Below are 130896 nucleotides of genomic sequence, written 5' to 3'. Positions count from 1 at the left end.
TTGCAGGCTAGCATGTAGGCAGGTCTGTTGGGGGGAACCCTCATGCTGTGGCTGCCTCTAGGCCTGGTGGAGCTGCTGAACCGGGTGCAGAGCAGCGGGGCCCACGACCAGAGGGGCCTTCTGAGGAAAGAGGACCTGGTACTTCCAGAATTTCTGCAGCTGCCTACCCAAGGGCCCAGTTCCCAGGAGACCCCACCACAGACTGAATCAGCAGCCCAACCCAGCGTGGAATCCTTGAACTCCACTGCCCACTCAGCCCTCTGACAGCTGCTCAACAGTCCGGGACAGCTGCATGGCACCCGGCGGGCCAAGCATGCCATGGGTCCGCTCTGCATGCCCTGTCTGTGCCATGAGTGTCCTTGGCCGCTTCCTGCCATGGGCAGGCCCGCAGGAAGAGCCGGTAGGGGTAGAAAATGGACTCAGATGAGACACACCCTGCAACTGCCACCACCTGGTCCCTCAACAAGCTCACTCCCCCATCCCTTGCAGCCAGGCCACAGTGGGGGAGGTGGGTCTAGCCCCTTGGTACAGGCTTGCCCCACACAGAGGGGTGGCGTTGGCAGTGCCAGCCTCCCCAGCCTGTGCCAAGCTTCAACAGGGGCAGGAGGAGGGGCCGGCCCCTCCTCAGGGAGCTGGTATGAATTAGGCCTGACGGTGTAGGTGGGCAGCCCCATACTCCATCCTCATAGACTATATTATAGATATGGATTTTGCAGTAAGCTTGGGGCAGCTGGGTTTGTCCTTGATGTATGATACTGTTATTATAATAATTATTGTTATTCTGCCATGAGTTGTCTTCCTTGTGTGCCAGACTGTCTTGTTGCTCCCCCCACCCTCAAACCATACTGCTTCTGTCGCCAAGGTCAGTGCCAGGAAACTCTTGGGGACCTCAGGATGTGCCTCCTGACTTCCTGTTTTCAGAACCTCTCTTCCTGACTGTACAGTATGTGGGGTGGTGTGTGAACATCTTAGAGGTTTTTTTTTTTTTTTAAAGAATATGGGAGCTGGGTGAGGTGGTCCATGCCTGTAATCCCAGCACTTTGGGAGGCCAAGGGGGTCAGATTGCTTGAGCTCAGAAGTTGGAGACCAGCCTGGGCAACATGTTGAAACACTGTCTCTACCAAAAATACAAAAAAAAGAAAATTAGCTGGGTGTGGTGGTGGTGGTGGTGGGTGTGGTGGTGCATGCCTGTGGTCCCAGCTACTCAGGAGACTGAAGTGGAAGAGGATCACTTGAGCCCGGGAGATGGAGGTTGCAGTGAGCAGAGATCATGCCACTGCACTCCAGTCTGGGTGACAGAGTGAGGCCCTATCATGGAGTGGAGGTGAGAGAAAGGGTGGGGAGAGGTGTAGGGGTGAAGAACCCTGTGGGGAGCTGTGTCTCTCCATCATGGTGCTGTTGTTCCTTGGTCTCTGTGGATCTGAGTACATCATTCTGGTCACTATTCTCTGCTTCTACTGGGGACTGACTGTGCCTCTGCACATGTAACTAGGAAATCTTTTGAGTGTGTCAAAGGCCTATGAGGGGGACACTGATTGTTGTATCAGGGGCAGGTTCTCACTCTTACCCGCTTTAGCTGGATGGTCTGGCTGGAAGCCGAAACCCCTCACGGGGAGACAGGGAAGACCTCCGAGGCAGGTCCTAGACTGCCGGGAGAGAAGCCAGACTTGGTCCCAACCCAAAGAGGTAAGTGATGTAACAGGGGAAGCTAGAAGGCATAGGGGACAGGAGAAGGCACCTGATGGGGTGGGGGTGGAGTCTCCTGACTGCCTCAAACAGGTTACACTGCCTTCCCCATTGTAATCTGCCTTCTCCTCTGCCAGGAACTCCTCTTACCCGTCCCCCTCTCAGTCAACTGGCTCCTCCTCGTTGAAATCTGTGGGATTTGCCAGCCCACCCTGTCCTTCTATGGGGGCTTCAGGCCTCTGCCCCCTCAACCCATTTTGTTTTGCTGACTTAACCCGGGATCCCTGGCAAGCCCAGCCAATCAGAGTACTTCATTCCACTGGCCAATCAGAGTATTCCATTCCATTAGCCAATCAGAGCACTCCATTCCACTAGCCAATCAGAGTAGTACATTTCCCTGGCCAGAATTTGGTTCAGACATAGTCCTTTGATCTCAGGTGTTCCAGAGTCCCAGTCCTGGTCATTCTACTCCTGCAGTTTGTAGAAAGGACTCTTAGGGAGAGAACCTGCATGTGAATGCAGCCAACACTGGAGAGTAAGACTAAAAGATGGAAGAAAGTGGCTGGGCATGGTGGCTCATGCCTGTAATCCCAGCACTTTGGGAGGCCAAGGCGGATGTATCACCTGCAGTCAGGAGTTCGAGACCAGCCTGACCAACATGGAGAAACCCCATCTCTACTAAAATAAAAATAAAAAATCAGCTGGGCATGGGGGCGCATGCCTGTAATCTCAGCTACTCAGAGGCTGAGGCAGGAGGATTGCTTGAATCTGGGAGGCAGAGGTTGCGGTGAGCTGAGATAGCACCGTTGCACTCCAGCCTGGGCAACAAGAGCAAGACTCCGTCTCAAAAAATGGAAGGAGGAAGGAAGCCGGGTGCGGTGGCTCATGCCTGTAATCCCAACACTTTGGAAGGCCAAGGCAGGCCGATCACGAGGTCAAGAAATTGAGACCAGCCTGGCCAACATGGTGAAACCCCATCTCTATTACAAATAAAATAAATTACCTGGGCGTGGTGGTGTGTACCTGTAGTCCCAGCTACTCTGGAGGCTGAGGCAGGAGAATCACTTGAACCCAGGAGGCAGAGGTTGCAGTGAGCTGAGATCATGCCACTCCACTCCAGCCTGGCAACAGAGTAAGACTCTATCTCTAAGAAGATTCCTGACAAAATCCAGCCATAACTGAAGTGAAACATTCCTTATTTTCTCCTTGTGCATGCCAATAAATCCTTCTAGTGTGTGTGCTTATTACTGTGAGAGGTTTTTAAGACCTGCAAACACAAAACTCCTGCTTCATTAAACACTTCAGAGGAAGGCTCCCTGACTGTTCTCTATCATTCTAGACAGTTTTCTAAATTCGCAATAGTTATCACACTGTGTAATTATCCTGTTTACTCAATGAAACTCATGTGCTGACCGTATGATCATACTCATGCCCCGACAGTAGGGACCTTATCCATCATTTTTTCTTTTTCTTTTTTTTGAGATGGAGTCTCACTCTGTTTCCCAAACTGGAGTGCAGTGGTGCAATCTTGGCTCACTGACCTCTGCATCCTGGGTTCAAGTGATTCTCCTGCCTCAGCCTCCCGAGTAGCTGGGATCACAGGCACACACCACCACACCCAGCTAATTTTTGTATTTTTAGTAGAGACGAAGTTTCATCATGTTGGCCAGGCTGGTCTTGAACTCCTGACCTCAAGTGATCCACCTGCCTCAGCCTCCCAAAGTGCTGGGATTACAGGCATGAGCCACCATGCCCGGCCGATCTTGTTCGTCTTAATCACCACTCTGTCCCCTCGGCCTGTGAGCTGAAAAATGATGCTACAGTGTCACATAGTCTTAGCAAAGCAGGCAGTGGCAGCAGGGCATTGAAGATCCTGGCAGAGGACTGCATAGCCCAATCACAGTGTGGGGCCGGGGTGGGGGTAGGGAGACACACCCGTATCCCTTCTTTGACCAGCCACAGAACTTTCTCCTTGTGAGAGGAGACACCCTTCCATGTTCTCCAGGATAGATAGGTGAGAGATGGGCTGTCTCTCCAAAGTTAACAGATCCTACAGGCCAAGCCCACCTTTCACTCAACCCTGCACTTCTGTGGGCCCAGTAGTGATGCCAGCTACTGTTAGGAACCAATGGGATTGTCCCGTATAAAGGGTTAGGGGCAAGGTAAAAGAGCATGTACAGAGGTCATCCCTGCACGTTCAGGAATTCACATTTACTGAGGTCCCCAAGTGAGATATGCTCCATCCTTTATCTCATTTTTTGCTTCCACAACAAAACAACCTGGTGAAGATGAACTCAGGCTGCAAGAGGGGAAGTGACTAGCCCAGGATCCTGCAAGGAGTTGTCACAGGAACTTCACCAGTACCCAGGCTGTCTGATGGGGACATACCCCAGGGGGCCTAGATGCTGTAGAAACAGTGGTTTACGCCTGTAATCCCAGCATTTAGGGAGGCCGAGGCGGGCAGATCACGAGGTCCGTTGTTCGAGACCTGTCTGGCCAACATAGTAAGACCCCACCTCTATTAAAAAAAGAAAAATACAAAAAGTTAGTTGGGTATGGTGGTGTGTGCCTGTAATCCCCGCTACTCAGGAGGCTGAGGCAGGAGAATCACTTGAACCTGGGAGGCGGAGGTTGCAGTGAGCCGAGATCATGCCACTGCACGTCAGCTTGCCAACAGAGCGAGACTCCGTCTCAAAAAAAAAAGAAAAAAGGAAAAAGAACCCCCTGATGGGAGCCAGGGCCCTCTTCCAGGAGAATACAGTTTACTCCAGGGGACACTTTGGGAATTTCTGCTAAAAATTAAAAACTGTGTGTGACCCCAGTGATGCCACTAGAGAATCACTCACTCCCAGGCACGAAGGGGCCTTTCCCTGCAGGGTTATCTGTGACCCAAAGACAAACAACTCTATGTGGCTGGGGTGGGCATAATAAAACACGCTGTGGCGTGTCCATGCTCTGCAGTACCACACAGCAGATAAAGAATTGGGTACAGCATGTTCTAATGTGGAAAATCATCCAAGATGTTCTGTTGTTCTGTGAAATAAAGCAGAGCAATACACATGGCATGATAATTTTATATAAACCACAAGCACACAGGCACTTATAAGTGTAGAGAAAAGAGACAGAATGTTCTAGAAGGATACATGCCAAACTAGCAGGGAAACAGGAAGGGGACCAGGATGGGGAACAGTGATCAAAAAAGACTTTTACCTTAGCTTTAATTTTTTTTAAGAATACAATTTTTAATAATTACAATAATGCAAAGGACTTCCCAAAACCCCCACTTTGTCACTGCTGGGCCACCATCCTTTGGTGGAGCCCAATCCTTCCTTTGGAGGCTGGAGCCCACCACCCCTCTTGGCCCATTTTAGTTGGCAGAGTGTGCCCCTCTGCCATGATTTCCTCTGAGACTCTTTCCCCAACATATCCCCTGAGGCAGCCCTGGACTGAGGGAGACCTGCTTCCTTTCTCCCAGTTTCTGTGCTCCCAGAATCCTCATCTCTCAGTCCGGCCAGGCTCCATATGTGGGGAGAGAGGCCCAGATCCATGACCTCCTCCTTCAGACCCGGGCAGGGTGAGGGGCACCAGCTGGTCAGCCCATGGGCCTGTTTCACAGCCACTGCTCCAAGCTGAGTTCTAGGTGGTTGAAAAAGATGGTGGAACCACTCCTCCACCCTACCAGGTAGGAAGCCAAGACGGACCAGTCCACCCAGTTCACAGCATGGAGGAAGAGATGGCACACACAGTTTTGTTTTTTGGGTTTTTTTTTTTTGAGTCGGAGTCTCACTCTGTCACACAGGCTGGAGTGCAATGACGTGATCTTGTCTCACTGCAACTTCTGCCTCCCGGGTTAAAGCAATTCTCCTGCCTCAGCCTCCCAAGTAGCTGGGGTTACAGGCACTGGCTAATTTTTACCATGCCTGGCTAATTTTTCTATTTTTAGTAGAGACAGTTTTACCATGTTGGCCAGGTTGGTCTCGAACTCCTGACCTCAGGTAAGCCACCTGCCTTGCCCTCCCAAAGTGCTGGGATTACAGGCATGAGCCACTGCGCCTGGCCCACACACTGCTGTTGGTTAACTTCTCTGTATCTTTGCAACACTCCATTTAGCAGAGGGCACTGGCTAAGAGTGCAGGCATGACTTTCTTGAGGACATGCAGGGGACCCAAGCCCATGTGGCTCCAAGTCCCCAAGAGACAATCTGCTACTTGTCTCTGGTTCCCCCCACCTTCACCAAGTCTTGGGGCTGGGGAAGAGGATGGCACAAGATGGGCATAGGCCAAGCACAGGGCAATGTCCTGGATTCTGGGCCAGGGTTTCAGGGGGCAGGAAAAGGCGCTGGCTGCTCTTCTGGAGCCCCTGCTGGAAGTACTGATGCAGTCGCCCCAACCCCCAAGGGGGTGATCATAAGATGCACCCCACAGGGTGTCTAGCCTGATAGGTGACCCAGGCTTCTGAGGAGGTGTAGAAGATGCTGGAAGTCAGCTTCCATGGGGAAAGAAAGGTGCAGGTTGTGGGGAACACTCTTGGTTCATTACATTGAATCAAATGCAGCTCAGGCTGAGCACAGGACTATAAACTGCGCAACTCCAGGGGGCGTCATTCATATCCTTGATGGTCCTGGCGGGGCCCAGGAAGAGCTGGGGACATGTGGACTGTGAAAACTGCAGGGGTGCTTGGTACTCATCTTAGCACCTGTCTCCAGAGAACTGGCTTGGGGTTAGACCAGGAACAGAAAGCAGGGGAGGACTGCCATAGAACCAGCATCACCCCTGAGGCTGGCCTAGTGTGCTGGCTGCCAGCGTGAAGTCCTGGCTAAGAAAGGTAGGTGGGGATCACCCCACTAGCCAGGGAGGTTACTGTGTTCCTGACCCAGTGCTGACCAGCTGAAGGAACCTGGCACCCAGACCACAACCTGGAGCCTGGAGTGCAGAAGTGGAACTTGGGGCCCAGAACCCAGAAGCTGGAGCCAAGAGCCTGGAGCACAGAACCTGCAGTCTGGAATGTGGAATCAGAGTCTGGAACCCAGAACCTGGAGCCCAGTGTCTAGAACCAGAGCCCCAGGTCTAACATCTGAAGCCAGAAACTAGGGCCAGGGGACTGGTTCACAGAACTCAAAGCCTAGAACCCAGAGCTTGAACCTGAGAATTTAGAGAGCGGGGCCTGGAGCTCCCAGCGAGGAGAAGATCCCAGAACCTGGAGAAAAGCTCCAGGCCTGGAATACAGAGCCCAAGATATGAAGTCTAAAGCCAGACCTCAGAGCTTCATGTCAAGACCTGGACACCAGACCCAGGCCTGCTTTGGTACCATGCACTCAGCCTTGCTCTCTGGCCTCGTCCTGAGGCCAGTGTGATAGGCTGGAGCCACATGAGGAGGTAAGCTGCAGGGAAAGAGGTGACTTCTGAGAAAAGCCCAAAGCAGCCTCAGCTCTTTTGGCCACAGACTTTGGCCTTATCAGTAAATGAGTGACCAGTGCCTGGGCCACCAAGATTAATAATATACACAGGATGCTTATCCCCTAAACAGGCACGAGGCATTCTCAGGTCAGCCAACCCTGCCCTAGGCCCATAGGATTTATTTTAGCCTTGGGTCCCCATCTGGAAAATAGAACTTGGAAAAGACAATGTTTTAGGGCCAGGCAGCTCCGATTGAAGGCCAGGCTCTCCAAGAGAGGACGAAGTCAAGGGGGCCAGGAGAGGCATTGCTTTGTTCCCCAAAGGTAACCCACTGGTGAGAACCACTTTTTTGACCAGAGATACAGAAGAGATGAGCCCCTGATGTGTGCAGTGTGCACTCGTGACTGTGTGCACGGCAATTGTGCTGGTCTGACTGCCAGGATGAGATATTCTCTGCCATACGCCCAACACACAGCACCATCCTGACTCATGGAACTTAGATATCTGTTGAATAAATAACTTGCTTGTGAAAAGAGGCAGGAGCTCTCAAACTACACTGATGGGAAATCCAGTTATGAGGTTACACTGGTCATTAGTCAGTTTTCCACCCCTGCAAAACAAAAATCCAGGTCATGGACAGAAACCTTCCTTCCTTCCTTCCTTCCTTCCTTCCTTCCTTCCTTCCTTCCTTCCTTCCTTCCTTCCTCCCTCCCTCCCTCCCTCCCTCCCTCCCTCCCTCCCTCCCTTCCTTCCTTCCTTCCTTCCTTCCTCCCTCCCTCCCTTTCTCTCTCTCCTTCCTTCGTTCCTTCCTTCCTTCTTCCTTCCTCCCTCCCTCCTTTTCTCTCTTTCCTTCCTTCCTTCCCTCTCTTCCTTCCTCCCTCCCTCCCTCCCTTCCTTCCTTCCTTCCTCCCTCCCTCCCTTTCTCTCTCTCCTTCCTTCGTTCCTTCCTTCCTTCTTCCTTCCTCCCTCCCTCCTTTTCTCTCTCTTTCTTTCCTTCCTTCCTTCCCTCTCTTCCTTCCTCCCTCCCTCCCTCCCTTCCTTCCTTCCTCTCTCTCTCTTTCTTTTCTTTTTTTTTTTTTTTTTTTTGACAGAGTTTCACTCTTCTTGCCCAGGCCGGAGTGCAGTGATGCAATCTTCGGTCACTGCAACGTCTGCCTCCTGCGTTCAAGTGATTCTTCTGCCTCAGTCTCCCAAGTAGCTGGGATTACAGGTGTGCACCACCATGCCAGGCTAATTTTTGTATTTTTGGTAGAGACAGGGTTTCACCATGTTGCCCAGACTGTTCTCGAACTCCTGACCTGTGATCTTCCTCTCTCAGCCTCTCAAAGTGCTGGGATTACAGGCATGAGCCACCACACCTGTTTTGTTTTGTTTTGTTTGTTTGTTTTTGACACAGGGTCTCACTCTGTCACTCAGGCTGGAGGGCAATGGCGCAATCACAGCTCACCATTGCCTTGACTTCCCAAATTTAAGCAATTCTCTCAGCTCAGCCTTCCCAGCTACAGACACATGCTACCACACCTGGCTAATTATTTATTTATTTATTTAGAGGCAGGGTCTTGCTATGTTGCCCAAGCTGGTCTTGAACTCCTGTGCTCAAATGATCCTCCCACCGCAGACTTCAAGTGCTGGGATTACAGGTATGAGCCACTGTGCTTTGCCAAAAAGGTCTTGAATGTTGGGTTTTTTCCTTTTTTTTTTTTTTTTTAGATGAAGTCTCCTTCTGTCACCAGGCTGGAGTGCAGTGGCATGATCTTGGCTCACTGCAACCTCCACCTCCCGGGTTCAAGCAATTCTCCTGGCTCAGCCTCCCAAATAGCTTATGGTTACAGATGAGTGCCACCACACCCAGCTAATTTTTGTATTTTAGTAGAGACGGGGTTTCACCAGGTTGCCCAGGATGGTCTCAAACTCCTGACCTGTGATCTGCCTGCGTTGGCCTCCCAAAGTGTTGGGATTACAGGCATACACCACCGTGCCCAGCTGGATGTTGGTTTTTCTTCCCTTGACTGTCTTCAAACTTTAGGTCCTGTGGAAATCCCACATGTAGCAAACTGCATTTAAGGAGCACATAGATCTGAAGAAGAATTGCAGAAACGGTGGGTTGTGCCAGCCTCCACAGCTTGCTCAGTTCCTGGGTGCGCACACTTGTTCTTGGGATCGTTCTCTCCCTCTGTTCAGCGGTTATGCTGCTCCTGGAGAAATTGGTTTTTTTTAGATGGAGTCTTGCTCTGTCACCAGGCTGGAAGCAGTGGCACAATCCCAGCTAATTGAAACCTCCACCTCCTGAGTTCAAGTGATTCTCCTGCCTCAGCCTCCCAAATAACTGGGATTACAGGCATGAGCCACCACATCTGGCTAATTTTTTTTGTATTTTTAGAAGAGACGACGTTTCACCATGTTGGCCAGGCTGGTCTTGAACTCCTGACCTCAGGTGATGCGCCCACCTCGGCCCCCTAAAGTGCTAGGATTACAGGCATGAGCCATGATGGCTGGCCTAGCTTGGCATTTTGAAAAGATTGCTGTCTGCTGTTTTGGAGCATGGATCGCGGCAGCAAGGGCAGAAATTGGGACAGAGTGCTTGGGAGACCACCATGATGACCCAGAGGAGATGACAGGCCCAGTCCAGGGAGGTGGCCACAGAGATGCCTGACAACAAAAGATCAGGGAGCTCCTGGAGCAATAACATTGGGAGAATTGGGGAATGGGTTGGAAACAAGGAAGTGGAGGGGAAAGAAACAGCAAGGATACCTGCTTGGTGTCCGGCCCAGATGGATGAACCATGTGCTGCTCATCAAGATCAGGAAGGAGGAGACCCAGGTATGGGGTGAGAACTCAGGAGGCAGAGGTTGTAGTGAGTCGAGATTGTGCCACTGCACTCCAGCCTGGGTGCAAGACTCCATCTCAAAAAAAAAAAAAAAAAAAAGACTCCTCTCCTCCAGGGCTTGAATTCAGCTCTGCACACCCCCACCACAACAGCCAAGGACACCGGGGCAATCAATGTGGGGAGTGCTTCGGCAGACCAGGGCGCCTCCACCCCAATAGCCAAGACTCCTGGGGCAGTGCGGGAACAAGGGGGCCTGAAGCAAGCCTGTCAGTGTTTGCTTATTGCCCCTTGAGGGGGTAGATGCGGAAAGGAGTTCATTGTGAGGGTACATTCTCTATCCTCTGAGTACAGTGTGTGCTTCTGGCTTACAGAACCAACTTCTCGTGCCAGAGGCCGCTCAGACAGCCTGAGCAGACAGAGCTTGGCATCTTCCCTCCAAAACAGTTCCTCCTGCTGGGTACCTTTTCACAGTGCTAGACACCCCCAGCCAGGCAGGCTCTCAGCCCAGAAAAGGTCTGGGGAGGCCATGGCCAGAGCCCAGGTGCACAGACAAGGTGGGAGTTGCCACCCAGGGGGACACACACACTCTGTCACTGACCAGGGAGGAGGCAGGCAGTAGGCAGGGAGGCACTGAAATGGCAGAGAGGTTGGGAAGAGACACTTTGGGGCTGAAATGGAGCCGCCTTCTCTGCTGCTTTTATGAGTCCCAATAGCAGCTCTGATCAGATCCAGCATTTTCTCACTTTCACTGGGACTGTACCCCCAAAATAAATTTTTGGAAGTGGTGGCTGTGTAAATCCGCAGCATTTTGGAATTACATCTCTTATGATGGATTTGATAGATAACTGCCTCCCCCACTAAACCCAGAGCTCCGTGACAGCAGGGAAGGCAAAATTCCAAAACGTCAAAAAGCACAACCTTATTAAAAAGGAGAAACACCCCCAGTTCATCAGGAGCACCTTGGATTTAACTGCTCCTGCCAAGGGTCTGAGCTGTGTGGGTGGGGAAGAGAAACAGGTCATGTGGGCCGGGGTCTCTGGACCCACTGTGGGGATGTCAGCTTGCTCGTAGGTGGAGAAACTCAATGTGACATTAACAGCACCTCCGAGCCCAAGGACCCAGCGATTCTGACACAAGAACTCAGAAATGATTGCATTTCCCTGACTCAGAGACACCCTCCCACCTGGGCATGAACCCAGCCCTTGCCAAATATCCAGAGACCTGAATGCCATCTATTTCCTTCTCTCCCTCCATCACCAATTACTGGCCAGGTGTCCCTGGGATGCACCTGTTCTCCCTAGCCCCTCCATTCCCATCTTAGTTCAGGCCTTCTTGTCTCTCGCCTGGACCACTTCGACAGCCTCTTAATTGGCCTCTCCACTTCCAGGCTCCCTTCGACGTGTCCTGGCTCCACCCCAGATGGGCCATTCTAAAAGGCAGATCAGGCCCGTCTCAGTCGGGCTTCACGTTCACTCAGATGCACGTCGTGGACCCAGAGTCGGGCATTAAAGACCTGCCACGATTCAACATTCTGTGGCCTCTCCGGCTTAGGGCCTCATCTCACACACCCTCTCCTCTGACCTCCCCCAACCCCAATCCCCACAGACTCACAGACACCCTGACACTTGGCAAAGCCATAGGATTTTTTGTTTTGTTTTGTTTTGAGATGGAATCTCTCTGTCATCCAGGCTGGAGGGCAGTGTCGTGATCTCAGCTCATGGCAGGCAACCTCTGAAGGCCACAGGATGTTTAAGTCACTTCCTGGGGAGTCCTGTCAGGCCAGGAATGAGGGGACCCTGGGAACAAGGTGCTGAGTGGCATCAGCGTCTCTGCCTGGGGGCAGGGGATGTGTCTAGGTCGTGGTTGACAGGAGAGCCTGATCACAGATTCCCCATGCAGAGCTGACGATTAGCAATTAACCGGGAGGAATCTCAGGGGTGAGGTTAATCGGGGAACAGAGGGAGGGCAGCTAGGGTTCTAGGGACTTTGCCCTTGACCCGAGGGTATAAAAGAGGAGGGTCCCAGTTCTCCTCAGGGTCCTGGAGGCTTCCTTGAGCTGCTGAGCCAAAGCGGAAACACAGACCCCCAAGGTGAGCCCAGGGCCCTCACATCCCAACCCTACCCCAGCTCTGAGTAGGAAACAGCCCAGCACTCCAGCCCCTTCATCTCTGTCCTATCTGTGCCCACCCCAGCGTGCCCCATATAACGTGTCAGTCCAGCCAGGCACTTTGGGAGGCCAAGTGGGCGGATCACCTGAGGTCAGGAGTTTGTACAAAAAATTAGCTGGGCATGGTGGCAGGCACCTGTAATCCCAGCTTCTTGGGAGGCTGAGGCAGGAGAATCACTTGAACCTGGGAGGCAGAGGTTGCAGTGAGCCAAGATCTCAGCATCTTTTATCACCACTATATCCCAGCATATCTGCTTCAGAGCCTGGGCTAGAGCTCAATAATACTCATTGAATGAGTGAATGAACACCTCACTACCACAACACACACCCCTCCAAGACTCACATGCAGGTGTCCAGCACAGATATGCACATGTGAGTCTCAGAGGGGTGTGTGTGGTGATGGTGAGGTTGGAGGGTGTGCTTTGCCGGGTGTGTGTTTGGAATCATGCACCATGGGGGTTTGTGCAGGTGAGGGTGTGTGGGCGTGAGCGTCCAGGACACAGTCATTGTCATGCAGTGTCCCTGTGATCCACTGACCTGCAGGCCTCACAGCGGTGCCCAGGATGCTGTCCTATGGAGAGAGGCTGGGGACCCCTGCTGTTTCCCCACTCCCAGTCCATGGGGGGCGCATGATGCGAGGGGCAGCCTTTGCCTATGTGCCCAGCCCTCAGGGTGAGTGCTGCTCCCACACCCTGGACCCTGCTTGACCATGGTTGCCCACATCCCGGGTGAGGCCACTTCTCCTGCCTGTCCCTTCCCACCTCCCGCCCTGGGGCCTCTAGGAGTTCCTGAGCAGCCTCCCTCCCCAGTCCTGCACAGGATCCCAGGGACCTCTGCCTATGCCTTTCCCAGCCTGGGCCCTGTGGCCCTTGCAGAGCATACCTGCCCCTGTGGGGAGGTACTGGAGCGACATGAGCCACTGCCTGCCAAGCTGGCCCTGGAGGAGGAGCAGAAGCCAGGTGGGCCTGGGTGGGGGGCAGCAGGGGCAGCAGTTCCTGCCCTGGCCTCTACCTGCTGTGCTCATGGCTGCCCCCCTCCAGAGCCCAGGCTATTTCCCAAGCTGCGCCAGGCTGGTGCCATGCTGCTCAAGGTGCCGCTGATGCTCACCTTCCTTTACCTCTTCGTCTGCTCCCTGGATGTGCTCAGCTCAGCCTTCCAGCTGGCTGGAGGTAGGACCTGGGTGCAGGAGACCCAGGAGGGGTTCCTGAAGGGCCTTGGACAATGCTGGCTTATGCTCCCCAGGTAAGGTGGCTGGTGACATCTTCAAGGATAATGCCATCCTGTCCAACCCGGTGGCTGGGCTGGTGGTGGGGATCCTGGTGACGGTGCTGGTGCAGAGCTCCAGCACCTCCACATCCATCATCGTCAGCATGGTCTCCTCTGGCTGTGAGTTGGCCCACCAGGGTGGGGAAGAGCCTGGAGGCACTGGGTCGTATTGTCTGGAGACTAGGGCAGCGAGGCAGGGCTTCGGGTCTGGGGCAGGGGTGGAATAAGGGCTGAGAGCAAAGGGCAGGGCTCCATTTCCCACCCTGGCCCCTAAAGCATGGCCAAGAGTCCGAGCTAGCAGAGGTGCCTCAGGAGCTGGGAAGGGTGGCAAATGGGGAGCGTGGCCACAGGAAGGCTGGCCTCCATTCAGCCTGACTCCTGTATCAGCCAGGGACACCAAAGGAGCCCAAACTCTAGCTGTATGTAACCCGGATGATTTATAGCAAGGAACTGGCTTCCCCGATGGTGGGGCTGTCTGGGCAAGTTAGGAATCTGTAGGCCAGGGCATTGGAAAGGCAGGTGGGAACTCTCAGATGGCGCCAATGCTGCAGTTCACACAGGGTTTCTCCTTCCTCAGGGAAGCCTCAGTTCTGCTGGAGGCCTTTCATCCTATTGGATGAGGCTGATCCAGGTTACCGAGGATAATCTCCTTTCCTTAAAGTCAGCTCACTATGGACATGAATTTCATCTACAAAACACCTTACAGAACACCTAGGCTAGTGTCAGGTTGAATAACTGGGTACCACAGCCTAGCTAAGTTGACACATAAAACTAACCATCACACTCAGGGACATGTGTGCACACACAAACACAAATCCCTATTTGCACATAGGACACAAGCCCATGAGCCCTCATAACGCAGGCCTCACATGTGCACACGTTCACATCTAGACACCATGCATGGTGCATGTACATCTACTCGCATGGATGAATGCACATACCTGTACATGCACAGCACAAGCCCACGTGCATCTGTGACACCAAGGTTAGGCAGACTCAGCAGCATGGCAGTAGCGGCCACTGGGGACTGGGAGGTGGGTAGGGGGACTGACAAGAAATCTGGTGGGGCAGGAGCTGGGTGACCCCCAAATTTGTTAGGATGCCTTCTCTTCTACCAGTGCTGGAGGTGAGCTCTGCCATCCCCATCATCATGGGCTCCAACATCGGTACCTCTGTCACCAACACCATCGTGGCCCTGATGCAGGCGGGGGACAGGACTGACTTCCGGCGGTGAGGGGGGCTGGGGGTTGGGGGCATGTACTTGGGGGAGGGCAGCCCCAGATGCTAGGAACCCCAGGTGTGTCTGTGCTCTGGCTCCAGACTGCCTTGCAATTTGGCCTCCCTGCCCAGGGCCTTTGCAGGGGCCACAGTGCATGACTGCTTTAACTGGCTGTCCGTTCTGGTCCTGCTGCCCCTGGAGGCTGCCACCAGCTACCTGCACCACGTTACTCAACTCGTGGTGGCCTCCTTCAACATCCATGGTGGCCGTAACACTCCTGACCTGCTCAAGATCATCACGGAGCCCTTCACAAAGCTCATCATCCAGGTGACAGCAGAGCCTTGTGTGGGGTAAGGGTGGGGGGAGCAAGGGACCCGCCCTCCCTCACTCCCCCCGCCACATCTTGCCCACAGCTGGACAAGTCTGTGATAATCAGCATTGCCACCGGTGACGAGTCCCTGAGGAACCACAGTCTCATCCGGGTCTGGTGCCACACAGACTCCACAGAGGTAAGTCTCAGGCCTGGCCCCAGGTAAGAGGACTCCCTCTTTAGACTATTGGTTTCATTGTCTGTTAAAATGCTCCAGATAGACCTTGAAGATCATTTAGCCAGGAGAGGGCAAATATATGGCCCTTCTACTGTGCTGACAGTAAACATTGCTAATTCCTCCCAACTTCACACATTCCCTTAGGCAGACATCACCAATCAATGAGAGTTGTTATGTAATTGACCTAGCCCAATGGTTGTTGAAGTGTGGTCCCAAACCAGCATCTTGGGCACTGCCTGGGAAGAGATGCAAATCACCCTGCCCTTCTCTAGACCTACTGAATCTGGAAAACCTCTGGGAGTGGGGCTCCGTGGCCTATGCTTCAGCACTTCCTCTAGCTGGGCTCTGCACTCAAGTTTGAGAACCACTGATGTAGCTCAACCCCTGGGTTTCACAGGTAGAGACACAGATTCAGAGAGGCTAAGAAATGTGCCAGAGCTTGTCCTACAGTGTCAGGGCCTGAGAACCCCAGAGGGGTTAGTGACTCAGCTGGGCCATGTTTTGGGACCCAAGTAATGTGGGGAGGAGGCAGAGTGCTATAAGGATACCCAAGAAAGTAGGGTGAACAGGTAGGTGGGCTGCATGGGGACCTCCTTGGGGATACAACAGGCCCTTGTGCTGGCATTGGGGTTCCTTCTCCTGGAGACTGCCACAGCCTTGTCCTTCTGCACTGTTTCTGCTGCTTCTAATGCTGGGGAGATCTGTTTGAACTGAGTGCACATTCACGGACCTCTCATTATGCCAGGCTGTTGAGGAAGCAAGCAATTAACACACTTCCTTACTCAGCCATAAAAAGGAAAATGCTTCATCCAAACAACAACCCACTATATTTGCTTCTCCTTGATGCTTACATACAAGATGTAACTCCATGTAGAAGGAGATATGAGGAAATCCAGAGCCACAGCACAAGCACAAGCCTTTCCCCTCACCCTTTCCACTGGCTGCTCCGTGTGACTGGATCTTTATCCTGGTGGGAACAGAAAACACTCATCTGACTCGCCCTGCGATGTTCCTTTGAGTCTAAAGTTGCTGCAGCTCAGCCTCTGAGCTGTTCAAAGCAGCCTGACATCAAAAAGCCCCAATGGACAGCTTTTACACTGACGTCGTGACCTCTTTAATATATCAACCGCCTTTTCACGAGCTCTCTGGGCACTCTCAGAGCTCTCTGAATCACCACAAGCCTCTACTTCATAGCAAAATCTGGAAGGGAGAGAAATCACACACTTTGATCTTTGCAAAAAGCAAGCCATGGAAGAGAGCTCTGTTCCTCGCTGCCTCTGAGCTCCCCGCCGGCCACCTGCTGCGGCTTCAGGCAGCTCTCAACCTGCAGCCTCCGTGTCCTCACCTGAAGTCATCCTCACCCAGGCTCAGTGTGCGGAAGCCGCCCTCAGGCCTTTCTCTATGGCTGAAGCTGACACTTGTCCAGCTGGTTTCTCTTCCTCGCTCTAGCAGGAAACACTTTCCTTAATAGCAGGGGAGGGGCTGATTTCCTCGGCTTGGAGAGTAACTGGTGGGTGGGACCTGAGCTCTCACTTTCATCCTCTTCCTGGGACGATGCCCCAAAGGAGTGTGACTCTCACGCAGCGATAGATGCGCTTGCTCTTGCAAAATGTGAAGTGCGTCCTGGCTCCTCCTGCCTGAAGACTTGGGTTTGTCCTTTGGCCACAGAGTCTCTCTGTGCTCCCTTCCAACCTGTTCCCATCGACTCCAGCTTTCACCACGCTGGACCCAAGCTCGCCCAAACCAGTCTCCAGGGAAGCGATGCACCAGGGAGAGGAGGCGAGTCCAAGGCCTTCCAGATGGGGAAAGAAGAACCAGCGGCAGTTGTAGGTTCAGACAAGTGAGTCTCTTGGGACCCTGACAGTGTCCTAGGACTCACCTTCTTAGGTGGTCACGCTGTGGATTGTCAATCATACCTGCCTGGTTTAAACAAGCATCTTTTGAGGACTTGTAACCTAGGAGGCAGAAATGATCACATCCCCCACTTTACAGATGAGGAAACTGAGCCCCAGAAACGAGCAGTAGCTTGCCCAAGTCCATGTAATCAAGGTAGGATATAAATCCTGAAGGAATCCTATCTTGTTGCCTCTTTCACTCACCAGTCTGACATTCTACTATGTATGTTTGCTTCCCATGCTGCCCATCAGGCCTGAACACCACCAGCTGACCACAGCCAGGTTGAGACCATTCCAGAGGTAGCGGGTGTTGCTCTAAGGAGGAGTTCTCCTTTTCGCCACTATAGGTGCTGCTGGCACAGTGCTCTCTCTCTGCTTCCAGAAGAACAAAGGCCCTAGAGCTCCCCTTCCTGTGAGCTTAATCACCTCCTTCAGTTCCCAGAGGGGGCTCTTTAATTTAGGGTGTCCCGGTAGGCACTTAAATCCCAATTCTCTCTTCCAAAATGCTTCCAACTAGCCCCTGGGAAAAGGTGGGAGCACTATGGACTTCATGCGGCAGAGGAGGAAACAGGCCCAGAGAGGTTAAGTGTTTGCTCTGGTGACACACAGCTGGGAACGGCTTAGCTGGGGTATGGGCCTAGGGCTGTCCACAGGCGCATTCTGTTCTTCCCACGGAGCCGCTCCACCACCGACTTCCGGCCCCTCCGGCCTCTCCACCCGACCCCAGGCCCAGGCAGGGATGGGCACATCTTGGGAAAATGCCCCCAGATCCTGGGCCTCCCAGCTCTTTTATCTAAGCTGGACTTTCCCTCTTCTCCCTCTGCCTCTCAAGGAAGCCACAGGGCCTGCTCCCTCCCCGCAGTTCCCTCTCTGCTTGGCTTTGTCCCTCCTGCCACCTCTACCTTCCTCTCTTGTACTTTAGGGTCTCTGGGCTTTCAGCTGGGCCACATATCCCAGCTAGGGAGGTCAAGGTTCTAAAAACCTAGAGGGCTTGGCCCTCAGCTCTGCCCTGCTGCTGCCCCTGACAGCCCTAGGTCCAGCCCTAAGCTGGAACCCCAGTAAAGTTCCCCATTCTCCCCCACCCTCCCCAGGGCCCCACAGTCCTCCCCCTGGAGACCACTGGGCCCAGCCCAGGTTAGGTCAATGGGGCACAGGTTGATCAGGCACCCACTCATTTCAGGGAGTTGTCTGCTCCATGGGCCTCTAGGCTGGGAATTCCCAGGAAGGTCCAGCAGGCTCCTCCCCAGCAGGGCCAGGGTCCTCAGGTTTGTCTGCAGGGGCCACTGGTCCTGACCTAGGGAGTCAGTTACACGTGCAGCCTCCCCACAGTGTGATCCTGAAGGCCCAGGGAGGGAGAGGGTTGCTCCGTATTGGAAGGCTCCTCATGAGCCGTGCGATGAGCGCTTTAAACACATTTCCCCCTGAAACCTTTGCAGCAGCTCTTCTATTACCCTGCTTTAGAGAAAACAGGCTTTGAGAGGTGGCATGGCTTACCCAGGGTAGTTGGTATAAGAAGCAGGATTTGGGATGGCCGACCACTAACAGCTCAGGATTGTAGCTCCCAGTGAAAGCTCAGAGAACGAGACGATGCCACATTTTTAGACGAATTTTCGTCACTCACCGATTACCCAATTCCCAGTGGAGGAGCCCCACGGGTCGCCAGCGCAACTCTTGTGGCTGCCGCAGCGGTTTTGCCAGCGTCTCGGCGCAGCAGCTCTTCACGCAGAGCCAACGGGACTGCTTCCCCTACTGACTGGAGTTTGGAGCTCCGGGAAGTCAGAGCCACTTGTTGTGGACTCAAGAGGGAAGCCAGACCAGAGATTCCCGGGCAGAAGAGCACCATCAGTCTTATCGCTGCTATTTAGGCTGCCACAGTGAGTTGCTCGGATCCCAGCACTGGGAATCAATAAGTCGGACGTCGACTCAGAAACCTAATTAGAAAGGCGGTTCATCTACAATGAAGGGAAAAAGCAACCTAAGAAGGCCGAGTATACTCAAAATCAGAATCCATCAGCAATGGAACAAGCCCTGTTGGAAAAGGACTCATTAGCAACCGAACAAGCCCTGATGGAAAAGGACCCATCAGTAACGGAACAAGCCCTGATGGAAAAGGACTGTGTTCCATTATCTGAAGTAGGCTTTAAAAGGTGGATGATAAGAAACTTCTGGGAGTTAAAGGAACTTGTTCTAACCCAATGTAAAGAAACTAAGAACTTGGAAAAAAGGTTAGATGAAATGTTGAAAAGAATAGACAATATAGAGAGGAATACAAATGAACTTACGGAGTTGAAAAATACAACACGAGAACTTAGTGAAATATGTACAAGCTTAAACAGCCGAATGGATCAAGCAGAAGAAAGGGTATCAGAGGTCGAAGACCAACTTAATGAAACAAAACGACAAGACAAGAATAGAGAAAAAAGGATAAAAAGGAATGAGCAAAGTCTCCAAGCAATATGGGACTATGTGAAAAGACCTAATATACGCTTGATTGGTGTACCTGAATGTGACGGAGAGAATGAAGTCACGCTGGAAAATACTCTCCAGGACATTATCCAGGAAAATTTTCCTAATTTAGCAAAGCAGGACACTATTCAACCCCAGGCAATACAGAGAACACCACAAAGATATTCCTCAAGAAGACCAACACCAAGGCACATAATCGTTAGATTCACCAAGATCGAAACGAAGGAGAAAATGTTAAGGGCAGCCAGAGAGAAAGATCAAGTTACCCATAAAGGTAAGCCTATTAGGCTTACAGCAGATCTCTCAACGGAAACCCTACAAGCTAGAAGAGAGTGGGGGCCAATATTCAATATACTTAATCAACAGAACTTTCAGCCCAGAATTTCATATCCTGCCAATTTAAGCTTTACATTTGAAGGAAAAATAAAATCTTTTAGGAACAAGCAAGTACTCAGAGATTTTATTACCACCAGGCCTGTTTTACAAGAACTTCTAAAAGAAGTACTATACACAGAAAGGAACAACCAGTATGACCCTTTCTAAAAATACACCAAAAAGTAAAGAGCATTAACATAAAGAAGAATTTTTATCAACGAAAGGACAAAATAGCCAGTTAATATCAAATGGCAGCAACCCTAAATTTAAATCGACCAAATCTCCCAATCAAAAGATACAGACAAAATCCAACGGTATATCCAAAGATATACATAGACTCAAAATAAAGGGTTGGGGAAAAAAAACGTACCAACCAAATGGAGAGCAAAAATAAATAAATAAAAAGCAGGAGTTGCAATTTTCACATTTGACAAAATAGATTTCAAAGCTACAAGGATACAAGGGTAAAAGGATTAATGTAATAATAAGAGATCTTAACACCCAGATACATAAGACCCATAATGAGATTTAGATTCAACGAGACAGGAAATTGATAACGATATCCGGGACTGGAACTAAGATCCAGAACAAATAAACTCAATAGAGCTCTCCATTTTAAACACACAAAATATACATTATCCACAAAATCTAACGATATATCTAAAGATATATAAAGACTCAAAACAAGGGGATGGAAAAAAACTCACCGACCAAATGGAGAGCAAAAATAAATAAATAAAAAGCAGGAGTTGCAATTCTCACACTTAATAAAATAGATTTCAAAGCTACAAGGATGCAAGGGTAAAAGGATTAATGTAACAATAGGAGATCTTAACACCCAGATACATAAGACACATAATGAGATTTAGATTCAACGAGACAACAAATTGATAACGATATCCAGGACTTGAACTCAGAGCCAGAACAAATAAACACAATAGAGGTCTCCATTTCAAACACATAAAATATGCATTAACCACTTTAAACACTCAAAATATTGATCGGCCATTATTGAAACCCATTTTAGGAATGAAGTAATATTCCTTTTTCCCTCTTTTTCTTTTTTTCCCCTTCTTTTTCTCTTTTTCCAAAAAAAAAAGAAGCACGATTTGAACTTAGATCTGTCTAACAGCAAACACCTGGCTTTCTCTCTCCCTTACCCTTGTGGCAGTTACCATCACTTTCCCGGCCCGGTTTTCCCATCTAGCCCATCAGAGGCTATTTTTTCTAGGCTTCTTGGCCTGCCATTCAAGCCCAGGCTTCATTGGTCCCCAAGGCCCTGATGTAGTGAACTGGGAGCACAGACGAGCACAGTGTCCCATTCAAGGGAGAACATTCTGCTAAAACAAACCCTGATGTTACACCAGACGCTGTGAAAGTTCTTATCTTGGCCAGTCACGATGGCTCATACCCGTAATCCCAGCACTTTGGGAGGCCGAGGTGAGTGGATCACCTGAGGTTAGGAGTTCAAGACCAGCCTGGCCAACATGGAGAAACCCCATCTCTACGAAAAACACAAAAAATTAGCCGGGCCTGGTGGCAGATGCCGGTAACCCTAGCTACTCAGGAGGTGGAGGCAGGAGAATTGCTTGAACCCAAGAGGTGGAGGTTACAGTGAGCCAAGATCGTGCCACTGCACTCCAGCTTGGGCAACAGAGCAAAAACGCTGTCTCAAAATAAATAAATAAATATATATATATATAACTTCTTAACCCAACAAGGCTACAAATTAGTTGTCCACATGCCAGACTGGGCTGCTTCTGCTGACCTTTGTTGAATTGTAAAGGATATCTCAGTGTGGTTGCCAATATTTACAGATTGGGAGTTTGTTCTTTTGAAGGGGTTTTGTTTTTTGAGATAAGGTCTTGCTCTGTCACTCAGGCTGGATGTGATCATAGCTCACTCCACCCGCGACCACCTGGGCTCCAGAGATCCTCCTGCTTCAACTTCCTGAGTAGCTAGGACTGCAGGCATACACCATGCCCTGACTAATTGTCTTTGTGGAGACAGGGTCTTGCTATGTTGCCCAAGCTGGCCTCCCATTACTGGCCTCCAGTAATCCTCTCACCTTAGCCTCCCAAAGTGCTAGGATTACAGCCATGAGCCACCTTGCACAGGGCCCAGATTGGGAGATTTTATCTAGAAATTCAGAGTTGTGGCTTCTTTCATAGAAATTGGGCAATTTAGCCATGCTAGGCTGCGTCCCTGGATGGTGACAGTGACCAGGAGCTGAGTAGTTGCTGACTCTATAGGGCCAGGAGAAACTCTCCCCACCTCTTCCACACATAGTCCAAGCTGCTCACTTAGGTTACCCACCCAGCCCTGTGGACCTCTGAATTGTAGGGCCTCCCTAAGGGGCCCCTTTGCCCCACTGACAGTAGGTGGACAGAAGAGATGTGTGAGCTGGGCCCTCTGTCCCCTGGCCCCCCCGATCTAGAGGAGAATGGAGCTTGGGCTAAGGGTGTCTTGGAGGAGAGGATGGAGACAGGATGCTGGGGAAGGGGCACCAAGAAAGGGATTGGTAATGAAAGATGAGGAAGGGGGTGTTTTCAGACAAACAGAAGTATGTTCAGCAGCAACCAATGCCACTGAGAGAGGGAGGAAAACAAAGACAAGAAGCTGCTGGATGTGGCCCGGGGGAGAGTTGGGCCAGTGGAGTGACAGGGCAGAACACACCGAGGGCCAGATTCTTGTGTGGCAGGTACTTTCACCACGTGTCCTTAGTGGAAGAGACAGGCTCAGGGAGGGCAAGAGATACATCCATGGTCACAGAGCAGGAGGCCCATCTCCATCTTCCCCATCCTTCCCAACCCCCATCTCAGCCCCAACCTCAGGCTGTATTTTCCTAATTCACTGAGTCACCCTCCTCTTAATCTAGGCTCCCACCTCCATGTCCAGGGCAGAGGCCAACTCCAGCCAGACCCTTGGAAATGCCACTATGGAGAAATGTAAGTGCCTGCATCATGAGAGGTGTCCTGCAGGCAAGGGCAGAGCCTGGCAGTGGCAGGGCCATCCTGCACCCAACCACTGTTGTGTCCAGACCCAGGAAGGACAGCTGGCAACCTGCCCAGCTCCTGAGCCTGGATCAAGCTCCAGTGTTGAGGCTCAAGGAGCCTGAGTGGGGCCTTAGGCTCAGAACCCAACTGGGTGGCAAAGGTGGGGACCTGGGAGCCAGGTGTGGGGTCAGCTGTCAGGAGCTCCAACCCCTGCAGGCAAACACATCTTTGTGGACACGGGCCTGCCGGACCTGGCTGTGGGGCTCATCCTGCTGGCAGGATCCCTGGTGCTGCTGTGCACCTGCCTCATCCTCCTCGTCAAGACGCTCAACTCCCTGCTCAAGGGCCAGGTGGCCAAGGTCATCCAGAAGGTCATCAATACTGGTGAGCTGTGAGCAGTTGGCTGGGCAGGGCTGCAGGATGGGCCTGTTAAGATCCTGCTAAGTCCTGCCACTGCCTTTATTTGGGTAAACCCTACCATCTCTGAGCCTCAGTTTCCCGATGTGAAGAAGGTGGTTTCTGAGGCCAATGAGGTGCTGACAGCTGGAGACCTGTGGCTGCCTCTGGCTGTGGTTCTGTTTTAGCAGGTGGAGATGCTCAGGAACCATTGTTTGATTCAATCAACAAACAGTCCTTAAGCCCCCATTGTGTGACAAGGAAGGTGTAGTGCCAGGGATAGAGGTGAGACAAATAGAGATGGGTCCTGCCCTCAGGGGCTCACAGCCCAGCAGAGGGAGGCAAGCAATGAAAACTAACTGCGATTGGCAAGTAGCTCACATCTGTAAATCCAGCACTTTGGGAGGCTGAAGCAGGAGGATTGCTTGAGCCCAGGAGTTCAAGACTAGCTTGGGCAACATAATGAGACTATTTTTCTTTTGTATTTTTGTTTTGTTTTGTTTTGAGATAGAGTTTTGCTCTTGTTGCCCAGGCTGGAGTGCAATGGCACAATCTCGGCTCACTGCAACCTCCACCTCTCAGGTTCAAGCAATTCTCCTGCCTCAGCCACCCCAGCAGCTGGGATTACAGGCATTCGCCACCACAACTGGCTACTTTTGTATTTTTAGTAGAGACAGGATTTATCCATGTTGGTCAGGTTGGTCAGGCTGGTCTCAAACTCCCGACATCACGTGATCCACTCATCTCAGCCTCCCAAAGTGCTGGGATTACAGGCATAAACCAACACACCCGGCCAACTTTGTCTTTTTTTTCTTTTTGAGACCAAGTTTCACTCTTATTGCCCAGGCTGGAGTGCAATGGTGCAATCTTGGCTCACTGCAACCTCCCCTTCCTGGGTTCAAGTGATTCTCGTCTCAGTCTCCCAAGTAACTTGGATTACAGGTGCCTGCCACAACGCCCAGCTAAGTTTTTGTATTTTTAGTAGAGACAGCATTTCACCATGTTAGCCAGGCTGCTCTCAAACTTCTGTCCTCAGGTGATCCACCCACTTCCACCTCCCAAAGTGCTGGGATTACAGGCCTGAGCCACCTCACCTGGCCAAGACTTCGAGACTTTTCTTTTCTTTCTTTCTTTTTTTTTTTTTTGAGACGGGGTCTTGCCCTGTCACCAGGCTGGAGTGTAGTGGCATGTTCTTGGCTCACTGCAGTCTCCGCCTCCTGGGTTCAAGTGATTCTCCTGACTCAGCCTCCTGAGTAGCTGGGACTACAGGTGTGCACCACCATGCACAGCTAATTTTTGTGGGTTTTTTTTTTTTAAAGACGGGGTTTTGACATGTTGGTCAGGCTGGTCTTGAACTCCCGACCTCAAGTGATCCGCCCGACTTGGCCTCCAAAGTGCTTGGATTACAGGCGTGAGCCACCATGCCTGGCCTAACTTTTGTGTTATTGAGTAGAGATGGGGTTTCACCATATTGGTCAGGATGGTCTCAAACTCCTGACCTTGTGACCCACCCGCCTTGGCCTCTCAAAATGTTGGGATTACAGGTGTGAGCCACAGCGCCCAACCAAGACTTTGTCTTTACAAAAAAAATTTAAAATTAGCTGGGCATGGTGGTGTGCTCCTGTAGTGCCAGGTACTCAGGATGCTGAGTGAGAGAATTGCTTGAGCCTAGTAGGAGGCTGCAGTGAGTTATGATGGCACCACTGCATTCCAGCCTGGGCAACAGAGTGAGACCCTGTCTCGGAAAAAATAGAGATAAAGAAAAAAGGAAAGAAAATAAATGAATTAGGTGGATAAATTCAGAGAGAGGTACCTGCCAAGGACATAGCAAAAATGGCAATGCAGTAGGTATGGAAGAGACAGCTTCCAATGGGCAGTCTGAGGCCACTCAGAGCAGCTACACTAGTAGCTATGATGCGGATGAAGAGCACTCTGGGTGAAGGAATAGTATGTGCAAAGGCTCAGAGGCAGGAACCCGCTTGGCAGGTCGGTGGCACAGAAGGGTGGCCAGTAGCTGGAAAAAGCAGGGTGAACAAGGGGATTGGCTGAGTGGGGTCAGTGAGATGACAGGGAAGGGGCCAGAGCATGGGGTCTCCAGGCTCTGCTCAGAGCCTGGACTTTATTGAGAGTAACATGAGTACTCAGAAGACTTGGGGCAGGGGAGCAACACCATCTGATTTTTGTTCCCCCCTCTTCTTTTTTTTGAGATGGAGTCTCCCCCTGTCACCCTAGGCTGGAGTACAGTTTCATGATCTTGGCTAACTGCAACCTCCACCTCCTGGGTTCAAGCAATTCTCCTGCCTCAGCCTCTCCGAGTAGCTGGGACTACAGGTGTGCGCCACCACACCCAGCTAATTTTTTTCTCTATTTTTAGTAGAGACGAACTTTCACCATGTTGGCCATGCTGGTCTTGAACTCTTGACCTCAGGTGATACAACTGCCTTGGCCTCCCAAAGTGCTGGGATTACAGGTGTAAGCCACCGTGCCTGGCCTCTTTTTTGTTTTTTGAGACAGAGTCTTCCTTGTTACCCAGGCTGGAGTGCAGTGGTACAATCTCAGCTCACTGCAACCTCTGCCCCCCAGGTTCAAGTGATCCTGAGTAAATTGGGATTACAGGTGTGTGCCACCACACTTGGCTAATTTTTGTATTTTTAGTAGAGACAGGGTTTTGCCATGTTGGCCAGGCTAGTCTTGAATACCTGGCCTCAAGTGAGCCTCCCGCCTTGGCCTCCCAAAGTGCTGGGATTACAGATGTGAGCCACCGTGCCCAGCCTCTTTTTTTAAAACTGTAAATTTTTTTTTTAAATAGAGATGGGATGTTACTATGTTGGCCATGCTAGTCTTGAACTCCCAGCCTCAAGTGATCCACCCACCTCAGTATCCCAAAGTGCTGGGATTATAGGTGTGAGCCACCTTGCCTGGCTTTGATTTTCATATTAAACTTCATCCACTGGGAGGGGCCACATGAAAATGCTCGAATAAGGGGTATCATGAGGCTGTGGGAGCTGAGAGAAGGGAGAAAATGTCTGTCTGCTAGAGAGCAGGGGGTCAGGGAAGGTTTTCCAGAGGAAGTGACATCCATGCTGAGTCTGAGGATAAATATTTGGATGCTGAGTAGTATATTCCCATCAGAGGGAACAGCCCCAGCAAAGTCATGGTTGCCTGATGGAGCCAGGCTGAGAAAGGCCTTTAATTCAGGAGCAAAAAGGCCAATGGAAGCCACTGCACTGCAGTTGAACAGGAGACTGACAAGGTCCTAGTGGGAAAGTGGCATCCAAATGCCTCCCTTCCACAGAGGTCTGCTCTCCCAATGCCCCCGCTCTGACCCCGGCCTGCTGGGATGGGGTTTCCTTGCAGATTTCCCTGCCCCCTTCACCTGGGTCACAGGCTACTTTGCCATGGTGGTGGGTGCCAGCATGACCTTCGTGGTTCAGAGCAGTTCTGTGTTCACCTCAGCCATCACCCCACTCATCGGTAAGTGTCCATGCAGAGGTGGAGTCGGGTGGGAGAGGGCTGGCAGGGAAAGGGCTGAAGGAGACGCTGGGAGTCCCACTTCCTCTCCCTCTGCTCCCAGGCCTCGGTGTGATCAGCATTGAGCGGGCCTACCCACTCACACTGGGTTCCAACATTGGCACCACCACCACGGCCATCCTGGCTGCCCTGGCCAGCCCCAGGGAGAAGTTGTCCAGTGCTTTCCAGGTATGCTGGGAGCATAGCCCCGCCTGGGGCAGGATGGATCTGGGATCGGGGTGTGGGGCCTGACAAAGGTGTGACAACATGCAACAAACATTTTGACTGCCTACTAAGGGCCACCTACTATGCTCTATGGAAACCATTATGGGCAAAGTAGACCCAATACCACCCTCAAGACCTTAGCATCTAACAGGAAGACACTGCTCATAATCACAGTAATAAATAGTAGTGAGTCAGATTTGCACCATAAGGAAGAAGAAGAGGTGCTATAAGAGGGGGCCTGGCGAAGTTTGGGAAATCCATTGTGGGGCACAGCGTTGAAAATGGCAAAAGGGGAATTGTTCTAGCAGTGAAGGAGTAACTGACAAGCCAAGGACCCTCACTGAGTGAGGGTCCAGAAACTGACATCAATCCTTTAGCTACTAGACTTTAGCAGAATCTGCTTGGGGGACTCCTGAGCGAGAGGTCGGTGGAGAACATGTAGGGAGCTCAGGGAAGTAGTTATTTACCAACTGGTCCAGAAGTATTTCAATGTTTTCATAACCAGCACAGCTATCCCGGGGTGTTCTGGGGAGATACATCAGCCCTCAGTGGCAACTTTCCTGCTACCCAGACCAGGTTGGGGTTCCTATCATCTACCCCTGCCGGCCTAACCCAGGACCTGGGAGCCAGTGCCCACCTCAGCCCCTCTGTCTCATCCTCTGCAGATTGCTCTCTGTCACTTCTTCTTCAACATCTCGGGCATCCTTCTGTGGTACCCGGTGCCCTGCACACGCCTGCCTATCCACATGGCCAAGGCGCTGGGGAAACGCACAGCCAAGTACCGCTGGTTTGCCGTCCTCTACCTCCTTGTCTGCTTCCTGCTGCTGCCTTCACTGGTGTTTGGCATCTCTATGGCAGGCTGGCAGGCCATGGTAGGTGTAGGCACACCCTTCGGGGCCCTGCTCGCCTTTGTGGTGCTCATCAATGTCCTGCAGAGTCGGAGTCCCCAGCATCTGCCCAAGTGGTTACAGACATGGGACTTCCTGCCTCGCTGGATGCATTCCCTGAAGCCCCTGGACCGCCTCATCACCCGCGCCACTCTATGCTGTGCCAGGCCTGAGCCCCGCTCACCCCCACTGCCCCCCAGGGTATTCCTGGAGGAGCTACCTCCTGCCACACCCTCCCCCCGCCTTGCACTGCCTGCTCACCACAATGCCACCCGATTTTAGGCTGTGAGCCCAGACTACAGCTGGGAATAGGGAAGGCCTGGGTGGAAAGGCAGGGGAGTGTGTGTGTATGTGTGTGCAAGTGCCTGTGCCACTCTGGGTGCCAGTCTCTCCTTCTGCAGCTCTGAAAAGGTCTGGGCTTGTGTGTCAGTGTTGGTGTGTATGCATGTTTGGGGATAAGTCTGCATGTGCACCTGTCGTGTGTAGAAGCTTTTGTGTACATGTGTGCCAGCCTATGCACACATACACAGACACATCTGTGGGAGGCTGTGTGCAAGTTGCAGGGTATCTGGGTATGACTTTTGGTCCTCTGCACATGTACACATGACTAGGATAGGCAGGAGTTAGAGTGGGTCTGAGTATATGACTGTGCAGCTGTTTGTGCATAGATGTTGGTGCCTGCCTCACTGAATCTGCACATCTCCCTGCCACCTTCCTTCCTCCAAGATACCATTCACCTCATCCTAACCCAGGTCTTCAGCTCCACCACAACTCCCTTCACAACACTTGCCTGATGGAAAAAAACAAAAGAAATTAAACTCTCCTTAGGCATTCAGAAGTCTTTTTTGGTCTCCATCAATGGCAAAAGGGAAGACCAAGCCATGGGGTTCAGCAGCACCATCTCCCCTCAAAGACTCGCTGCAAGAGCAGCCTACTCTGCCCTGGCCAGGTGCAGTTCCAGAGAAGCCAGCCCTGCAGGCTCACCCCAACCATCTGCCTTAGTGAGTCCAATCCACAATTCAAACTCCCTGGAAGCCCCTCCAAGGCCTGGGGCCACCCCCAAGGCAAGTGTAAGGAGGAATCTGCACCCCCATCCCCTGACCCCCACCTGGCTGAACTTCCTCTGGTCTCCCTCTGCCCTCTAAATTCACCCACCTCAGCCAGACGCTCACTCCTCCTTGCTGGCATAAGATCAAGGCTCCAGAATGAGTGTCAGGTGGGGTCTGTCATCAGGGTTGCTGGGAGAGGAGAGGGGATGGGGAGGGTAGTGGTGGGCAAGGGAGGTTATGCCCTGCGCCCCAGCACATGAAGGGCAGGGACCAGACACCCTCTCCCACTTTTGTCCACTATCTTTGGGCAATAAACCAGGCCTCAAACTCACCTGCTTTTCAATTCCCACTCCTCTGTAGGTCACCCCAAAACTGAGGCCTACAGTGTGAGTCCCCTGGGTAGGGATACCAGAGTTCCTCCCTCTAGTTCAGGAACTCCTCTGGGGCCTTAGGGAAGGCCTGGGGAAGGCAGGATGTCAGGTCCCAGGTTGTGATGGTCTTGGACATGTGCCCTCTCAGTGGGCCTCGTTGGAGGAATGTGGGTGAAGATGTAGGGGCCTGTGAGCCCCAAATCTGCTTTACAAGCTACCAGGTCCATCCTGTTACCCACTCACACTACTTGCTAGTGCTTGGGATGTGAGTGGAGGGCGAGAGAAGCACACTGGCCTCCAGCCTCACTCCCTGATGGGGAGAGGTGTTCGCGGGATGGGGAGGGGGCTCCCTTTACTTGTCCTGCCTAATGTGTGGAAATATCTGTGAGAAAGGACGCTAAGGATGAAACAGACTTTGAGAAGGCCCCCACCCTTGGACTCTTCCTCAGCTACGAGTCCCTAGGACGCTGGGAAGGAGCCAAGGAGCAGCAGTCAGGCCCTGGCCTCTGCAAGGCGTCCATGGGAGAGCAGGGTGGAAGGCACAGGATCCTGGCAGCCTCTAGACTCAAAATCCCGGCTCCATCAGGTAACCTCCTTGCAAAAATCAGTTTCCTTATTTACAACTCCCCCAGTGGCAAAAGTGGAGGAGGAGCCAGCCACACTCAGGTCACAGTTTATTTGGCCCGCGCTACCGGGCTACCCATGGGCGGCCTGGACTGCCAGGCTAGGCGCCCTGCATGCGCAGCCCGCGGATGAGCTCGTGCGCCGTCTTGTTGAGGATGCCCCCGTGGACGCCGCGTCGACCCATGAGCACCAGGAGCGCGCGCGGCGCGTGGCCTACGCACACGGCGCGCGCGTCCAGCCCATTGGTGCGCGCGTCCAGCACGCCGTCGCCCTCAGCTAGCAGGTGGTCGCGGATGACGCAGCAGCGGCGGCCCCCCACGCTCAGGCCCGCCTGCAGGAAGGTGCGCCGGTCGGGCCCGGTGAGCACGCCCACCTCCTGCGGCGAGATGGCAGCCAGCAGGCCCCCGGGCCGCGAAGCCCACACGCAGCGGTTGTCCGCATGGCCCACGATGGCCACGTCGTCGATGCGTTGGTCCCGCAGCACTGCGCTGATGTAACCCTTCCAGTCGCCCATCGTGCTCCGAGTGCGTCCCCCGACCTCGCGCTTCTCTGTGCTGTGTGGAGGCTCCGCGCCGAGAATACCTGCGGTGCTGTGACGCTTGTGGGGCGGGGCTGTGACGTCACACAAGGGGCCGTCCCGGAGCGACCACCCAGGCTAGGGCACGTGGGGCGTGGGCGTTTAGTGCCCAGGCAGTTCTAGGATTACCCTGTAGGGCGGGTTTGGCAGAACGTGGTGGTTTACTCTTTTAATCCCAGCGCTTTCGGAGGCTGAGGCGGCCGGATCTCTTGAACTCAATAACCAGATTATAGTAAACTATTATAGGATTGTGCCGCTGTACTCCAGCCTGGGCCACATAGCCAGGCCCTATCTCTAAAAAAAAAAAAAGTTAATTAAAAAAAATTTTTTTAAATTGAGATGAAGTCTCACTATGTTGCCCAGGCGGGCCACGAACTCTTGCGCTCAAACAATCCTCCCGCCTCAGACTCTCAAAGTGAGATTACAGGCGTGAACCGCCGCATCTGGCCAATCTTTTTTTAATTTTAAAAAGATGATTTTATGAACAAAAAGATACCGTGTTTGGACAGCCAGACCTCCACCTGTATGCCAAGCCCCGTGCAAGGAGAAGCTGCTTGTTATTCCTTATAAGAAACTACTATTTTGTTTACAAAGCAGTTCGCAGACCATACATTAAGATCACCTGGGGAGTCAGGGAACCAACCATTAAACCCCCAGATTGTGGCTCTCGAGCATAAAGGAACATCAGAATCCCCTGCAACGGTGTTAAACAGATTGATACTTCCCACCCCAGACTTTCTGTTCAGCAGTATAAAGTGTAGCCCAAGAATTTGTTATGTCTAAGAAGTCCCCTGGCGATGTATTGCTAGCCAAGGGACTCTGAGACCCACCACATTAGTGCATGTTGGGGTGGAGACAAGGATATGTCACTCAGCCCTCAGGGCCCCACATCATAGCCAATGCTAAATATTATTAGTATTATTTATTTATTTATTTTGGAGACCAAGTCTTGCTCTGTTGCCCAGCCTGGAGTGCAGTGGCACAATCTTGGCTCACTGCAACCTTTCCCTCCTGGGTTCAAGTGATTCTCCTGCCTCAGCCTCCTGGGTAGAGTAGCTGGGACTACAGGCACACACTGCCACATCCGCCTAATTTTTGTATTTTAGTAGAGACAGGGTTTCACCGTGTTGCCTAGACTGGTCTCCAACTCCTGAGCTCAGGCAATCCGCCTGCCTCGGCCTCCCAAAGTGCTAGGATTACCGCCCGGACAATGCTAAGTATTTCTAACCATGATTCTCAACCTTGGCTGGTTGTACATGGAATTATCTGTGGAGTTTTAAAAACATACCAGTACCTATGCCCCATCCCTAGACATAACTGATTTAATTGGTCTGAGGTGGAACTTGGATACAGATTAGCTCAAAACGCTCCCCAGGTGATCTTAATGTATGGTCTGAGAACTATTGCTCTGTAAACAAAAGGTTAGTGAGTTTCTTTTGAGGAATAACATGCGGCTTCTCCTTGCACAGGGCTTGGTATACAGTATCCTAGGCTCAGTAAACTGTACCGGGATCTAGATCTTGCACGTTAAGAGCTCATAGACATTGTTTTCTGAGAGCTGTGGAGAAGGGTGAATCGCTTTTCTGTCTTGGCATTTCCCGACGGGACCCAAGGAGTAGAGCTTTCCTTATCAGCATTTTCAAAGTACTTTATTGAGTTCCTGCGCCATCTTGGTGCGGAGCTGGCCTCACTGGGGGAATGGGACACCATCTTGCCGTCCATGCCCCAGCCAGTCTCCCACTGCGTAATCGCTGGGAATGGAAAGACGAATCCCTGAGCAATCAGGAAGCGGTGTGCTCCTGGATCCAAGACAGGTAGTTGGCCACGTCGGTGTAGACGCCTGGCTTGTTGCGGTCACCACAGCCCGATCCCCAGCTGACGACACCTCGCAGGGTGAGCCGGCGCCCTGCGGCCTGGTCCTCACACACCAGCGGGCCTCCGGAATCACCCTGGGTCGGAAAGTCGCAACTCAGCGCCGTGGGCCTGGGATTTGTGCCTGTTGACCTCAGGGAAGGGCGCTAACCCAGCTAAGGACTCACCTGGCACGCATCGGTGCCGCCCTCGAGGAACCCTGCGCAGAGCATGCCGGGGAGGATGGAGGCTCCGTGCACGTCCGGGGCTGAGCAGCGCTCCAGGGAGAGGAAGGGCACCTGCGCCTCCTGCAGGAAGCTGGAATATTCCTCCGCCCCTGCGAACACAGAGCGCCTTCCTCACACCCCACCAGACAACACTCGTGTCCGGACGATGGACGAGCCTGCGGCAGGCTCTTCTAAACCCACTCTTGCCCTTTCCCTCCCCAAGGGGGAGGAGGTGCCATTAATTCAATTTCATAGACAAGGAAACTGAGGTCCAGGGAAGAGCCAGGATTTGAATGGGCGGGAGCGGAAGCAGAAACCCCACCCCCACCTCCTATCCAGAGTCACAGAACCTGGCTACCAAACTGACCCGGAACGCGGGGCCAGCGTCCTCGTTGGCCTTTGCAGCCCGGCGCCCAGAGAGAAACAAGAGCAAGTTCGATTCTCCCTGTATCCCCAGGAGATTTGGGGATCCCAGCAGTGAATCGCAGGCCCTGGGAGGCCCTGCACATTCTCACAGGTTAGCGCCACCTCTCCTGTAGACACCCGGGACGATACCAAAGTCAAAGTCGCGGGCTTCTCCCGCCTAACCCAGTGATCAAAGATCTCCTCCCCTAGCAGTTGTGCCTACCCTCGAATTGGTGGCCCCAACCGGCCACCTCGCAGACCGCGGGCTCGGGCTGGGAGGGTCGCGTGGCGCTGCTTGGCAGGCACACCGGCTGAACGTAAGGCGACAGGAGCGCGCAGCTGCCGTCCGCATCCTCCTGCAGGCGCAGCAGAGCTAACCCGGGCGTAGAGGAGTGTGATGCGGAGATGCCGGGGCCCCACCCTCCCTCCCCATCCACGCAGGGCGCCCCCACGCACCCAGGTCGTGCTGGTAGTTGACGGGCGAGAAGGCCTCGTGCAGGCGGTAGGAGCGTACGGCCAGCGTCTGGCACTGTTCACAGCTGTGGTTATGGCGGTCCTGGCCGAGCACCACCGTCAGCTCCTCGGGTGCTGGCCTGCGGGCGGGTAGGGGAGAGGCAGCGCGCTCAGAACTGGCCACAAGTGTTTTGGGGAAGCCCCCTGCTCCCGAACCCCATCCTGTGTTCCAGCTTCCTCCCGGGGAGCTCCAGAGGGGCGTGGAAAGAAGGGTGGGGCGGGAAAAGGTGGGGCACAGGTTCAAGTGCGGCGCGGAAGCCGCGCTGGGAGACTGAGGAGCCGCGGCCTTTCGGGCGGCGCTGGGCTGGCGGGTACTCGCCGGTTCTGCAGGCAGTGAGCGGCCGTCAGCACCCAGCAGGGGGCGATGAGGCTGCCGGCGCAGAAACTGTGGCCCCAGTACAGCGCTGCGATGTAGGGGTGCGCCCCGGGCAGCGCCACCAGCCCGCCGACGATGCGTCTCAACGAGGACAGACGCTTGCGGAGCCGCTGTCCGCAACTCAGTGAGCCGTTCCTGGTCAGGGGAGGCGGCTGCTTCCGCCTCGTAGGCGAGGCTGTGGAGGAGCCGGGGCTGAGGACTAGGAGCCGGTAGACCGGAATCCAGCTCGCCCCGCGCCCTCTCGGCTGCTCCTTTCCCCCACTTCCTAACCTCCTGGAGTCTGGGACAGAGGCGGGGTCCGGGACGTGGGCTGAGGTTTTGGCAATGTCAGCTGCGTGGGCATGGACGACTCATTAAACCTAGGGGGCATCCGGGTCGGAGGCGCCTGGCACTGTGCCAGGTCGCAGTACTCCCAGCTCAGCCGGTCACCGCTCAGCACGAAGCACCACGGGCGGACGTCGTTGTCCGGGTTCCTGTACCACACAAGGGGTCGCAGTTAGAGCGCCGGGAGCCCGGGGCCTTGGGGCTGAGGGGTCGTCCAGTCCCACGCGGCGCACCGGCAGAAGGCGTGGCCGCTCAGTCCCCAGTTCCGCGCTTGCTCAGCAGTCACGTTCCGGTAGGTGGCCTCCGAGGCCCAAGGCTGACAGGGCATACCGGAGAGAGTGGTCCTGGCCAGGCCGCGGTAGCTGAGCCCGCGGCCATCATAGCAGCTCGCCTTGGTATCTGAGGGGAGAGGGGGCTCCCTGCAGCCAGGGCTGGGCTCTCCCACCGCCCTCTCATCTGCTTTCCCCACTCTTCTTTCTCGTTCCTGGCAAGTCCTTCCCATCTTGGGGCTGACCTTCTGCTTTCCCCAGACCCTCACTCACCCACATCGCAGAAGGGTCCGGTGTAGCCCACCAGGCAGTGGCACAGACGGTGGCCCTCTGCCTCTAGGCAGCGACCCCCATGGAGGCACGGGTTGTCGCGGCAGGCTGGGGGAGGGAACACAGTGAGCCACCCCTGGGCCTACAGATCCTCCAGAGAGCTCTCCTTCCTGGCACACCACCCAGCCTCCTGCCAGCGTCTCCTCCTGATCCTCCTCCCTGGCCCATTCCCAACCATCTGCTCACCCTGGCTGGCCAGCTGCTGGCAGTGGGCATCAGGACCCTTGCACCGGCATCTGGCCACACCTGCTTGCTCAGATCTGTACCATATCTCATTCTGGTGGAAAAACCGGAGAAGCTGAGGCTCAAAGCACTTCTCTGGGGACAAAGAGGGGGACAGTGGTCTCAGGAGAGTCTAGGACTGCCAAGTCTCTGGGGTATCCAGGGACCTCTTCTGTAGACCCAGGGTTGCCCCTATCCCCAAGCACCCCTGCCCGGGTTCTCGGCATCTCCTCACCTCTCTGGCAGTGGTTTCCAGTGAGGTGTTGCGGACAGAGGCAGTGGGGACCCCTTGGCGTGTTCACACAGGTCCCTTGTTTCTGGCAGGGGCTGTGTTTGCTGCAGTGGTCTGAGAGATGGACACGGTGGGAGGAGGAGCAGGGAGCAGAGTCAGACAGATGGGTGCCAAGGTCCTACTTGAACCTACCTGCCTTGTGACCTTGCTACTCCAAGTTTCCAGGGCTTAGTTTACCCACTTGCAAAAATGGGACCACTCCTTCCCAGAACTCTCCCTCTGGATTTCCAAAGGGCATTGTGGAGGGAGAGAAGGGGCTGGGCCCAGAATCCCAGGTGTGTGGGATCTGGTGATACCAGGAGAGTATTGAGGGGTGGGGAGAGAGCCCTGGGCCACCCCAGAGGCTGTGTGTAGCACCTTTCACTTTCTTGGGCTCCAGACAGTATGCCCATTGCTGGTCCTGATCAAAGTTGGGGGTGGTAGCACACCTGTAGAAAGAGACAAGGATTCCCTGGCCTGCTCTCCCCTATCACAGCCCCCTCCCTCCAAGCAGAGTGCCTTGCACAGAAGGACAGGCAGAGTCCATGTCTCCCAGGCCCCTGCTCCTCTCTGTGTAGTCTTACCAGGGCTGAGGGCCTGGCCGGTCCTTGTGGATACATTTGTGGTACAGCTGCCGGTGGTACTGGAAGGGGAAGTGGCAGGGCTCCCCAGTGACAGTGAGAACTGCAGGGACAACACACTCCCTGAGGACTTCCCCTGTGCTCAGCTGCCCAGGCGCTGCCCCTCAGGGTCTGGTCAGGAGAAGGACAGACCCACAGAAAGGTCGCTGTGCATTGAAAACACTTTCTGCTTTAAAAGTTGTGTTCAGAAGTCAGATAGCTGACTACCTATCAGATAGTCAGATAGTTGGGTTCAGAAGTCAGATAGACTCCTGACTCCACCACCTGCTATCTGTGTGACCTTGGGTAAGTCTGGAGTCCTAAGGCCTGGAAGAGCACTTGCCACAAAGTAGGCACTTAATAATACTTGTTGATCCTGATAAATGGTCTAGGCGGACTTAAAAAGATAAATAAATAAATAATACTTGTTGAATGTTGAAATCACTGTTAACCACTCTGAGCCTCGGTTTCTCATCTGTAAAATGGCAATAATAATAGTACGGTTGATCCTCATTATTCTCTGGTTCTGTGTTTGAGAATGTACCTATTTGCTAAATATTTGTAACTCCCAAGTCAATACTCGCAATGCTTTCATGGCCATTTGTGGGCAGGCACAGAGCAGTGAAAAATTTGCACATTGTTGTACCGGTTAAGGTTCAACAAGATGACACGCTGCTGCTTCTTGTTTCAGTGCTCGTATTGAACAAATGAACTTTTCAGTCTATTTAGTGCAATGTTTTTCACACTTTGTGCTTTTGTTGGTGATTTTGCTTTTAGAAATGGCCCCTGAGCCTGCTGCTGAACAGCTGTCTAGTTCCTAAGCACAAGAAGGCTATGTTAGGGAGGAAATGTGTGTTAGATACACTTCATTCAGGTGTGAGCTATAGTGCCATGAGCTTAGCATTAATGAATCAGCAGCACATATGTTAAGTAAAATATCTTTAGACAGAATCACACATAAAACAAGATTATATATTGTTGGTTAATGAAAATGTTGTGGCCAGGGGCTCACAGGAACCTAATGCTGTTTGCTAGTTCACTGTGATTTTATAGAACATAACCACTGCAAATAATGAGAATTGCCTGTGTCTTCTTTAGAGGAATTGTCGTGAGGCTTATAAGATAATGCTGTGAAACGCTGAGCAGTGTCTGGCACAGTACCTGCTCAATATGCATTTGCCGCTATTTGGTCAAAGGCAGAATGCACTTGCCAAGAACCAGGACAGTAAATGGAAATAGAGGGATCTGAAGCTAGACCTTTAAGATGCAAATGGGGGACTCCATGCCTGTATTCCCAGCACTTTGGGAAGCTGAGGAGGGCGGATTACCTGAGGGCAGGAATTCGAGACCAGCCTGACCAACATGAAGACACACCCCATCTCTACTAAAAATACAAAAACTAGCCAGGCATGATGGTGCTTGCCTATAATTTCAGCTACTCAGGAGGCTGAGGCAGAGAATCACTTGAACCCAGGAGATGGAGGTTGCAGTGAGCCAAGATGGCGCCATTGTACTCCAGCCTAGGGGACAGAGCGAAACTCCATCTCAAAAAAAAAAAAAAAAAAAAAGTTGCAAATGGGATGGACAGGTGGAGAGGAGGGGGACCCTAAGCAGGAGATTAGGCAAGGATAGAGCACCAAGTGTAGGTAAGGCAAGAGGGAGGAGAAACTTTTGGGTGTGTGGCGAAGAGAGGAGACTGAAGGAGTCCAGGGTTGGAATGCACAGGGCCTCAATGCTATGCTCAGGGACTCAACCCCACCAAGTCAGACCCACCAGCATAGGGTCCGTCTGGTTCACAGGCCCTGCTATATTGCACACTCTAGGTACATTTTTTTTTAATTTGTATTTTTTGAGACAGAGTCTTGCTCTGTTGCCCAGGCTGGAGTACAATGGTGTGACCTTGGCTCACTGTAACCTCCACCTCCCAGGTTCAAGCAATTCTCCTGCCTCAGCCTCCTGAGTAGCTGGCACTATAGGAACATGCCACTATGCTCAGCTAATTTTTGTACTTTTAGTATAGACAGGGTTTCACCATGTTGGCAGTCTGGTCTCGAACTCCTGACCTTGTGATCCACCTGCCTGGGCCTCCCAAAGTGCTGGGATTACAGGCATGAGCCTCCACACCCGGCCTCCAGGTATTTAGTGTCTGGGAGAATGAAGGCAATGGGGAGCTATGGCAGGGCCTGAGGAAGGGGAAAATGACAGGTGTCCCTCATCTAAAAGGTAGTTTATAATAAAAGCTAATATTTGTAAAGCATTTCCATGCACCAGGTGATAGGCTAAGTGCCTCACATGGGTTTTCCTTCTCAACAACCCTAAGAGGTTTACTATTATCAACCTGGTTTCACAGAAGGGGAAATAGAAGCTTCTCAAATCACTTGCCCAGAGACACCCAGCTCATAAGTAATAAAGCTGGAATTCAGAGGCATTCAAATGCCAGAGACCAGCTCTTGACCATTCCTAGCCCATCGAGGGCCCTGGCCTCTGTCTGGCATGTCTCTCTCTGCCCACAAGATGTACTGGGGAAAGGAAAAGAAGAGGAGAAGCTGATGAAACTGAGGAAGGCTGGCAAGAGCCCAGGTGTGATGGTGCCAGCAGCACATACCTCAAGCACCTGCTCCAAGCCAGGCTCGCAGGCACTCAGACACAGCCCATGCCCTGCCTTCAAGGATCACACAGATCACAATCACTCTGAGACCCTGGTGCCCATGGGCATAAGACCTAGAAGCTGGCCAGGCGCGGTGGCTCACGCCTGTAATCCCAGCACTGTGAAAGGCCGAGGTGGGTGGATCACGAGGTCAAGAGATCAAGACCATCCTGGTCAACATGGTGAAACCCCGTCTCTACTAAAAATACAAAAAATTAGCTGGGCATGGTGGCACGTGCCTGTAATCCCAGCTACTCAGGAGGCTGAGGCCATTGCACTCCAGCCTGGGTAACAAGAGCAAAACTCCATCTCAAAAAAAAAAAAAAAAAAAAAGACCTAGAAGCTGGTAGGCACTAGACTAGACTGCTCTGAGACTGCACATGCCCCACCATATACATCCCCACCCAAGGGTATCTCTGTAGGAGGATCCAGGCCACTTACCCACTGTGTGCTCTTTGTCTTTGTTCTTATGCTCCTTGGGGCTTTTCCAAGGTGGAATCTACAAGGCAGAGAAGAAGGCAGGGAACTGCCTAGAAGAAGTCATAGCCTGCTACCGATCTGTTGCTAGTCTGCAGCTTCCTCTCACAGCCTAAAAATGCAGAGATTTCTTCCCAAGACCCAAACCCTTTCTACCTCCTCCCATTGTCTTCTTAAGGCCCATCTCCCCCAGAAATGCAGGCTGTGCCCTTCCTTGTATCCACCCACTTTGGTTGTCTGTCTCCTCTGCTTGGGCCTTCAGGGCTGGCCTCACCTTTCCACATAGGCCTCCTAGTCACCTGAACCTTTAGGTCATGAGCAGAGGCCATGGCTGTGATAGCCACTGCGCCCCCCCGCAGGACCATCATGGCACAATCCTGGTTCCCACAGCACTCACCGAAAGTGTTGACTCCAGGCTCACCAGCAGGAACCCTAGGAGCAGCAGAGCCCTCATGGCGTCTGTCGGTTGGCCCAACTGCCTGCACAGGAGTCCAGATCAATAGGGCTGGCCAAAGGTCTTAGAAGTAGAGATTGGTCAAGCTGCCCTCCTGAGCCTGGTGGGGCACAGGCTGTTTGTGGATAGCCAAGTGGAGTGGCTTCCTTGGTCACCCACTGAGGGTCAGGAAGTTGGGAGTTGGTAGGCAGGGGTAGAATGATGAAGAGTTGGACTCCCCCTCTCTTTTCTAGATAGTGGGACTAGAAGCAGGAGAAGGGACATTCTTGTGCTCTGGGTCCTGTGGAGATGAGGGGGTTAAGGAGATCAAAGAGACGCTCTCTTTCTTGGGGATCTTGGAGTCCACTGGGAAATGCGTTAGTTTTCTATGGTCATGTAACAGATTACCATAAACTTAGTAGCAGCTTACAACAGTACCCACTTTTTATGTATTTGTTTATTTATTTTGAGATGGAGTTTTGTTCTTGTCGTCCAACTGAAGTTCAATGGCGTGATCTTGGCTCACTGCAACTTCTGCCTCCCAGGTTCAAGCGATTCTTCTACCTCAGCCTCCCAAGTAGCTGGGATTGCAGGCAACCACCACCACACCCAGCTAATTTATGTATTTTCAGTAGAGACAGGGTTTCACCATATTGGCAAGGCTGATCTCAAACTCCTGTCCTCAGGTGAACCACTCGCCTTGGCCTCTCAAAGTGCTGGGATTACAGGTGTGAGCCACTGTGCCTGGCCAATACCCACTTATTAGTTCACAGCTCTGTAGTTAAAAAAATCCCATTCTGCATGACTGGGTTTTCTGCTCTGGATATCACAAAGCTGAGCTCAAGGCTGAATTCTCTGGAGGCTCTGGGGGAAGATTCACTTTCAAGCTCATTCAGGTTGTCTGCAGAATTCAGTTCCTTATGGTTGTAGGACTGGGGTCCCTGCTTCCTTGTAGGCTGTCAGCCAGGGGCTGTCCTCAGTTCCTAGAGGCCGCCAGTATTTCTGGTCATGTCTCTTTTTTTTTTTTTGAGATGCAGTCTTGCTCTGTGGTCCAGGCTAGAGTGCAGTGGCACAATCTCGGCTAACTGCAACCTCCACCTTCCGGATTCAAGTGATTCTCCTGTCTCAGTCTCTTGAGTAGCTGGGACTACAGGTGTGTGCCACCATGCCTGACTAATTTTTTGTATTTTTACTAGAGATGAGGTTTCACCGTGTTAGCCAGGATGGTCTTGATCTCCTGACCTCATGATGCGCTCACCGTGGCCTCCCAAAGTGCTGGGATTACAGGTGTGAGCCACTGTGCCAGACATGTGTTTCATTTTAAGAACTTACCTAATTAGGTCAGGCCCACAAAAGACATTCTCCTTATTTTAAGATCAAACAATCTGGGACTTTAATTACATGCGCAAAATTCTACACACAGAAGCATCTACCTTTGTGTTTGATAGAATAACTGGGAGGTGTGCAGACACCAGGGGTAGAGATCTTGGGGCCATCTTAGCATTCTACCAACTACGGGAAGTGAGGCAAGAAAGCAGTAGATTTCATAAGAAAAGTGCTAAACCAAGGGGCACTAAGCTGTGCAGCTGGAACACAAGAGAAGAAGATAGAGTACACATGTCCTGTTTTCCTGCCCAGCATCTGTCCTGATTCAGTAACGACACTGATATTTCCTTTAGCAATGACTCCTCTCTCACTTCTTCCATGGGCTCTAGTGCTGCCAACTCTACCCTCAGAACCAGGGCTAGTGGTGTGGCCTAGCTCTGGCCAATCAGGGCATGGCATGGGCCTAGGTCTGGCCAGTCAGAACATGACATCTTTAATCCACAGTGATTGGTTCAGAGATAAGTATATACATAACTTAGGCCAATCAAAAGTTTAGCTTGGGACTTTGCCAGAACTTTTGGGAAAGCAGTGATACAAAGCAGGGATGCTGTGATACAGAGCCTCCAAACAGTCCCCACTGACCCTTACCACCTGGGATTCATGCCCTTTATAGTGTCTTCCCACATTGAGTTAGGGGTGTTCTGTGTGTCCATCAGAATATGACAGAAGTGGCTGGGTGTGGTGGCTCATGCCTGTAATCCCAGCACTTTGGGAGGCTAAGGCAGATGGATCACTTGAGGTCAGGAGTTCAAGACCAGCCTGACCAGCATGTTGGCCAAACTGCATCTCTATGAAAAATCCAAAAATTAGGGGGCTTGGTGGCAGGCACCTGTAATCCCAGCTATCTGGGAGGCTGAGGCAGGAGAATTGCTTGAACTCAGGAGGTGGAGGTTGCAGTAAGCAGAGATTGTGCCATTGCACTCCAGCCTGGGTGACAGAGTGAGACCGTCTCAAAAAAAAAAAAAAAAAAACCCAACAAGACAAAAAACAATAAAAAACCAAAGAATATGGTAGAAGAGTATGTTGGACTTCCAAGCTCGGGTCATAAAAGACGTTGCAGTTTCTGCCTCGGTCTCTGAGATTGCTCACTCTGGAGGAAGCCAGCCACTAGGCTGTGAGGACATACATGCAGCCCTGCAGAGACGCCCATGTTGGGAGAAAGGAAAGCGCCCTGCTGACAGACAGTGTCAATCTGAGCCACATGAAAGAGCTGCCTTGGAAGTGGATACTGCAGCCCTGACTGACATTTGGCTTGCAATCTTGTGAGAGACTTCAAGTCAAAACTATCCAGCTCAGCTGCTCCTGAATACCTGACCATCAGAAACTGTGATAAATCATCATTAATTGTTGTTGTTTTAAGCCACAAGTTAGGGTGATTTGTTACACAACATTTGATAACTAATACTGATGAATTGATTTCTCATGACTTTGAGAGCTTAGATCCTAAAACTAGAAGTATCCTTAAGACTTGGCCAGTTGGCCGGGCGCGGTGGCTCACGCCTATAATCCCAACACTTTGGGAGGCCAAGGCGGGTGGATCACGAGGTCAAGAGATCGAGACCATACTGGTCAACATGGTGAAACCCCATCTCTACTAAAAATACAAAAAAAAAAAAAAAAAAGTAGCTGGGTGTGGTGGCGCATGCCTGTAGTCCCAGCTACCTGGGAGGCTGAGGCAGGAGAATTGCTTGAACCCAGGAGGTGGAGGTTGCGGTGAGCGGAGATCGTGCCATTGCACTCCAGCCTGGGTAACAAGAGCGAAACTCCGTCTCAAAAAAAAAAAAAAAGACTTGGCCAGTTATGGTCAGGCACAGTTGCACATTCCTATAATCCCAACACATTGGGAGGCTGGGAAGGGAGGATCACTTAAGCCCAGGAGTTCAAGACTGATATAGGAAACATAGTGAGATCCTATCTCTCCAAAAGAATTTAACATTAGCTAGGCGTGGTGGCACGCACCTGTAGTTCCGGCTACTTGTGAGGCTGAGGCAGGAGGATCGCTTGAGTCCACAGGTTCAGACTGCTGTGAGCTGTGATTGTGCCACTGCACTCTGGACTGGGAGACCGAACGAAACTGTATCTTAAAAAAAAAAAAAAACTTCTCACAGTTATATGAGCCAATAAAACCAATTTGAGTGAACTTCTGTCACTTTCAGTTAGAGTCCTAAGTTATACAAAGTAATCTATAGGAATCAAAGACAGAATGAAGCAATTTATGAATTCTGCTGGAAGAGAGGCAGGCTGTGGAAGACTTCTTGGAACAGAAACTCAGAAAGAGGAGGGCAGGAAAGGAGGGACATCTTTTCAACCACAGGTTTCAAAGGTAACTGGTTTCAAAGTCATTGATATGACATCTGTTAACTCCATGATGAAAGTGAAACTATTAGATATATTGATGGGTCATTAAAGTGAAAGCACCTTTGACACATTTTTTGTTGGTTTGTTTTAAAGAGACAGGGTCTCACTAAGTTACCCAGATGGCCTGGAACTCCTAGGCACAAGTGATCTTCTCACCTCAGCCATTTGAGTAGCTGGGATTACAGGGGCACACCACCATGCCTGGCTCTGTCAGTTCTTGTTGCAGCTGAGTATAGACCCTGGCTCTAAGGCCACTCCCACATCGGCTCCTTCCTCTTGGGGAGAAGGCAGCTGTTTCTCTGAATGGAAGGCCTTTTGAACAGGTCTTTGCCACAAGTAGGGGTTTGCAGGCAGAGTAATACAACTGCACAGAAGCTTGAATGCAGCGCGCCAAATGAGGAATGTGGTGAGCATAGGGTGCCTTGTAGGGAGTGTGAGATGAGGCGTGAGGTCCATTGGGATCCAAGGTGGACATTCATGGGCATTTGGATGTTCAACATCCATTCTCCCTTCCTCTTCCTCTCCTCTCCCAGTTCCATTTTGTGATCACTTCTCCCCAGTTGTGTGGTGAAAGGGTACTTTCTTTTTTATTTGAGACAGAGTCTCTCCCTGTCACCCAGGTTAGAGTTCAATGGTGTAATCTCTGCTCACTGCAACCTCTGCCTCCTGGGTTCAAGTGATTCTCCTGCCTCAGCCTCCTGAGTAGCTGGGATCACAGGCATGCACTACCACACCCAGCTAATTTTTGTATTTTTAGTAGAAATGGGGTTTCACCATGTTGGCCAGACTGGTCTCGAACTCCTGACTTCATGATCCACCTACCTTCGCCTCCCAAAGTGCTGGGATTACAGGTGTGAGCCACTGCACCCAGCTGAAAGGGGACTTTCTAGAGACCATCTCCACTATGGAAGCCTAATGGACCAGACCAACCTCTCTCTACCATAGTATAGCCAGAGGGACCTAAACTCAGCCAATGGGTGTTTTCTCCCAGGGCTCTGAATCCTGATCAAGCCACACAAGGATGGCAGGAAAAGTTGGAGGTCTTGCATTCCATCACCTGTGCCCTGACCAGATCGTCCCTTCAACATGGCATTAAGTCAGGATGCCTTCCAAAAACCAAGTGTATGCAGTAGATCAATTCAAAATCATCATCCCATGTCACCAGAGATCTGGAGCAGCAGGACTCCAGAAACAGTGCTTTCAGTGGTTCAATAATATCATTAAGAACCCAAGTTCTTTCTCGTTTGTTTGTCTTCAGTGTGAAAACCTTCAGACTGACTGCCCTCATGGTCACAAGATGACTGTCACAACTCCAGGAATCACACTTAAACTCAGTTATGTTCAAGTAAAGAAGAGGTACCTTCCCTTCCACTAACTCCTTCTTAGGAACGAGGAACCCTCCCTCATCCTTTCCACTGGCTCGTTCTTAGGAATATGGAACCCTCCCTCAAATCTCAAGCCGACTTCCCCTCATGCTTTCTTAGCTAGAACTGGCTCACATGACACCCCTAAACCATGTTTAGCAAGGATAAGGGGATCCCCATAACTGGCCGAAACCTATTAACCCTGGAGCTGTCAGAGGCATGTGAGGTGAAGTGACCACTGGAACAGAGTTGGGACTCTGCAAACAAGGAAGAGGGGTGGCATGGATGGACAACTGGTGGACAGCTTCGGTGTCTGCTTAAGGGACCTCACTGTGCTTCCTGCTTCCTAGTCTTCCAGTGGCCCTTAATTCCTGCACATTTCCAAGCCTGTTCCTTCTAGTTGATGCCGTGAACTCCTGAGGGCCTTCTCATAAATTCCCTTTTGTTGAAGCAGCTAGAGTCATTTTCTGTTGCTCACAACTAAGAATTCTCTCTTCCTCATACTCCCAGCTTACTTAGTCACCTAGCTCTGTTCATTCCACTACTTAAATATTTTTCTTTTTTTCTTTTTTGAGGCAGGGTGTCACTCTGTTGCTCAGGCTAGATGATTATGGCTCACTGCAGCCTTAACATCCCAGGCTCTAAGCGATCCTCCCACCCCAGCCTCCCAAGTAGCTGGGACACAGGTGTGCACCACCACACCCAGCTAATTTTTTAATTTTTTGTAGAGGTGAGGTGTCACTGTGTTGTCAGGCTGGTCTCAAACTCCTGGGCTCAAACTATCTCCTCACCTCAGCTTTCCAAAGTACTGGAATTACAGGTATGAGTCACCGCACCAGCTACCTAAATATTTCTCAAATTTCTCCACGTCTCTTAATTTCTACTGCCTCTTCTTTGGCTTCCAGAAAATTCAAGGTGGCTACAGCTATGAAATATAATTTGAGAGCCTGCAATCAACATCTATCATTTCCTGTTTACCATTCATTCTCTCTGGTTCTAGAAATGGCCCTCAGTGTTTGGGGAATCACTCCTCCCCACCCTGCATCAATATACATAAAATAAAGCCTACTCATCCCTTGGTTGAGGGTGGAGTGGACATTTGATCTGGACCTGATGGATCAGAACACCACCTCTCTTTGTCTTTAGTAATTGGTTCAAAATGAACACCTGAATTAGCTGGGTGTGGTGGCACATGCCTGTGGTCCTAGCTACTCAGGAGGCTGAGGTAGGAGGATGGCTTGGCCCTGAGAGGCAGAGGTTGCAGTGAGCCAAGATCTACCACTGCACTCCAGCCTGGACAACAGAGTCAGACCCTATCTCAAAGAAAAACGAAAAAAGAGAACACCTGACCTGCATCAAATCAGTGAGCGGCAGCCCCCAGATTTTTCTGGAATTATAAAGGTAGGGGCTTTCTCTTTCCATGGAGGTTGCCACATTCCTAGCAAATGAGCCTGGAGCTGCTGGCAGCCATCTTTAACATCTCAGAGGGAAAACCTGCCTGAGAATAAAGATTAAAAGCAGAGCCAGGGTATGGGCGCTGGGCGTTGTGGCTCACGCCTGTAATCCCAGCACTTTGGGAGCCTAGGCAGGTGGATCACCTGAGGTCAGGAGTTCGAAACCAGCCTGGCCAACATGGTGAAACCCTGTCTCTAATAAAAATACCAAAAAAATTAGCCAGGTGTGGTGGCGTGTGCCTGTAATCCCAGCTACCTGGGAGGCTGAAGCAGGAGAGTCACTGGAACCTGGGAGGCAGAGGTTGCAATGAGCTAAGATTGCACCACTGCACTCCAGCCTGGCCAACACAGCAAGACTCTGTCTCACAAAAAACAATTAGGGCATGGGAAAGACAGATTTTGAATGACACCATTTGAGACCCAGCATCCAGAGATGCTTGAAGTCCGAACCACCACCTATGCTTTTCTGTTACTTGAACTCCCAAATTCCTCTTTTTGCCTAAGCCAATTTTAGTTTCAACCAAAAGTCTTAACTTATGCTGCCAGAGTTCATACACTGTTACCAGGAAGTTTCTAAAACAAAGCAAAGCAAAACAAAACAAAACCCCTCATGTGATCATGATGGATAAGTCAGTAGTTTAAAGGACAGGAGAATACTGACCTTAGAAGCAGGGTAGGGAAGCACTGGACTTGAGTCAGGAAGTCTTCCACTCCCATCTTGGCCACCGCCCCACAGCATAATGATGGTTAGGGAGCTCTGCCTCTCTGAACTGGCATTGCCATACCTCTGTAGGGAGGGATGGGCACTCGTGCTGTCTGGCAGACTTGAAGTGTTTGAATGGGATTGCATGTGAAAGGCAGAGCCTGGCATATAGTTGGAGCTCAATCCATGGAAGTGTACAAAGAAACTTTCCTGTGGATACACTCTTCTCTACCATTTCTGCACATTTGTCCCCAGATCTTGCACATCTGGCTATCTTCCACCAACTGCTTTAGACCAGAGCAGAAAGGCACTGTCCCCTGGCTTCTGTCTTTCCATAGCTGGGCTGTGGGTCCATGGGATGAGAAACTATCAAGTTCCTGCTCACAGGTGTCTAGATACACATAGACACACACACAAACCCCCTTTCTCTTTAGCAGGGACTTGGGACATAGATTTCAAGAGGTTGCAGAACTGCCTGCTCAAGGAGACATTTGGGGGATCAGAAGATACCCAGCCTGCCATCCTTCACGCCTTGGTTGGTGGCACTGTTGCTTCCCCAGTCACTCAGACTGTTGAGAGAGTCTTTTTTTTTTTTTGAGATGGAGTTTCGCTCTGTCACCCGGGCTGGAGTGCAATGGTGCAATCTCAGCTCACTGCAACCTCCGCCTCCCGGTTCAAGCAATTCTCCTGTCTCAGCCTCTGAATAGCTGGGATTACAGGGATGTGCCACTACACCTGGCTAATTTTGTTTTTTTAGCAGAGACAGGGTTTCTCCATGTTGGTCAGGCTGGTCTCGAACTCCTGACCTCAGATGATCCGCCCACCTCGACTTCCCAAAATGTTAGAATTACAGGCTTGAGCCACCACACCTGGCTCAAGAGATGCTGAGGGGATCAGAAGGTATGCAGCCTGCCATCCCTCACATCTTGGTTGGTGGCACTGTTTCCCCAGTTACTCAGACTGTCAAAATAGAGCCTTTTTTTTTTTTTTTTTTTTTTTCTGAGATGGAGTTTCGCTCTTGTCACACAGGCTGGAGTGTAGTGGTGCGATCTCAGCTCACTTCAACCTCTGCTTCCCATGTTCAAGCAATTCTCTTGCCTCAGTCTCCCAGGTAGCTGGGATTATAGGTGTGCATCACCACATCTGGCTAATTTTTTTGTATTTTTAGTAGAGCTGGGGTTTCACCATGTTGGCCAGGCTGGTTTCACACTCCTGACCTCAGGCAATCCACCCACCTCAGCCTACCAAAGTGCTGGGATTACAGGCGTGAACCACTGTACACGGCCATAAACTCTTTTTAAAAATGACATTTATGGGTCACAGTTTCCATGGGTCAGGAACCTGGCACGGTTTAACTGAGTGCTACTGGATCAGAGTCTCTCACAAGGCTGCATCGGAGGGTCAGCTGAGGCTGCCGGGGGAGGATCCACTTTCAAGTCCATTCACAAAGCCATTGGCTAGAGACATCAGTAGTTGCCTGCCACATAGGTCTCTCCATCTCACAACATAGCAGCTGGCTTCTCTCAGACTGAACCAGTGAGGGAGCAAGAAGGGATACCGAAGATGGTAGCCACAATCTTTTCGAAATCTTGTGTTGGAAATGACATTCTATCACTTTGGCTGCATTCTTTCCATTGGAAGTGAGTCAGGCTGGGTGCTGTGGCTCATGCCTGTAATCTCAACACGTTAGGAGGTCAAGGAGGGAGGATCACTTGAGCCAGGAGTTCGAGACCAGCCTGGGCAATAGAGGGAGACCCTATCTCTACAAAAAATTAATTAGCTGAGTATGGTGGCACAAGCATATAGTCCCAGGTATTAGGAGGCTGACGTAGGAGGATCGATTATGCCCAGGAGGTGGAGGCTGCAGTAAGCTGTGATCGCACCTCTATACTCCAGCCTGTGTGACAGAGCAAGACCCTGTTTCTTAGGAAAAAAAATATAGCCAGGCACAGTGGCTCATGCCTGTAATCCCAGCACTTTGGGAAGCCAAGGTAGGTGGATCACCTGAGGTCAGGAGTCTGAAACCAGCCTGGCCAACATGGTGAAACCTTGTCTCTACTAAAAATATAAAAATTAACCAGGCATAGTGGGTGGTGCCTGTAATCCCAGCTACTTGGGAGGCTGAGGAAGGAGAACTGCTTAACTCAGGAGGCAGAGGTTGCAGTGAGCCAAGATTGTGCCACTGCTCTCTAGCCTGGGCGACAGAGAAAGATTCTGTCTGAAAAAAAAAAAAAAAAAAAAAAACCTAGTGTAGGCCAGGCCCAGTGGCTCGTGCCTGTTATGCCAGCACTTTGGAAGGCCAAGGCAGGCAGATTACGAGGTCAAGAGATCAAGAACATCCTGGCCAACATGGTGAATTCCTGTCTAAAATCTTCCTAAAAATACAAAAATTAGCTGGACATGGTGGCACATGCCTGTAGTCCCAGCTACTCTGGAAGCTGAGGCAGGATAATTATTTCAACTTGAGAAGCGGAGGTTGCAGTGAGCGGAAATCATGCCGCTGCACTCCAGCCTGGCAACAGAGCGAGACTCTGTCTCAAAAAAAAAAAAAAAAAAAATGCTGGGTGCGGTAGCTCACGCCTGTAATCCCAGCATTTCGGGAGGCCAAGGCGGGTGGATCACCCAAGGTCAGGCATTCAAGACCAGTCTGGCCAACATGGTGAAAACCTGTCTCTACTAAAAATACAAAAAATTAACCTGGCATGTTGGTGGGCACCTTTAATTCCAGCTACTTGGGAGACTAAGGCAGGAGGATCACTTGAACTCAGGAGGCAGAGGTTGCAGTGAGCCAAGATTGCGCCATTGCACTCCAGCCTGGGTAACAAAAGCGAAACTCTGTCTCAAAAAAAAAAAAAAAAAAGTGAGTTAGGAGGTCCTGACTTAAAGGGGATCTCAAGGGTGTGAATACAGGAAGCCACAGAGATCCCTGGTGGCAGGGGTACCTTAGAGGTTGCCCACCGCAGGCAGCCACTGGAAAGTTCCGAGCAAGAGAGTGACAGGATCCAGTTGATTGTTTTTAAGACAGGCCGTCCAGTCATACAATACAAGGTTAAAGGTGCAAAAGTATATAGGATGAAAAACCTCCCTCTCACCCCTGTCCCCAGTCATTGAACTCTCCCTTCCCAGATGCAACCAGCAGTTCTGCTGCCTCCATGGCCTTCCAGAGGTGGCCAGCGTGTATGTAAACAAATCTGTCTGTGGCAATTGTTAGTATTGTTCACCAAATATCTCCAATTCTTTTCTCCTTCCAAGCCCATAGTAGTTATGCCAGGTACCTGTTTCTGCATTATGGACTACTCCAAACTTAGTGGACTGTTTTATTATGCTCATGGATTCTGTGGGTTGGGAATTCTGGCAGGACTCAGCATGGATGAGTGGTCTTTGCTCCACCATGCCAGGGGCTTCAGCTGCATACTTGCATGGCTGGGGGTGACTCAAATTGCCAGGGGCTAGAATTATCATATGGAGCCTTCTGCACTCATATGTCTGGTGCTCATATGACTCATATTACTGGATCATCCCACTGTCCTGGGCTCAGCTGGGATTGTCAACCACAGTAGAGCACCCATGTGTGGCCTCTCCATTTGGCTAGGGCTTCTCACAGCAGCAGCTGATTCTGAGGAAACAACCCAAGAAAACAGTTCTGGAGAGCAGGCACTTTATGAGAGCCAGGCTGTATGGCCTTTTCTGACCTGGCCTCAGACCTCGCTCTGCCTCATTTCCACCATTTTCTACTGATGACAAGAGAGTCATTAAGGTGAGACCAAACTCAAGGGGAGGGAAATTAGACTCTATCTCTTGTTGTGGGGGTGGCAAGATTCCACGGCAGAAGTGCCGTGGGATGGGAATGCACTGCTACACTCATCTTTAGAAAATATAATCTGCTGTAGTAGTGTTGTATGTCCCCACCACTTGTATGTATGTATGTATGTATGTATGTATGTATGTATGTATGCATTGAGACAGAGTCTCACTCTGTCTCCCAGGCTGGAGTGCAGCAACACCATCTCAGCTCACTGCAGCCTCTGCCTCCTGAGTTCTAGTGATTCTCCCTCCCTAGCCTCCTGAGTAGCTGGGACTAAAGTGAGCAACACCATACTCAGCTAATTTTTATATTTTTAGTAGAGACGGGTTTCACCATTTTGGCCAGGCTGGTCTCAAACTCCTGACCTCAGGTGATCAACCCACCTCAGCCTCCCAAAGTGCTGGGATTACAGGCATGAGCCACTGCACCCAGCCTTTCTCCCGACCCCTTTAAAGCTAGTTGTGGCCGTGTGGTTTGTTTTGACCAATAAAATGTGAGCAGAAGTGACTTGTGTCACTTTTGGGTGCAAGCTTTAAGGACTGTTGTATGATTTACCACATTTTCCATTTCCTTTTACTACCTCTCATTGTAGAAGCACAAATTGCAATGAAGCCCCTATCATTCTGGGGCCCTGAGTGACTACTATGTGTAGTGCCACCCCACCACCCAACAAGCTGTGTTGGACATGTGGTATACGTGAGAAGTGAACTTTTGGGTTTTTTTTTGAGACAGAGTCTCACTCTGTCACCCAGGCTGGAGTGTGGAGTGCAATGGTGCCATCTCTGCTCACTGCAACCTTCGCCTCCTGAGTTCAACGGATTCTCTTGCCTCAGCCTCCTGAGTAGCTGGGATTACAGGCTCAAGTCACCATTCCAGGCTAATTTTTGTGTTTTTTTTAAGTAGAGATGAGGTTTCACCATATTGGCCAGGCTGGTCTTGAACTCCTTACCTCAGGTAATCCGCCCACCTCAGCCTCCCAAAGTGCTGGGATTTTAGGCATGAGCCACTGCGCCTGGCCCCAGATGCTTCTTACGCAAGCCTTGCACACTGTGCTGCACCTTGATTTTTTCCATTTAATAATATATCTTGGTGATTGTTTATATCAGTATATGAGCACTCCCACAATATTTTTTAATAGCCACATAGTATTCCTGGGTAGGAAAGGACCACATTTTACTTAATCTCTATTAAGGACAATTAGATGTGATTCATCTTTTTGGACAGTGCTACAATGAATAGACTTAAGCATTTCTTTCCTTTTTATTTTTTTTGAGACAGAGTCTCACTCTGTCGCCCAGGCTAGAGTGCAGCAGCATGATCTAAGCTCATCGCAACCTCCACGACCAGCGAATTTTTGTATTTTTATTAGAGATGGGGTTTTGCCATTTGGTCAGGCTGGTCTTGAACTTATAGCCTCAAGTGATTTGCCTGCCTCAGCCTCCCAAAGTGCTGGGATTACAGGCGTGAGCCACCGCACCCCACCAACCTTAAGCATTTCTTATTTTTGCTTGAGTGCAATGATATTTATAAGATAAATTCCTAGATGCACACATCTCAAATGGTTGGCAGATTTTCCCTTTTATTTATTTATTTATTATTATTTTTAGATGGATTCTCGCTCTGTTGCTCAATCTGGAGTGCAGTGGTGTGATCTTGGCTCACTGCAACCTCTGCCTCCAGGACTCAAGCCACTCTCATGCCTCAGCTTCCCGAGTAGCTGGGACTACAGGAGTGCACCACCATGCCCAGCTAACTTTTTATGTTTTAGTAGAGATGAAGTTTCACAGTGTTGGCCAGGGTGGTCTTGAACTCCTGAGCTCAGGTGATCCACCTGCCTTGGCCTCCCAAAGTTCTGGGATTACAGGCGTAAACCACTGCACTCAGCCAATCTGCCCTTTTAAAAAAGATAACTGCCTGGCAAAGTGGCTCATACCTGTAATCCCAGCACTTCGGGAGGCCGAGGTAGGCGGATCACCTGAGGTCGGGAGTTCAAGACCAGCCTAACCAACATGGAGAAACCCCGTCTCTATTAAAAAAAAAAAAAAAATCACTGGCTGTAGGTGGAAAATGGCTTGAAGAGCTGGAACCTGAATTTTCTGAGTGACATCTCTTCACCCTGTATCTATTGCCAAGTCCTGTTCATGCCAGCTCCATGTCAGCTCTCCATCTGTCCACCTGTTTGCATGTCCTGGCCACTGCCCCAGTGTAGGGCACCATCATTCCTCTCTCTAAAGGTTCCTTCCAAAAGGTCTCTCATTGGTCTTAGGATATTTGGCCTGCAGACAAGGAAACCAATTCTGGTTAACTAAGCAGATGAGGAATGGATGGGACAGGCAGGGGGGCTTGCTGAATCCCCATCCCCCAGGAAGGGCCTAGATTGACTGCCTTCCCTCCCTCCCCCAACCTTCACTGCCTCCACAATGAATTCTAAATGATTCCCCTGATGGCTTGTGCTGGTCACTTGTTCTAGAGTCAAAGACCTGGCTGGAAACATTAGAATCGTGCTCCAGCTACCAGAGACATGGGAGAAAAGATTCTGCCTCCCTTCTTTGATTTACCTAGTGGAAGGCAGGGTCTTCCTCCACATCTCATAGGATTTTCTCAAATGGGAAAGGCTTCAGATATTGGGCACTAAAACAGCAAGCCAGCCCCCTCCCTGGAGCTTGTCCATCACAGTTGCAGCCCAGAGCTCTCTATGAAAGTCAAATCTGATCACACTAGTCAAAACCTCCTTGACAGCTCCCTACCACCCTCAAGATGAAGTCCGAAATTTCTTACCTGGCTCTCAAGGCCCTCACTGATCCAGGTCCCTCCTAAGGCTTCAGCCTAATTTCTTGTCCCTCATGTCCTCCCCATTGTGTACCTTTAAACTCTAGCTGGATGCTCTGCCATTAGGTGCTGAACGCAGGGGCCCTTCCTGACTTCCTCTATGGAACTTTGAACATGTGATACCCCTCTGTCCAGAAGGCTCTTTCCCTCCCTATGCCAATAACCTGCACATTTTCACTTAATCTTCAGATTTCACTTGGACACAACAGCCTTCACTAAGTGAGGTACCTTCCCTGTGTTCCACTAGCTCCTGGGTTTCCCTCTTTTGAGGTATTTATCTTAATGCCCTAGATCTATCCACTTTTCTCCATCTCTACGGCCACCTTGTTAGTCCAGGCTGCTGCCATCTCTCTCCTGGAATTCTGTAACCTCTTGACTGCTCTGCTTCCACTCTTGGTCACCTAGGAATCCACCAGAGAGAGTAAAATTTTTAAAATATAAATCATTCTTTCAAATGTTTGACATTTCACTTAGCAAAAACACTTCAACCTCCTGGACGTGGTCAGGACCTTTCATGACCTAGCTAGTGCCCTTGCTCCTTTTGTCTCATCTCAGACCACTGGGCCCAGAAGCTACAGACACCTTCTCCTATTCCCTGAACACTGCACTTAGTCTAGCTCAGAGCCTCTGCGTTTGCTGTTGCTCCTACTAGATTCGCCCTGAGTGTCATACACACTATCTTGTCATAACGTCCCAAGAGCAGTTGACACTCTCTAAAACCATCTATTTGTTTATTTACAGAATAATTATCTTTATCTCACCCAGCCCTCACTTGCTCCCTCCGCTTCTAGCAAGTAAGCAGGGAGCCTGGCTGTCTTGCTGCCACCACTGTATTCCCCAGCACCTGACTCGGTGCCTGGCACAAAGAGGTTGCTCTGTAAGTATTTTCGAATGAATGAATGAATAGGGGACCAGAGAAGCCTAGATGAATCCGGCTCTGCCTTACTGGCAGAGTTTGGGCAAGCCTGTTTCCTGCTGTGTGAAATGGGGATGGAGGAAGTGGGATGTTAAGCTACAAGGTGTTGAATAGCTGTCAGATTTCGGCCTTGTTTTCTCCGTAGTCTTCGGGCTGCAGCCAGCCACTCAACGTCCGGCGCCCCAGCTCCCCACCTGTATAATCGGTGTGAACTCTTCCCAACGTCTAGGGGTGGTAGCGCTGCCTTATAAGGCAGCAGAGGCCGAGGGAAGCCGAGGCCGAGTGGGTGGAGAGAAATCACAACATCCGGCTGCGGGGGCCGGGTGGGGCCCGCCTGCGGCGACCGGGCAACAGGTCGAGGGACCGCTGCGGAGGCTGCAGCCTCCTCCTTTCCTCTCCTGCTTTCGATATGCGCCCTCCTGGTTGGGGCCCATCCAAGGGAATACAGCCAGAGAAGTGGCCCAAACAAACTCCCTGCCAGCCCGCAGGAGCCCCATGATACTGAGCGCGTCCCCAACAAAACCCTAGAAAAGCCATCTGCGAGCCAAAGGCTGCCGGACCACACCTTCAGGCGGTGGCCCAATCAAAATGCATTATTTGAGATGACGGACATTTTCTTCACCCAATCACACATTTGATTTCCTGGGCGTGCCCCAGAGTACCCACCTCCGTGGTCCCTGAGGAGGGCTCGGCCCTAATTGGCAGTTCGGTATCCTACGAAAGCCTATAAATTCGAACCTAGGGGCTGAACCCCGCTCTCAGACCAACCAGGAAGGGTGACGTATTGGTCCCGCCCCCGTATTCTCCTTTGAGCGAGTCCCCAGCTCAGGGGGCGGGGGAAAGATGAAGAGGAAAGCTAATGGGAAGACGGCGCGGGGAGCTTCCGCCTGGTGATTGGTCAAATAAGGTAAACAGAAGGCGGGGCGGGGCGGGCCGGCAGCGGGGTGGCCTCCAGGAGGGGGCGGAGAGTGCGCGGCAGGCGGCGGCGGCGGCCGGGGAGGCCGGGGAGGCCGCGGCGCGGTCACTGCTAGCCGAGCCGAGCCGCGCCGATCGCCATCCGGCCCCGGCTCCCGCGCGCGATCCCGGCCGGCGGCGCGGCCCGGCGGGCCCGGCGGCGCCGCAGCCCATGGAGCTCGAGAACATCGTAGCGAACACGGTGCTACTCAAGGCCCGGGAAGGTGAGGCGGCCGAGCGGGTGGCTGGGCCCGGGTGCAGGGAGCGTGGGTGCGCGGCGTCTGAGCTCCGCGGGGCGACCCATCCTTCGGATCCCCTAGGCTCACTGGCTTTACGCCCTACACCTCGCCCAGACACACGAGCCTTTCCGGCCCGTCGTCTTGCTCCTCTGCACCTGCCCCCGGGGTTCGAGGCCCAGGAAGGGGCGGGGGTCAGACCGCCGCCCTCGCGGCGGGGGGTGGTGAAGGAGTGAAAGAAGGAGAGACGAAGAGGGAAGGGTGGGACCGGGGCCCCAGGAGAGCCTCACTGCCCTCTTCCACGTGAGATGTGTAAAGATGCCCCACGTGCTATGGCCCCAGACCCCAGCACCCAGCTTAATCCCGCAGAAAGTTGGTGTTAGGTAAAGGCTGGAGAATGAATTAACGGAGCCTCTGCGTAACACAGCCCACCAGACGTGGGGAAACTCCTGGTCACAAATGGTACCTATAGAACTGCCACTTGCTCCGTGCCTCAGGACACTGAGGGCAGAGGTGAATGGATATTTGCCCTCAGGGAGCCCATGGTATAGTGGGGCTAGCGGACACAGAAAGAAGTGGGAGCAGAGCATGCTGCGCTGTCGGTATTCTAAGTGCAAAGGCCTGACTGGGGAAACCAGTCTGGTGGACTGAGTGTGTGTGTAGCTCCTCGTGGCTCCCACCCCAGATATTATCAGGCTCTGTGTAGGTCCTGAGAGACACAGAAGGACCAGACTTGGTCCTTACTGCCCTGTGGTCAGTCTGCTCCCACCTGCCACACCCCACCTCAGTAACATCACTGACCTACTCTGCCCCACCTTGTCCAGGGTGCTGGGGAAGCAGCAGTAAACAAGACGCTTGTTTTTGGAACTCCAGGGCAGGGAGAGAGATTATGATGTTTTTCCACCCTTTGCTGGACCTCCAGGCTTAAGAAGTCATCTGCTTCACCTTTTTGCCCAATTTTACATGTGGAAAGCTGAGGCTCAAACCAGGGACTAGCATCAGGTCACACAGCAGGATTGTGATTGACTGAGGCCTAAGACACAGGATGCCTATTCTACATGAAGCCCAGAGGAACTTCTAGCTGGGTGCCACAGAATTACCCCCTGTCCACCCAGTGCCGTGGTGAGATGCAGCCCAGAAACAGCATGGCAGCCTGGGTCCTCAGAGCCTGGGGAGCCTGTTTTATCCCCTGTCCCTTATCGAGCCCATGGGCTAGGCCTTCCTCCCAGCCTCTGGGGGCATCTGCCGATTCTGTTCTGCCTCGTCATCCAACCAGCCAGGGAGGAGGGGTGGGGAGGGCCAAAACAGGCCTTCTCAAGGGCTATAGCCAGTCAAGTCCTCAGGCCTGCTGATGGCACTGCCTGGCCGGAGAGTGTGAGTACCATTGGACAAGCTTTGTCAGGCTGTGGGCAAGGCAAAGGGTGGTGTGGCCAGACTGGGGACTGGTACCTCCACTAGAGAACCCTTACCACAACCTGGCTCTGCTCCTCCCACCTGCATGTTTTTTTTGTTTTTTTTTTTTTTTGGTTGTTTTTTGAGATGAAGTCTCATTCTGTTGCCCAGGCTGGTGCAATCTCAGCTCACTGCAACCTCCGCCTCCCGGGTTCAAGTGATCCTCCTGCCTCGGCCTCCCAAGTAGCTGGGACTACAGGTGTGTGCCACCATACCCAGCTAATTTTTGTATTTTTAGTAGAGATGGGGTTTCACCATGTTGGCCAGGCTGGTCTCAAACTCCTGACCTCAAGTGATCCTCCCACCTTTGGCCCTGCAAAGTGCTGGGATTACAGGTGTGAGCCATTGTGTCTGGCCTACCTGCATGACTTCAAACATGTCTCTTCTCTCTCAACTTCAGTACCCTTTTTTGTGGAACAGTTGGCTGTGGGACATAAAGACTAAAGGAAATCCTGATTGTCATTGAGTCCTGAGCCCAGGCCCCTGGATGGACTGCATCAGAACCAACTCATGAACTGGCTTTTCATGAGCTTGGGGCTGGGGCCCTTGACAGCTTTCCAAGTGATCTGAGGCCCCAAGTGGTTTGGGAACCCTTGGTATGTGAATAGAGTTGGCACGTAATAGATGCCAGCCATGTTTGGGGTGGGGAAGGAGCTTGGGTTGTGGCCATAGGGAGCTGGGTATGAGACCTGTCAGTGTCACCTCTGGGCTTGGAGATCTTGGGTGAATTGATTCCTCACCTTGGAACCTCAGTTTTCTTATGATACTGGGCCTCTCTGGAAGAGTTGCTCTGAGGATAGAGTGGGATGTTGGGGCTGGAGCCTTCCCTCAGTACCCCTTCTTTTGCCAGGCACTCAGAGGCATGGGGAAGGGGCCCAGGGACACTGAAAGGGGACAGAGAGGGTGGGGAGGAGCCCCACTTACTGGGCCACCCAGGACAGGATATTTGCATGTGACTCTTTGCTGCTGCCTTGATGTGGCTGGGAGGCGGAGAGAAGGAAGTAGTAACTGAGGGTGGGAGGCTGGCGGATGGAGGGTAGGGTGAGGGACCTGTGGGGGGTGGGGGAGGAGTTCCCCTTCTGGGAAGGCCTTGCCCTGGGTTGAGGGGTGGGGGTCTGTTGCTCACTCACAGTGAAGCAATGACTGCTGGGCATTCTCTCAGTAGGCAGCTGGAGGCCTCTAGCAGGTTTCTCAATGGGCTCCTGCAATACTTCCTCCTCCAGGCAGCTTAGGTCAGGGAGTCATCGAGGGACCTTGCTTTGCCCCCTCCCTAGAAGGCAACTTCTACCCTTGCACCACCTGCCCTCACCCAGGCCAGATAGATACAGGACTGGAAAACCAGAGGGAAACTGAAGCCCAGCATGAGAAAGTGGTTGTCTAAGGTTGCCATAGAATTGTTGGAGCTGGGGCTCACCTCTTGATTCAGCCCTACTCGATGTGGACGGTATCTCCTATTCACCACATAACACACATGGAGAAACAGGTTCACAGATAGCAAGTGATGGGCTTACAGTGTGACTCAGAAATTCAGACCCAGCTCTGGGAGGCTCAGGCCCCTTCCCTCCTAAACCTGGTGGCCCATAGGCCACACACATTTGGCTCCCTCTCTGACACATTTTATTTATTTGGCTGCAGTGAGGTTTTTTTTGTTTTTTTTTTTTGAAACAGAGTCTTGCTCTATCGCCAGGCTGGAGTGCAGTGGCGTGATCTTGGCTAATTGCAACCTCTGCCTCCTGGGTTCAAGCAATTCTTCTGCCTCAGCCTCCCAAGTAGCTGGGATTACAGGCATGAGCCATCACACTGGCTAATTTTTGTGTTTTTAGTAGAGATGGTGTTTCATCATATTGGCTAGGCTGGTCTTGAACTCCTGACCTCATGATTCACCCACCTTGGCCTCCCAAAGTGCTGGGATTACAGGCATGAGCCACCATGCCTGGCTTTTTTTTTTTTTTTGAGACAGTTTCACTCTTGTTGCCCAGGCTGGCGTGCAGTGGCACACATTCAGCTCACTGTAAGCTCCGCTTCCCAAGTTCAAGCAGTTCTCCTGCCTTAGCCTTCTGAGTAGCTGGGATTACACACATGCGCCACCACACCTGGCTAATTTTGTATTTTTAGTAGAGATGGGGTTTCTCCATATTGGTCAGGCTGGTCTTGAACTCCCGATCTCACATGATCCGCCTGCCTTGGCCTCCCAAAGTGCTGGGATTAGAGGTGTTAGCCACTGTGCCTAGCCCTGTTTTTTTTTTTTTTTTTTTTTTAATAAAATGGGGGCCAATATTTTATGTAAGAGTGAATTTCTAGCTGCTTTTGAAAAATCAGAAGAGCTGGCTTGGCCACACTGAGCCAGAAACCCGCCTAGCAGCAATCAGGCAATCTGCTGGAGTTGTGCTACAGCTGCCTGTTAGAGGGGCCTTCTCTGTTCCTGGTCATCTCACATCTGGCCCACGTTTCCCATACCTGTTGGGCTCTGCAGGCAATTGAGCTGTCGTGGACTCAGCCGCTGCAGATGGGGGTCTGCGAGGTCAAGCAAGGCAGGCAGGGGGCCGTGGAACCCCTGTGTGCAGGGGAAGGAAAGTCCTGAGTGTCTCCCCTTGCCCCTGCCTTGCTTGAGCATCTGATAGCCATGATGTGGAGCCTGGCGATAGAGGTCTGGGAGCCCCCTTGTTCCAGGCTGCCCTGTACATCTCTCGGGCTTGCCCTGCTGTCCTAGAATCTTTCCCTCCTGGACCTTCTGCAGTTCCCACCACTGTGATGCCCTTCTCTCCTTTCTTAACCGGGGGAACTCCTACCTGGTGGGAGGCAACTGAGGCTGGACCCATTGTCAGAGCTATCTCCTCCCCCAGCAACCTTATTGCTCCTCTTGGCTCTCCCAGCTCAGAAGCCTGACGCAGGAGAACCACGTGTGTCCTGGAACGCGGCAAGAGCGTGCTGGAACGTGCTTGGGAAAGCCCAAGGTGCCGCCCAGAGTGGGCTCCGCCTTGGCTGGGCCCTAGAGGCCCTGAGCCTCAATGAGGACCCAGAGGCAGTCCTGGGGCAGTGGGACTTGAGACCCAGTGCCTGATTGCTCCCACAGGTGGCGGTGGGAATCGAAAAGGCAAAAGCAAGAAATGGCGGCAGATGCTCCAGTTCCCCCACATCAGCCAGTGTGAAGAGCTGCGGCTCAGCCTCGGTGAGGCCTGGGCAGAGCCTGGGGATGCTGAGGCGAGGGGCCTTGCTAGGGCCGGGGGAGCCTCCCCTGAGACCTTGCCTTGGGGCAGAGGGGCAGGCTTGGTGGCTCCAGTGAGCAGGAGGATGGGGCTGCACCATTGAGCCTAGCTTCAGTTCCCAGGCTTGGAATGCTTGGAGAGCAGACAACAAACAGGGTCATACTGCTGGAGGTGGTTGAAGTGGTGTCAGGAGTAGGGCAGGGGCAGATTGGGGCAGATGAGTCCGCTTTGGAAAGGAGAGCCAGCTAGGGTGAGCAGCATCCACAGGACAGAGGGAGCGGCAGCTAGGCCAGCCCACAGACTGACTGCCTTGGGAGCCCCAGGCCGGGTCTTAGCCTCCCAGGCCCAGCCTTGAGTGGTGCCTAGCAAAGCCTTGATCAGAAACCCTCAGCCTGGGCAGTGTGACAGGGTTACTCCTGGGAGGGGACAGAAGGGCCCAGGACCCCAGTTCCTGCCAATCTTGGCCAAGGCCCCAGGTCTGAGCAGCACCTAAGGTTGCTGAGGCCCCCCGGTGGCCTGCACATGGCCAGAGCGCACCCAGGCCGCTTCCACCTCCTGGGAAGGAGGCCCAGCTGAGAGCTTGCCGGAAGCCACAGCTTCCTCTCGCACTTTCGCCAGGCAGGCAGCAGGTGTGGGCCTGGCCCAGGCTGGGCTGGGCCGGAACATCACAGACCGCACCCAACCCCGGTACTGTGACATATGCAAGTCATGTAAAGCAGGAGACCATCGCAGGGAGGTGGGTGGAGGCCTGGGCTCTGGAGCCAGATTCCTGGCTGTGTGACATTGAGCTAGTCAGTTAGCTTCTCTGGGCCTCATAGCCCCAACATAGCTGTACCTACCTCAGGGTTGCGGTGAGGATTCTGAAGAAGATCACGGCTGCCACACTGCAGAGCTGGAAGCTGTTGTGGGGGCCCAGAGCCTGGTGGTATGGGCAGGAGTGCCCCATCCATGGGCTCTGGGGTTGTGGACCCAGCAGCTCCCATCTCTGCCCACAGAGCGTGACTACCACAGCCTGTGCGAGCGGCAGCCCATTGGGCGCCTGCTGTTTCGAGAGTTCTGTGCCACGAGGCCGGAGCTGAGCCGCTGCATCACCTTCCTGGATGGGGTGGTGAGTGCAGCCCAGCCCTGCCCAGCCCCATGGGTGGTCAAGGTCTCAGCCTCATGTGCCCTTCCTCCTGTTTCTCTGCTGTTTGCTCTGCCCAGACCTCCAGCTTCTCTGCTTTCCACCCTGCAGGCTGAGTATGAAGTGACCCCAGATGAGAAGCGGAAGGCATGTGGGCGGCGGCTAATGCAGAATTTTCTGAGCCACATGGTGAGTGAGCAGTGATGGAGAGATGACGGCAGCCACTAGAGCCCAGTGACAGGGAGAGGAGTGACCACAGCCTGGGCAGAGACTGCCCTGGAACTGCTCCAGGCAGCACAGTGGGCATGCAGCCCAGGGTATGGGCTGGGCTCCGGCCAGGCAGCCTCCCAGTGCCTCTGCTGCGCTCTGCCTTATGGGTGGGGAGCAGGAAGGGGTTCAGCAACCAGGCTGGCTGGCACACCTCCAGCCTGCAGTCTCTTATGGCACTGCCTGAGATGCCTGACCCCTCTCCCCTGGGAATGGACAGCCGTCCAAGGGAACCCCTACACTGACCTCTCTCGGGCTTGTTCCCAGGGTCCTGACCTCATCCCTGAGGTCCCCCAGCAGCTGGTGATGAACTGCGCCCAGCGACTGGAGCAGGGGCCCTGCAAAGACCTCTTCCAGGAACTCACCCGGTATGCCTGTCCCTGACCACAAGCCTAAAATTGTGCCCAGGAGAGGGGGCTTCTGTGGGCCAGGAAGGTTGTAAACATCTCAGTGGCTGGTGAGGGAGCTCAGCTGTCCGGCCCTGGCCTTCTCCCTGCTGTGTGACCTGGGAAGGCTGCCTCCCCTCTCAGTAGCACCCACAGCTTCAGCACAGGCTGTGTGTCTCCCAGCTCGGGGGTTAGCAGAAGGACTGGCTGACAATAATGCCTGTGGGCTGAGCCTGTACAGAAATAGAGGCCTGGCCCAACAAGTTGAGAGCCTGAGGTGTTGGGGGCTGGCAGGTGAGCTGGGCCTGCCTTTCCCCAACAGGCTGACCCATGAGTACCTGAGCGTGGCCCCATTTGCCGACTACCTCGACAGCATCTACTTCAACCGTTTCCTGCAGTGGAAGTGGCTGGAAAGGTGAGCTCCCTGAAGGCTGGGCCAGGTCGCTGGGGTTCTTCATAGGCCTTGGGCTCTCCTGCTTAGCCAGCATTTGCTTCCCCACCCCTTGCCACAGGCAGCCAGTGACCAAAAACACCTTCAGGCAGTACCGAGTCCTGGGCAAAGGTGGCTTTGGGGAGGTGAGTGGCCAGGAAGTGTGAACAGGGTGGGTACGTTGGGCCCTGGACCAGCCCCTGGACGCCCAGCCAGGGTGCAGCTGTCCTCCATTCACCTCTGTCTGCCTGGCCACAGGTGTGTGCCTGCCAGGTGCGGGCCACAGGCAAGATGTACGCCTGCAAGAAGCTAGAAAAAAAACGGATCAAGAAGCGGAAAGGGGAGGCCATGGCACTGAACGAGAAGCAGATCCTGGAGAAAGTGAACAGTAGGTTTGTAGTAAGTACAGAAAGAGACTCTCCCTTCCCCTTGGCCATGCTGGTGCACTGGCCCACCCCACCCACCAGGCCCCACCCTCCCACATGGGATGTTGGGAAAGGCAAGGTTGGGGTGTTGATGCCAGGCTTGGGGAGCAGGCTGGGCCCAAGGAGTGGCACCAAGAAGGTTTTTTGGGCGGCCCTGCCACCAAGCACTCCACAGCTCCTGCCTGAGGGCTTGGGTCCCCTCGGCTACAGGTGAGCTTGGCCTATGCCTATGAGACCAAGGACGCACTGTGCCTGGTGCTGACGCTGATGAACGGAGGCGACCTCAAGTTCCACATCTACCACATGGGCCATGCTGGCTTCTCCGAAGCACGGGCTGTCTTCTACACTGCCGAGATCTGCTGTGGCCTGGAGGACCTGCACCGGGAACGCATAGTGTACAGGTGGGGAGGGCTCCTCCACCCCGGGAGCTTAGCCCTCCCTGCCAGGGACTACAGCTGCGCCTGGATGGAGGTAGCCAAGGGTGCCAGTCAGGCCAGACTGCAGAAGGACATTGGTGCGGGCTGTGGCACCGGCTTAACTCACACATCAGGCCAACTCGAGTGGCCCAGGCCTAGGCTTTGGGCTCTGGGGGACCCACAGGGGAATCCTGACTTTGTCACATACACCTCCATCCCCAAGTGTGTGACCCTGGGCCGGTCTGCTCCCTGCTCCCACTACTGCTTCCTTTTCTAGAAAGCAGAGACTATAATTCCTACTTCCCAGGTTGTTGAAGGGGCCCAGTGAGATAAGTACAGAGTGCCTGGCATATGGGGCTGGGTAAGGGAGAACCCTGGCTCTGATTGTTGCTGACTTCCTGTGAGCCTCACAACAGGCCGGTCAGGGGGCAGATGAGTAGCCCCATTTGACAGAGAGGAAAGGCAGAGTCAGCCACCAATGGGTGAGCAAGGCCACTGGGGAGGCCCCTCGAGGTGGAGCTGCCTTCCACTCGCCTAGAGAGTCCTTGGTGTCCTGGCTGTGTAGATCCTTCCTCTGCTCCCTTGAGTTTTGGCTGTTGCCAGGGAGAGCAGGGCTATCTGTTGCCCTGGCAGCAAATGAGTCTTGTACCTTGCTCCACACCTGGCCCCAGGAGGCAAGTGAGCTAGGAGAAACTGGCCCATCTGACTCCCTGGCAAACTGAGCAGCATCTAACCCTGTTCTTCTCTCTGCACAGGGACCTAAAGCCAGAGAACATCTTGCTGGATGACCACGGCGAGTGGGGGCACCTGGGGTGGGGCGCGGTGGGGTGAAACGCAGAGGCCTGGCCTGTTAACGGGTCCACCTGTTTCTCCACCCACATTTAGGCCACATCCGCATCTCCGACCTGGGACTGGCTGTGCATGTACCTGAGGGCCAGACCATCAAAGGCCGTGTGGGCACGGTGGGCTACATGGGTGAGTCTTCCCTGCCCTGGCCCACTGGCCTCCTGAGTTCCCTCACTGTCTACCCACCCAGCCATACCCACTTCTGTTTGGGAGTGTCCTCTCAAAAGGGGTCTCAATAGAAAGGGCCCATCCCAGTGCTCCTCTTCTAGAGGTTAGGAGACCAAGACTAAGCCAGGACCACACACAGTTGTGAAGTCCCACCATTCATTTGCTAGATATTTACTAAACCCCTCTATGGCTGAGCTTGTAGGCAGCTACTGGGGAATGGAGGAGAGAGACTTGTTTCCATGGCCCCAGGCCCTGCCCTCCTTGTGCCCATCTGTGAAGGAAGCCAGTGGAGGGGTCAATGTGAGGCCTCATATTCCACTTGGGAACCAAGAGACAAGGGAGGCAGAGCCCTGGCTCTGCAGGCTCCACCTCTTGCCTTTTGTGTGGCCTTGAACCAGACACTCCACTGCTCCCAGCCTCATTTTGCTCGACTGTAAAACACTCATCATACCTGCTTCCCAGGGCTGCCTGGAAGATGAAAAGAGAGAGTACAGGAAAAACTCCCCATGGGGCTGCCCTGGCAGGTAGGAGGTATTCAGAAAATAGGAGTTTCCTTCTTACTTCTTTCTTTTTTTTTTGAGATGGAGTTTTGCTCTTGTTACCCAGGCTGGAGTGCAATGGCTCAATCTCAGCTCACTGCAACCTCCGCCTCCTGGGTTCAGGCAATTCTCCTGCCTCAGCCTCCCGAGTAGTTGGGATTACAGGCGTGTGCCACCATGCCCAGCTAATTTTTTGTATTTTTAGTAGAGATTTCACCATGTTGACCAGGATGGTCTCGATCTCTTGACCTCGTGATCCACCCGCCTCGGCCTCCCAAAGTGCTGGGATTACAGGCTTGAGCCACCGTGCCTGGCTCCTTCTTCTTGCTGATATTAAATCCAGAAGTTGCAAACTGGTAGCCACTTGGGCCCCATTTCACCTACATTTGTGTTTAAGTCAAATTGTTTTTAGTAAGCCACATGGTTTCACGTGCAAAACAAGATTTCTGACTTCTTGTGTAAAATCTGAAGACCCAGGGACCCTGGACGTAGCCTCCTGCAGGGCTGTATCCACTCCCCTGATACTCTACTACTGGCCAAGGTCCCCTCCAAGCTGGGACGGTGCCTGCCTGGCCAGCGGGTTTGAGTGGATCCCAGACTTAAAGTCCCACTGGCGTTCCTGGGGTCTGAGGGTCCACTCCCCACCTCCTGCCCAGTCCTAACTCCCATGCCGCCTGCCCAGCTCCAGAGGTGGTGAAGAACGAACGGTACACATTCAGCCCTGACTGGTGGGCGCTAGGCTGCCTCCTCTATGAGATGATCGCAGGCCAGTCGCCCTTCCAGCAGAGGAAGAAGAAGATCAAGCGGGAGGAGGTGGAGCGGCTGGTGAAGGAGGTGCCCGAGGAGTATTCGGAGCGCTTTTCCCCACAGGCCCGCTCACTCTGCTCCCAGGTATGGCAGTTCTCGGAAGCCCGGCCCACCGAGGCTAGGGTGGACGCAACTTTCCCTCCCTCCCAGCCACTCACCTGCCTGCCTGCCTGCCCTCCTCTCCCCTGCTCTGCCACAGCTCCTCTGCAAGGACCCCACTGAACGTCTGGGGTGTCGTGGGGGCAATGCCCGTGAGGTGAAAGAGCACCCCCTCTTTAAGAAGCTGAACTTCAAGCGGCTGGGAGCCGGCATGCTGGAGCCGCCCTTCAAGCCTGATGTGAGTGCCACCCACTCTTGCCGAGGGCAGGGCCTAGCCGGGCTGGGGCTCAGGGGCTCTTGTAGTACTGGCCAGGATGCTTCCAGTGCAAGTGGCAGAAAAACCAGTCTAGTGGCTTAGCCACAGAAATAAAGATAATTCACAGTAAGGAAAAGCCCCAGGACAGGTCCAGCTTTTGGCATGCCTGGATGGGGCTCCAGGGCCCTGACAATACCCTAGGAACTCTCTCTCCCTCCCCAAGCTGTACTGTTTAGTGTGTAGTCTTCATATTGGGGCAGCACTGCCCAGGGTGCAACAGCAGTGCCCCCCAGCAGCTCAGCCACCTCAGTAGACAGCTCCTTTTGCTCTTTCCTTCCTTCCTTCCTTCCTCCCTTCTTCCCTTCCTTCTTAACTTGCCTCCCTCCCTCTCTCTCTCTCTTTCTTCCTTCCCTTTCCCTTCCCCTTCCCCTTTCTCTTTCCCTTTCCCTTTCTTTCTTGGTTTTGCTCTGTTACCCAGGCAGCTGGAGTGCAGTGGCAAGATCTTGGCTCACTGCAACCTCTGCCTCCCAGATTCAAGCTATTCTCCTGCCTCAGCCTCCCGGGTAGCTGGGATTACATGTGCACACCACCACACCCAATTTTTGTATTTTCGGTAGAGACAAGGTTTCACCATGTTGGCCAGGCTAGCGTCGAACTCCTGACCTCAGGTGATCTGCTCGCCTCAGCCTCCCAAAGTGCTGGGACTACAGGCCTGAGCCACCACACCTGGCCTTGCCCGGTAACTTCAAAAGAAATCCTCATGGGGGAAAAAGAAGTCCTAATGCTGATGTCTCTCATTGCTCAAAGGCTCCTCATTGGCGACATGGGGAGCATACACCTACCTGAACCTGTGCCAGTGGGGGAGCTCAGTTCCCCAGAAGAAAACCACAATGCAATTGCCAGCAGTGGGAGGGGCTGTTGGGCTGGCCATCCTTCTGTGGGTGGTCACTTCCCCTTATAGAGTCTCACCCATTAACTGAGCATCTCAGTGGGCCAGGCACTCAGCAGGCAAGAGTGTCCTCTAGCTGTCAGAGGCCAGGTGGCAGAAAACCAACCTAAACTCACGTAAGCCCAACATGGAGTGTATTGGTTCATTTGGCCAGAAAGTCCCCAAGTAGGGCCAGCTTCAGAGTTTCCTGCTGTGTGCCAGGATTCTCCAGCTCTTGGCTCGCCTTCAACGTGTTGACTTTCCCTCCCCTGAATTAAGCTCCTCGGTATGTGATAGCCACAGGGAGGGTTCTGATTGGCTAAGATGAGGTCATGTGCTTCCCCCTTCCCATGTCTATGAGGACTGGGTCCTGTGATTAACGGTGCACCAGGAACACAGGAGAGGCCCAAAGGTGATGGGCAGGGCAGGGCAGGCCAGGTTGTTATCTGTCAATGACACACATGTTTATTGATTCAGCAAATAGCTGCTGAGTGCCCGTTTATGCCAGACCCTGGAGATAATGAGGCCCACTGGATCCAATCTTGCCCTTACATTCTAGTGAGAGACACACCCAAATAAACCAGTAAGCCGCAAGGAATTCCAGCTAACATTGTGACAAAGAAAACTAAAGCAAGCGGCCGGGCTCAGTGGCTCACATCTGTAATCCCAACACTGGGCGGCTGAGGCAGGCAGATCACCTGAGGTTGGGAGTTTGAGCCCAGCCTGACGAACATGGAGAAACCTAAAAATACAAAATTAGCTGGGTGTGGTGGCATATGCCTATAGTCCCAGATACTTGGGAGGCTGAGGCAGGAGAATCACTTGAACCCGGGAGGCAGAGAGTGTGATCATGCCATTGCACTCCAGCCTGGGCAACAGGAGCAAAACTCCGTCTCAAAAAAAAGAAAAAGAAAAGAAAAGAAGACCAAAGCTATGAAGATGGTAGAGAATGATGGTGGGGGGAGTGTTTTTAGACACAGTGGTCTCTGAGGAGCTGATGATAGTACAGAAACATAAAATATGTGAAGCGGAGAGCCTTGCCAAGATTTGGGGTGTGAGCATTCTAGGCAGAAGGAACAGCCAGGCATTGCGGTCCTGAGTCAGGGGCCAGCCCCATGTGGCTGAGCGAGCCTGTGCAGGCAAAGAGGACTGCGGGCAGGTTCTCAGTGAGATGGGACCATTGGGGGACCCTGGGCAGGAATGTGAGGTATGGGGAGTGGGCCAGAGTGGGTGTGAGTGGAAGTGGAGAGGCCAACGAGGGGGCTGCTGCCCTGAGTAACTGCCTCACAAGGGCTTCACTGGAACCACAAAAGTGGGCACTGTCAGAGGTACTTGAACTAAGAGAGCCTGACTTTCATTAGCTCACCCCTGAGGCTGGCACTGCTGCTCAGTCTCTTCCTATTTCTGTGTACATCATCTCATTTAACCTTGAAGTAGCCACACTTTCTCTGGATCTTCCATTCAAAGTTGGAGATAAACTCAGTGCCCTGGAGTTTAATTTTTTAGAAGTAGATGAAAAACAAGCTTGATGATGATATTTTTTAACAGCTTTATTGAGATTTAATTTATATAACATACAGTTCACCCATTTAAAATGTACAGTTCACCTGGGCGCAGTGGCTCATCCCTGTAATCCTAGAACCTTTTGGGAGGCTGAGGTGGGTGGATTACCTGAGGTCAGGAGTTCAAGACCAGCCTCGCCAACATGCTCCTCCATCTCTACTAAAAATACAAAATTAGCCAGGCATGGTGGCAGGCACTTGTAATTCCAGCTACTCAGGAGGCTGGGACAGAAGAATCGCTTGAACCCAGGAGACGGAGGTTGCAGTGAGCTGAGATTGCACCATTGCACTCCAGCCTGGGCAACAAGAGCAAAACTCTGTCTCAAAAAAAAAAGGTACAATTCAGTCAGGTATGGTAGCTCGTGCCTGTAATCGCAGCACTTTGGGAGGCTGAGGTGGGTGGATCACAAGTTCAAGACCAACCTGACCAACATGGTGAAACCCCATCTTTTCTAAAAATACAAAAAAAAAAAAAAAAATTAGCCAGGCGTGGTGGCATGCACCTGTAATCCCAGCTACTCAGGAGGCTGAGGCAGGAGAATCTTGAACCTGGGAGGTGGAGGTTTCAGTGAGCTGAGGTTGTGCCAATGCACTCTAGCCTGGGCAACAGAGCAAGACTCTGTTTCAAAAAGAAAAAAAGGACAATTCAATGGCATTATAGTTATGCAGTCATCACTACAATACATTTTCGAATATTTTCATGACGTGCCCTGCCCTGCAAAAAGACCCCATATCCTTAGCAGTCATTCTGAATTCTTCCCTCCTGCTGCTCCTGGCAATGACTAGTCCACTGTCTGTCTCTATTTGCCTCTCCTGGACATGTTGTAGCTATGGAATCACACAGTATGTGATCCTTTGTGCCTGGCTTATTTCACTTAGTATAATATCGTCAAGGTTCATCCATGTTGTAGCATAGATCAGCACTTAGGTTTTTTTTTTTTTTTTTAGCAGCCTTTAGTCTTCATGCTTCATTCTTTTTTAAAGCTGAGTAATATTCCATTGCATGGATAGACCACATTTTACTTATCTGTTCGTCAGTTGGTAGACCTTAGGATTGTTCCCACTTTTTGGTTGTTATTGCTGCTATGAACATTTGGGTACAAGTTTTTGTGTGGGAAGATGCTGTCATTTCTCTTGCTCTGTACCTAGGAGTAGAATTACCAGGTCATCAGGCAACTATGTTTAACCCTTTGGGGAACTGCCAGACTGTTTTCCAAAGCAGCTATACCATTTTACATGATGATGATATTTTAATTGACATCTTAATTGAAGGATTTAGAAAACAACATTAAGATAAAAAAGAAGGTGGCTGCCTGGAGCTGAGGTGGGCTCCCGGTGTGGGGCTGGGGAGGTGGAGCAGTGGGAGACTGCCAGTCTTCTTACTGGCTGGGTGAGAAGACAGAGCAAGTCCCAGGTCATTGTTAGGGCAGGGAACCAGGGAATCACCAGTTCCAGGCTCTGCGTGGCAGTGCCCAGCCAAGGGGCCAGCTGAGATTCAGACTGCACTCCCCACCCCAGCTGCACACCCAGGTAGCTGTGGGGAGGCAAAGGAGGTGCCTGGCATTGGCCTTTACATAGCCTCACAGTCACTGAGCAGTGAGGAATAATGTATCCAGTTCACAGAGGGGAAAACTGGGCTTTGGGGAGAAGGAAGTGCATGGGGAACCTGGTTTCTGACTCCAAATTAGAGAGCTGCTGGTGTCAGGGCAGCACCAGGCCAAGACCTGAGTCAGAATCAGGGCTGAGCTGATTTCATGTGTGTCTGTGTGTGTTTCTTATCTGACCGATGCCTCTCTCCTCCCAGCCCCAGGCCATTTACTGCAAGGATGTTCTGGACATTGAGCAGTTCTCCACCGTCAAGGGCGTGGAGCTGGAGCCCACTGACCAGGACTTCTACCAGAAGTTTGCCACAGGCAGTGTGCCCATCCCCTGGCAGAACGAGGTGGGGCCTGCCCTGCTGGTGGGGTGGGCTCTATGAGGCTGCCCTGGGGACAGCTCTCACAGCTGCCTGCTCCTCAGCAGATGGTGGAGACGGAGTGCTTCCAGGAACTGAATGTCTTTGGGCTGGATGGCTCAGTTCCCCCAGACCTGGACTGGAAGGGCCAGCCACCTGCACCCCCTAAAAAGGGACTGCTGCAGAGACTCTTCAGTCGCCAAGTAAGCCCCGGCAGTGGCCTACCTCGGGCTCCCAGCCTGGCTCCAGGGGACGGTGGGTGAGAGGCAGAGCTGGTGCCGGCATACGCTGGGAATGGGCATCCTCCAGCTCTGTTGTGGTGCCCAGGGTCTCTGGCCTCATTCCCACCTGTCCCCCACCCCTGGCTGGGCTCATGGCCTCTTTTCTCTTTCCAGAGGTGAGCAGTGTGGGCTCCCCGTGGGTTGGCCTTGCTGCCTGGCCTCGGGGAGCCACAGGCAGCCCTTCCATGGCAGAGGCAAGATGTGGGAGAAAGAAGTCTGGTGCCCACCCCACTCCCCTTGCCCACTGCTTCAGTTCCCTGCACCCTGCCCCCTTCGAGCTGCCAGCTTTGCTTAGCTTGTCCTCCCATGCCCTGTCTCTGCCAGCCCCAGGGGAGAGGGCTGGGCAGAGGCCTTGCCCTGGTAGACCGTGGGATCTACCCAGACCCCATACTTCAGTCTGTTGCCAGCAGCCTCTGCTATGGCACCCACCCACTTGTGGCTTCTCTGCCTCTCTCCCTCCCTCCGTGTCTTCCCCGTCCCTGCAGGATTGCTGTGGAAACTGCAGCGACAGTGAGGAAGAACTCCCCACCCGCCTCTAGCCCCGAGCCTGAGGCCCCCACCGGCAGTTGGCGGTAGCAGCTACTCCAAGCGCTGTTCAGTTTTGCACAGTGGTCTTCCCCATTGTCCACTCAAGTCGTGGCCTGGGGAACACAGACGGAACTGTCCCCAGTGTCCTCCACCCCTCAGCCCCTGGCCTGGCTGAGTGTGGCAAGGCCTGGGCTGTCCCTGGGACAAAGGTGCATCCCTTCGGCTCTTCACCGTGGAGCTCGGGGCTTTCTGTATTTATGTATTTGTATGAATGTATATAGCGACCCGAGTGTTCTTAATTCCCACTGCAGACCTGGCGCCCCTGCCTTGGCTCCTGGGGGCAGCCAGCCCTGGCTGGGAGAGTGGGAGCTGGCAGAGGAGCCACTGCCAAACTCAAGGCTCCTCCGTCCCAGTTTGGACAGCTGAGGGTGGTCACAGCCCTGAGCCCTCGGCACTGTGCTGGGCCACCCTCCTGCACCTCCCCAGCCTCTGAGTAAGACCCATGCCTGCCCCTGCTGCCCTGGGCTCAGGCTGCTACCCTGTGGGGCCCAAAGCTGTCCCTTCTCAGTGCTTATAAGAGCTGGATCTGGGGCCTCTATCCTGTAGGCCTGTGCCAAAGTGGCCAGAGATTGGGCTGGCTGTGAGACCCATCAGTCCACTGCCCCAGCCAGCCCAGATAGGTCTGCCTCTGCCTTCCAGCTTCCAGGGCCTGGTCCCTGATGCCAGGCCCTGTCCTGAAGACACCTCTTTCAGAAACGCCTGAGCCCAGCCCTTAGGAGAGGGTGGGGCATCCCTGGAAAACCCTCAAACATTCCGGACTCCCCTCATAACAATAGACACATGTGCCCAGCAATAATCCGCCCCTTCCTGTGTGCGCCTGTGGGGTGTGTGTGCATGTGTGTGTACCTGTGTGGGTGAAGGGGATAGGGTGAGGCTGTGCCTGTGCCCCAGGCCCCAGCCCTGGCCCTTCCCAGACTGTGATGGCCATCCTAGTCCCAGTGTTAGGGTAGCATGGGATTATAGGACCCTGTGTTTTCCATATTTAAAGCCAATTTTTATTATTCATTTTGTCCAATGTAAGCTGCCACGTGTCTCTGTGAATACAGTCCGAGCACAAACTTGGCCAGCCGCCCCTGCCTGCCTCTTTCTTGCTTCCAGTGCTCCAGGGATCTTTCCACTCCTCTGGCCCAGTTGGAAGCGGGAAGGGATTGGAGGTGGGCTTGGAGGGAGGAAGGATGTGCCCTTCTGAGACCCAGGAGCCCCTAGGGCTGACTCTGAGGTAGCCTCTCCAGGCAGCCAGGCTTTGGTAGCCTTTGGGCTCACCCAGTGGGTTTCCCAACTTCCTAAATGGGATGGGGCCTAAGGAAAGAAGCCTTGGGTGCCCCCTGGGGTGTGGGTCTGTTTCTGAGTGTGCTGGTAAGATGGACCCTGCTGGTGTCCTGCCCTCCAAGGCTGAGGTGGCCTGGCTACCTAAATGTGGACTTAGAGCAGCTCGGGAACAGGGTGGAGCTGTGTAAGGAACACCTGCCCCAGGCCTGCCTTACCTGGATGCCAGCCTTGAACAGCAAACACCTAGACTGTGGGTGATGCTGGCAGGTAGGGTGTGGCTGGTAGGAGAAGGTTCTCTGAAGACAGTAGTTGAGCTGGCCTCAAAGTGGACATTCACCTGGGAGGAAGGGGGACTGGGAAGCACTTCAGGGGAGCTTCCTGCATGGGCGATGGGGCTGAAAGCTTGTTGCCCACAAGTCTGTCCAGATCTTGGAACCCCATCACTGCTTTATAGAGTCCCAGTGTCCCCAGCCCCCTAAGAATGCCCCATAACCCCTTTGGACTGAGCACCCAGTGCTGCAGGAGCCACAAGAGCTTTGTAGCTGACAGCTCCAGGTTCAAGCCCCAGCCTGACCACTTTTCAATTTAGCTCTGCACAGGCCCTTCCCATGTATGGAAAGATAGGTGTGAGACCCATTGCCTTGCCCAGCAGCTGTGAGAATCCACCGAAGCAGCCAGTCAGCCCCTTGAGCTCCCAAGCCACCACAGGACTCACCTGCTGGGGAGACTGTGGTGCTGAGTGACTAACCAGCTGGCTTAAGCACAGCCAGAAGGTGCCCAGCAGCAGCCTGGCAGAAGGGGCCTTTATGTGACACCATTCGGGACATAGGGAGTGCCTGCTGCTTCCCATCAACCTAAGGGAAGTAAGAGGAGGAGGGATTTGCTCAAGGTCTTCCCACTAACTAGTTAAGTGGCCATTGCAGAGTGGGGAGGAAGCCAGGTAAAATGGAAAAGCCGGATCCTACCCATGTGACATGCGAATGGAGCCTGGGTGGGTTTGCCCCTCTGTCCCAGGCTGTTTTGAGGTGGGAGTGGGGGATTTTTAGGTAGGTGTTAGCATGCCAGACCAAAGCCCAGCCCTGGGCAGGTATGCAAGAGTGAGTAGGTGCCAGGTGGGTGTGCAGGACCCTGAGGCACTCTGTCAGCACCTGGATCCGGTCGCCCTGGCCACGCTCCCCCTTGGGCTAGGGAGCATCCTGGGAACTTCCTGGCTAGGGTTAAACTCACCTTAAAGCTCTTACCACAGTGGGTCCTTGGCAGAGGGAACTTCCAGAATTCATTTCCCAGGAAGCTTCCCTGAGCTTTCCTCTGTGCCCAGCTCTGTGGTGGGAGCTGGGACCCAGATGGAGACGAGGCCCCTGGCAGCTTGGAGCCCAGCCTGGTAGGGAGGCAGACGTGGGAACAGCGAAACCCAGTGTGATCGGCACTGTGGAAGAGAAGATTCTAGAGCTGATAGGGTTGGGGGTGGGGCAGCACCAAACATGAGGCCCCTTGACAGTGAAGGTATCTGTTGGTGCCCTCCAGGACACAGGGACTGTTGCGCCCAAGTAGAGCCAAATGGATGGTCTAGGGCTTTAGTGGTTTAGGATGGCTAAGGATGGGAGGCCAGGGGTGGAAGCAAGGAGTGACTGGAGCTGAGGTTGGAGTTGAGGTCGGCGAGACACAGCCAGCTTTGAAAGTTGGGTTAAGATGATGGGGCTAAGGCCCACATGGGGCCTCATCTGGAAGGTAGGGGATTCCCTGAAGAGTTTTGACTGGTTGTATTGGGGTGTTTGCTCCGGCATCTACAAAAGCACCCCCGGTCTCTGTCCCTGTGGTTTGGATGGGACTGCGCTTCCACCCCCTGCATATGCATACTCCACACATATACCTAGAGTGAGAACCAGGTGGCAGAACTGTCCTCCCGTTAACTTAGAAGGTGTTCAGAGGATATGGAGGAGCTCCAGGGTCTTAGTTATGGACCCCATTCTCATCAGGGCACACCCACCAGAAGCAAGATGCTAGAGCCATTTGGTTTTGCATGCTTGAGCTCAGTTGCAAACCCAAGGAGTCAGTGGCCAGGCTGGATACTTGGCCACTGTGCACTGAGGGAGCAGTGCATTTGGGTTCACAGGCTCACAAGGATGGCACCCATAGGGCAATGATTCCTCTGATGAAATCAGGGTGCCTGTATACAAGGAGAAGGGAATGGATACTGGAAGAGCATTCCCTTTGGCCATAAGGAATACATATCCTCTCCTTTAACTCATAGGCACTTAGATTTGTTCACCAATAGAGACTCAGCCTAAATGAGTCCAAAAACAATCATTTGTGGAGTTGTTTGCTTGTTTTTTGCTCAAATGATGGGGAAGCAATTGGGGTTCTCTTTCCCCCAGGGACAGATGGCAGGATATGAGCCTAGGGCTATGGGAGTTGTCCTTGATACCTCTTGGGGTGAGTTTGCCTGAGACTGATGCAAACAGAAGCAGGTACGTACCTGATGCCACGGCAGGAATACCTGGAAGCAACTATGACCAAAGCTAGAATCTCTACCCTGGGACTTGCCAGTTACATGAGCTAGTCCCCTTTGAGCTCAAACCTTTTTTCTTTCTTTCTTTGTTTTTTGGAGACAGGGTCTCACTCCATTCCTTAGGCTGGAATGCAGTGGTATGATCTTGGCTCACTGCAACCTCTGCCTCCCGGGTTCAAGCAGTTCTCCACAGGCATGTGCCATCATGCCCGGCTAATTTTTTTTTTGGTAGATGTGGTGTACAGCTCAAACCTATTTGAGGGTTCTGTCACTTGCAACCCCAAATGTGCCAGCTGATGTGGTGGAGGGTGTTTTTGGAAAACACCTTAAGTGCAGTGGAGAAGTTGGACGAAAAATAGCCCAATTAAAAGGCGGATGGACAGCCAGGTTCAGAATGGCCTCTGCAAGCTTGGACCTCGGGGTAGACAGTGGGGCCCTCTCTAGGGGTCATCTGTTCCCTAGGGGAAGGCATGTCCACAGAGGCCAGGGCTGTGGATTCGGCACTAGGTCCTCCTTCCCCTGCTGCTTGCTAGTAGGCATGTGGTGGTGTACGCCTGCTGGGCACCTAACAGAAGGGGTCGTGAGTTGAGAGAGAGCCACATTGGGGTGCCTGCCTGCCCCGGGGCCCTGCCCACTGCGTGTGCGCAGCCCCTGTCAGGATGTGACGGGGGCCTGGACGTGTGTGTGCTCTCGAAGCTGAGCTGTGTGCACGTCGGGGTTCTCGACCTTAGCTGCCTGGCTGGGCATCCAGCGTGCATGACCGGTGTGGCCGGGGCTCCAGCCCGGCGTGTGCACTGGATCTGCCGGCACGTGCCTCCCTGTGAGGGTGCCCTGGCGGGTGTGAGCCCGGTGGGCTGGAGAGAGTCGGGGCTCGGCGCCGCAGGTGGGTGTCCGTCCTCCCCCTCCTTCCCTCCGGGGGCAGCCTACTCGCGGCGTGTGGCGGGGGATGGGGGGCCCTCTGCCGGCCGCCGCGCGCGCGCACGCCGGGCTCAGCACCCGCCGTGTACGCGCCCGTGCGCGCGCCCCGTGCCTCCAGCCCAGCGCTCGGAGCCGCTTTCGCTGCCACTGTCTGCTCCCACGGGCCGCCGCCGCCGCCTCCTCCCCGCGCAGGCCCGGGGCTCTGTCCGCTGGGCCCGCGCCACTCGCCCCGAGCCAGGAGAACGAGCTCGAGGAGGATGCCTGGGCGCGTGAGTACCGCGGCGGCTGCGGGCCGGGCGGGCACTGAGCGCGGGCGGAAGATGGTCCCAGGACTGAGCCCTTCCCCGCGGGCAGCTCTGCGCCCTGGCCCCGGGTCGCCGCCCCGGACCCCAGCCTGTGCCGCAGGCAGCCCCTCCCCCAGCCCACACCGGAGGGAGGGAGAGCTCCAGTGAGCTAGGGAGCCGGAGCGGGGCGCGAGCCGCCACCAGTTCGCTTGGAAACGGTTGCCACAGCAACGGGGTTGCGCTCCCCGGCAACACGACTGCGGGGCGGCGACGCCCCCTCCCCCTTTCCCTTCCCCCCACGCGTGCCCGCAGCTCGGGGGCGCAGGGGGAGACGGGTGCGCGGCGGGGGTACGTCGCCCCTCTGGCCCGGCTGGGTGTGCCTGCCTCCACAGCCCGTCGAGGATGGGGGTGGGGGCGAGTGGCCGTGGGCACGGGCTGGCTCCCACGTGGCTGCAGTCGTCGCAGCAGGGTTCCTGGGATGGCTGCAGACCTGGGGGTGGCCCAGCCCTTGGGCTTGTCACGGGAGGAGGAGGCACTGGAGGCTGGGGCTGGGGTCTCTGACCATAGACCCCCACCCACCCACCCAACCACTACCAACAACAACACCCAGGGCCTAACCGCGCCAGCCCTGGACATGGCCTGAGCTGAGTTGGGTTCCCCCAGGGGCGATGTTTCTTACCAGGGGAGAGGAGCGAAGCTTGCATCCCTCCTCCTCCTCACAGCCAGGGCATGTGCCACACCGGGCAGGGGCCCGCGGTGAGTCTCTGCTCCACGTTTCTAGCCACCATTCTCCAGGGAGGGGTGGAAGCAGAGTGGGCAGGAGCAGAGGAAAGGACATTGCTAACCCAGGGAAGCTGAAGCCCAGGCCAAATGGGAGCGACCCAGCCCATTGTCTGGATCACAAGTGCCCCTTTCTTGTCTGAGCACAATGCCCCAACTGTACTGAGTGGCTTGCAGGTTGGCCGGCAGGGAGGCCCGGGCCACATGGAGGTGCCCGGTCCTCCAGGGGAGCTCCTCTGGCGCTCAGAGGAAATGACCTCTGGCTCCCCTCCCAACCTCCCCTCAGTGGGCATCATGCTGGAGAGAGAAATGGCCCTCCTGCCAGCTCTCCCAGGCCTGACTCAGCAGATGCCAGCCACGACCACGGGCTTCAGATCCAGCATCCCAGCGACCACAACCACCCTTGGGTTTCCTTTCCCGTCCGGGGAGGCATACTAGAGGTGACTGGCATCTGAGGCATTTGAGGCCTTGGCATAAGATGCCCTTAGATGGGTGGTGCCCTGGAGGTCAGGCCTGAGTCTCCTGCAGGCAGGCGTACTCACAGGTGCTTTTCATTCCCTTCCTGCTCTGTGGGACCTGTGTTGAGCACTCTGCCTCCATTATCTCCTAATTTTTTACAACAATTGCAGAAGGTAAGTTTATTTTCCCTATTTGAGAGGTGAAGACTCTAAAGGGAGGCTCAGGGAGGTGAGTGACTTGCCCAAGGTCACACTACCCATAAGTGGCAGAGCTGAGTCTACAGTGCAGACTTCTCTGTGGGCAAGGCCCCTCTGCCTGCTAACTTCTCTTGTAACCCAGGCAGAAAAGAACCGTAGAGCCTTCAAGAAGAGCATTCTTAACCTTCCTTCACTTTCATCTAGTGAGGACATTCCCTTTCACGTCTTGGTACATTTTTTTTGCTTCCAGCAAAATCAGCCAAATTCTTTCTCCCTCAGATGGAATAGGACAGGGCTAGCTTTCTCCGTCCCTTCTTCACTTCCTCCCTCCTCCATTTTCTCCCCTTGGGTGAGACCAACCAGCAAAAGGCTGCCTCAGTCCCCTGGGAATCCCCCAACCCCTGGTCCTCGGCTCATGGGCTCCATGGCCTGCTCAGCTTGCAGTCTTGGCTGTGGGAGAGAAAATTTAGCGAAGCTGGGCCCATGCAGTGCTGCAGCCTGTGGGTGCTCTGTCTAGCTCCAGGCACTGGAAACCCAAACACTTCCAGTATCAGGGGGCAATGGAATGAGTGAGGTGGGCCAGGGAACCACTCAGCTCCAATCTTTGTCACCGTGTGAAATGTGGACTTGGTATGACCTGACTGTCCAATTTTCAAGATGAGCAGAAATCCAGACCTTTATATACAATCTCCTGGATTTTTAAATGTTGGCAATTAATCAGAGTGTTTTTAAAAATTGATTGTGAAAATGGATTGTTTTTAAAATATGTCCGTGAACTGTGTCCAACCTAAGGGTCCTGTGTCGGAGACCTCTGATCCATGGAGGTGACGGCAGTTTTTGCTGGGCCGCCTCCAGGCTGTGTACAGTGTAGCGCCATGGGCTGCTTTCTGCATTTGAGCTTCTTGAGGCTGCAGGGTGATCCCTCATTAGAGGGAGTTCTGTTCTCCCCTTGGCACCCTTGTCCTACTGCTGAAGAAACTTCAACTCAGATATGGGAGTAGCCAGAATGGGATCACATGGCTCAGTGAGGGCAGAAGCCACATTTGAACTCAGGGCTATCCCCTGGCACTCTGCTTGTTACCCAGGCTGCCCCACACCAGGGTATCACTGTCATCCCCCTGTGCCTACCTTCCCTGGAGGGTCAGATCATTATTTCCATGCTAGCTGCAGGGATGGAGGCACAGAGAGCCACAGGCTGAGGTTTTAGTGGAGGAACCTGGTCTCTGAAAACCCTGCCCTCAAGAGCCGGAGCTGAGCACAGTAAACACTGGCCTGAGTAAGGGCTCCCCACCTATAAGCCCACTGGGGCCCCATCTCTGTGGTCTTATTTGTAGTTTCCCAAGCCCTGGGATCCTGGCTTGGTGTGAGGGTTAGGTCACCTACCTGCAAGCAAGGGTGCCACTCAGTACCCTGACCTAGATGGAGGGAGGTTCTGGCCAATTCTAAGCCTGGCTGACTGTGGGAGCAGAGTCAAGTCCTGTCAAGTCCTCTGGCCTCAGTTCCTCTGTGTTAGTGTGGGAGGGGTGTAAGGATGTTACCAGTGATTCCCTGAAATGCCCTTCCTGCCAGGACTGGGGGCTTTGCCATCACCTGGGCTTCACACCACCTGGCTATGGAGACCTGAGCTGGACCCACTCCTTGTGCCTACATCCTTGTTTGAAGAGAGAACAGCAGCCACCTTCTGGGTGTTTGTGAGATAACTAGCATAGAGGCCAGTAGTGGGCCTGGTGTGTGCAAGGCACGCAGGACAGGCGATCAGATTGTCCAGTCCCCCAGCCCCCACCTCCTGCTCTGAGTTCCTGTCCCTTCCCTTCAGCAGCTCTAGCTTTAAGTCCAGATGTGACCCAGAGCCCCTGCTGCCTGGGGTTCCCATCCCCATCCCCCAGAGCCCTGGTGTGTGCCTCCGTGCAGCCTTTTCCTCTGATTTACATAGACGCATCGGTTCTCCACTTGCTTATAAACCACCCTGCCAGGCAAGGGCTGGGTGATGGCTTTTCTCTCTGTGACATTTTGGTGAACGGCTAACACTTCCTGGGAATGAAGTGGATGCAGACCCAGCCCTTGAGATACTGCCAGTCCCACAGCTAAAAGACCAAACAGGTAATGAGCCCTCCAGTCTCTCCTTCCGTAGGTGGTTCTTGAGTTACTTACTGGGTGCCAGCTGGTAAAACCGATGGTGCTGGACCTTGGCCACCCCAGAACATCCTGGTATCATTGGGCTTCCCATCCCTGGGGGGTGAAGTGGCTCAGATGAGCTGGACCTAAGAGGCCTTGGCAGGAGCTCTTCTGGGTGACTAGTGGTTCTCAAAGTGTACTCCCTGGCCCTGCAGTACCAGCATCTGCTGGAATTTGCTAAAAATGCACACTCGGGCCCCATCCTAGACCTACTGAATCCAGCACTGGGAATGGAGCCCAGCACTGTTTTAACAGCCTCCACGTGGTTCTGATGCTTAAGTTTGAGAGGCCCGGATCTAAGCCATGTTAAATGCTGAATTGGCTCCTGAGGCAGTGCGGTGTTGTGAAGAGTGACTAGGCTGGGCAGGGGCACCACACAGTGGTAAGCATGATGATGGGGGCCAGGGGAAAGACAAGTGTTGGCCTGGCCAAGGCAGTGGCAGGAGGACCAATGGAAGTGGACAGATGCTACTCTGCAGAGGTTGTGGTAGATGGAATGAATGGTGGGCTCTTTGCTGAGATAAGGACCCAGTAGCAGATGGTTGGTGCTTTGGCGTGTGAGCCTGAAGCGTAGGGTTCTTTGTACAGAGGGCAGTGTGGGAGGTGCCCACAGCAATGCAGCCAGCCCCTGGCTCTGTGTGCCCTTGGGTGTCATTTAATCTCCTTGAGCCAAGTGTTCTCATCTGCCAAATGACAAGAATGCTAGCCTGCTTTGAAGAGTGATTATGGTGCCCAGCCCTCAGGCAGGGAGCACCCCCGGGACACACATTCCTGCATCCTCAGCTCAGAAGCCACCATGATGGATTAGCTTCATCTTCACCGATGAGGAAACTCAGGCAAGTTGGAGGTTAACAGACTCACCCAGGGTCTCGCTTTCATCCTGCTGCCATGCTCCCAGTGAGTGTGTGTCCCAAGAAAACCATTCAGAGTGATATGGTTCAAAAACACTATAGATAAATCAAGATGGAACCCTAAAAGATGTTCAAATAACCTTCAAGAAAGAAAAGAGAGCCGAGTGTGGTGGCTCACACCTGTAATTCCAGCACTTTGGGAGGCTGAGGTGGGAGGATCACCTGAGGTCAGGAGTTTAAGACCAGCCTGGCCAATGTGGTGAAACCTCCATCTCTATTAAAAATATAAAAATTTGCCAGGCGGGATGGCGGGTACCTGTAATCCCAGCTACTTGGGAGGCTGAGGCAGGAGAATTGCTTGAACCTGGGAGGTGGAGGTTGTGGTGAGCTGAGATCTCAAACCATTGCACTCCAGCCTGGACAACAGGAGTAAAATTCAGTGCCCCCCCCCCCCGCAAAAAAAAAAAGTAAGAAAAGAGAAAAGATAACAAACAGAATGTAAGTAACAAAATAGCAGACTTCAGTCTATCCAAAGGGCATGGCTCCTGGCACCTGAGCGCGTTGGGTAGGAAGAGGAAGGTTTTGCTACTAGCAATCTGGAGCAGTGTGGGCAGTGGAGGGGAGTGGCTGGGAGCAACAGGCTGCAGACAGGCTCTGAGTCTGAAAGGCTCCCAGACAAGGGCAAGAGCTCACATAGTAAAGGAGCAGTAAGGGGGCACGGTTTTTTCCAGAGGCTTTGCCACATCTGGCCTAGTCAGGTAGAGCATTTTGAAAGGTCTGAATGAACCTCTGATGTTTATGTATTGAGGACCTATAATGGGTTAGATGAGAGTCTGCTGAGCACCTGGGAGAGAGGCATCAGACAGGAATGCAGTCCTGTGGACCTGGTGTGACACTGCTGAGATAGTATTCAGCATCAAACCCCCGTCATGCCAGCTGGGCGCTGGAGCCAGGTTAGGGCCAGGGGGCTAACTATGTGACCTTAAGCAAGAACCTTCCTCTCTTTGGCCCAAAGTTGCCTGGTCTATAAAATGCAGCTATGGTGGCACCCAGCAGATCCTGGGTATGGCCTGCCCTGTCTGGCCTAATGCCCAACCTGCTGACCCTGTCTTTTGTCTCTTGCTAACGTGGAGCTGCCCTTCCATCTCCCCTTCATCCTGTAGCCCTTTCTCACCCTGCTATTCCACAGCATCATGGGGCTGGTGATCAGGCATGACAGGGCCCTGGTGGGAAGGAACAAGAATGTACATTTTATCTATTAGCTGGCCAGTCTGCCCAGTGCCCCCATGGCTGCCACTTCATCTGGCTTATCATATAGAGAGTGTTTTGACACAGAGTTTGGATTCAGATTTGGGCTAAATCCTAGCTCCTCCCCTTCTGGGCTGTGTGACCTGGGGTAAGTCATTTCCCTCTCTGATCCTATCTCCCTGTTTATCAAATTGGCACAACCACCACATGGACAAGGTGGTGTTGATGAAAGGATTCTGCGTGGAAAGAGAAATATCCTTGACAGATATTTCTAATTCAGCTAACCCCCATCATCTCCAGCCCTAGAAGTACCTTTTCTGACCCAGAGTTGTTCCTGCCTGGCAGGCCAGGGAGACTTCTGGTTAGTGCCAGTTTCCTCAGAGCATTCCTGATGGCTCAGGAAAAGAATAACAGATTTAATTAACTCCCAGTGACTGGCAGCATCATGTTTTTATCTGGGCTGCGTCACCATGGCAGCCTCATGGCAGGGTTGTCGAGGGGGTGGGCAGAGCTATGGTTCCTGCCATTGTCTGTTCTGGAATGCAGGCCCAGGAGAAGGGGACTGGCATGGGCACCAAGTGGCACGTGGCTGAAGGCAACCATGGAGTCAGACGGGTGCCATCTGGGGAGAAGTGTGGGGTGGCCCATGGCCTGGCTTCCCCTCAGCTTGGGGCTCAGGATCCCTGTGGTTCTCAAAGTAGAATGTGTGCCTTGGGTGTGCTGAAGGTAGGAGGGTCCGTGGTGCTCTTGGAAGAGGCCCACAAAGTAGCCCAGGCCACAGCACCCTCCCCCACACACAGGCTAGGGTTTTGTGGCCAGGCCTGGGTTCAAATTATGGTTCCACCACCTGCCATTACACAGCCAGTTGTTCCCCACTCCTCATCTTTAAAATACGAATCATTCCAGTTATCCCAAAGGCTTTCGTTCAAACCCATGTGTATAAGGCATTCAGGAATGGCCCAGTTCTGTTCTGTGGGGGCGGTGATCAGTCACCTGCTACCCTTCACTCAGCGTCAGGGCTCCCCCCTACCTACCTCTTAGGGTGCAAGATTCCCCCTCTCACCCCCTCTCCGGCTGTGGAGAGGAGAAAGTGGAACTAGAGATGCCCATCTGGAATGAGTGCAGGACCAGGTGGATATGAAAGACTAGCTTCCGACTCTCATCTACTTTTCCTCCCCTCTGCTGAGAGGGAAAAGGAGACAGCCTGAAGACAGAGGCAGAGCCAAGTGGGGTTGTGCACGGGTAGGAGGCCGGGAAGCGGAGTTGGAGTAGGCAGGGGCGCCCTGGAGGAAAGAGAAAGACTGGCCCGGCGCGCTACGCGCAAAGGCAGGGCCGATGGCACGCAGTACGAGTTGGAGCCACCCGCTGTAGCTCTCCTACGGGAGCGGCGCAGATCCAGAGGACGCGGTGCAGGGCTGGTTCTGGGCTTTGGGCAGCCAGGGCCTGCCAGGCTTCTGCACAGGGTGCCGGCTGGCTGTCTGTAGGGCTCTAGGAGATGTGCCACCCTTTCCCCGCAGCACAGCAACCGCACCGAGACGCCTTTTCAGCGACCTGGTGCGCACAGGCTCCTGAAACCCTTTCGCAGCTAGGGTACCTTCAGCGGGAGGCTGCCGATGGCGAATCTCTCTTGCGGGCTCAGAGTTGGAGTCTGGCCTTTGCGCGCCCCCTGCTGGACCACCTCGGCTCCCCTCGGCGGCGGGGCTCAGATCGGGGAAACCCTACGGAGGAAACCTCGAGCGTGACGTCACTCTCACAGTGACGTCACTAGGCCCCCGGGGAGCGCAGGGTTCCCACGGAGGAGGCTTTCCCCGGACTGCGCAGGGCGCGGGCGGGGGCCGCGGCGCGCCTTCACTGCGCCCTATGTCTGCCCTACAGGTCCCGCGCGGCCCCGGGTGAGGCACGCCCGCGCGCCCGCCGGCGCCATGGGAAGGAGCGGGCGCCGCTGTTGTCGTCCCCCGCCGGCGCGCGCACGACTTGAGACCTGCCACGGGCAGCCCCCGGCCGCGGGTCCCCGAGTGACGCTGGCGGCACCTGAGAGTGTGGCGCGGGCCCGGGGCCACGCAGAGGAGCCCAGTGTCCAGTGAAGCGGCTGAGGACCCGCCGCCCGTGCCGCCGCCATGGTGATGTCCCAGGGCACCTACACATTCCTCACGTGCTTCGCCGGCTTCTGGCTCATCTGGGGTCTCATCGTCCTGCTCTGCTGCTTCTGCAGCTTCCTGCGCCGCCGCCTCAAACGGCGCCAGGAGGAGCGACTGCGCGAGCAGAACCTGCGTGCCCTAGAGCTGGAGCCCCTCGAGCTCGAGGGCAGTCTGGCCGGTAGTCCCCCGGGCCTGGCGCCGCCGCCGCCACCACCGCACCGCAGCCGCCTAGAGGCGCCGGCGCACGCGCACTCGCATTCGCACGTGCACGTGCACCCGCTGCTGCACCACGGGCCCGCGCAGCCGCACCCGCACCCGCACCCGCACCACCACGCGCTCCCGCATCCGCCGCCTCCGCACCTGTCGGTGCCACCGCGGCCCTGGAGCTACCCGCGCCAAGGTGAGTACCGACCTCCGCCATGGGGCGATCCGGGCTGCCGGGGGTGGGCGGGACGTCGGCGCGGGCGACCTCACTGCTTACCTGTGGGGCTTCCACCCGCCGTCCCCGGGAGAACACCGGCGGCGGCGGCGGTCTAATGCCCAGGCTTGGGCTCGGGCTGGGGCTGGGGAGCGGGCGATCCCTGGCCAGAGCCTCTGCGAGAGGCTGGAAACCGCCTCACCCTCTCCGACCACCTCCCACTCCGCAGCGGAATCGGACATGTCCAAACCACCGTGTTACGAAGAAGCGGTGCTGATGGCCGAGCCGCCGCCGCCCTACAGCGAGGTGCTCACGGACACGCGCGGCCTCTACCGCAAGATCGTCACGCCCTTCCTGAGCCGCCGCGACAGCGCGGAGAAACAGGAGCAGCCGCCTCCTAGCTACAAGCCGCTCTTCCTGGACCGGGGCTACAACTCGGCGCTGCACCTGCCCAGTGCCCCTCGGCCCGCTCCGCCCTGCCCAGCCCTCTGCCTACAGGCCGACCGCGGCCGCCGGGTCTTCCCCAGCTGGACCGACTCAGAGCTCAGCAGCCGCGAGCCCCTGGAGCACGGAGCTTGGCGCCTGCCCGTCTCCATCCCCTTGTTCGGGAGGACTACAGCCGTATAGAGGGGCGCCCGGCGCCCCGGGCCCCACCGGCGAACTCCTGGCCTGACTGCGGGGCTTTTTAAATGCTTCCCTGGACTGCGGGGAGGGGCGGGGGGGAGGGAGGGATTTCTTATCCCGTTTGTTACATTTTGAGGATAATAAAGGTGTGTGATCCGGTTTGGTACAAGCGGAGGGTGCGCCCGCTGCTTTCGCCCAGAGTTTTGGCGACAAGCCCGGGACTTGGCGGGAAGAACTCTGAACGTGTGTTTCTGCCAAAAGAGGGCCTAAGGATGCAGCGCTAAGTCTGAGATCAACCTTCCTCGGGCGGTTCTAGGTTCTAGGCGGCTTCACCTGGAAGCCTCAGCCCCCCACCCAGTGTCTGACGGGCCTTGGAATTAGGGTGAAGGCGCCCCCTGGTAGCAGGGAGGTGCTGTGGCCTCGGAGGTGGGAGGAGTTGGGAACCTGGGTTAGGGCAGGCGGCAGCCCAAAGGGATCTGGATTTCTTTATTAACAGACATGAGCACGACCCGTTACAGAAGTTTGTGCTTTCCAAAAAAAAAAAAAAGAAAAAAGAAAAAAAAAAAAAAAACAGTTACTGAACGTGAAAAAGGAACCCAAGCAAAGAGGAAGGAGTTTGGGAGGGGCCACCCAAGCCCCTGGGCCCCATCCATAGCCCTGACCTGAACCGCGCCTAGGGCCTCCAGCCTGGGACCTGCCCGGCAGGAGAGGGGGGTGGGTAGCCAAGGGGACCCAGCTGGGCCTGCTACTTCCTTTGGACCAGACAGGGAGAGGTCAAAAGAAGGGTGGGGAGGGGGTCCCAGGGAGCCAGAGCCCACGAGCCATTTATTGCCATGTTTTAAAATTCGTGCAAAATATCTGAAGCCCTGGACAGAGAATACAAAGTGATATTTTTCCAAGAAACATAAAACTAGGAAAAGAGGTGGAGAACATTTTCCCACCAGAGCTCCCCCCACGCCAGGCCCCAAGCAGGGTGAGGCCTCCACCCCGGCCAGCTGAGCAGGGAGGACTAAAACAGCTACAATCTGGACCAGGGAAGGAGAAGTAGAATTTGCAACAGCGTCTCAACTACCAACGGGAGGAAAACCAGTCAACTGTACAAGTCTCCTATCAACTTTAAAAAAAAGAGAAAAGCTGTAAAAGTCAGGCCCTGTGGGTAGGGAAGCGGCCAAGTCCCCAGCCAGGGCCGGAATCCAGAGTGGGTGCCAGGCGGAGCTGCTGCGAATGCAGGCACGGCGGGCCGTCTGGCCAGAGGCCGATGCAGGTGGACGGCCTTGGCAAGGGCAGCCTAGGGCTGGCGCCACTGCTAATCACCACCCTCGAAGCCCTCCTCCTCTTCTGGAACTGGGTCTGCATCCCAGCAGGTGATGTCGATTTCTATGGCATTAGAAGATAAGATGAGTTAGGGACCTAGCCGACCCATGCTTGTGTCCCCAGCCTCTATGGGTGGTGGGTAGTGGTGGGATGGCTGCCCACATTCAAACCCAGCCTCCCCACCGAAATTCTTCCCATCATCCGCCCCATTACTACCTGGAGGCTTGTTGTAGAACACAGGAGGCAGAGCCTTGGCACAGAGCTCTTCCGATTGGGCAAACTCCTCCTCCTGTGATTGACTGAAGTACCCCTCACTGGCCTGCAGGGGAAAGCATCAGGTCACTTGGCCCCAGCCAGCAGGACTGGGGCTGACCTATCAGGCCTAAGCCCGTTTCCCCAGCAACCAATGATTCCATCAGTGGTTGCCGGGGAAACACAGATGCCTGCCTTGGGAACAAAAGCAGAGCTAGCCCAGGAAGGGCAGGTGGAATGGACTTCCCCTCCAATAATGTGGGTCACACAGAAAGGGGATACCGGTGCAAGCCTGAGCAATGCAGGATCAGTGCCCTGCTCAGCCTGGACTCACTCTCATCCCTCCCACCAGGCAGCCCCTGCTGCACCTGGGTCCCCTCCTTCTGAGTGGTCTCGCCATTGGTCAGCAGGTGGGGCTCTGGCTCCTGCTCTTGCTCTTGTTCCAGCTCCTCAAGGGCCGAGGGCAGAGTCGGGGCCTGGGGGACGGCCAGGGGCTCCCCTTCTACTTCCTCTGGGTCACAGAAGGTGGCTGGCGGCTCAGGCAGCTCATCAAAGTTGAGAAGGGTGGAACAGCTTTCGCCTGCTGGCAGCAGTGACTCCGGAGCCACCTCATCCAGCAGGGGCACCTCTGCCAGGGTGACCTCAGTACCTGAGGGTGGTGTGGGGGCCCTGGGCTCACCCTGGAGTGAGCCCCCTTCCCCATTGCCAGGCCATAGGTCAATGAGGCTGGTGGTGGCAAGGGGTACATTGTTGGCAACAGTGGTGTCAGCAGTGGCAGTGTCGGTTTTGATGGCGTCAGCTGCATCATGGGCCTCAGCGGTGTCAGCTGTGGCAGGCTCCACAGGGGCAGCTAGGACAGCCTGCTCTGCAGACTCCATGAACATCAAGTCCTCTGCAGGGCTGCCTGGCCCCTGGGGAGGCACCTGTGCCTTGGGGGGCTCCTCCATGGGGCCGGCCCAGGCCTGAGGGTCTGCTGCTCTGGTCTCCTCACTGTCCAGGCTGGGGCTGGGCTCCTGGGTCTCTGTCACAGCACAGGCAGAGGAGTTATGCAATGGGCTCCCTTGAGGGAGGATGGAGACCCTGCCCCATGGACAGTGGTGGTGGTTGTCCAACAATGTGAGGAGGGAGCCAGGGACTTCCATGCAGGTGTCCCACTGCCCCCTTACCCAGTGACCCCAGTGACTTTAAGCCCCTTGGCAGCTCCAGGAGGAAGGCCTGATTCCCACTTAAGAAGTCGGGTGCTGAGCTTTAGAGAGGTCTGACTGCACACCAGGGCTCCTCCCCACACAGCCGCCTCCAGGGCAGTGCAGTCTTAGTGATGGGTGTCCCAGATCCCTGGAGAATGGTTACCATGGCAACCTGGGGCTCTCAGCCAGGGAATGATGATGGGAGCCCTGGTGCAGGTAGGGTCCCTCTCTCACCTTGGGCTGGTGTGGGTGGTGGTGGCAGTGGTGGAGGCTGTGAGGATGTGACCTCATCCAGGGCCCTCTCAATCTGCTCAGCAACAGGGGTGGAGGCGGTGCTGGAGTCAGATGGGCTCCTCGTGGGGATGGGAGTGGGCGCCATCCTCCGGTGGCTGTCTAGGTGGCTGCCTGTGGAACAAACCCCAGGTGGGTCAGTGAGGGTAGGGGAGCCGGGTGGGACAGGACTGTCCACCTTGGGGCCTGGCCAGCACCTCCTCTCTGGAGTCTGGGTGGGGGCTGGGGAGCTCCCCAGCCCCCCCAGGGCCTAGACTACAGCTCCAGACCCTGTGCTAGGCCCCTGGGGACCAGTGCCCCACAGGCACTGTGGTGTCAGCAGTGGCAACAGTGGCTGCCCTGGGGACAGACACCAGAGATCAGCGGTCAGGCTGGGGGATTGAGGGTGGGGGGCTGCTGGGAAGCGGGGCCCTCCTTACCACCCCCGCCGAGGCCTGGGGCTGCTACCTACATGGGAGGGAGGAAGAGAGGTTTGGGGTGCGGTGACAGGTGATATAGGGAAAGGGAGTCCGTGGAGGGGAGGAGGAGGAAGAGGAGGAGGAGGAAGGCCCACTGTCCGATGCCTTTATGAAAGGGCAGTACGGACGACCTGCCGAGAGAGACAGACAGAGAAAGAGACAGAGGACAAGAGAGGGTCAGTCTCCCCCACCCCTGCCAAGGCCTCTCCCGCCCCCAGGGCTGGCCCTGGATGTCCAAGCTGCCTTCAGCCAGGGCGCACTCAGCCAAGCCAGCCGCAGCCTCACACCAGCCCCAGACACACAGCCAGCCTGAGAGCAGCACAGCAGACCTGGCCTGCATCAGGACCCCAGCATGGGGCAAGCACACTCAGGCCAGCAGACAGGGTGGGGAAGAGCTTCAGGGAAGGCAGAAGCAGCACAGTGATAAGCAGAACAGGGACACCTGAGTGCAAGCTCCAGGAGGCTCACTCAGGGCCCAGGCAAGAGCTCAGCCCGCATGCACCCTGGTCTTCCAGGCCAGACCTAGTTCACCCCAGCCTGGCTGCTACCCACGGCCAACGCTGCCCTTCAGGCCCCAGCACTCCCCACTGTTCAGCCACAAGCGACTTCGACACCACCCCTGGCCTTTCTTGGGGTCCTGCCATCTGGGAAGTGGTGGGCGGATGCACGCTGGATGAAGGGTTTCGCCTTCTCCAAGGGTTCCTTGGGCAAGGCTTCCCTTCCAAGAGAGTCCCAGAGAGGCTCAGGGCCATAACCTGAGGAGTGGGATCGGGTGGGGGTGAGGCCTAGGACTACCTGGTCGGTGGTTGAAGGGCGAGGGCACATCACAACTGCCCGCAGAGGCCGATGCGACTCTTTCCTGCTGCTTGAAGAACTCCCGTGGGTTGTCAGGCCGCTGGGCAATAATGGCTGCTGCCTCCTGATGGCACAAGAAAAAGGTTGAGGCTGGGCCAGGCCAGCTGAGGTAGTCCCTGCCCACCTCACCTGGCTGGTGCCCCCGCTTTCACCTCCACCTCTGACTCCGACTTCTTCATGTGGGTCTCTTCCTCCTCATCCCGATGGTCACCCTAGAAACCAAAGGGACAGAGTCTGGTGCACCTACTCCCACAGGGGCTCTTGGTCTTTTTTACTGTATTTTATTTATTTATTTTGTTTTTGAGACAGGTTCTCGCTCTGTCACAGAGGCTGGAGTGCAATGGTGCAATCACAGCTCACTGCAACCTCTGCCTCCTGGGACTCAAGCAATCCTCCCACCTCAGGTTTCTACCACCACACCTAGCTAATTTTAATTTTTTTTTGTAGAGGTGAGGGTCTCCCTATGTTTCCCAGGCTGGTCTCAAACTTCTGGGATGAAGGGATCCTCTTGCCTTAGCCTCCCAAAGTGGTGGGATGGATTACAGTCATGAGCCACCAATGCCCAGCCTTTTGGCCTTCTTACAGCCCCCATGCTTCTTTCGTGATCTGGCAGGAAGGGTCTCAGAGCTGGTACCTCTGCCCCTTGAAACCGAGTCACACAGGCCATCTCGTCCTTCAGGGCCCTTGACCACCTCATCTCTGACCTGCCAGGCCTCTGGGCACCAGGCTCATTCACCTGCTTGCTCATCCCCATATCTAAGCAGGAGCCTAGAGCCATCCAGCAGCGCTCTAAGTTTTGCAGATAACTTTTCTCGGACCTCCTACCCCAGTGCCGGGGTCACCATGCTCCCAATGTTGCTGCCTGCACCATGGCATCATGGCCCAGCCATCCTCACTGGTACCTGCCTTATTTGCTCTCCATAGGCCCTGAAAGGACCTTTTCAAAATGCGGCTCAGACCATTATTTTTCTGCGCTTAAAATCTCTCAGGGGTTCCCAAGAGCCACAGCAAGCACTGGCTAAATATGACCCACAGATGGCTTTTGTTTTGCTGGTTTATTTTTAAACCATGTTAATTAGTTGCCACCACTTAAAAACCAGGAACTTTCATACTGAAGTCAGAATTCCAGTTTCTCTTGAGGTGCCAGAGCCCTGGAGACACCACCTGCAAGCCCTGAAGCAGCCAGGAGCAGCCGTCACCAGGGCCTTGCTGCAGCACCCTTAAGCCAGGCTTGTGCCACCTGCTTGCCCCTGGCCCCACATCACCTACTGGCTCCACCTGCCCACTGCACACGTTGTTTTGGGTAGGAAGGGCCATCGCTTGGCCAACGTCCCCACCCCTGCCTGACCTAGCCGTCACCTCTCCAACACCACCTCCTGCCCCAGCCCCCACCCAAGGCGCCCACATACGGTGAAATGTAGACATCAAGTTCTCAGCACGACGCAGTCAGTTCCCAGAACAGGCACACCCATTCCCACCTCCAAGCCTCAGCATGGGAGCTCAGCCTCTCTCCCAAATGCCTGCTCCCCGCCCCGGGGCCAGGCCAGGCCCTCTGGTTTCCAGCCGCAGGGTAGGCAGAGCTTCCTGGGGAAGAGGTCCCTCGCTTGTTCAGGTCATTTCCTCCTCTGGGTCCCCACAGAGTGCTCCTGGCTTCCACCACGATGACACCACATCCCAAGTTCCCGTTTCCGGAGTCTCCTCCCACCCTCTGTGAGCGACACAGGATGACTGGGGTCTCTAGGTGGCCAGCACAAGGCGGGCACCTGCTTGTTCAACTGAACTCACACATCAACGGCTTCTTTTAGGCATCCCCTGCTGCTCAGGTGGCAGCTTGGACAGGAAGGGCTGTAAGGTGTGAAGTCCCAGGGCTGCTCTGGTTTTTGAGTGTATAATCTAGAACTTAAGCTTATCTGTCAGGGGCACTGGGAGAAGGACCCTTTGTAGCATCCCACCTCAGGAGGGCTGTCACCTCAGTGGTAACTTTATGACCCCCAAAATGAAGTCTAACTCCTCCTCTGACCTCGTTCTCCTTTCCCAATCAAATTTCCTCTGCTCCTCAGCCCATGAGGTTCCAGTCAGCACAGGCTCTTTGCCTTCCCACGATCCTATGTCCCACCAGCCTTTGCTGGTGCTCTGCCCCCTGCCCGCTGCCATCCCACTTGCTTGGTTCCTCTGCCTTGTTCCAAGAAAGGACCGGAAGCAGCTACCCCAAAGGCTTTATCTACCGACCATGTGAACACCACCAAAACAAGTAAGGCCCAAAGAATGGAGAGAGGTCAATACACTAACCACATGGGTCAAAGCCGTTGCTGTGCCTAAAGCTTTTTCAGACACATGGGAGCTCCCCTGCAGCCAGGCAAAAACGGAACCCAGACATGGAACACAATTCTTAATGGGAGAAAAAGCAGAACAGCTCCTTAAGCCAAGAGAAAGCATTTTATGATGCTAAATCCCAAAGTCTCTCACATGTGCCCTTCCTTAGAGGACCTGAAGTGGCAAGGCTACCACAATGACCTGCGAGAATGTCTACTTTCACTGTCATGTGAACTATACTTGAGGGGCCAAGATGGGACTATAAAATAATGGTAAGCTCCTTCAGATTTTGCCTGAAATGAGGATAACTGGTGAAAATAAATCAGGCCAGGGAGTTCACAACACTATTCTGTCTACCTGCATGTGTGTGTGTTTGAAATGTTAGCATAAAATAAACTTTATCAGGCCGGGTGTAGTCGCTCACGACTGTAATCTCAGCACTTTGGGAGGCCAAAGCGGGCAGATCACAAGGTCAGGAGTTCGAGACCAGCCTGACCAACATGGTGAAACCTTGTCTCTACTAAAAATAAAAAAATTAGCCAGGCATGGTGGAGTGTGCCTGTAATCCCAGCTACTCAGGAGGCTGAGGCAAGAGAATCACTTGAACCCAAGAGATGGAGGTTGCAGTGAGCTGAGATCATGCCACTGCACTCTATCCTGGGCGACAGAGTAAGACTGTCTCAAAAAAAAAAGTCCAGGCGAGGTGGCTCATACCTGTAATCCCAGCACTTTGGGAGGTCAAGGCAGGTGGATCACTTGAGGTCAGGAGTTCGAGACCAGCCTGACTAACATGGAGAAACCCCAACTCTATTAAAAATACAAAAAATTAGCAGGGCGTGGTGGCGCATGCCTGTAATCCCAGCTACATGGAGGCTGAGGCAGGAGAATTGCCTGAACCCGGGAGTCGGAGATTACGGTAAACAGAGATCACACCATTGCACTATTGGCCAGGCATGGTGGCTCATGCCTGTAATCCGAACACTTTGGGAAGCAGAGGTGGGTGGATCACCTGAGGTCAGGAGTTTGAGATTAGCCATGGCCAACATGGCAAAACCCTGTCTTTACTAAAAATACAAAAAATTAGCTAGGTGTGGTGGCGCGTGCCTGTAATCCCAGCTACTCAGGAGGCTGAGGCAGGAAAATCACTTGAACCTGGGAGGCAGAGGTTGCAGTGAGCTGAGATCTCGCCACTGCACTCCAGACTGGCTCCTGGCGACAGAGCAACACTCTGTCTCAAAAAAAAAAAAAAAAAAAAAAAACACTGTGAAAGGAAATAGTATATCCATACAATGGAATAAGATTCAGCCTTCAACAGGAAGGAAATTCTGACGCATGCTACCACACGGATGAACCTTTAGGCCATCATGCTAAGTGAAATAAGCCACACACAAAAGGACAAACACTGTATGATTCCACTGATAGGCGGTCCCCAGAGTAGTCAACTTCATAGAGACAGAAAGTGGAATGGTGGCTGCTGGGGCTGGCGAGTGGGAAAGGGGAGAATTTGTGCTTTATGGAGAGTGGTGGTGGTTGTCCAACAATGTGAATGAACTTAATGCCACTTAATGAACTGCAGATTTTAAAATGGCTGAAGTGATACATTTTATGTTATATATATTTTGCCATAATTAAAACAAATACATGAATCAACTTATTATGGAAAAAAAGATCTTGCCCAGCTTGTTCTCCATCATGTTCTGCAGGTGGCAGGTGGCAAGTGTGTGCTGAATGAAGGACTGGGGCTGGAGCTTACCAGCCACACATCGTCCCCATCCCATCCAAGGGCCAATGTGACTGGAGTGACTTATGCCGGTGCCTGCAGGACTGTCTTGCCTCCTGTCTCTCAGCCTCCTGTGAGTGTGATTCTGGAGCCCATTTGAGTCCCCACAGCCCTGCATCTGCCCATCATAGTTCCAATCCAGATGAGTATCAACCCACCTTCCTTCCTGAACTAAGCTATGCTCAGTCTTGTGTGACATTAGCTATTTCTGAAATACTACATTCAAAGCATGAAGATGTGACTTAGCTGTGATTTTCAGGGACCAATCCACAGGACCTAGGTGCCCTTCCCAGTGTCTGGAGGTTCAGACAGCACCCCTGGAACAAAGTGGCTGCTCCCAAGGAGACACGGCACACTGGCTACAGATGCCCAGCACCAGCCCAGACTCACCCATGCTGCCCACAGAACTCCTGTGGTGGGACCAGGCCTGGTGGCCCCTCAGAACATAAAAACAGTATCTAATCTGCCTAGAGCACTCCCCCAGGAGAGGGGGGGAGCCTTGTCAGTGAGGCTCTGGGTCTAGATGGATTTTCTCTTCCAGTCTAGAGTGCAAGCTTCTCAAAGGTAGTCTTTTTCCATGGCCAGAGCCCCAGATGATGAGGTACCAGGCCTGATGCTCCATTGCACCCCGTGCCCATGCAGGTCCCCAGAACACCCAGCACCATCCCCCAAGCCCTCATCTCCCAACAAGGCCCAGGACAGGGACCATCCTCACTTCCCTGACCAGGAGACTGGAATCCTGGGCAAAGAACTTACGAAGATGGATTGCTCCTTCAACCGTCTCTTGGCTTCTTCTGCTTCTAAAGTCTGCTGTTTCCTCCTGGAATGACAAGCAGCCGGCACCCATCAAAGGTGCGCCCGGGGGGCCCTGGAGCACTGCTGGGCGGGAGGGCTCACCTGTGCTCCTCGATCTGCTGCTCCCGCTCCCGGTAGCGCCGCTCGCGCTCCTCTTGCTCCATTCGCTCCTGCTCCATTCGCTCCTGCTCAAACCTGAGCCTCTCATCCAGAGCCTTCTTCCGCTCCTCCTCCTTCCGCAGCTCTTCTTCCTTCTGGGAGCCCCGGTGGGAACAAGGGTAGGCCCTGAGCCTGGGCGCCTGGCCCCTGCCCCTCCGGCTCATCCCTAACCCAGGGCAGGAGGTGGGCATGTGGCATGGACCATGCCACTGCAGTGAGGGACACAGAGCTGCCCCATGGGGCACATGAGGGGCGGCTCAGCCAGGCCAGGCTCAGGGTTCCATACCTTGGCTTGCTCCCAGAACTGCTCTCGGTTAATCCGCTTCATTTCCACAGCTGCATCTGTCTTCTGGTAGGTGGTGCCCTTCGGTGTCAAAGGACCCAGCATGAGCAGGCTGAATGATCCGGGACCCCCCCACACACACCTAAAGGGTGAGGGCTAAGAGGAACTGGACAGGCCAGTCTCGGACACCAGGCCATGCAGGCAGAGCCCACAGGTGCCAAACACACACTAACCACAGGCTCAGCATTCTCATCTTCTCGCAGCCGCAGCCGGTGCAGCACTGGGCTGGAGAGCCGTGCCAGCCCGTTGGAGAGCCGCTGCCCGATGGCACCTGCGTCGATGTCTTCCACACTGCTGGCATTCACGATCACATCGACGCCCTTCCGCAAGAAGATGGCAGTGCTCAGGCGGCCCCGCCCTCCCGCCATCACCACCTCAGCATAGACCTGGTGGCTGTCCCCGCTCTCAAGAGCCCTGGCCCCTCACACACACCTGGAAGAACTCAGCCACCTTGGCCACATGGCTGGCACAAGCGCACTTACGGGCATCAGGCACATCTTCACCCACCTGCAAAGTACCCAGCAAAGAGGGGGTCAGGAAAGGACAAGAGGGGCCCTACATGATAGGGTGCATCTTCCCTGAAGCTGGTGGGGTTCCCTTTCCACAGGTGTCAGAGGGCTGAGGGGAAGGGCGACTGCTCTGGGCCTTTAGTTCCCTTCCCCAGCCACAACCACATACCCAGTTGATGAGCACGTATTTTGGCAGAGCAGCTTGGGAGTCCTTGACACTGCAGAAGCCGTACATGACCTTCTGGTTCTCAAAGTGGCCTGAAAGCTCCTGCAAGCCCCCTTCTGGAATAATCAGGAGAGTGTCAGGGCTCTCTGCCTCCTAAACCCTTCCCAAAAATAGCCTGGAACTCAAAGCAAAGACTCCTCCTGGGCCCCCAGGCACCAAAAGGGGTCTTCTGGCCTCTGGGATGTATGGGTCCCAGTTTCATGTTGGTCTGTATGGGGGCGGGGGCGGGGGTGCACAGGGATCTAGTTTTGCCTCCTGCAGGGCCTGATTTGGGGTAGGACTGAGGAAGTGTTTGTTCTTCACACATCCTCAGGTCTCATTCTTCACACATCACCATGTCTCACCAGGTGCCAGTGCCCAGAGGCAAAATCAAGCCTTCTGGCTCTGGGGAAGGTGGTGAATAGGGCCCTTCCCCCAAAGCATCCCATCCCAGCTGTGTGGCTTCAGGCAAGTCACTTTCCCCGTTGGAGGCTCAGCCTTCTCAGAAGTCCAACATTCAACAAGGCTCCAAGCTCCCTCCCCACCCTGGGGACACAGGAATGACCCGGAGGAAGGACACCTGCCAGACCCAGACAAGTGTGGATGCAGGCGGGGAGGTGGCTTGGAGCCAGGTGGGTGGAGAGGAAGGCGAAGGAATGGCTGGAATTCCTACCTCCTGATGCTGCAAGCTTGAGGTCATCTGAGCCATCCTCATATGTGTACAGAGCCCTGGGGAGAGGGAGGGGCGGCTGTCAAACTGTCAGGGCCCAGGCTGCCAATTCTGGGTGGGGACAGATCTGGGGAGGGAGAGGGACATGGAGTGGGAAGGACAGGAACAGGGAGGGCTCCTGCAGTTGCCATGACAACAGGGCCACTGCATGGGTTCAGGCAGGAGCCCAACAGGGTGCCTCTGGAGGCCTGGGTCAGGTGGGGAGCAGGCAGTGAGGGGAGAAATTGCTGGCTGGTCAAGCTCAATGTGCCGCATCTCGGCCCTGGCCCTGGCAGCCTACAACCCAGTGGAGCGGGTGTGTGATGGAGATTCCAAGGCGACTACGGTTCCTTGGTTACTGTTCCCTGGCTACCACCATCCTCACCCCCCATTGGCTAGTGCCAGGAACCTACCTGGCACGTGCCTTGGTCTCCGATGCTCCTCCCACTGCTCCTTCCCCGGGGAGGGAGGGAGGGAGGAGGAGAGAACCTGGTGCTCCCACAGTTCTGGGCATCCCCCAGTAACCATGGCAACCCTGCAATTGGCACAGGACTGGCCCACCCCAGCTGCATTCTCCTTGAACACAAAGGACCCTGGGGACCCACCCTCAGTCTCAATCTCCTCCTCTCTGAAATGGGGATGAGGTCACTGCAGTCACTCTTGCCCAGACTATGGCCCCAGGGTGGCCACGAGCTCCAAGGCTTCCAGCCCCTAGGCTGCCTCCACCCTGGCTGAGGCCTCCTGAGACTGCTGGCTTTTCCTTCCTTCCGCCTGAGCTTCAACAGAAAGCTGACCTGGCAGCCTTCCTCCTTCCTCCTCCTCCCTGGCTTCATGTGCCCTGGCTCCTTTGATAGGCTGCAGTGACAGAGCATCCATTTCACGGAAGGGAATGCAGAGATGCCTCCCCCATCGCCTCATGCAGGCTCAGGCTGAGGACCCTCTGGGAGGGAGAGTCACAGCCCAGAAGAAAGGGCCTTGCCCCTGAGGTTTGGAAGGGCTCAACCCCTTCTCTAAACTCCTATTCCCCAGGTGCCAAGGCAGGAGGCTGGGGCTGTGAGGAGGGGAGGCAGAAAGGGAGGGCAAGGAGGAAGAGAAAGGGGAGGGGAGAAGCAGAGGAAGAAACAGGGAAAGGAGAAAGGAGAGAAGTGAAGGGATGAAAGAAATGAAGGCAGAAGGGACAAAGGGTACATCTCAGGAGTTATGGCCAGGGCCAAATGGCTGTGGCCCCTCCCCTTCCTGGATTCCCCACTTTCTACCTCCAGGAAGGGACTCAGGTGGGCTGTGGGGCTTGGAGCTCCTAGTCCAACTGTGGCCCCCAGCCCTGGCCTGTCCCTGACGGCTGCTTCCAGCACAGCTGTCCCACCACCTGTCCTGCTGCCCTAACCCACTAGGGGAACAAAGGGCCCTGAGAGAAGCAGGCTCTGTCCCTCTCCATACACAGATGAGAAACTGAGGCAGAGCCCAGGGACCCTAGTTCCCAGAGACTGCTCTAGACATCACACCTCCCTGAGATCACCTGTCTTAACCTGCCCAGGCTCTCTAGGGCACTTTTCATCCTAATGCCCTGCCTACCCACCTCGGGCCACCTTTTCCTGCTCCAGCCACAGCCCTTCCCCAGTAGAAACCATACCCCAGTTCTTTCAAACCCTCCAGCCTGCCTTTCCATTGGACCACCCTATCCACACCACACACTTGGGTCACACCTGACAGCTCCCTGACCCAAGCAGGGTTCTGGACAGGGTGCACCTTGAAGGCTCTGCCTATGTGGTTCTCTTTGCATGGAAGGCAAGACCTGCTCCTCTACCCCATGCCTATTCCCAGTGGAATCCTTCTGTTCTTCAGGGCCCAATGCTGGCCCCCAGCAGCCTCCCTTGAGCTGCGTCTCCCAGAGCACCCACCACATCCCAGCAGGAATACAAAGACCAGTGCTTCTCAAACCCATCAGAGGCACCCCGACCTAGTGGTGCACCAGGTGGGAGCTGGAGAAACAACAGGGAATCAAGACGGGGTAGGGGCCAGGCACCTACACATATCACCAACTCCAACTCCTGGAGACAGACACTGACCCCAACTGTAAGCCTCCTGAAGGCAGGAACGCTGAGTCGGTCAATCAGCACATCCTGCTCTCAGGGCCTGGGGTCCAGCACACTGCACACCAGAAGTATGTATGATATTGACACCAACTTAGAAGCCATCTAGCCAGAAACTGAACTAGCGTGAGGTGGGAGCTAGAATGTGGCAGTTCCAGAGGCCCTGGGGTGAGCTCAGGTGGGTGGCTGGGGGCTCAGGTGGACCCCCTTAGGGCCATCACTCTCAGGATGGTGGTGCGAGAAAGAGAGGTAGGGGTGGGCCCAATCCCTTGTCTTTCCAAGAGGACCAGGAACTTGTGTATGGTCACCGTGAGTCATATCATAACCAGGGTAACAGCGGCCCTTCCCACTATACAACCTCATTTCCTCTGCTCCCTGCACCAGAGTAGTGGGCCACTTCAGAGGCCCTGCCACCTAGGAGTGAACTCCGCCCAACCACCCCTCCCGCTGGAGGCAAGGTAAGAGGAGGCAGACAGCAATTTACCCAAGACGCCCCTCCCTCTGGATCTATGGGCAGGGTCTCCTCTGAGTCTTCAGATCTCACTGCACCCAGGGTTCCATGCTCAGCGCTGGGGTACTCATGTCCTCTTGTGCAGAAAGTGATCCTCAAACCCTTTTTTCAAAATGCTATCTGGGCCCTTAGTGAACGAATGTGTGCATTGCGAGGGTACATGTGTGCATCTGTGTGTGTCCCACACACAACCCAGATGGGGGGTGACGCACACCAGTGATGAATAACTTGCTTTGGCCACACTGATGCTGCTGGTGGGGCGGGGGCGGGGGACAGGCCTCTGTTGAGCAAGATGTAGGGCAGCAGGGGTTGTGTGGCCCTGGCAATAGGCCACCAGAGCTCTGCTTTTAGGAGAAAACGGGCTGGTGGTATATAGCACCCTCCAGACTGGAGGGTGAAGGAGGTGTTCTGGGGTGAGATGTGCCTCTCTTCAGGCGGGGCCTTATCCCAAAGCCAGCTCCTTCTTCAGGCCAAGCCGGCCTCTTGCCCAGAGCTCCTCTCATGATCTCAGGCCCCCTGGGACAGGGGTTGAGACAATGGGTGGGCTGCCTGCCTGCTGAGCCTGTGCTGGCCTCTCCTGTGACTGACCTGCAGGACAGGAGAGCTTGTCTCCTGCGTCCATCCCTCCAGGACTGGCTGCCGGCCAGTGCTGCAGTACCATGCCACGGCTGCCCAGCCATCTCGTTCCCTCCTCCAGCCCCCAGGTCAGAGTCCCCATCTGGCTGCCCTCCCAGTGTACAGGTAAAGCCAGCCCAAGCGGGGTCCCTCAGACCCACCCTCTTCTTTGCCTCAGTTTTCTCAATAAGAGCCTGTTCCCATCTGCCAGCAGGGAGAGGAGGCCTAGGAACCAGATGGGAACCTTCCCCAGGAGAAGAGTATCACTCGAGGAAGAGGATTCCAGGATGGGGCAGTGAGGAACCCCTCGGTTTCTTTTTTCCACCACCCTGGGCCGCCAACCCCAGAGCAGGTGGTCCATCCCTTCCCCCAGCTCAGGGGTAGACAACAGCTGGGGGGCGGAGAGAGGGGCGGCCCAGCTCCTCCCCCATCAGGGACCAAATGCCCCTTGCTAGGGGCCCGTAGATCTGCTCACCTCCTCAGCCCTCTTTGGGGGCTCCCTCCACACTTGTTCTCCAGAGGGCTTCCTCCCAGGAACCTCAGCTGGTCCCCTAGAAAGGTAGCTCGGTGCCCCCTAGCCCAGCTGCCTAGTCCCCGTAGTCCCGTTCAGGTAGGGGAGGAGAGCTCACCCCTGCCTCCTCCGCGACCCGCGGCGATAAGGGAGTCACTTAGCGGTCGCATGTGGCAGCGAACATCCTTCCACCTCACTCCAGCCCAGGTTGCGGGGCGGGGGTGGGGAGGAGGGTGGCCCGGTCCGAGAGGCCCCCGGTGGGCGGGGCGCCCGGCCCCCAGCTTGCTCCGCTCCTCCCCCGCCCTCGCTTTCCTTTGTGCTGTGGCCCGATCGGGCTGAGCCCGGCAGGCTGCGCTGGCTCCGCTAGCTAGGTCCCCGCCCCGTCCTCGTCCGGACCTCGCCCGCTCGAAGGTGGCGAAGGTGCCCTTGGCCGCCCCGTGCACACCTGTCCCCCGAGCCCGGCGGGTGGGGTGGGGGATGGGCTCCTTTAGGGCCACGAGGCCCCGGGCCCCAAATCGGGACCCCGCGTCCTCCGGGCCGCGTCCGGCCGCCGCTCCCACCGCGCTCCTGGGGCCGCCTCCGGGCGCTCGGGGCCCGGCAGTGCCCCGCCTGGCCCGCCGGCCCCTCCCCCGGCGCACACAAAGGCAGCCCCTCCCGGCCCTCCTGGCCCGCTGCACCATTTCGGGGTTCCGCTCCCTTCCCGGCGGCAGGGTGGCGGGGCGGGAGGGAAACAAAGGCGCGGCGGCGGCGCGGGGACAAAGGGGCCGGGGGCGGGGGCGGGGGGCTCACCAGTCGGCCGCGCTCTCCTCCCGGATCACCTCCTCGTACGCCGCCAGCAGCTCCAGGCGGTGGCCGCTGAAGCTGACGCCGGCCATGCTTCGGGCCGGACTGGGTCGAAAGGACAGACGCTCGGACGGACGGTCGGACGGAGGAGGAGGGAGGGAAAGAGGGAGTCGCCACCGCCGCCTCTGAGCCTCTGCAGCGTCGCGAGCCGAGCGAGCCAGCGGCCGGGGGAGGGGAGCCGGCCGGCGGGGGGCGGGGGGCGCTGGCTCCGCCCGGCTCGCTCCCTCCGCTCGCTCGGTCCTAGCGCCGCCCCGGCCCGGCCCAGGGGGAGGCCCGCCCCCCCTTCCCGGCCTGCCCCGGGCGCCCTCGCGCCCCTCACCCGCCGCCCCTAAGCGCCGCTCCCGGGCCCGCCCCACCCACGTCCCGAACCCTCACCTGCCCTGTCGGTCACCTCGGTCTCGCCCTCCTTCCAGCCCTGAACTCAGCCCCGTCCCCACCCACTGCTTCATTGATCTCCATTCCCGGTGCGTCCCATCCTACCTTAAACCCATTTTCATCTCAATCCAGCTCACACATACCAGCCCATCCCTGGCCCATCCGCAGCCCCTCTTTGACTCTTAGAGGTCCATGCCTCCTAGTCTATCCCATCACTATCCACTGCCATCTGCATCCCACTTCCAAAGCCAACCCAGTTCCTTTCCCATCCCAGCTTCAGCCCTATGCTTAGCACTTGTCTCAGCCCCCCAACATTTCTCACAGCATCCTCCTCAGTCCAGCCCATCCCAGTCTCATCCTGATCCCAGTTCACAATTCCCAACCGCATCCCCTCATCTTGGCTCCATGACCATTCATTCGAGGTCATTCTCAGCCTCTACCCAGCTCATTATCCCTCCATTCCCAGCCTCTCCTCCCTTCCACGCCTGTGCCCTCTCAGATGAAGCCAGCTATGATATCCTTTGCCTTCTCTCCCAAGCCTCACGCCTCCCCGAGGAGTCCCAAGTAGAGTTCAGGAAGCAGCATCTAACCCCAGACTCCCAGGGCAGGGCTCCTCCAAGGAAGCTCAGGGCCAGCCTCTTGGCACCTTTATCTCCTAAAGCTCTGAGCACACAAGGTGAGGGGGGACTCAGAAAAGTCCCCTGCAAGGGAGTGGACACCATGCTAGGGCCTCCCAGAACTCCATTCTTTGTTGGGTTGGGACCCTGAAACTGTCCACAGCTCTTAGCAGCCTTTTCCACCACTACAAAGCCTCCAATCTCGACCTGCCTGAGCTGACTTCACCTGGTCCCATCTGCACCGTGAAGGAGGAGGTGGTTTGAGCTGGGCCTCTGAATTCTGTGTTGGGTAATTGACTATGCCAAGAGAAGGAGAGCAGGGCTGCATATGTGCAGCAGTGGTTCCTGGCGCTCTGGAGTTGGAAGAACCCTCTTAAAACTCAAAATATTCACAGGCCCCTGCCTTGGGAAGTCAGTGCCTACTATGCATAGAGACTACTGGCCTTGGCAATTTTTCCATGGTCCCCACTAGAGTGAAGCCCAGGCAGGGACAGACCCAGGCCGTGTGTCCTAGACCAACTGGCAAGTAGATGTGGTTGGGGTACAGTGGTGATCCCTAAGGGAGTGGGTGACACAGTGTGGGAAATGGAATCGGGCAGAGCCATGAGGGACAGAGCTTCAGCCATTCCCCCATCCTTAGGCACGGAGAGCAGGATTCTGGGGAGGAAGGAGACCCTGCAGCCAGGGAGGGGCAGACATATGGCTGGCCATGTGCATCTCTGGCCTCAGCCTCTTCCAGCTTCCTTTGACTTGTCCTAGCTCACAGCTCTTCCCACTCCCCACTGATCCCCCCATCTTGCACACTCAATTTTGCATCCAAAAAATCAGAAGCCCTAAAATGCATCTAAGCTCTTCCTTCCTCAAATTCCTGCCTCCCCACCAGCCACCTACAAACTCTCCAGCCACACCCACTCTCACCTCTTGCCATCAACATTTTTAAATAAACTTTCTACTTTAGAACAGTGTTAGATTTACAGAAAAGTTACCGTGAAGCTTTACAGAAAAGATAGTATAGAGAGTTCCCATACACCCTGCACTCAATTTTCCCTGTTTTCAGGGAAGCAAGGGTGTTCCTTGCTGGCATGCCTTAGAGCCACCTCCTCTGGTCTCGGCACCTGTCACCCTTCCATGTTATCTTCATCCTTTCATTTCTATAGGATGCAGACAGACATCTGTCATCTGTCTCTTCCTACCTGCATTTTCTCTGGCACTGCTCTGGCCAAGGTCACCAGTGACCCCTAACTTGCCAAACTCAGTGGACCCATAGTTCTCAGTTGCCTTGACTGGTGGGGGTTGGTGGCCACTGGTCACTGTCCTCTGAGAACCTGCCTCCTTTCAGCTGCTGCTGCCCCTGAAACCCATACACTCAGCCTTGGTGGGTGGGCGGCTAGCGGGTGCCTCCCACCAGGACTTCGTGTCTGCCACCCCCAAACCGATTACACTTCAAGTCACTGTCAGGTCGGTCTCTACCAGCCCCAGAGCATGAGCTCCCCACACACACTGGGAGGCTGGGCCAATGACTTCTGGATTCCCAGAGTGGAAAAGATGAGACAAGGGAGCACTGGGATCCAGAAACTGGACCTTTGCTGTCCCTTGGCTGAAACACTTCCCCTCTCTGTGTTTCCTTTTGCTAACCTGTTGTGAGGATAAAATGGGACTGGATGAAGGCTTAGAAAAGAGAACCCCCTCCCTTCCTCCTCACAGCCCCACCTTCCTCCCTCCACCCCCACCTTCCTGTTCCGTGCTCCCCCACACCTCTCAGGGAAGGTTTTAGGGCTGAGGGGAGGCTGCAAGACTTTTTCAGCAAGAGCTGGTAGAGTCTTTTCTGGCCTCTTCCTACCTCTGTAAGAACCCACCAAGCACACACTCAGATTGCCCCTTGGTCATCACAAAGCTCATGGCTCTTCCCAGATATCTGCCCCTGGTGCCAGGCCAGCCACGTTCATTCACATTAATTCTGCTCCTGAGGAGTCTGTTGCTGATCGTGTGACCTTGAGCTTGTCACCTGACCTATCTTGAATCACTCATCTGCAACTATGATACAGGGATGATAGTGATGGTACTTACCTCCTAGGGTCAGTTTGAGGATTTTCAAAAAGTATCTAGAAAGTGCTTAAAATGGAACAGTACATAGTAAGTGCTGTCAATGTGTTAATTATTATCATTATTTTACAGATGGGAAAACCAAGACCCTGAGTCAGTGACTTGCTTGGAGACACAGAACTGGTGTGTGGCAAATTCTGGATGGGAACCCAGGTCTGCCCCAGGTCATTTCAGCACACCACATACCCTCCCGGCTTCCCCTGTAGTACCCCTATTTCTGCATTCAGGAGTGAGGTTGGGCTGGAGTCTGGTTAGAAGTTCCAGATGCTCCAGCTCTGAGGTCTGGGAGTGGAGTCAGGGGTGGGGCACTGGGCACATGAACATCCTGGCCAGGCCTGCCTGCTCTGCATCCCGCTTTCTGGCGTATTTTCCACTTTCAGCTCTAAACGGGAATATGTCATCCAAGCCAGGGTGGGTCAGACCCAGTGACTACTTCAGAGGCAGACACATGACCCAAGTTAGTTCACTGAGCATTGGCCCCGGGACTTTCGCTGGCACCATTAAGAAAGGCTCCCTCTGTCCACTGGGGCTGCTGAGCTGGCCAGGTATGGGCCTGGAGCTGCCAGGGGCAATCCTTGATAATAGTGGGGAGGGCTTTCTGAGAATGATGCCAGCATTGTGGACAGCAGAGCCGAGGATGGAGAACACGAGAGAGGGTCCCAGCAGCTGCAGTGGGTACCTGGATCCAGCCAGGTCTGAAGCCATCTACTTTTTCAGTTCAGTTATCCCTGTTTTGGCTTAAACTAGCTTGAATAGCAGCTGAGAGACCTACCTAATCTGTCTGGTGCCCAAGTAGTGGTGATTTTGTCAGTGGCAAGAGACATAGGTGAATCTGAGTTGAACTTTTAGTACCCCCAAAACCTGAGTGGGCAGGCCCAGGCAGGTCCTGGGGTCCTCACTGGCTAGGAAGTGGCTCCCCTGCACAATCTCCCAAGCAGCTGGTGCTGGTTCTTGAGTTCCCCCAGGCTCTCAGTCAGCGGGCTTGTTCTTGTTCCACCAGCACCTCCAGAACCCTGGTCCCCTCCCCTCCTTCCTTTAAAGCGTCCATTGAGAGGGGTTCTTCTTCCACTCTCAGGGTCAGCTTTGGATTCAGGCAGATTCAAGTTCAAAAGGTGACCTGCAGCCAGCCCTTTAGCTCAGGGCCTCAGCTCCCTTCCGGTAGCACAGCTGTGTGGAGAGTCTGAGGGTGGTGTGTACCTTATGTGTGTACCAAGGCCATGTGGGGCCCCGCACTGAGGAGGCAGTGGCAGAATCATGAGTTCCTGCCTCTGTACTCTGGCAATACAGTCCCTTGCCCTCCACCGCCTCTCTCCCTGCTGATCCAAATGAGCTCAAGCCGCTCTGAGTTAGGAAAAGCCCCTCCCTTGCTTGCTACCTCTCCAGTTACCCACTCAGCCCCCTGCCATGGGCTCTGCCCCCTCCAAGGGTGCTAATGGCCTCCCCTGCCTGGCACAAGGACTTTCACTTCCCAGTCCCCATGGCCTCCACCCGCACAGCCTTGCACCCCAGCTTCGGAACATTATGATCTTTGCAGCTTATGGTTTTGTTTTTTGTTTTTTTTTTTGACTCGGTGCCTCATTCTGTGGCCCAGGCTGGAGTGCAATGGCGCGATCTCCTGAGAGGAGGAGCTCACTGCAACCTCCTCCTCTCAGGTTCAAGCAGTTCTCCTGCCTCAGCCTCCCGAGTAGCTGGGACTACAGGCACATGTCACCACGCCCAGCTAATTTTTGTATTTTTAGTAGAGATGGGGTTTCATCATGTTGGCCAGGCTGGTCTCTAACTCCTGACCTCAGCTGATCCACCCTCCTTGGCCTCCCAAAGTACTGGGATTATAGGTGTGAGCCACTGCGTCCAGCCGCTATTATTTTACAGATGGGAAAACCAAGGTTCAGAGAAGGTGCTGGAGGCACACAGCTGCTGAGTGGCAAAGTCTGGATGGGAGCCCAGGCAATGGGGGACACATGACAGGGGCTGGGGAGCGCTGGTGGGTTGGCGGGAAACACTTTGGCCTTTGGTCCTTGGAACAAGAAGCCAGGCCATTCCATCTGGGTGACTCTGGACAGGTCACTGGCCCTCTCTGAGCCACAGTACCCTCATCTGAAACATACCTTTAAATAATGTATCTTAAAGATGTTATGAAGATTGAATGACACGTGATTGCATCACCTTTCTGGCCTATGGAGTGAGGGTGGCTGTTCCAAGGAGGTACCTGGTACCTGCTCCTGCCCCACTCTAGGCTAGCTCCATGATTCCGCATTTGCCCTCACCCTTCACCCCACTCTCTCTTTACAGTCCCCTCCCAACTTCTCCCATCTTCTACCACCATCCTCCAGCAGGTACCTCCCAGGCCCCTCCCACCACCCACCCTGGCCTCTCAGCTGAACTTGGCGGTCCTCTTGGCCCACCACAGCCAAGCCTCTTAAAAGAGCTGTCTGCACTCTCTCCTTCCACATCCTCCCCACCCTCCCCTCTTCTTGCTCTTTAACCCTGGCAGCCGCCTCAGTTCTGCTAAACTGATCTGGCAAATGTCACCTTGTGAAACGCCACATGGGACTCCTCGGCCTTATCTGCCTGGTTGACACTGTTGGCAACTTCTTGACACGCTTTTGCCCTGCCCGGGCTTCCCTGGAGGCTGTCATCCTCCCGCCCTGGCCGTGCTGTCCCTGCCTGGTGCTGTGATGCTGGCATTCTGGCGTCTCGCCTCTTCACTATGCTGGGCCCTGGCCGTCCTCATGCTGGATTTGGCTCACATTTCTTATTTTTCTAATAGGATTAAAAAAAAAATCGAATGTAGTTGCCAATATTCAAATACCAGATCTCACATACAAATCTGAACCTCTGGACACTGTTGATAAACTGGCAGTTCTGGCCATGCTGCTCAGCGTTCCCAGACGGGCTCCCGACCACAGTTACCAACCATCCCTGTGCCCCTTCTCACTTGTATCCATGGGAACCGAGGACAGACCGAGAGGGCTTCACAGTTCAAGAGAAGTAGGAGAGAGTACATTTCCTTGTGGAAGTGAATTCTACTCTGTGGTTAATATGCCAAAGATGTCTAGGCTGAAAGAAAAACTACATCCCACCTGCTTTACTACTGATGCTCTGTGTGGGCCCCGCTCCCAGCTCTCCCCAGGCCTCAGTTACCAGCATTTATGTTGACTGCCCTGAGCCTCTCTCAAATTCATTTCTGAATTGAATCGGAGGTTAATTTAGACTTGAATCTTCAGCTGTTTCCTGAATGTGTCTCCTAAATGTCCCACAGGCACCTTGTGAATTCAACAAACACTTAATTGGGCATCCACTATACACCAGGCACTGTTCTAGACTCCAAGACATCATGAAAATAACACGTGAAGCTTTGCACTCATTCTCCAGGGTTCCAAGAGAGAACACAGCAGAGACCCTTCTTGTCTTGCTTTTTTTTTTTTTTTTTTTTTTAAGAGACAGGGTCTCCATTTGTTGCTTAGGCTGGAGTGCAGTGGCACAAGCACAGCTCACTGCAGCCACAACCTCCTGGGCTCAAGTGATCCTCCCACCTCAGCCTTCCAAGTAGCTGGGACCACAAGAATGGATCACTATGCTGAGCTGATGTTTTTTTTCTTCTTGAGACAGTCTTGCTCTGTCACCCAGGCTGAGGTGTAGTGGTATCTCGGCTCACTGCAACCTCCACCTCCTGGGATCCAGGAATTCTCCTGCCTCAGCCTTCTGAGTAGCTGGGATTACAGGCATGCACCACCACACCCAGCTAATTTTTGTATTTTTAGTAGAGATGGGGTTTCACCATGTTGGCCAGGCTGGTCTTGAAACTCCTGACCTCAGGTGATCTGCCCACTTCAGCCTCCCAAAGTGCTGGGATTACAGGCATGAGCTACTATGTCTGGTCTAATTTTTTTTTTTTTTTTTTTTTTTTGAGACAGAGTCTCACTCTGTTGTCCAGGCTGGAATGCAGTGGTATGATCTCAGCTCACTGTAACCTCCACCTCCAGGGTCCAGGTGATTCTCATGCCTCAGCCTCCCAAGTAGCTGAAATCACAGGTGTGTGCCACCACACCCAGCAAACTTTTGTATTTTTAGTAGAGATAAAGATGAGGTTTTACCCTGTTGGCCAGGCTGGTCTCAAACTCCTGACCTCAGGTGATCCATCCACCTTGGTCTCCCAAAGTGCTGGGATTACAGGCACAAGTCACCATGCCCAGCCCTGGCCTCTAATTTTAAAATATTTTGTAAAAACTGGGTCTCACTAGGCCAGGCACGAAGGCTCATGCCTGTATCCCAGCACTTTGGGAGGTCAAGGCAGGCAGATCATGAGGTCAGAAGATTGAGACCATCCTGGCCAACATGGTGAAACCCCATCTCTACTAAAATACAAAAAATTAGCCAGGCGTGGTAGCACATGCCTGTAGTCCTAGCTACTCAGTAGGCTGAGGCAGGGTAATCGCTTGAACCCGGGAGGTAGAGGTTTTAGTGAGCCAAGATTGTGCCACTGCACTCCAGCCTGGCGACAGAGTGAGACTCTGTCTCAAAAAAAAAAGAAAAGAAACTGGGTCTCACCATGTTGCCCAGGCTGGTCCTGAACTCCTAGGCTTGAGCTGTTCTCCAGCCTTAGCCTCTCAAAGTGCTGGGATTAGAGGTGTGAGTCACTGTGCCCAGACCTTCTCATCTCTTAAAGAGGACTGGTCCAAGGATCTGTTGAGAAGACTAAAAGATGTGCTGTAGGTCCTTAAGCCAGGGACCCCTGAAGGCCAGGCAGCCATGGCACAGAGTTGTCCTGGCCTACTTAGGGCTTCTCTTCAGTCTCTTTCCAGTCCAGGTTTGGGACAGAGCAGATGACAGTCCCTCTAGGGTGGTAAGGGCATCAGTGGGAGGCAGGAAGCCCCAGGAAGTGGCACCACCATTACCAAGGCCTACGGTCCTTGAAGTACCAGGAAGTCAGCTTTCCAGAAAGATGCTCGGCAGGTAAATGGTGCTCAGTGCTCAGGACAGCGCACCCAGCTTCAGGCCTGGATTCTAGTCTGGCTCACAGCTCAATGGCAGTGTGACTTTAGTCAAGTCTCCCAACCTTTCTGCGTCTCATCTAGAAAGTAAGTGGGCCAGGCATGGTGGCTCATGCATGTAATGCCAGCACTTTTGGGCTAAGGAGGGAGAATTGCTTGAGCCCAGGAGTTCGAAATCAGCCTTGGCAACCTAGGGAGACCCTGTCTCTTAAAAACGAAAAAATTGGTTCTCTGCTCCTCCTGTTCAACAGACAGCCACATCTTGTCTCCCGTCGCCAGCCACATCCCTGAGACACCACGGGGAAGGTGAGGGTCGGAGTCAATGGATTTGGTCGTGTTGGGCGCCTGGTCACCTGCGCTGCTTTTAACTCTGGTAAAGTGGATATTGTCGCCATCAATGATCCCGTCATTGACCTCAACTACATGGTCTACATGTTCCAGTATGATTCCACCATGGCAAATTCCATGGCACTGTCAAGGCTGAGAATGGGAAGCTTGTCATCAATGGAAATCCCATCACCATCTTCCAGGAGTGAGATCCCTCCAAAATCGAGTGGGGCGATGCTGGTGCTGAGTACATGATAGAGTCCACTGGCGTCTTCACCACCATGGAGAAGGCTGGGGCTCTTACAGGGAGGAGCCAAAAGGGTCATCATCTCTGCCCCCTCTGCTGATGCCCCCATGTTCGTGATGGGCGTGAACCATGAGAAGTATGACAACACCCTCAAGATCGTCAGCAATGCCTCCTGCACCACCCACTGCTTAGCGCCCCGGCCAAGGTCATCCATGACAACTTTGGTATCGTGGAAGGACTCATGACCACAGTCCACACCGTCACTGCCACCCAGAAGACCATGAATGGCCCCTCTTGGAAACTGTGGCGTGATGGCCGTGGGGCTCTCCAGAACATCATCCCTGCCTCTACTGCCAAGGCTGTGGGCAAGGTCATCCCTGAGCTGAACGGGAAGCTCACTGGCATGGCATTCCATGTCCCCACTGCCAACGTGTCCATGGTGGACCTGACCTGCTGTCGGGAAAAACCTGCCAAATATGATGACATCAAGAAGGTGGTGAAGCAGGTGTCGGAGGGCCCCCTCAAGGGCATCCTGGGCTACACTGAGCACCAGGTGGTGTCCTCTGACTTCAACAGCGACACCCATTCTTCTGCCTTCGATGCTGGGGCTGGCATTGCCCTCAATGACCACTTCGTCAAGCTCATTTCCTGGTATGACAATGAATTTGGCTACAGCAACAGGGTGGTGGACCTCATGGCCCACATGGCCTCCAAGGAGTAAGACTCCTGGATCACCAGACCCAGCCAGAGTACGAGAGGAAGAGGCCCTCACTGCTGGGGAGTCCCTGCCACACTGAATCCTCCACCACACTGAATTGACCTTCCTTTCAGTTTCCATGCAGACCCCTTGAAGAGGGAGGGGCCTAGGGAGCCCCACCTTGTCATGTACCATCAATAAAGTCCCCTGTGCTAAAAAAAAAAAAAAAAAATTAAAACTAAAAAATAAATTGGCTGGGCAGTGACTCACGCCTGTAATCCCAGCACTTTGGGAGGCCAAGGCAGGCAAATAATGAGGTTGGGAGTTAAAAACCAGCCTGACCAATATGGTGAAACCCTGTCTCTTCTAAAAATAAGAAAAATTAGCCAGGCATGGTGGTGCGCACCTGTAGTCCCAGCTACTCAGGAGGCTGAAGCAGGAGAATCACTTGAACCGGGGAGGCAGAGATTGCAGTGAGCCGAATCACGCCACTGCATTCCAGCCTGGGTGACAGAGCGGGACTATGTCTTTAAATAAATAAATAAAGATTAAAAATTAAATAAGTGATTGCAGACATTGAAGGTTGCTAGGAGGGGATCTAGTCTGGTATAGGATAGATCCTGGCAAAGTTACTGTCCTTCTCCCCATCCCTCAACCCCTGGACCTGTCACTGGGTCCCATCTCTGCCATATTACTGTCTGTTCCTCCCTTGCCTGGCTCCCTCCTCTAGGCCATTGCTGCAACTCCTCTTCCCAGCCTCCCTCTCATTCCCTCAGTGCCCTGGGGCCCCTTTTCTGTAATACAACACAAATCTAAACTGGTCCCTTCACTATATCAAACTCTGCTGTGCCATGCCCTGACCTCAAGAAACAGCCCCAGCTGTACCACCTGGTACTTGTGGCCTCCCAGAACCTAAAGGCTGTCCTCTCTAGCCCCACCTTCTTCTGTTTGGATGGGAGCTGGCCCCTCCAGGCCTTTGCTGTGGCCATTGCCGTTTTCCACACCCTGTCTCTGCAGACCCACCCACAACTACCCTTCCCTCTTTTTTTTGAGACAGGGTCTCACTCTGCCACCCAGGTTGGAGTGTAGTGGTGTGATCTCACTGCAACCTCTACCTCCCGGGTTCAAGTGATTCTCTTGCGTTAGCCTCCTGAGTAGCTGGGATTACAGGCATGCATCACCATACTTAGCTAATTTTTGTATTTTTAGTAGAGATGGGGTTTCACAATGTTGGCCAGGCTGTTCTCGAACTCCTGACCTCAGGTGATCTACCTGTTTCAGCTTCCCAAAGTGCTGGGATTACAGGTGTGAGCCCCACAGCTGGCCTAACTACTCTTCTCCAACCTCCAACCCAGCCCAGACCAGTGGTTACCCTCATGCTCATGTCTGTGGGCACCAGGCCTGGCACATGGGATCCCACCTGTACCTCCTCCCCTGACATGAGCCCGCTATGTCCGCATCACAAGGACCACTGAGATGGCCAGCCCAAGAAACTCATCTTACTCTCCACCCTGCCACATGCCTCAAATTCTACCCCTCTGGGTACACAGGGAAAGGGCACACAAGACACAGCTGAGCACAGGTTTATTGTGGCACTGGAGGTGAAAGGGGGCCAGTGTGGCCAGCACCAGTGTGCTGTGGTGGTGAAGGGAGTGGGATGGAAGGATAAGGGGGGTGAGGCAGGGCCCAAGGAACCCCAGGCTCGGGCCAGGAGCCAGGGTTAAGGCAACCGTTGCTGGCCCTACCCAGAAATGCCAGGCCATGACTCCAGGCCCCTCAGGCTAGGGGCAGCCATGGCAGCCATGGGCAGAAGGGGCTCATACATGGGAGAAGGCGTGGCTCTTGCAGAGGGGCTTGTCCTTCTTGGAGTAGAAGGTCTTTCCTTCAAGGTTAATCTGACATATCTAAGGGCAGCAAAGACCCAGTCATTGGGCTTGAGGACAGCAGGAGAGGCCCCTTCCCAACTTCTGCATCCCCCAGGCAAAGAACAGAGGGCCGGTGAGCTTGGGGCTGAGTCTGAGGGGCGGGGTTCTCACCGCACAGACAAAGCACGTGTCATGCCAGCTGAAGCCCAGCGCCTCCAGGAAGCGGTCCCCGGCGTCGATCTTGAAGTCACAGCCACGACATTTCGTGCCAAACATCTTCTCATAGTCTGGGGGTAGGGGTGGAGAGGAAGGGGACCTGGATTTGCACCTGCCCCATGCGCCATCCCTCCTCACCCTCACTGGCCAGCGGGTACCTCGCTCGCAGTAGGGCGCGCCCTCCTCCATGTAGAAGGCCCTGTTCCGGATGGGCGTCTTGCAGGCGGCGCAGGTGAAGCAGTGGACATGCCAGGTCATCTTCAGGGCATGCATGATCTCCTGGAAGGAGGTGGCAGTCACTTGGCAGGCTCGGTCCCCTCCCGCCCTATCCTGCGTCATGGAACACAGGACGGCTGGCCTCGGGCCTTCTCATAGTAAACACTACATCTAACCGTTCAGGACTCCCACACCTCCATCTCCAACTCCATGGTCTCTGAGTGGATGGCCATTGCGTCTTCAGACTTGCCATGTCCAACACTCAGTTCCTGATCCCCTCACACCAAACCTCTCCTCCCACAACCATCCCCATCACACCAATGGGAACTCCATTCTCCCATCTGCTACCAAACACACACTCCTCTCACATCTCACACCTGGTCCACCAGGCAATCCAGTGCAGCCCACCCCAACGGCACATCCAGATTCTGAATGCGTCTCAGCCTCCCTGATGTAAGGTGTGAGCCACGACCATCTCTGGCCCCTGGGACCACACAAAACCGGCCTGCAAGCTCCATCCTCTGATCCCAGCTGCCACAGCAGGCCCCTGCAACCCACGCCAGGCCACGCCCCCCTGGATGAAACATTTCTCCCAGTAAGAGCCAAGCCCCATGCAGAGGTTGGAGGCCCGCAGGTCTAACCTCATTCTTGCCCGTCTCCCCCACTGCTCTCCCCTTGCCTCTGCATGCTGGCCTTTTGCCTGAAATTGGCACACTAGGCATGCTCCTGTCCTGGGCTCGACACTGGCTGTCCCCTCTGCCTGGACTACTGCCCTGGATATCTCAAGTCTTACCCCTCAGCCCCCTCAAGTTTCCATTCGAATGTCATCTTCTCCACGAGGCCCTCTCTGACCACACCAGTAGCAGCCAGCCGCCTTCCCTACACCACGCCCCAGCACTTCTTGCTCTGCTCTTTCCTGTTTTCCGTAATGTGATCTAACATTACTTCCAGGCAACTTACTTATTGTGCTTATTGCTTACTGTCTGCCTCTCCTCTTCCAGCCAAAATGTAAGGCCCAGGAGGGGATAGAGCATCAACTGTCTTGTTGGCTGATCTATCCCCACAGTGCCTGGCCCTTTGTGGGTGAGTTGACTGGGCTCTGAGGGAGGTGGGAGGGGACAGAGCCCCTCCCTGGGCTGGGCTATTCATCCGTAGGACTCTAGGGGCCAGCCAGGGCCAGAAGTATTCACATCTGGAGCAGGCAGAGGGCAGCATGGGGCCTCAAGGCGGTATGAAGGTCAGAGATCTGTGGGTTTGGCCAGACCTTGACCTCAAGTCTTGGTTTCTTCCCTTGTGAACTGGGAACCCAATCCCAGCCTTCTGAGGCTATTATGAGAAGGGCCCTGAGTTTAAATCCAGGGATTCTAGATCCAGTCCCTGCAAGGGCCAGGTGGGGACTGTGTCACATGGAGGAGCACCTCTTCTTCCTCTGGGAGTGGCACTACTGGTTCATTCAGGAATGCCTGCCTGGCTCAGGCTGAAATCTAGGTGTTAAAGTGAAATCTACTGGGCACAGTGGCTCACATCTGTAATTCTAGTGCTTTGGGAGGCCAAGGTGGGAGGATCGCTTGAGGCCAGGAGTTCAAGACCAGCCTGGCCAACATAGCAAAACCCCATCTCTACAAAAAATAAAATAAAATAAAAAATCTGCTGAGCATTCTAGTGGGAACCTCTAGTCCCAGCTACTTGGGAGGCTGAGGTGGGAGGATCCTCTGAGCCCAGGAGATCAAGGCTGCAGTGAGCAGTGATCATGCCAGTGCACTCCAGCCTGGCAACAGAGCAAGACCCTGTCTCTACACATAAATAAATGAAAAGCAGATTTTACTTTCACTCTGCCTCCCAAGTAGCTGGGACCACAGGTGTATGCCACCACACTTGGCTAATTTTCTAATTTTTTGTAGAGACAGGGGTCTTGCTTGCTATGTTGCTCAGGCTGGTTTTGAACTCCTGGGCTCAAGCAGTCCTCCCACCTTGGCCTCCCGAAATGCTGGGTCACAGGCATGAGCAACTGCATCAGGCAAATCTTCTCATTTTAAATTGTTGGCTACTGATTGTAAAGTGAAATGGAACAGTGTGAGCCAAGCAAGATGTTAAGTGTGAGTGACAGGTAGGCTTCGGATGGCGTGTTTCTACCCTCGACAACACCTGTACCCCATCCCACGTGTACCTCACAACAGTGCTGGCTCCAGCATAGTGCCACCCTTCTCTTTACTGAGGCCCAGAGAGCAACTACCCCTGCTCACACAGCCAATAGATGGCAGAAACAGGTTTCGTGCCCACGTCTGGCTGGCTCTTCTTACTTTCTGGTGTTGCCTGTTTTACAGAAGCAGACAAGGTCACAGTGAAGGAACTTGGGCTTTAAGCTGGAAGGAGAGGGGGCGCTGACAGGGGTGTGGGTTGGTAGGGCGGATGCCCAGGACTGGGAGGCAGATTTCTTTTTTTTTTTTTTTTTTTTTGAGACAGAGTCTCTGTAGCCCAGGCTGGAGTACATTGGCATGATCTCGGCTCACTGCAACCTCCGCCTCCCAAGATCAAGCGATTTTCCTGCCTCAGCCTCCCAAGTAGCTGGTATTACAAGTATGCCAGCACACCCAGCTAATTTTTGTATTTTTAGTAGAGACAGGGTTTCACCATGTTGGCCAGGCTGGTCTCGAACTCCTGACCTCAGGTGATCTGCCCACCTCAGCCTCCCAAAGTGCTGGAGTTACAGGCATCAGCCACCCCGCCTGGCCTGGGAGGGAGATTTCTGCTGGTATACAGAACCTGTGGCCCAGATATCAATGTCTCTTTCACCCGCTAAGATGGTTAGATGTTTCCTACATCTGTCTGCCTCTGCCATCTGCACTGTGCTGGCCCAGGGCCCAACAGCCTCCAGTCCCCTGTCTTAGCTCCATCTTCCACCTGCCCCAGAGGAAGAGTTCAGAGGCACATCTGACCTAACCAGCCCCCAGCTCTAAGCTCTGAACATGGCCATCACCCAGCCCTCCCCTCATCTCATACTCTTCCCAGGCATGACCTGGTGACACAAGCTATTTCCTCTACTTGGATCCCTCTCCCAGTGAATTCTTACTCATGTTTAAGTCCCACTCAGAGGCCACTTCCATCCGCTTACTCATGTTTGCTGGCCACTTCCTGTATGCGGGGCTGGGTGCTGGGTGCAAATAGCCCTGCTCTCAACTTACGAAGCTCATACCTGGGGAAGCGAGATGGGCAGAGGGAAAGGACTAGGGTATAGTGAGCAAATGGTGGGGGGCCTGGCATGGCGGGAGAGGGTGTCAGGGAAGGTGTTCCTGAGGAAGTGATATTGAGTTCCAGAAGGAAAGAAAGGAGGACCAGGCGTGGTGGCTCACGCCTGTAATCCCAGCACTTTAGGAGGCCAAGATGGGTGGATCATGAGGTCAGGAGTTTGAGACCAGCCTGGCTAATATGGTGAAACCCCATCTCTACTAAAAATACAAAAATTAGCCAGGTGTGGTGGCGGGCACCTGTAGTCCCAGCTACTCGGGAGGCTGAGGCAGGAGAATCCCTAGAGCCCAGGAGGCGGAGGTTGCAGTGAGCAGAGATCGTGCCACTGCACTCCAACCTGGGTGACAGAGTGAGATTCTGTCTCAAAACAAACAAACAAAAAAGAAAGGAATGAGGTAAAGAGCATGCTAAAGGAGCACCTCCTATCCTAGCTATCCCAGCTGCCACAGTGGGCTCCTGCAACCCAAGCCAGGCCATTTCCCCTGCATGAAACCCTGTACTGCTTCCCATTTCTCTGAGTAAGAGCCAAGCCCCATGCAAAGCCTGGAGGCAGAGGACAGGCTGGTCACAGGCCGTGCAGTGGAGGGAATGGAGCTCACAGGCCAAATGGAGAGGCCTGTGCCGCTGGAGCACAAGTGAGGGGGACTGGTGGGGAGTGACAAGACTTGAGAGCATGAGACCCCCAGGTGATCCTGACTGGGTGGGTCCCCTCTGATGTGTCCCCCAACCCCTGGAACTCTCCCCCAACTCTGTGGCAACAATCTGATCCCCCATGTTGCCCTCCCCATGCTCCAGCCTGGGAAGGCACAGTTCCGAGCAACAAATGGCAGAGAATGTTTCCAAGAACTACTGGGTGGTAAACGGCCCACTACAGCACCTGTCAGGTTGATGAAGTCGGATCTCTGCCCCTGGAGAGGATAAGATGGGGGTACCCTAGGGTCTGTCAGGCCCCCCACAATTTGCTCACTACGCTCTAGTCCTTTCCTTTTGTCCCGCCTCACTTCTCCAAGAGTCAACTCCATGGGTTGAGAACAGCACCTGCATAAAGCTCCTTGCCCCAGGGTGGACCTATGCTAACAGTCCCAGCCAGTGAGACAAAGACAGAAGCATGTGCCTGGCTGAGGGCAGCAGAGTTTGCCACCCAAGGCTCACCCCAGGACCCAGGAGCCAGCTGGGCTCTCTAAGCCTCGTGTCCTCATTATGGCATGAGCAATAGATACCCCATCCTGTACAAAGGGTGCAGGTGTAACTTGAGCAGGGCAGTCAGCCAACAGTAGGGCCCTGATCTGAGGAAGCAAACTCCTATGCCCAGCTCCAGGATCCAGGAAGGTTCCAGGATCCAGCCCATTCCTCCAGAACTGTCCATCAGAGTGTGGACTAGGCTGGCGGGGAAATGACTGAGGTCCTGGGCAAAATTTCCTCATCTGTAAGATGGGAATACCCAAACTGAAACCGACTTCAGTTTGGGCCATCTTATAGGAGATGTGTGTTTTGTGTGTTTGTGAAGCTGGAAAGTATCCCACAAATATGATCAACTATTCTAATGACAAAATGATCTGCCCACCTTGGCCTCCCGAAGTGCTGGGATTACAAGTATGAGGCACTGTACCCGGCCATTCTCCCTTTCTTGCCTACTGGTGGAAGCCCCATTTTTAGATGGACACATGGCTGCCCAAAATAAAGATCGTATTTCCCAGCCTCCCTTGCCACTGCGTATGGTTATGTGACTGAGTTCTGACCAATAGGATGGAAGCAGAGGGTCATAAGGCAGTATCCTCTAAGGATGGACGCCATGAGACTGTCCCTTTTCTTCTTCCAACTTCCTGCTGGCTAGAAGGTAGGCATTTTGGCAGAGGCTATGCATCGTCTTGCACTATGAGTGGTAAGTAAGCAGATACTGAGAACAGTCAAGCAACAAGGTGGAGCCTAGGTCCACTGTAACAGTCCCAGACTGCCCACCTCTGGATGTTTTTAGGTGAGGAATAAACCACCATTATTTTGAGGTTTCCACCACTTGTGGTCAGGTAACCCTCACTAATATGAAAATCTCCATCACAGAGCTCTCTGGCTACCCCTGGCAGCCTTGGCTCTGGATCCAGAAGTAAGTAGGAAGCATGAGATGGGGCAGCTTCAGCATGCGGTTGGCCATTCTGCCATTTCACCAGGGCAGGGAGAGCCAAAAGTGGGAGTCAGGAGGGTTTCTCCTGGCTTGGTCCTCATGCTTTTTGGAGTCTTGGGCTGTTTCTGAGCAGGAATGTGGTCATTTAAGAGTGTTCTGGCTAACTCAAGATGAGGATAATACAGCAGCCCATTCATTAGGCTGGTAAGGACCCAGAGGGCTCACTTGAATAGAGACCCGGCCTGAGGGTTGCCTAGCAGCCCCCACTTCCCACTAACAGGCTTGCACCACCTCCCCACCAGCCAGCCCTACTCACGCCTGTAATCTTCTTCTTGCACTTGGCGCAGCTGGGTGCGTAGCGCACGTCATAGCACGGTGGGCAGAAGATGGAGCCCTTCTCCTCGAAGAAGCCCCCCTCTTCCAGGACCTTCCCACACTGGCTACACACAAACTCCTCGGGGTGGTATGCATGACCCAGCGCCACCAGGTAGCGGCCCCTGCAGGAAGGTGAAGGCAGTGAGGACTGTATGCAGAGGAGGTGGGGGTCTGGCCCTCCTCGGGTTGACTGACCCCCCCCACTGGGAAGCCTTGGGAGGGAGAGTTTATTCTCCCCATTATCCACAGAGGGTAGAGTGATTGTGACAGCCATGAAGCTGGCGGGGCTGGGGAAAGCGGCCCTAAAGGGGTACCCAGGGACCCCAAAGGACACTGAACTGCTGGTGACAGGAGAGGCAGTTTCAGAGCAGGGAGGACCCCAGGAGGGAGGGCTGATGACTGGCGCCTCATGAAAGCTGAGGACCCCTGGGCAGACCCTGGAGCCACCCTGCTCTGCTGGCCTGTTCTACCTGGCAAGAGCTAATAGAGTTGGCTGCCGGCACAGTGGCTCACACCTGTAATCCTAGCCCTTTGGGAGGCTGAGGCAGGCCTGAGATCACCTGAGGTCAGGAGTTCGAGACCAGCCTGGCCAACATGGTAAAACGCCGTCTCCACTAAAAATATAAAAATTAGCCAGGCATGGTGATCCCAGCTACTTGGAAGGCTGAGGCAGGAGAACTGCATGTACCGGGGAGGCCGAGGTTGCAGTGAGCCAACATTGCACCACTGCACTCCAACCTGGGCGACAGAGCAAAACTCCATCTCAAAAAAAAAAAAAGAAAAAAGAAAAACAAAAAACAAAAAGAGCTGACAAAGAGTCAAGAGCAGGTCAGTGCTGAGGACTAAGGTGGTGCTAGAATCCAGCACACTGATGCTGGGGGGTGTTTGATGCTGCTTGGCCCCACCGGGAAGTACACAGAGGGAGGAGCTCAGGCCTGCGTGTTCTGAGAGCAGAGGGAGACAGAGAGCAGGAGGGAGGAGCAGAGAGGCTGGGAGGGGTCAAGCCCCTCTTTGCCCAGAGAGTAGTAAGGGTAGGGGTGTGGCTTCAGACTATGGTTGGCCCTTCTGCCATTTTGCCAGGGCAGACTCTGCTAGTAGTTGAGATAGATGGGTGGGGTGGTATCGTAGGATTAAGAATCTGAGACCCCAGGCCAGGTCCCTACCCCCAACTCCAGCTGGGAACTGAATCCTTATTCTATTCCCCCCAGTTACAGCTGAGGCAAGACGGGTGGGCAGACAAGTGGGGCCGGGCTGCAGGACAGGAAAGCCAGGGTAGGACGGGTATAGGCCACCCACCGGATGACCTTGTGGCACTGGTGACACACAGGAGTCTTGCTGTTGTTGCCACCCCCTCCTGGGCCCGCTCCCGCGGCCGCCTGCACGATGGAGGTGCGGTTCTGCAGTGGGGTGGGCGTGGCCGGCTGGCTGTGCCGGGTCAGCACTGTGCTCGTTTTGTCCGGGGCATAGCGCTCCGCAAATGCAGGGTCCACGGCCCAGGGTGGGCGGCTGGTGGGGCTGGGGGTGGTAGGGCCTGCTGAGGCCGGAAAAAGTGGCTCTAAAGGGGTACCCGGGGACCCCAAAGGACAGGGGGTGGAGCCCCAGGCAGCTTAGAGAAGCCCACTACCCCCATGCCCCTGGCCCCTATCCACCCTTGCCCAGGCCCAAGCCCACTCCCTCTCACCAGGCCAGGGCTCCTGGGGTGAAGATGAGGCTGGGGCTGGGGCTTCTGTCCTGGGCACCTGGCTGTAAGATCTACCATTCAAGGCTCTGCCTGGCTGAGGGTCCTGGCATGGCCCTACCCCCCAACCTGGGTCCTGCTGGTCCCATGTGAGATGCCTGGGGGCATGAAAACTGCTGAGATGGACTCTGGGTCCCACTGAAGGGCAGCTTCTCCTAGCAACATCCAAGTAGCTGGACCCCAGTTAGTCCAATTAGCTGGGAGATGGAGCAGGACTCCTGCTTCTGAGGCAGCTCATGGGGCTCCCCTTATGCCAGGAAGCCATCTCAGATGGCAGGGCAGGGCCCCTTTGCCAGGTACCCCCCCCCGCCACTGAAGACAAAAATGGCAGGGCCCAAACTGAGTCTGAACCATGAAACACCCCCACACCCCAAATGCAAACCAGGTCCACAAAGATAGAAGACAAAGGCAGAGCAAGCAGGACTGAGAATGTTTATTTCCATGCCCAAAGTAGCACAGACCTGGCAGACAGCAGTACCATAGGGCAAAGAGGGAAGGCAGTGTCAGATGAAGCCAGGCTCTGCACCAGGTGGGTGGCCAGAGCCAGGCCAGCAGGAGACTCAGGCCAGGGGCAGGAAGCGGGGGTGAGGTAGGCAGAAGCTGGAGACACTAAGGGGGTGCCCTGGGCAGGAGGAACAGAAAGAGGGAGGCAGAGAGGGCAGCCGGCTGGAGAGGGCCGGGCTACGACTGCACGTTGAGCGCGTGGGCAGAGCGCTGGTGGTGCCAGTCTCGGAGGCGGGTGTAGCGTGGGCTCTGCAGCTCCAGGACATACTTTTCCCTGAGGGGCAGAGAGAGAAGGAGGAAGAAGTGGAAGGAAGGAGAGATGGAAGGGACATAGGGAGGGAGGAGGGTAGGAAGGAATGAGGGAAGGAAGGAGCAAGGGAAGGGAGGAAAGAAGGAAGGAAAGAAGGAAGAGGAGGAGGAGGGAGCGAAGGAAGGAAGGAGAATGGAAAGCCCCAGCTGGGAGCCTCAGGAGTAGACATAGGGCAGTAGCTGGAATGGAAGAGGCAGGAGGTGGGAGAAGGGCTAGTGCCCATTCTTGTACCTTGATTTCTTCAGGTGCTCCTCATCCGGGTCTTGCACTGAGAGGGCAGAGACAGGCATTGACCAAGAGAGACAGAAGGTCAGGGTTCACGCCTGGGCTGGAGGCCAGGAGAGTCCACCCTGCCTAGGCTGGCACTTACTGAACTCGGTGCCTGTGAGGTGGGCAAGGATGCGGAAGGAACGCGACTGGCCTGTCCCAGGCCGTGGCCGCCAGTCCTCGGTGTTCTCCATCAGCCGCTGCTTGCTGGCATCTGGGACCAGCGGTCGGAGCGGCTGTCTGTGGGGAGGGTGCGGCTCAGAACCCCATGCTGGGGGTGGGCAGTGGGGGCAGCCCCTCCCAGGATTTGGTGCATGTGGGTTACAGTGATGGGAGGGAGTGGGTAAGGGCAAGGCCAGAAGCCCTGCTAGGCGGGTGGATGAGAGGACAGGAGGGCAAAGTGGAGAGGAGGGCAGCCAGGGTGGGGAGGGGCCACCGCCCAGAGTGCCAAAAGGAAGAAGAGAGGGACAGGCAGAGGGGGCTCACTGACTTGTCAGGGGTCTGCACCTGTGAAGGAAATAGACAGATAGAGAGATAAAGGGACAAAGGGACAGACACAGGAGAGGAAGAAAGATGGGGAGGGGTCAGGGCAGCCGGGGACCAGGCAGCACTGAGTGTCTAGGGCTCAACTGGCCCAACACCATGACCCAACCCCAAGCCGCCAGCAGGGGGTGCGACCTCATTCAGAGACCCCTCCCCAGGGCAGTGCCCTGCAGGGTGCCACAGCCTTGGGAGGGGCCCTGTGCCTGCAGTCCCACCCCGGCCGCCAGGGGTTGCTGCCGCACGGTTCCGCCGGGCTGGGGCACAGCACAGACTGAGCAGCAGCGGGCAGCGGGCAAAGGGCGTGGGGCCACAAGGGGCCTGATGGCATGGGCACGGGCACGGGCGGGCCGGGGCTGACATACCCATTCTGCTGCGGGGCGTTGTCAGCGGGCGGGGGCGCCCCGAAGGGCCGGGCCGTCTTGTTGAGGGAGACGCTGGGTGCAAAGGTGTACCGCGGGGGGTCCGCGGCAGGGGCCGGGGCCTGAGCAGAGACAGAGCCGGGCAGGGCAGGCGGGCAGGGACTTGGGTGGGAGTGGGGCGCCCGCACCAGAAGACAGTGGCAGCTCCAGCCCCCCACACCCCCCACATCTTGCAGGAGACTAGGGGGAGACGACAACTCAGGTTTCAAGGGGCCCATTCAGGAGTGGTGATTTCAGTCCACGCAGGACCGAGGGCTGACCAAGTGCGGGCGAACACGCAGCACCGGCGGCGGGAGGCAGGCAGGCGGACAGACAGGCAAACATGCGTGGTGCCCAGACCGTGCGGCAGCCCCTGGCTCAACTCCAGGGCCCTAGACCCACCCTAGCTCCAGTTTCTGCCCTCTACTTCTGACCAGGGATTGGGGTACCGAGGCTGTGCCAGGAGGGCGAGCAGGTCTGGCTGTCCAAGCCCAACCCGCCCGCTGCCCAGATGTCCCGGCCCGCCTCGTACCTTCTGGGGTTTGCTCTGAACCGGTTGGGCCCTGAAGGAAAAGGAAAGTGTGACAGCGTGGGCCCATGAGAATCCCCATTGCTAGCGACTGTGCACCCATCCACACCAACGCGCATACCTGCTGAGGCCCAGGCTGAGGCGTTCCCCACAGGCCCGGATCTTGTTCTGAGCTTCGATGTGTGTGAGGCTCCCTGCATTCTCGCCATCGATGCTCAGCACCCAGTCACCAACGGCCACTCCAGCCTGTGCTGCTTTGCCTCCAGGAGTGAGCTACAGAGAAAAGCACAGTGACCGAGGTCCTTAGACTCTGCAGACCCAAGCCAGGTGGTAATGCTGCCCCACTTCTAGAGGCCAGAGAGCTCTTCATTCAACATAGTTCTAGGCAGCTGCTGGACACTAAAGCAACCAGGAGGTGGTGGCGCTCACCTGAGCTTCACAATTTCCCATCACACTGCTGATTTATTTACTCTGCACCACGACCCTACCCCACAGTCCAGAAATTCTATGATACCCACAAACAGCCATGCTCAGGCCCATGTGTTTCAGGAGGACCACCTGCCTTTTGAAGCACCTGCTGGCTGCCTGCCCAGGGCTGCTATACTACCAGATATGCCCTCTGGCCCATGCAAGGGGCAGCTTCTTCCCTGCTACCGCTGGGGGCTCTTATGGATCTCTTACCCTCCAGCACCCTATCTGGGGGCCATCTGCAGGGGTCCGCTGGGACACTTTGAGAGCCAGGAACAGGCCCTGTTATCTCCAGGTTCCCCATGAACACTGCCTGAATGGGGCCTAAGGTGACAGCTGGGGCTTCATAGGCCATACATGAGTGTCACTCCCAAGCCTTCAACTGCCAACTCCCCTGACTCCAATCCTTCAGGCTCTGAGCTGGGAGTCCCTGGTTCCAGTGGCAACAAGGGGTGACAATAGGCTGCGAGAAATGGCTGCCACCAGCATGAACTAAGACCATCAGGAATGACTTCAGGGAAGCTAAGAGAGCTCGGTGGCCCCTTCCTCACTCGCTAAATAAGAACACCTCCTTCAGTTTACTGAGCACCAAGTATGCTACACATTGCTGCATCTTCCAACAACCCTGTGGAGTAATCTGAGATTTTACCCATTTTGCACTTGAAAGTGTACACAGAGAGGTTAAACAACTTGACTCAAGTCACCCAGCAAGAGGCAGGGCCAGGAAGTGACCCTGACCCTAAGACTCCACCACTGCAGGCCACCTTTGCTGAGCATGGGGGCCCAACTGAGGGGTCAGCCCACCTCGAGACGCCCTGAGCTTCCCCCTCACATTTAATTCAAGCCAACTAAATCAACCCTTTAAACTGTGCGTGGGGAAGTGACACCCCAGAGGGGAAATGACTTACTCAAGGCCATGGTGAGTCAGTACAAGGGAAACCTGGCCCAGCCACTACCTGCCCACAAGGGCTGGCTCCTGGGAGGTGTGGGCTGAGTCCGAGGTGGGGGTCTTGGGGTGCACAGGAGCAGCTGGCTCCCGGAGAGAGGGTGGGGGATGGGGACGGCTTCCCTTTCCAGAAAAGGGCAGGAAGCACAGAGGGTGAAGGGAGTGGTCAGAGTGTGGGGAGGGCAGCAGGAGAGAAGGCAGCGATGGGTGGGCAGCTGGAGAGAGGCAGGGAGGGGCTCAGGCCAGGGGCAGGGTGAGGCCAGAAGAACCAAGGAGGGAAAAAGCCAGGGGGCTGGACCCTGCATGTGGTGGGGGTGAGTCAGGCTGAGCAGCCCAACCCCCCAGACCCAGACGTTACCTCATCTCCCAAGCCTGGGCCCACGGCCAGCCCTCACCCCTCCCGCCTCCCTCCATTCTGGGGTCAGGGAGGGAGCCGGCCTAACTCAGAAAAGCCCACCTTACCCACCCGTGTGGGCCCAGGTCCAACTCCAGGCCTGGGCTCAGCTGGTGGCCCAGCCCACATGCCCAGGCTACTGACAAGGGACCTAGCCCAGAGTGCCCCCAGCAGGCCAGATCTGAAAGTCATCTCCATCCGGAAAGAAACTGAGGCTCAGGCACCCCAGATACACGGGGCAGCACTTTCCCAGGGAGTGGAACATCGGGAGGTTTTCAGGGCTGTGTGAGGACTGTGTAAGGGGGTGTGTGGTAGGGCGACCACTGTCCTCACTACCCTGCTGGTGAAGCAGGTTCCAGAACCCCATGAAAGGACCCCTGGGAAGGGCACTGCCAGCCTGCCTATCTACCCTGACCCCCATGCCCAACTCCTACAGACAGACTCCACCTTGAGCCCCTCCAAAGGCCAGGCAGTGCCTGGACAATCCTCTGGCCCCCTCCAGGCTGGGCTTACCCTGGGCTTCCTGCCATTAGCTGCCTGCCCACTGGGTGCCTGGGTGGGTCTCTCTGGGCAGGCGGATATAGGGGCAGGAAGTCCCCACCCCTGCCTGACCCCCAGCCCATGGGCTGGCCTCACCCACTCTGGGCAGGCAATTTGCTGTGTCTCACTACTGGACCATACAGCTGGAGCTGCAGCCTCCTGCCCTGCTGAGGGGCCCACCGGTGGGGTTCAGGGAGCCAGGCCTAGGTCAGCCCTTTTCAGCTCTGCAGACTGTAGCCACTGTTGGCCATCCCAGCATGGGGCTGCATTCTTGGGCTTATAAGGCAATCCCCCTACTACAGGGAGGAGCCAGCTTCCAGCTCCACCCCCACCAGGGCAGGCTCTTGGGAACCAAAGTTAAGCCCCTAGAGCTGAGCCCTGTCCTACACTTCTGCTTGGGGTCAAAGGCCACCACATCCTGAATGAGAACGGTGGATGCAGGTCCTTACATAGGCTGGGGAGGGACCCGTTCTCTTACCCACAAAAAAATGCACCCCATCCTGTGCCTCAGTTCCAATCCCTGCTTTACCATGGACTCAATGATTGAGCCCCTCCACCTCTCCATGATTTCCTCCTCTCATCTAGAAAAACAGGATGACTGCTATTCTCTGGGTGGCAGTGAGTTTGAAGTGAAATCCTATAGTCAGAGTGCCCTACCTGTGGCCTGGCTCCCCTCTCAAGTTTAGATACCTCCTGGAGATGTCAGGCTCCCATCCTGCACAATGAGCCTCCCTCCAGCCCTCTGAGGTGGCCACAGGAGTTTGGGAGAACAGCTTCAGGTACAGAGCAGGACTGGGGAAGCTGGACTGCTTCTCTCCCAGTGTCCACGTCATTGGGAGTCCTTGTGGCCGGCAGGTACCACCACATCTCTGGACCTGAACATCTCCTGGCCTGCTGGCCCCTAACTATCTCCTGTTAGGACTCCCCCCATCACCCTCTGGAAACCTGAGCACCCAAAGACTGCTGGGGGAGCCCCTCCCCAAACCTAGGCTCACCCGGGAAATGGAGAGGGGCATATTGAAGTCCTTGCCCCCTTGCAGCCGGAAGCCCCAAGGTGCTGGTCCCTCCAGCACTACCTTGAAGGAATCCATGATGCCGGCTTCTGAGAGGAAAGAAGAGAAGGTGTTACCAGCATGGTGGGTGCGCAGGCAGGACGGCCCAGCTCAGGATACCAGCCCTGGACAGGGGCCAGGCAGGCACGGGCAGCGGTGAGCACACCCAAGGTATAGTAGGCAGGTATTTTGTCAGGCTGGGCTGTGCTGCTGGCTGGCGTACCTCAATTTGGAAAGAGGAGCAGCCTCTGTCCCCTAGGGACTGGAACGGTGAGTGATGCCTAAATACAGGCTCGAGGTTCTTTTCAACCAGGGGTGGGCCAAGGGACTAAACTGGTGTGGCCTCCCCCCAAGGCAGCCAGCCTGGAGCCTCGGGTGGCCGGGTGAGTCAGGGGCCGGCTCTCCTCTCCCCCGCCCCCAGGTCCCGGCAGGCAGGCCGCGACTGGAGCCTGCTCGGACTATATAAGGCATGTAAGCTGACACTGTGCGAAGAGCCAGCGGAGGGAGCACACGGGGGCTTGGGACGCGAGGGGGAGGGGAGGGAGGCGGCTGGAGCGGATCCTAGCCATTCCGGGACCAGTGGAGGCTGCTGGGAGCCAGGGCGGGACCCCTGGGTGCTGAAGAAGGGGGAAGGCGAGAGTGGGGTGTGGCCCCTGTGGAAACAGGTTGGGGCCAGGACCCTAAACCACAGCTTGGAGGGGAATCCTTCCCGGAGCCCAGTGGAGGTGGTGCCTCCCACACAGAAGTGCTCCCACACCGAAGTGACTCAGTTTCCCCCTAGTCCCCCGCCCGAGCCCCATGCATTGGACTGGCCCCGGCCGCAGGAAGCAGCGCAGGCGCCAATCGGCTCCGCCGCAGCCGGCTTCGCGGCAGGAAGGCGGGGGCGGGGGCGGAGGCAGGGGGCAGAGCCCGCGGGAGGAAGCACAACCTGGATCACGACCCCCAGAGCCCTTGTCCTCAGCACGCCCCGGGCGCCCGCCTGGTCCAGCCCAAGACGTCCCGCGCGGTCATCGATACCTGCTTGGCCCCGCCGGGGCGCTGCTCGCTGTCAGGCTCCAGGGAGCCGCGTTGAGATCCGCCGCCAGCGATCTGACCCCGCCCCCGCAGCCGCCCTCCGTTTTGAGGGCGCGGGAGGGGGCGGGGAAGCAGATCACGCCCTCACATGGCCACGCCCACCAGCCGTCCTCCGCTGGTAGAAAGTCCCACCCAGATCTTCAGCCCCGCCCAATCACGAAGTCCCCTCGGGCTTCGGGCTGCGAGGCCTCGCCGACCCGGTCCGGGCAGTGGGGCGGAGCCGCGGCGGGCGGGGCGGAGCCGGGGCGGGAGGGGCGGGGTTGCGGGTCACTTCTTTAGGAAGGCGCTGCCTCGCCCAGTCCCTCGCACCACCCGCTGGCGGAGGGAAAGGAAAACGGCCCTTCCTACCGGACGGACCTGGGACCTTGTCTCTAAACTTTCGTTTCCTACTCAGAAAAATGGGGCGATCACACTCGCTTCGCAGGGCCGCCACGAGGGTCGGTATCCTAGCACAACCGTCGGGGGCTCAGAATTTCTAAATCAGGGGCTGGAGGAGACAAGTCGAGGTGGGAAAGTTGAGGCCTACAGGGGCGTTTAAAGCTAGATTTGCGCAACGCTGTACCGAAGGCAGGAAAACAGGGCCGGAGCGGACGCCAGTGGCCCCTGGCCTGTGGGCCCTGCCCTCGCTCGCAGCCCCGCAGCCCTGACCCGGCCCGCGCCCCGTCGGAAGCGCCGCGTCCCCCTCCACCCCGGCCAGAATGGGCTGCGCCTCGGGGAGGGCGTCCTTAGAGTCCCGGCCCCGCGATCAGCCGGGCACTATGGCCGGCGGCGCAGACACTGAGTGCAAGTGGGTTTCGGGGTGAGGGAAGGGGCATCCACCTTCCACTCGCTTGGTGGTCCCGGTCCGTCAGCTCCTCCTAGGACATGGTCGCTGCAGTTCTCCCCTCTCCATCCACTGTCATCACACCCGCCCTCTTCTGCACAAACCGCCGTGAGAGTTCTCATTGTTAAAGACCTTCTCTTGACCCCGGATTCCTCTCCAGCTACTACCCTTTAATTCTCTTGAGAGTAAAATTCCTCCAGGGAGTTGTCTGTTTATCGCGTCTCCACTTGCTTTCCTTCGGTTATCTCTTGAAGCCATGCCAGTCAGACTTTTGTGAGCACCAGTCCCCTGAGATCTCTCTTCTCAAGGTCCCCAGTGGCGTGGAGGCCATCGGGCCATGGAATCCATGGTAGTTCAGTTTCATCCTGCCCTGCCTAGGGGCAGCACTGGTCCAGGTTGATCCTATTCCCGGAAACACCCTTTTCCCCTGGCTTCACAGCTTTTCCCTGCCCCACTGGCCTCTCCTTCCCATCCTCCTCCAGGGTCTCCTCCTCTGCCTCTGGCCTTGGCCGTCTGATGTAGAGCCTCTCTTTATGCTCACCCCCTAAGACCCTATGCAGTCCTGTGGCTTTCAATACCATCTATATGCCAAGGCATCCCACGTTTCATGGCCAGCCTGACCTCTCCCCAAGAACTCCAGACTCAACTATCCAAAAGCCTGGCTAGATGTTTACTAGATCAGCAGAAGGTGAGCAGCGGCAAGCCAGAGAAGCTGAGTTTAGGGGCAGCATTAGATTCCCATAGGAGTGTGAAGCCTACTATGAACTGTGCATGCGAGGGATCTAGATTTCTCATTTTTTCTGAGAATCTAATGATAATGGGTCAGGTGCGGTGGCTCATGCCTGTAATCCCAGCACTTTGGGCGTCTGAGGTGGGTGGATCACTTGAGGTCAGGAGTTCAAGATCAGCCTGGCCAACATGGTGAAATTCTGTCTCAGCTGGGCATGGTGGTGCATGCCTGTAGTCCCAGCTACTTGGAAAGCTGAGGCTGGAGAATCGCTTGAACCCGGGAGGCGGAGGTTGTAGCAAGCCAACATGGTGCAACTGCACTCCAGACTGGGCAACAGAGTGAGACTCTGTCTCCAAAAAAAAGACTCTAATGGTAAATGTCATGCACTTCAACCATCTGAAATCATGCCCACCCCACCCCCAGTCCGTGGAAAAATTGTCTTCCATGAAACCAGTCCCTCCATCCAAAAAAGTTGGGGAACCACTGTACTAGTTATCTCAGACCATCATGGTCCAATTCAAACTTGTGCCTTTTCCACCTCCCTAAGTCCTTCCTCACTTCAAGAAGTGCCACCAATATTCATCCAACTGGTTCAGCAGAAACGAAGTTATCCTTCCTTTCTCTTTTCTCTGTCCTCCCCTAGATTCTACAAATTCTGCCTTCAACATGTTTCATAACTAACCACTGCTGCCACCATTGTCCTAGCCACTGCCATCTTGTGTCTGTGCCCCTGTGACAGTTTCCTAACAGGCATCCCTGCTTTCACCCTTGCCCCCTCCAGAGTCTTCATGGAGCAGCCAAAGTGATATTTTTAAAGCTAAAATCACACCACCATGTCACTCTCAGCTTTTAGCATTGGGCTCATATTGCACTCAAAACTAAAGTCCTTAAGACCCATAGAACATGAATAAACTGGGTCTGATCCTTACCACTTGCTCCCTCCACTCCAGCCACCCTGACCTCCCCACTCACAGTTCCTCTAGGAAGCCAAACATATTCCTGCCTCAGGGCCTCTCCACTTTCCAGTTCCTCTGGTTGAAACACTTTTCTTTTTTTTTTGAGACAGAGTCTCGCTTTGTCACCAAGACTGGAGTGCAGTGGTGCAAGCTCTGCTCACTGCAACCTCTGCCTCCCGAGTTCAAGCGATTCTCCTGCCTCAGCCTCCCAAGTAGCTAGGATTACAGGCATGTGCCACCACAGCCAACTAATTTTGTATTTTTAGTAGGGTTTCATCATGTTGACCAGGATGGTCTTGAACTCCTGACCTTGGGTGATCCACCTGCCTCGGCCTCCCAAAGTGCTGAGATTACAGGCATGAGCCACCGTGCCTGGCCCTTGAAACACTTTTCTCCTGGCATCTCAGCAACAGGCTTCTGACTTTATTTAGGTCTCTCTCTGCTCACATGTAACCTTCTCCAAGGGCCTTCCCTGATCACATCTAATACAGCAATCCCCTGATGCCTCATCTGCATCACACTCTCTGCTTTATTTTTTCCCCATAGCACTCTCCACCATCTGACATTCTGTGTTAAGTATTTAGGAATCCCACGGCACCCGAGACATCTGGAAGTGGAAAAGGCATCTCCAGATTCCATGTGTGGAGGGAGATTGGAGGAATGGGGACTCTCCGTGGTGCTCTTTCCAGGGTGTGTTCTTTGTTAGGACAATGAAGACACAGCTTGTGTGTCTTGTCCAGCATTTCCCTGGGGCCTGCACACAGTGGATGTGAATGAACACACGTAGAAAGGAAGGACTGATAAAGTGAAACAGCAAATGGGCAAAGGAAGAGGCAGCAGCCTGGGAGTCCTGACAATCCCCCAGCAGAGAGGACCCTGGGCTCCCATTCCTTGGACTGGTGCAAGGCTCTGGTTTGTATGGGGCCCAGGGAGCCTCCCAGCACAGGCAGCCCCTGGGTAGCAACAGGATCTGGATTGGGAGACGGCGCCCCCTGGTGGCTAAGACACCTGCGGCTCCAGGCCCAGGCCCCTAGAGTCCTGGTGGTTTCCAAGGTCTGTCTTTCCCACAGTCTGGTTGGAACATCACAGAAATCCCTATGAAACAAAGAAGTTCAGATTTGTAATAAAGGAAAGGATGCCATGTGGGGTACCGAGTCCTGGGCTCCATTTCTGGCCATGCTCTTGATTCTGGGTGACCTTCAGTGTGTCCTGGGATTTGTTGAGCTGCCCAGGCCGGGCTTAGGCTTGCCACTGTAGGGAGGAGGGGTGCCTGCTGCAGCACCCCAGCTGCCTGCCTCTTGGCCTCAGCTTGCTGTAAGACTTTACTCATCCGGAAGTGCTTGCCTGAGTGAGCTGAAATCTTCCTCCCCATGGCTCTAGCATCCTTCCAGGCTTTGCCCGTGTCCACACATACCCTGGAAGGCATCAGAATCT

At 54.5% G+C, this 130896-nt stretch overlaps 9 protein-coding genes, 1 long non-coding RNA gene and 1 pseudogene across 51 annotated transcripts in view; 6 read left to right on the top strand and 5 right to left on the bottom strand.

Moving 5' to 3' along the window:
- RGS14 (regulator of G protein signaling 14) overlaps positions 1-785 on the top strand; it is a 15129-nt gene extending 14344 nt beyond the window's left edge. For both annotated transcript variants that reach the window (XM_078364634.1, XM_002744492.7), the window contains one exon: positions 62-785. In XM_078364634.1, coding sequence (XP_078220760.1) covers positions 62-264 — 203 coding nt within the window. In that variant the 3' untranslated portion in view covers positions 265-785. The remainder of the gene's footprint in view (positions 1-61) is intronic.
- An 11832-nt stretch (positions 786-12617) lies between these two features.
- Positions 12618-16490, top strand: SLC34A1 (solute carrier family 34 member 1). The gene is made up of 8 exons (XM_035290613.3): positions 12618-12748; positions 12886-13035; positions 13117-13245; positions 13319-13462; positions 14461-14572; positions 14693-14888; positions 14975-15070; positions 16304-16490. Exons 1-8 carry the CDS (start codon positions 12640-12642, stop codon positions 16388-16390), a joined length of 1023 nt encoding a protein of 340 aa, XP_035146504.1. The 5' UTR covers positions 12618-12639; the 3' UTR covers positions 16391-16490.
- Positions 16491-29906: 13416 nt separating this feature from the next.
- On the bottom strand, positions 29907-30454 carry PFN3 (profilin 3). The gene has a single exon (XM_035290612.3). It carries the CDS (start codon positions 30415-30417, stop codon positions 30004-30006), a length of 414 nt encoding a protein of 137 aa, XP_035146503.1. The 5' UTR covers positions 30418-30454; the 3' UTR covers positions 29907-30003.
- A 1656-nt stretch (positions 30455-32110) lies between these two features.
- F12 (coagulation factor XII) lies at positions 32111-39473 on the bottom strand. 2 transcript variants are annotated; one of them, XM_002744511.6, is made up of 14 exons: positions 39410-39473; positions 38977-39034; positions 35853-35952; positions 35647-35717; positions 35233-35343; positions 34962-35093; positions 34719-34823; positions 34410-34575; positions 34123-34325; positions 33796-34027; positions 33420-33556; positions 33187-33336; positions 32520-32668; positions 32111-32429 (listed from the first exon to the last, which is right to left on the bottom strand). In XM_002744511.6, the coding sequence occupies exons 1-14, from the start codon at positions 39464-39466 to the stop codon at positions 32262-32264; spliced, it is 1839 nt and encodes a 612-aa protein (XP_002744557.2). In that variant the 5' UTR covers positions 39467-39473; the 3' UTR covers positions 32111-32261. The 2 variants fall into 2 exon arrangements, with proteins under 2 accessions (XP_002744557.2, XP_017825085.2); XM_017969596.4 differs by lacking the exon at positions 33187-33336.
- Positions 39474-55095: 15622 nt separating this feature from the next.
- Positions 55096-72245, top strand: GRK6 (G protein-coupled receptor kinase 6). 9 transcript variants are annotated; one of them, XM_078364623.1, is made up of 16 exons: positions 55096-55167; positions 59976-60071; positions 61104-61216; positions 61343-61420; positions 61766-61866; positions 62207-62299; positions 62397-62460; positions 62573-62713; positions 62950-63140; positions 63911-63948; positions 64041-64130; positions 65391-65599; positions 65715-65852; positions 70165-70302; positions 70383-70517; positions 71081-72245. In XM_078364623.1, exons 2-16 carry the CDS (start codon positions 60020-60022, stop codon positions 71132-71134), a joined length of 1635 nt encoding a protein of 544 aa, XP_078220749.1. In that variant the 5' UTR covers positions 55096-55167; positions 59976-60019; the 3' UTR covers positions 71135-72245. The 9 variants fall into 9 exon arrangements, with proteins under 9 accessions (XP_078220749.1, XP_078220747.1, XP_078220748.1 ...); XM_078364621.1 differs by having other exon boundaries at positions 60953-61216; XM_078364622.1 differs by having other exon boundaries at positions 60953-61216; positions 70710-71976.
- Positions 72186-77038, bottom strand: LOC118151350 (uncharacterized). The gene is made up of 5 exons (XM_078364632.1): positions 76843-77038; positions 73680-73878; positions 73168-73306; positions 72668-72789; positions 72186-72342 (listed from the first exon to the last, which is right to left on the bottom strand). Exons 1-5 carry the CDS (start codon positions 76865-76867, stop codon positions 72186-72188), a joined length of 642 nt encoding a protein of 213 aa, XP_078220758.1. The 5' UTR covers positions 76868-77038.
- Positions 75990-85222, top strand: PRR7 (proline rich 7, synaptic). The gene is made up of 3 exons (XM_002744488.7): positions 75990-76148; positions 83749-84411; positions 84659-85222. The coding sequence occupies exons 2-3, from the start codon at positions 83991-83993 to the stop codon at positions 85054-85056; spliced, it is 819 nt and encodes a 272-aa protein (XP_002744534.1). The 5' UTR covers positions 75990-76148; positions 83749-83990; the 3' UTR covers positions 85057-85222.
- Positions 85223-85850: 628 nt separating this feature from the next.
- Positions 85851-100928, bottom strand: DBN1 (drebrin 1). 9 transcript variants are annotated; one of them, XM_035290598.3, is made up of 15 exons: positions 100740-100928; positions 96188-96243; positions 95479-95591; positions 95233-95307; positions 94974-95120; positions 94744-94821; positions 94401-94552; positions 94260-94323; positions 89563-89622; positions 89351-89474; positions 88549-88686; positions 88041-88211; positions 86988-87640; positions 86584-86686; positions 85851-86430 (listed from the first exon to the last, which is right to left on the bottom strand). In XM_035290598.3, exons 1-15 carry the CDS (start codon positions 100823-100825, stop codon positions 86360-86362), a joined length of 2091 nt encoding a protein of 696 aa, XP_035146489.1. In that variant the 5' UTR covers positions 100826-100928; the 3' UTR covers positions 85851-86359. The 9 variants fall into 9 exon arrangements, with proteins under 9 accessions (XP_035146489.1, XP_035146491.1, XP_035146492.1 ...); XM_035290600.3 differs by lacking the exon at positions 100740-100928 and adding an exon at positions 99915-100531; XM_035290601.3 differs by lacking the exon at positions 100740-100928 and adding an exon at positions 100069-100531.
- Positions 99658-109266, top strand: LOC100412208 (uncharacterized). 2 transcript variants are annotated; one of them, XR_013532004.1, is made up of 3 exons: positions 99658-99791; positions 103961-104011; positions 109134-109266. It is a non-coding gene; the product is annotated as an uncharacterized LOC100412208 (long non-coding RNA). The 2 variants fall into 2 exon arrangements; XR_013532003.1 differs by lacking the exon at positions 99658-99791 and adding an exon at positions 100267-100370.
- A 279-nt stretch (positions 109267-109545) lies between these two features.
- LOC144581370 (glyceraldehyde-3-phosphate dehydrogenase pseudogene) lies at positions 109546-110379 on the top strand (annotated as a pseudogene). Its single transcript, XR_013532002.1, has one exon. The product of XR_013532002.1 is annotated as a glyceraldehyde-3-phosphate dehydrogenase pseudogene (transcript).
- Positions 110380-111720: 1341 nt separating this feature from the next.
- Positions 111721-126974, bottom strand: PDLIM7 (PDZ and LIM domain 7). Of its 22 annotated transcripts, none has more exons than XM_035290586.2 (14): positions 126897-126974; positions 125823-125929; positions 122601-122752; positions 122483-122513; positions 121915-122033; positions 121496-121516; positions 121113-121249; positions 120974-121010; positions 119872-120026; positions 119487-119724; positions 118132-118312; positions 112393-112513; positions 112190-112305; positions 111721-112057 (listed from the first exon to the last, which is right to left on the bottom strand). In XM_035290586.2, exons 2-14 carry the CDS (start codon positions 125916-125918, stop codon positions 111971-111973), a joined length of 1491 nt encoding a protein of 496 aa, XP_035146477.1. In that variant the 5' UTR covers positions 125919-125929; positions 126897-126974; the 3' UTR covers positions 111721-111970. The 22 variants fall into 22 exon arrangements, with proteins under 22 accessions (XP_035146477.1, XP_035146480.1, XP_008988328.1 ...); XM_035290589.2 differs by having other exon boundaries at positions 119487-119721; XM_008990080.2 differs by having other exon boundaries at positions 119872-119933.
- Positions 126975-130896: the final 3922 nt, after the last annotated feature.

This window comes from Callithrix jacchus, chromosome 2 (assembly GCF_049354715.1).
Source record: "Callithrix jacchus isolate 240 chromosome 2, calJac240_pri, whole genome shotgun sequence".
Classification (NCBI taxonomy): domain Eukaryota; kingdom Metazoa; phylum Chordata; class Mammalia; order Primates; family Cebidae; genus Callithrix; species Callithrix jacchus.
This window is presented reverse-complemented; position numbering and strand designations above follow the sequence as displayed.

Excerpts from the sequence above, each read along its gene's own strand:
- SLC34A1 (XM_035290613.3), top strand. The coding sequence starts at position 12,640 with ATGCTGTCCTATGGAGAGAGGCTGGGGACCCCTGCTGTTTCCCCACTC. Across the intron at positions 13,036-13,116 it reads GGAGGAGGAGCAGAAGCCAG|AGCCCAGGCTATTTCCCAAG; the intron begins GTGGGCCTGGGT and ends GCCCCCCTCCAG. Across the intron at positions 14,573-14,692 it reads GACAGGACTGACTTCCGGCG|GGCCTTTGCAGGGGCCACAG; the intron begins GTGAGGGGGGCT and ends CTCCCTGCCCAG.
- PFN3 (XM_035290612.3), bottom strand. The coding sequence starts at position 30,417 with ATGGGCGACTGGAAGGGTTACATCAGCGCAGTGCTGCGGGACCAACGC.
- F12 (XM_002744511.6), bottom strand. The coding sequence starts at position 39,466 with ATGAGGGCTCTGCTGCTCCTAGGGTTCCTGCTGGTGAGCCTGGAGTCA. Across the intron at positions 34,576-34,718 it reads CGGACCCTTCTGCGATGTGG|ATACCAAGGCGAGCTGCTAT; the intron begins GTGAGTGAGGGT and ends CTCTCCCCTCAG. Across the intron at positions 33,337-33,419 it reads CAACTACCAGCACGACCTGG|CTCTGCTGCGCCTGCAGGAG; the intron begins GTGCGTGGGGGC and ends CGCCCGGGTTAG.
- GRK6 (XM_078364621.1), top strand. The coding sequence starts at position 55,120 with ATGGGAAGACGGCGCGGGGAGCTTCCGCCTGGTGATTGGTCAAATAAG. Across the intron at positions 55,168-59,975 it reads CTGGTGATTGGTCAAATAAG|GTGGCGGTGGGAATCGAAAA; the intron begins GTAAACAGAAGG and ends TTGCTCCCACAG. Across the intron at positions 62,461-62,572 it reads GCAAAGGTGGCTTTGGGGAG|GTGTGTGCCTGCCAGGTGCG; the intron begins GTGAGTGGCCAG and ends GCCTGGCCACAG.
- LOC118151350 (XM_078364632.1), bottom strand. The coding sequence starts at position 76,867 with ATGCAAGCTTCGCTCCTCTCCCCTG. Across the intron at positions 73,879-76,842 it reads AGCTTCGCTCCTCTCCCCTG|TGCCGATCACACTGGGTTTC; the intron begins GTAAGAAACATC and ends TCTCTTCCACAG. Across the intron at positions 72,343-72,667 it reads TGTTCAAGGCTGGCATCCAG|CCCACCTCCAATCCCTTCCC; the intron begins GTAAGGCAGGCC and ends CCTCCCTCCAAG.
- PRR7 (XM_002744488.7), top strand. The coding sequence starts at position 83,991 with ATGGTGATGTCCCAGGGCACCTACACATTCCTCACGTGCTTCGCCGGC. Across the intron at positions 84,412-84,658 it reads CTGGAGCTACCCGCGCCAAG|CGGAATCGGACATGTCCAAA; the intron begins GTGAGTACCGAC and ends CCCACTCCGCAG.
- DBN1 (XM_035290598.3), bottom strand. The coding sequence starts at position 100,825 with ATGGCCGGCGTCAGCTTCAGCGGCCACCGCCTGGAGCTGCTGGCGGCG. Across the intron at positions 95,592-96,187 it reads CAAGCTTGCAGCATCAGGAG|AAGGGGGCTTGCAGGAGCTT; the intron begins GTAGGAATTCCA and ends TGATTATTCCAG. Across the intron at positions 86,687-86,987 it reads CTCAGAAGGAGGGGACCCAG|GCCAGTGAGGGGTACTTCAG; the intron begins GTGCAGCAGGGG and ends TTTCCCCTGCAG.
- PDLIM7 (XM_035290586.2), bottom strand. The coding sequence starts at position 125,918 with ATGGATTCCTTCAAGGTAGTGCTGGAGGGACCAGCACCTTGGGGCTTC. Across the intron at positions 118,313-119,486 it reads CAGTGCCACAAGGTCATCCG|GGGCCGCTACCTGGTGGCGC; the intron begins GTGGGTGGCCTA and ends ACCTTCCTGCAG. Across the intron at positions 112,058-112,189 it reads ACACGTGCTTTGTCTGTGCG|ATATGTCAGATTAACCTTGA; the intron begins GTGAGAACCCCG and ends TGCTGCCCTTAG.